Raw genomic sequence first — 144,179 nt, 5'->3', positions numbered from 1 at the left:
ACAGATGTCTGTGTGCATGTCCCATACAGTGCTGCATGTGTGTCCATTCCAGCATGTGTGACATCAACAACGTTTCTGTTGCAATGTGTGATGCGCGGCAACATGTAACAATGTTCACATGGTTGCATACATGTGTCTGGACGTGGCCATGTGAGAGGTGTGACACATGGGTGCTTTTGGCAGCATCATGAACATACATGGTGTACATGTGCATGTGTCTGGGAAGTGAGTGTGTGACTGGCCAACAATCCTGGATGGATGTTACTGGAACATTTGAATGTGTGCTTGAATCTTGCTGGCAATTTTAGCTTAAGTGGACTCTGACGTGATAGTTATGTGGCCTGCTTCATTAATGTCAGATGATGTGTGTGAATGCAATGTGTATGTCACATGATGCATGTGAGGGACATGCACAATATTGAGGTGCTGACAGTGCCTTGTCCATGGATGTGATTGTCTGTTGTGAAGGACACACATGATTGTGTATGTGTGTTAATTGCACAAACCGGTGTGTTGTGGAGGGTGATGATGGTTGTGACCTTTCCAGTGCAACTCATGTGCATTTGTTTTGTGCAAAACAGACATATGTTCAGTTCCCTGATGTTTGTGTTCTATGTCTCCCTATCCACAGCGACGATGGAAGAAGAGGGTGGAGAAGGCAGTGTAGAGCAAGACAGCATGGATGCCTCCACCAGGCACAGACACAAGGCCCAGTCACGCTCCCAGGTACTGTCATCTTCAGGGAGCGAGGAGACTGGTGCCACATCCGAGCCAATGGCTGCGACTGCTGAGGGTAGGTCAAAAAGGGCAAAGGTGGGCCTGGACTCCTCGGCAGTAGGAGGGACAGGTGAGCCTGCAGAGGAGCAAGACACTGTGGAAGACAGTGGGGAGGCATCCAAGTTGGCGGAAGTGGAGGAGGAGAAGGCCGCATCAGCCCAGCTCACGGGGCCCGGCGGGGGCAATGACATGGGTGTGACTGGTCCAGTCAAAACTCAGGGGCAGGAGCCGGTGTCATGAGGTGGACAGGTACCATGCGTGATAATGTGCAGGCTTCCAATCGGGAGCTTGCACATCATCACAATGAGGTTGTCCGTCTCTTGAACTGGTTAGCACATTTCCTTGTCTTGCAATGGGTCAGTGGGCTGGCCACGCATGTGACCCCTCCTCGTCTTCCTCCTCTGTGCGCCAGTCATCCTCCCTGCCGTCTTCTGGCCCAAATAACACCAGGGCTCCCTTTGAACCTATCCCAACTCCGGCAGCCAGTTTGTTGGAGATCACATCCCTCCCAGAGTTGGGAGTCGAAGTTGAATCAGCAGATGTGGTCACCACGCCGATCCAGAAGGCGACAGGAGCTGTGCCAATGGAGGAAGAGCAGGCACCAAGGAGCAGGGCACGTGCACGAAGGTCCCCATGGGTTGACATTACCCCGGACGCTGTCCTTGACGTGCAAGCACCAGGCAATTTGGCTGCAGCAGGATCGGAGTAGGAGGCTACAGGACTCTGGGCTTTCAACAGCAGAGGGGCAGGTATCGGCCATCAGGCAGGAGGCAAACGTGGACCTTACAACAAGGATGTCTTCCTTGTTGAGGCGTTTGCCCAGTTGAACGGGCAGAGCAGCAGCGGGCACAGGAGGCAAGACTCACCATGGCCAGGGCGGAGATTACCCTGTGTCGGGCAGAGAGGCGAGCGGAGGTCCTCGAGGAGAATTGCAGGGAGTTTGAGAGGAGCATGATGGAGTCCCTGCAAGACCTCGAGGGGGAAGCTGAGGCACCCCTAGGGGAAGTGGACACCGTGTTCGATGATGCCCTGGCAGAGACTATGAGGGAGCATGGTGAGGAGATGGACTAGCACGCTGCCGTTGTATAAAGTTCTTTTGTTGAGGTGTTTGCCCAGTTCAACGGGCAGAGCAGCAGCGGGCACAGGAGGCAAGACTCACCATGGCCAGGGCGGAGATTACACTGTGTCGGGCAGAGAGGCGAGCGGAGGTCCTCGAGGAGAATTGCAGGGAGTTTGAGAGGAGCATGATGGAGTCCCTGCAAGACCTCGAGGGGGAAGCTGAGGCACCCCTAGGGGAAGTGGACACCGTGTTCGATGATGCCCTGGCAGAGACTATGAGGGAGCATGGTGAGGAGATGGACTAGCACGCTGCCGTTGTATATAGTTCTTTAGGTATACATTTCATTTGTTTTTCACTTTTATTTGGAGTTTTTGGACTTTGCTCCACATTTTGTATATAGTTTTTTTAAATAATATTTTTAAGTATTTCTTAACATGGTTTGGGACAATGGACCCTGGTTGTTTGTGCATAGTTCTCTTTTTCCCGGATCCTTTTCTGTTCACCATGGAGGAATGGTTTTCTTTTCATTTGGACTTACATGTATGGACATGGACCACATCTTTGAGTTTATATTTTTTCTTCCAATGTTTTTCCGTTTTCAGAATCTTTTATTTGTTGATTTGTTTCATGCAGATTTTATTTATTGATTGGACTGAGTATGGCTTTCATACTGATTTTTAATATATTTTTCACCTTGGAAATTAAAGTGGTGTCTGCTCTCAATGTTTTAGAGCACGTTTCACTCTTCCTTAACTCAGTTCTGTTTTCCTGATGCTGACCGATGTTGTTCATGTGTGTGCACCCATGCATGCATGTGTGATTTTTGAATTCCAATCCCCTGGGGCATGTTCTGGAGTGCATGACCAATGGATGGGTGTTAAGGTGCACTTGGAGTTTGCAGTGTGTGGTGGCATTTCATTTCACATGTGCTGCATCATGAATGTATATTGCTCCACAGTGTTGTGGGCTAGGGGGTGTCCCATGAGGTGGGGCCTGCCCGGTTGCCGTCACAGATGATGGGGGGGAGACATGAGGTGGGGCCTGCCTGCAGGTTGCTGTCACAGGCCTGCGGGCTGTGGTCATGGTTGATGGGGGTTCCATGTGGTGTGGGTTGCCTTCGGGCGGTGGTCACAGGTGTTGTGGGTGAGTCATGAGGCTGGGCCTGCCTGCAGGTTGCTGTCACAGATGTTGGGGGGGAGACATGATGCAGGGCCTGCCTGCGTGTTGATGTCACAGGTGTTGGGGGAGGCATGCCTGCCTGCAGGTTGCCATCACAGGTGTTGGGGGCGACATAAGGCGGGACCTTCCTGCAGGCTGCTGTAACAGGTGTTGGGGGGAGACATGATGCAGGGCCTGCCTGCAGGTTGCCATCACAGGTTTTGGGGGGAGACATGGGGCGGGGCCTGCCAGTGGGCTGTGGTCATGGGTGATGGGGGGCCCATGTGGTGTGGGCTGCCTGCGGGCTGTGGTCATGGGTGAAGGGGGCCCATGTGGTGTGGGCTGCCTGCAGACTGTGGTCATGGTTGATGGGGGTCCCATGTGGTGTGGGCTGCCTGCGGGCTGTGATCACGGTGATGGGTGGGCCATATGGTGTGAGCTGCCTGTGGGCTTTGGTCACGGGTGATGGGGGGCCCATGTGGTGTGGGCTGGCTGCAGGCTGTGGTCACGGGTAATGGGGTTACCTTGTAGTGTGGGCTGCCTGTGGGCTGTGGTCATGGGTGATGGGGGGGCCCATGTGGTGTGGGCTGCCTGCGGGCTGTGCTCACGGGTAATGGGGGTCCCATGTGGTGTGGGCTGCTTGCAGGCTGTGGTCACGGGTGATGGGGGGCCCATGTGGTGTGGGCTGCCTGCGGCTGTGGTCACAGGTGATGGGGGGCCCATGTGGTGTAGGCTGCCTGAGGGCTGTGGTCATGGGTGATGGGGGGGTCCCATGTGGTGTGGGCTGACTGCGGGCTGTGGTCAAGGGTGATGGGGTGCTCATGTGGTGTGGGCTGCCTGCGGGCTGTAATCACGGGTAATGGGGGATCCCATGTGGTGTAGGCTGCCTGCGGGCTGTGGTCACGGGTGATGGGGGCCCATGTGGTGTGGGCTGCTTGCGGGCTGTGGTCATGGGTGATGGGGGGCCCATGTGGTGTGGGCTGCCTGTGGGCTGTGGTCAGAGGTGATGGGGGGCCCATGTGGTGTAGGCTGCCTGAGGGCTGTGGTCATGGGTGATGGGGGGGGGCCCATCTGGTGTGGGCTGCCTGCAGACTGTGATCACGGGTGATGGGGGTCCCATGTGGTGTGGGCTGCCTGCGGGCTGTGGTCAAGGGTGATGGGCTGCTCATGTGGTGTGGGCTGCCTGCGGACTGTGGTCACAGGTGATGGGGGCCCATGTGGTGTGGGTTGCCTGTGGGCTGTGGTCATAGTGATGGGGGGGCCCATGTGGTGTGGGCTACCTGCGGGCTGTGGTCACGGGTGATGGGGGGTCCCTTGTGGTGTGGGCTGCCTTTGGGCTGTGGTTACAGGTGGTGGGGGTGCCTAGGTGGTGTGGACTTCCTGCAGGCTGTGGTCATGGTCCCATGTGGTGCGGGCTGCCAGTGGGCTGTGGCCACAGGTGATGGGGGGCCCATTTGGTGTGGGCTGCCTGCGGGTTGTGGTCATGTGTGATGGGGGCCCATTTAGTGTGGTCTGCCTACGGGCTGTGGTCACGGGTGATGGGGGGCCCATGTGGTGTGAGCTGCCAGCAGGCTGTGGTCACGGGTGATGGGGTGTGGTAGTCCCATGAGGAGGGGGCAGCTTCCAGTGGATTTGTGCACGTTTCGCATACCCCAGTGCGCACCCCAGCATAATCGCATGGAAACTCATCGCGTACCCTGGATGCACCCCAGACAAGTTGCATGGAGATTCATCGTGTACCACAGATGCACCCCAGTGGATTTGCATGGAAACTCATCGCGCACCACAGCGGAATCGCGTGTAAACTCAGTGCGTAGCCCAGACACAACCCAGCGGAATCGCGTGGAAACTCATGCGTACCCCAGTCCGCACCCCAGCGGAATCGTGTGGAAACTCATCACGTACCCCAGACGCACACCAGACAAGTCACGTGGAGACTCATCACGTACCCCGGACGCACCCCAGCAGAATCGCGTGGCAACTCATTGCATACCCCGGTGTGAACCCCAGCAGAATCGCATGGAAACTCATCCCGTACCCTGGACGCACCCCAGCCAAATCACGTGGAAACTCATTGCGTACCCTGGACGCACCCCTGTGGAAGCGCGTGGAAACTCATTGAGTACCCCGTCTGCAATGGATTTTCACACAATGTGGCTGGGGGGGGTGCTGTATGCTGGACCAGGGATGACGCAGGGGCTTGTGCCATGTTAGGCATTTTGCTGGCTCTTTTACTGTGCGTGGGGGTGTTACTGGCACAGCTTGATGTTCCTTGCGCCACGGATAGTGATGCCTCAGTTAATCCATGAATACGCATGCCGCGCAATTGTTTCTTTGCCCCACGGCTGGTGCACACGTAGCACACGCCCCTTCTCGGCACGTGGCGCTTGCGCCTATCCTGCGCTGGATTTTATGAATTGGGCCCAGGGTGTCTTTTTTGTGAAACAAAAGAAAACCTAATTTGAAACATTTCCACAGCATATTTAAGTGCCAGATCCTGTGTGAAACTTCAATATATTAGCAAAACATGCATGCTTGCCTATATCACTCATTCTAATGTAAAAACTGTTAATTTCTTCTTTCATTCTCTCCCTTTTAAAACCACTTCTCTCACTAACAAAGTTGCACAAAAACACTGAAAACGAACACTGCATTATGTTACTAAAGCATGACATGTACATGGAATGAAAAAATAGCAAAACCCAATGCATTTAAAATTATTCATTTCAGCACCATTTCAAGTAAAACAAATAAATGCATGAGTACATTTATAACAGAGCTGTGTGTAATTTTGAATAAATAAATTAAGCAAAATGGAAATGATTTCTCCAACATATTGCAATAGCACTCAAGTTCATTAACTTTCCCCACACATGTATACTTGCTAACTAACATTCTCCTTTCTAATCTGTACATGCTTCTTGGTTCTCAATTTTTCTCTGCAAACTGGGTCTTGCAGGGCACCATTTCTAATACAAATAGTGCAACAACTCCCACACTTTCAAAACTCAAGCCCCATAGGGCATACATATCACGGGACCACTGGCCCCATTACCAACACTGCCTCTGCTCCCATGTCCCAATTCCCATAGAGTGCTATGCAACTCAACAGTAAGCGAGACTAACATTTTCCACCACCTGACCTTCCAGGACAACATGACCTGTAATGCCCTGGTGACACTGGGAAGCTAGCTGCCAATCAATGATTAGGAATGTGGTGGCAACCTGTCTGCAACAATGGCAGTTTTACCATCATACTCGAAATCACGACCAATGTTACTAACTCTTCTTCCAAACAACTCCTCCTACATTGCAAAATAATGTCTTCTTGTAGTAAAATTACTTTGCCATTACCACACATACCCAATAACTTTCTTCTTTACCAACTGCAGTGAAGAACAACATCCTGAAAGACAACAACCTCTGTCCTAGTAGACAACAACCTGAAGAAAACTACTCTTCACATCCTACAAAGTAAGTGCACTAGTGTAGTAGTATTCTTTTTTTTATTCCTATACTACAGTACAGCCGTATACTAGCCTACAGAATTATTTCCAAACCAACAGCATTTACTTCACTCTTACTCATTGCACCTCAGCAGGTACACTCTTTGTATTCTCGCTGAACACCAGTATCATAACACCCACTATTATTGTGAAAACATTGCAATGTCTTTACTTATTCACGCACAGTACATTATCTTATGCACTAAGCCAAGCCCTTCACACATCTGCACACACAGCTACTATTACAACCTTCCCAACCAGAACTAAAATCCCTTTGCACAATCACACAGCCCTCTATTTATGTCTGCCCTCATTGTCATACACTCATTCACAATGCACACAAATACATTCCACAACTTCCAAACGCACACTTTCCTTTTTTCTCCAACAGACACAACGGAATGCCTACTAAAAAGCAACTACCCTAGAAAACATTGGAAAAATAGAGCAGATAAAACTAAACGCATGAAAAATACTCATCCAACTCTAGCAGAATTTAGAGCAAATGTTCAAACAAAACTGCTAATAGAGTCACTCAGCAAAACTGAACCAGCTAGCAGTAAACTAGGGCCCCTCTCCCAAAAAGTAAAAATAAAAAGAAATGTATAAAGAACAATAAAACTACTAATAGCACTAGCATTACATCTACCAATGTTAATGTAGCTACAGTAGAGTACTTCACAATCTTATAAAAACAGCAGAAAAGTCACTCAAAAGCAGTTAAAATTAAAGCAGAAGACTACTCCTGGAAGCTCTCATTGACAGTGCAATGCTCCTCAAAAGAAAATTGTTTATATTAATTTTAACCAGAATGAAACCACTAACAAAATTAATCTGTAAACTACAAAACATGCGCACTGTCAACATAGATACCTTTGCAAACTTCTGTGCTGGTGAATGGATTCACACAAGCAGCACAGAACCATATTCCAATGAAGAGGAATGTAAACAAGAGCAGAAAAACCCAATTGCCATACATAGTAGTGGCCAAGGGCATGAAATGGTAGACAACACCATTATGGCACAAGAAACCATCATTGAAAACATTTCCCCAACAAACTTACAATCAAATCTTCATTCCACCGAACCAATCCTTCCACTCTACAAAGGCCCCTGCACCTCAATGTGTAACATACGGAAACAATCCTTCAAATCTTCATGCCAATTCTTCAAACACTATGTGAAAGTAAAAGAGAAAATTATATGCAATTACCCTGCACTGCAAGGACATTCATTAGCCTGCATTTCCAGACCTGCTTGCAAAAACACCTTCCACCACATCAAAATGTTAGCAACACACCATTCCACTATACAAATCTTCTCCAGAGACTGTAGTATGCAAAACGTCCCGCTTTAGAACTGCAACATTTTAATAAAATTCTCCTACAGCCAAATAACTCCTTCAACAAATAGCCCACATCCAAAGTAAATATTTTGGAAGTGAAGATCACTTAGAAAATCCAGCAACTTTAGAGAAGAGTAGTGTAAACCTTAAAAATTCCAATCTTCTAATAAACACATACAAAAAAGAAATAGCAAAGTTTAAAAGCACATCTGATTAAGTACCAAACTAAGTATGTGTGTTGTCTCAGAACTTTTTATAGTACCAAAACTGTCGATATAACGTACAAAATAGAAGCAATATAGACATAACTTACGAAATAGAAGACAATGAGGAATTCCAATGGTTCCAATTAGCTCTATATCTTATAACAGTAAACAAATACAAAATAACTAACCCCTTAATACTTTGCACATACTGAAATACAAAGCTTGATAATAACCAAATGCCTTCCCCCGTTATCACTAGTAACTTGTAAATAGTCCCACTTCCAAAACCTCTCCAACAGCTTAATTTGTATGAGAGCATTATAATTCAAACAGTACACCCATTTCAAGCTATAATACGCCTTGAACCCAAAACATACAAATTGCCTCCTTCTGAATTACTGAAAGGCATTTGTTGCAAAGTAGTTTATTTGCCATTAGATCCCAAAGAAAATGTAGACACTCTAGGAGTACAACAGCCAATAGATCAGTCCTTGATTTTCTTACTGAATGGTGTACCAACGAAAGACAAGCAAATTTGGCAATAACTAGTGGACTTAAACTAAGTTAGAAAAGCCTTACAATATCTTAAACAGAACAGTGTGTGCTACAAAGATATTAACATTGAACAAAACCTAAGGGAAACCACCGAAATAATTCAAGATTCAGACAAAATGTTAATGCATATTCCACCTCCTGTTTGAAAATGTACTAGCAACTCTATGTTACAGAGTTGCACACACATTGACAACAGGTTCCAATTGTTTAAACATGTCTGCCACCCAACTACTTCAAAAGATAAAAGACAAAGATTAAGTTTTGCAGTCAAGTATCACACATCTCTATGCAAACATGTGTGGTACAAAAGAATACTGGTTCCGACGGCACGCTGATGTACGGTGTATGCTAAGGAACCTTGCCCCACCCACATGGTTTGTCACTTTAAGTTGCTCAGAATATGCATGGGAGGACTTGCACAACTTCCTACACATAGCAAACCAATCAAAGAAGGGATAGACATAAACACACTAGGAGTACTCTGCTTTCTTGACCCTGTAAATGTATCAAGATACTTTCACCACTGCTTTATTTCCATGATGCACTTCATCTGTAATAAAAAGATTCCTCCGCTCGCAGAAGTGAAACACTTCTTTTGTAGAAAAGAATATCAATCCGGAGGAGAACCACACATCCACATGCCTTTATGGATAAAATATGCTCCTAAATGTGGTCCTGATATTGATGCCACTGTTTTGCAGTTTATCCACAAATATATATCCTGTGACATCCCTTCAGAAACCACACATAGCAAGCTACATGCATAATTGTACGCTTCCAAAAACATAAGTGTGTCAAATACTGCTGACGCAGATATAAAAACAAAGGTAAATACTATACTAAATGCTGCTTTGGTTTCCCTAGACCAGTTTCAGCAAAAGGACAAGGAAACAGCTTCATGTCTTCTGTTAGACACAGTATGAAAGGCAAATCACCTAAACCATATAGTGCATTAAAAGAAACAAAGCTTCAAAGTACATCAATGATTAGAATGCAACCTTTGCCCTCTTGATGAATGCAAACGTAGATATACAGTATATCACAAACAATTCCACTGCTGTTGCAAGATATATCACAGCCTACATAACCAAAGCTGAGAAAACAGAGCTAAAAGACCTCTGGGATGACATATCATCTGACAAAACAGTGTCACAAAAATCGTACTCCCTTAGAAAATGTGGATGCTTCAAAGCTGCAGACCGTTTAACAGGCACAGCCTTATATGGCAAGTCTGAACACATAGTCTGGCTAAGCCTTGGTCTTGCTGCATCCAGAAAAAGAGTGCCCAAATTGTACCAAGACACAGAAACAATAGCCAAAAATGATCGCAGCAGCCAGGACATTTTGAAAAACAATGTATTAGATACATACTGCCCAAACAGAAGTACTGGTTTCAAAAACATGTGTCTATACCACATAGCCCACAATTGCTCCTACAAGAACAATGTTAAACCAGATGTAAAAAGTAGAAAATACATGGTCTGAACTTGTGAAGAGAGCCTCGGCAAACTTACAAAACCCAGCATAATTAATCGTATGAAGTTATCATTTAAAATTCCTCAACATAGAGAACTTTACTACATGTCCATACTCCAACTTTTAAAACCATGAGGAAAAGAAGAAGATGTATTGGGCACCTATGACTCATTTGAAGCTACATTCAATGTAAATGAAAGCAGTATAACACATGTCAATTCCAAGCAATAGAAAAACATGTTGGACAATGAACACCAACAAGAGGAAGAAGTTCAAGCACAAATAAATGAAGACACTCATGAGGGCAGTCAACCTTCTGTTACAGGAAGCCAAGAACCACTTGGAGAGCCACTCATAGTAAATGAAGCAGGAATAAGGCAAGAATTGAACTACTGTGAAGGAATGGTAAGATTCACCATAAACACACAGGAAGATCCACAAGAATTTCTAAAGTACTTACTGCAAGTACTAGAAAGCAAAAATAAACCTACATATGTCAATGCACAAAAATAGAGGTAGCCAGACATGTGATGTCATCTTTGATGTCATGGGTGGTAGTCCTTGCAGTGCACAGTGGTGGCGTGAGTTATATTTGTTTAGCTTACCATAACTGGTGAATTTCTGGGTTTTTTCTGTTTTACTAGTAACCATAATAGGGATAGGTTGTTATTAGTGCAAAGTAACTATAATGTTCCCTTAAGAAAGCTTTTGCACTGAATGTGATAGCCTTTTATTAGGGCAGCTGAACCATAACGTCCCTTTAACAACGTTTTTTCACTGAATTTGATATGTTTTTATTAGGGCACCTTAATCATAACGTTCCTTTAACATCGTTTTTTCACTGAATTTGATAGGTTTTTAGTAGAGCAACTTAACCATAACGTCCCTTCAACAACATTTTTTCACTGAATTTCATAGGTTTTAACCAAGATACCCTTAGTTTGTATTGATGTACCATACAGCATACTGAACCCGCTGGCTCCATGTTAATGGGCACAGTGGTTGCAGAGTATGTGGCTGTTCACAGACATCATGTAGCACCCAACCTGCTCAGAAAGGCAGGGGTTCTCTTACATAGTGGTACCATGTAGCAAAGTCAAGGGACATATACAAACAGCACCATGTATGTAAATTTGCAAGGTAAAATAGAGTAGGTCTGCCAACTCAGTGTTTATAAAAGAAACTGAGCAAAGGCATAGGGTATACACCATGATGGGATGCACCAACAAGAAAAGTAAAGTCTGCCTTGAACAATCTTACTGCACTGCTGCTTTACATAGGAACGATGAACAAACTGCCAGACCAAGGACTGCAAAGTGCTGAGAGCAGAACGTCACTTCAACGTGGTAAGTACAGTAAAATCTGTCTTATAATTGCACAGTGCATGCAGTGTACAATAGCAGAAAAGCATGATTTGTTTTATGCAGCAATGGCAAGCAAACCTAGAGTGGCTGCAAGAGAACTTCCCTCATGACGAAATGAGTGACGACAGTAACACCATTGGTAGGCACTACAGTAAAACAAATAATATATGTTACTTCATGTACACCAAACACATTTTATTTTCTTTAACAGAACATACTGGAAAACAAAGGAAAGCACCACAAGAGGCACCTCTTCCACAACAGCATACGGCCACAGAAAGTGAAGGAAACGCTTCAAACACTAAACTGGACAGCTTAGACGCCAAAATGGACGAATTGCTGAACAATGTTGCCGCCTTAAAAGATTTCGTACAAGGACATTGTCATGATCACAGCCAGGGTCCATGGTCTTAATTCAAATGTTCAGGCCAGGCGGGATACATTGCATAGATCAGCGGATCAAAAGTGAGTATTAGCTTGGCACATATGGCATTTAAACCACTCACAGCATTGAAATACCATAGAATCCCATAGATTACCATAGCGTTTCAATACTCATAAAATGGCTGCCTAGAGGGTCATGGATAAACTGCAGCATTGAGCCAGTCATTTGCCATAGAGAGCTACTTAATCTCGGCCCCCGCTGGAAAGTGCCCCTCGAGTTTAACCCGCTGTCAGCGGTGCAACGCTACCGGTGCTTCAGCTCACAGAATCTCACAGCTTAAACTCTGTGGAGCGATGCATGAGGATGTAAAAAAAAAATGGTGCCACAATCCTAACCCTGAACAAATTGCTCACTAGCCATAAGAGTCTGGACCCCTTGCCTTCCTCAAATACCACGGCTAAAGGAAATCAGGGAAGGGACCAAGGGACCTTGTGTCAATTCTTCTTTTATCTTGGGAGTTAAGGATCTATGCCCAACCACAATTGTGCCTAAGGTGAATGGGGCTTTGGCACCAGCTACTCCGCCTCCGGCCACTGTGGCAGAGATATCAGCCCCAATGGATTCCTTCCCTCAAGGAGGCAGCTCTGTATGGCTAAAAGACTACAGCTTAAGAATCTTAGATTGAAAAAGAATTTAGTGTCCACTGAAGCAAGTGTCATCGCTATAGATTCTCAACCATTAAATTCTACCTTGCGCGTTGAGAAAAACGCACTATCAAAAAAACAACATAAAAGAGTGGCCCACAGGAAACGGAGGTCGGCTCAGACAGTGGGGACACTGACAAGTTGGTTGGTTGGGGAAGTACCTGACAATGAGCAGGCACTTCCCACCACCGATGATGTCCAGGATGTTGAATCACCCCTTCCAGTAATTGAGCAGGGTATGACTTCGGCCAATCTACCAGCCCGGCAAGAACCACCTCAGTCACTGGATAAAGCCTGTAAGCCCGATTTGGACAAGCAAAAATTCACCATTGTCGCAGATAATTCTGTGATAAAAAAAAGCCCTCCTTGAATTGATCCTTGTTGTTGGGCTTTCCTCCAAGATCCCGTCATTGAGAATTCTCAATTCGGAGGGATTTTGAGTTTATAGAACCACTTCAGAACCAACCTACAAGGCCGACCAGGGTATAGTACTACCTACCAGAGACGGTGACATTAATACGGACATACTACCAGTCTCTAAAGTATCTCCGCTATACACTGGATACTCCACTGCAGAAGATATTCAGCCCTAATAAATCACAAGGGTGTAAGTGTGGCCATGAGCCTGTAGCATCTGGGAAAAAAACACCTTGGCCACGGTTGATGGTAATATCGAAGATGCCGTAGGATGGCAATGGTTGCAGCAGATGATCTCCCAGAAATGCCCTCCCAAGTGAAATATTACTGCACCAGGGGTGTTTCACATTGGGTTCATTCAGGTGGCTCTCGGGATTATCTAACTACATGTGATATCTTTGTGCTCCAGGAAACTTGGGTCACTTTCGATTTCCTACTTGATGTTATGTCATATTTCAAACCCCAACCTCAAAGGGGGACAGGGGTCGCCCGTCAGAGGGACTAATGTTTGGTATTAAAAACCATCTCAATCCCAATGTAATTGTGCAAGGCCCTCCTGGTGGAAATCTCCTTGCAGTTGAAAATACTATACCAACTGAGCGGGTATCGACCATAAGCCTATTATTGGTTAATGTATACAATCCCACGGGTGAGGAAACGCCAGAGAGACTACTCGAGCTATTGGACTCCACACTATTAAATTGGTGTACAGCGTCGCCTGATAATGCTGTCCTTATCTGTGGGGATTGGAATCCAAAATGTGTTGACCGTGAAAGTGGTGGTACTTATTCAAACATGACTGAACGCAGTATAATGTTACAAATTAAATCCAATCTTAAAGGAAGACAGTGGCTGAGACTGCTTGATGATTGGGATCTCACATTACTTAACGGTTGCTCCACAGGTGACCAGCCCGGTAATTTCACTCAAAAGATGGGCAAGAAGGAGGCCACCCTAGACTACATGGCGCGGAACCATAGAGTTCTAGAACGGGTATCCTCTCTTAAAATTGTGGTGAATGACTTCAGTGACCATTCTATCCTGTTACTGGAACTTGTAAACACGGCCCCCATGAGAAAAGCGATATGTGTGGGGAGGCTGTAGTTAACCATGCCAGTAACAGAATCATCTGGAGTCATAGGAACATTTCCAAGATGAATACCACCTTGTTCCCCAGAAACGAGGAGTATTGTGCTGGCTTAAGAGGTATGGACCTGGCAGCTATAGAGCAGTGGATCCGTAAATGGGCTCATGCCATCAGAGAAGTTAAGACTTCTACATCAGTCTGTGGGAACAATAAGCCTAATGAGCCCTTTGATATTAACATACTTGTTGCCAAACGCACAATGCGTTGGTCCATTCGTTCGCTGATTGCGCAATGCTGAATTAGGGGAGTCCTTCCGCAAATACAAAACTATGACAGATTTCCAGAATTGGGTAAGACATTACCCCCTGTCCCTCAGACGCACCGCTTGGCAGAAATTTGTTTCTGCAATAATCTCTAGAGACAGTGGAGACATTTGGAAGTCATTAGCGCCTGCAAGGGGGGATAAGCGTATGATTACGCTAAACTCCATCTCTGGGGCGATGTGGGTTGAGCATGTTACTGATAAGTTTTTCACTCATGTGATCCCTCTCTTTATGCCCGATTTGCAAGGACCTTGGCCGGTCCCCTTGAGTCACCGGAAACTGGTGGAAGCCATCACCAAACTCAAGGGATCCAGAGCCCTAGGGCCGAATAGCCTTGCTAATGTTGTGCTTAAAGATGATCCCGAAAATTGGGCGCAAATATTACTAATTCTGATTTCCAGAGTTTGCAGAACGAGGACCATTCCCTCCTCATGGCAGCAATTGGTCTTGCTCCCGGAGCACAAGAAGGGCGATCAAGCTAAAATTAACAACTACCAGCTGCTGTCAATGTTGGATAATAAAGGGAAGATTTTTACCTCTCTAGTCCTCAGTAAATTGCAAGCAGGGGTACTGGAAAATAAAATACTTCATCCAACCCAGGAAGTTTTCCGCCTGGGATCAGGCACCACCCATAACATCCGGGTTGTAGACCAACTGATTCACGCCTCCCGTAATCGCAGGGACTTAACCTTGTACGTAGCATTTATTGACTTTAAGTGCGCATTCAAACAAGTCAACAGATACCCTTTGGACCAAGCTACGTGCATTAAATTGCCCTGACTGGATTGTTCATATTCTGTGTCTATTACATAGCAAAAATAATGCCAGAGTAAGCTTGGACCACAAATAGACTGTCACTGATCCCATACCTATTAATAAAGGGGTGAAACAGGGATGTGGCGCTGCACCCATCCTATACAATTTGTATATTGCTGACCTCCTGCCTCGTTTGTTAGGAGTGGCTACTTGTCCCCCTAGGATTGGTGACATGCCTATTGTGGGAATGCTCTACGCAGACGATTTAGTCTTATTCGACCGCACGTTGAAGGGAATGAAGACCCAGCTTAATGAGCTGCATACCTATGCCCTAGAACTGGGATTGACCGTCAACTTAGAAAAGACCAACGTGATGTTGATCACCAGAAATGTGGTCAATCGGCTACAGATGGATACACCATTTGGCACCATCGATTATATCGATTCCTATTCATCCCTATGCTTGGATTTCAGTTCCAGAGGTGATTATGATAAAATAAAAAACAAGAAGATTTGCAGAGCTGAATAACGTTACAAGCGTGCAAGTTTGCTGGGAGGGCACGCAGGCTATTCCCTGGTTGGGATTCTACTTCTGTATAAACAATGTTTTTTTCTGGCAATGTTGTACAGGCTTGACACCTTGGCTATGCAGGTCTTTGCCTGCCTTAATGTCCTGCGGGGTCATTTTTGGCGAGCCATGTTGCATTTGGGACTAGCTTGCTCCATGAAATACCTGTGATTGGAGGTGTGTCTCATCTACCTGGGGGGGTATGGCGAGTCGGGCGCATGGATGTTTTTATCTTAAGTCCCGCACCAAGCACAAATGTGAATTATTGGCGACAGTGGGCGGGAACTTTGACTCTGAAAAGGTGTACGTGGGTTTAAATTACCAAGACTTGAATAAAGAGCTTTTTAAGAAAATGAATGGGACTTATAAATCTAGCCTGGCTATTCCCTATATACATTTTAAAAAAGTGTTTGGGAAAATGTTCGGTGGATGGGACTGGTGTCAGAACTACTCCCATCTGGCTGAACTTAAGGGATACAAAGAAGTATCTCAAGTGATGCACCGTTTTTGTAAAGTCCAACCTTATTTGGTCCTCTGCCCTGACCCTGAGTTAAGGACTTTTATTCTTAAATTACATACACATCATCTTCCAGTATGCACAATAACTGGGCCCCGTCTGGGATAAGTGGAAGAGGACAGAAACAGTCGCTCCTGTGCTCTCAGGGCCCATCCTGAAACTGTGAGTCACATGCTCACCCAGTGTGGCAAACTGGGTGTTATATATATGACCAATCAAGGGACTTTTGTGCATCATTACGATACCATCCCCACTGATTCCTTCTGGGATAGATGTCTGAACATGAACTCCTTTGCCCTACAAATTGCACTCCTGTGAGTATGGAGACGTGTCCAACCTCTACTTATATAGAAGGATAAAGTTGGTTACATGGCAATTAATTAGCACACTCTATTAGTCTCCCGGGCTGTCCTCGATATGAAATGGCTGAAGTCCAAGCCATGATTAGTGTTCTTGCCCATGTGATGGAAAACTAGAAGTTGACTACAAAGACATTTTGTCCCTGCCTTTGTGGCCTTTATAAGCAGTATTATTTGAGTAACTCCACGTCCAATCCTGTACCTCCAAACCACAACTTTTTCATATTGTACTGTACATCAGGATGTTGTATGATTAAAAGTTTGAATGAGTTTTGTGTGCAATGTTTTAATTAGTTAAGGGTGTAATACCCTTTACTCCCATTCTTGATGCTAATTTAGTTTGCTTGTTTATTTTTCTTAGTTTTGTTATTGGTTTTATGAACAGTGTTTGCTTTTGCTTTTAAAATGGTATTTTAAAATGTATGATTGTTTATTTTGCAAGAATTCAGTTTTGATGTACATGAGAAACTACTCTATGAATTGACGATTGTATATATAATATGTGAATTATTTGGTGAATTGCTGTTGATTGGTAAGTGTATGTTTTGTGTAAAGTTCTTAAGTGAACTAATCACAATAACTATTATTATTATTATTAAAATTATATAAATTCTACGAATTGCTCACAGACTATCCACATACCACAGATAAGACTTACCTGACAGAAACTTACTTTGCCGCAGTCTTTCAGTTGAAGAATATTCTTTCGTCCTCAGACCGCAGTCCCCGCTCGCAGCCTTAGCACCTTCCAAGGGTTTTTCTCAGCATTCCAATGACCTGCAGAAAACAAAGGTATTTTGTTAAAACAAACATTACAGAGTTTTAAGTGAAGATCATTTCTACGCGCATACGTACCAGAAGCTCCTCAGAGTTTTCCCTCTCAGTAGTTTACCGCGCTTTGCAGTAGAAGATTGCAGCCTTTTCAGATGAGACAAACTTATGCAGTTCAATGTTTATCTTCCCGATTATGCGTGCAACCATTCCGCAACCAAAGATTCTTCCTGGATAACAAAATCTCATATTTAGATAGGCGTTTCAGCAGTAGCACTCGCGCCAACTCTCCATAAGAAGTAAGGGGTCCATACTCTTCTCCTTACGCATCAAACTTCAGCAAGCTCTTTTTCCTCCAAGAACCTACAAAGAGAAAGAAGAATTAAATAGTTTGAATGAGAGATCTCTCCAACATAGAACACTTTTAAAATCAGAAAGACAACAGTTATCCTCATTTGTTTTTTCTAACAAAAGACTCATTATTTTAAAGACACTTGCCTTCAAAGTCTTCCAGAGTTCTACAGCACTCCAATCTTCAGAACCACAATGTCAACGCGACCCCGTTAGACAGCAGGATGGTGAGCTCCATAAATATAAAACACAGGTGAGGAGGGTGTGTGGTCTCAGATACAAAAGGGAGTTAATTTTTGGGTGAAGTTAGTCAAAAACTCTCATTAGTTATCACCACACTTTACACTTACAGTACCTCTATTCTATCTATCTATATGTATGTATTAACAGGAAAAGAATCTAAAGGCTTCAGTGTAGCAGGTCATCAGGTTGAAGATCATTATGCTCCCGAGGAGTCCAGGTAAGCATTACAGAAATATAATGGAGAAAATAAGATACCACTGCCCCACCTGCACATGTACCCCTTCCCTATTTCTCAGCCCACCATCCCTGCAAATTCTGTGTGATCAGAGATGTTACAATGAGACCTCAATCCACGACCAACTTGTACAAATCCCCAATTCCCCTCTATATGTATCCTTTTCTGTTACCCCTTCCATTTCCTAAAGGTATCCATGAATGTGTAGAAATAAAGGTTCATATGTAAATTGTTACTGAGTGTACATGTGGTTTTTCCTTTGTTTGGAAACTCCCATTATGACTCTGCGGGGCATACTACTGGTGGTGATGACCTCAAGTATGCAAAATGGAGCTGTCCTACATACACTGTACCTGCCGGGCTATCCGCAATCACAATGGAGGTTTCCATAGGATGCCCCTACGCGCCGCATGTCCGCATCTTGTGAACCACCTGTAATTAGCTGTGGGAACGCACATTTGTCCTTTGCACAACTACTCCCAGGCATAACTCTAGTCGTTCGAGGCGGCCACCCACGTCCTGCGGATAGCTGTGCTCCTTAACATGCCACCTGCTGTACCCTACAAACACCCAGCTGTTTTAAAATGTACGGTGCACGCGTGTAGCACTGTGAATTAGTCTGGGAATCCCAACGGTATCCGTAAAACACCAATGCACATGCGCACAAAGTATTCCGCCCAATACGCGTCCTGTGGACAGCCATCCTAATAGGATTTGCAACATTACCATGGGACTGCATCGACGCTGCGTGTGAGCCCTTATTTGCCGGACACAATCCGGGCCCCTAAACATTGAAAAAGTACTGTTTTCTGCAATGTATGAAGTGTAAGTATGAAAATGCACCCTTACAGAGGTCCTACAGTCTATCCTTGTGCATCACATTTTTTTGGGAAAGCTTTAGGGCTGCTTTCTGGTTCCATGTGATATACAGCAGACCTATAAAAGGCCACACCCCAGAGGTCAAGTTCTCTGAATTCTCTGTTTGGCTTTCCGAAGCTGAGCAGCGGTGCACATTGCTTCATGCTCTGAATGCTTTGTGAGCAATTCTGCTCTGCTATATTACCTTTGCAACTAATAACAGCCGTGGCTGCTGCTATTGCCTCCAAGCACCCACACTGTCACCCTCAACATCCACCACCACCTACTTCCAAAGGGCCTGGACAAGGGAACAGGCGTGGTAATGTAGATAGAGATCAAGAGGTGAATGAGGATAAAGTAGAGGAATTCCCCATTGCCTGCAGCCAGCGTGAGTCGTGGGTGTGGAAACTATTTACCACCGTAGGAGATGTGCCCAAATCCCGTGCGAACCAGGTGAGATGCACTGAGTGCAAGACAGTACTCAGTCGCGGAAAACCTGGCTTGTACAGCTACAGCACTACCTCCATGCGGCGGCACCTCAAATCGAACCACAAGGCAGCAGTTTGGAGGGTTGTCCCCTGCCAACAAGGCAGTAGGTTAATTTCCTCTACAGCATCCACCGCATCTGCTCCTGCCACCAGTAGGGACACTCCAGTGGAGCAGTGGATCCCTACACCAGCGTTGCAGGCCACACGCACAGAAGCAGACCTGTACCTTTCAAAGGTGACTGTATTGTGCGTGTACTGTGACGCAGTACTCTGCAGAGGAGAGCAACTTTTAAGTACTTTCTAGGCTTTGGTCTGGGAGGATGAGAAGGAGTGCTCCTACCTAAGAAAGGACCACCCAACATCTCCCTCTCTCCACTTGCCATTTCTTATCCCTGTGGTTGGTGCCCTTTCCCTAACCTCCTGTAAGGATATTTGGCTATCCTGGTGCTAATCATGGGTGGATGGTTGATTGTGCTATCAGTAAAAATGAAAATGTTACTGATTTTACTAGCTACGTCAGGAAGAGAAAGATATCCCAATACACATGCATTTTAAAAGAAAAAGAAAGAACAAGTTGTTTTAGGAATTGGCTTGGATCGTGGCCAGATTCTAAAAACAAAAGGAGGGTATATGTAAGGATATTTGGCGTGTTACAGCACAGAGTACAGCACTACTACACATGTAGCAATTTTTTTTTTGCAGCACCACCACAAGGGTGCGGTGCATTGCTATATGTGTTACCAGATTAACAAGGAAAGACAGGCCATTCAGTCAAAAACGATTTTAACATATAAGATGCAAATCTATTTTTACAGTTAAAAGTACACGTGCACATTCAAAAATGCACACTATTTTCACCTGAAATGCCTATGGTGCGAGAGACACATTTGAAAATAATAACTAACCTTACTGACAACTAACATGACTAATGAAACATAATCCACTAATAAAAATGTGTCTCCACTGCAGAATTAGGCCTATTCTGAAAGTGAACTTTTAAACGCACATCCATTTTTTTTTCTGTTCTCTCTGCTGCCCTGTCCACATAACTACAGGAAGCAAATGGGCTCGAAAGAACAGGAAATCAGTTGGTTACAAAGTATTACTATAAAAATGAGCCATTGTGTAGAGAAGGAGGAGATGGCGTGATTAATTCTGATTGGAGCAGCGTCATAGCAAGTATCATGCTAGAGGGAGTGATCAGGCTTTTGCTGGGGGGTTTTTGAGAAAGGAGAAAGGCAGTCAAGATTGGGGAGAGCTGAAAGAAGGACCTTTCCACTGGCTGAGGCATTCCTATCTGCAAAAGCTGAGAATTCCAGGCAATGACCCCGGTTTGAGAAGGCCAGCGTTCCTTTTTACTGGAGTTAATCTTCAAGGGAGCCACATTCAGAAAGAGAACCGCCAAAGAGAACAACTAAAAAGATAAGGTAATTACAGAAATGTGGGAGCTGAGTGTGTACGATAATATGCAGTCAGTGTAGGATTCCTGTGCATGCCTTAATCAAATGCTAATGTTGCAATTTGAGTTCTGTTCTCCGCCACTCTCTTTGCAGTGTGTCATAGACAATGCTTTTACTGTACCATTTTATTTATTTCTGTAAAGAATGAGATCGTGTTTAATTGCAACTTTTATAATACAGAAAAATATTTGAAAACAGACGGGTGGTGTATTTACTATTTACCATTACAATGCTGATGATGTGGGGAGATTTTAAACAGTGCAATGGTCATTTTAAGACAGATGTGTGCATGTCAGATTCAGTATGAACAGTTGTGAGTGACTGTAGCATAGCTCGTTGGAGGTACATGAGCCAACGGGAAGAGAGACTCTCTGAACATAGCTCCCTACCGTATATAAGGTAGTGGAAATTACCACAAGATTACCATATATAGCTCTCTGTCGTAAATAAGTCAGTGAGATCGCCCATGGTGGCACACTAACACTGAAAAATGTGGTATTCCTAAAATGTAGGTCTGAGGTCTCTCTAGTGATTACACAAAAAATCTAAGCAAAGATAAGGGATTCTGGACATTGGGGCCACAAATAAAACAAGGGAATTATGCTCACCAAAATACCACCAACCGCGCCTACCACCCATGCATACCAAATATGCATGCCTGGGTGCTGAAATAATGCATGTTCACTGTATTATTGTTGTACATGGCCCAATCTGAATACAAGGAGTGATTGTTGCTAAGTTATATTTCGGCGGTAAGAAAATACCGTCAGGCCCCAAATCTCCACAAAATACCCTACACTCCTTTGCCCTCCTTTCCTTCTGTGTCGTGTGTTATAAGAACAACAGAAAAGCAAAAACAGATAGGGAAAAATAAAACAAAAAAGGCTCTTTTCAGTGACACCTTTCACAGTTCAAAAATAGAATACTAAGGAAACGATGCATGTAACTGCACAACATATAAGCTCTGCGGACAGCGCAACAAAAAATGTGAGGTGTGGGTCCCTCACAAACTTTGCACACATTCCCAAAAGGAAGTGGTGGCTCTGAAAAGAAACTTTTTGTGCTGTTTGGGTTTGGAAGGTTTGAAGGCGTGAACAGCCGTGTTTCCTATTGCTCCAAAAAGCACTGGACTGCATTTTGGATATTACGCAGAAACAGCTGATTGCCAGCATCAGTAAGATGGACTCCATCGGAATGAAAAATGTTGGTAATACGAAACATAATATTTTCATTGTGGAAGGAGAACATGCCAAAGTCGTGCAAAAAGGCGCAAACAGCCTTGTTCACATTGCTCCTCGCATTCTCCATTTGTGGCCCAAATGAGGAAGAACGCAGCCACACCTGTCTCTGGGTGATGCCAGATAAAATGACTTGCCACTTTGGAAACATTTCCATGACTTGCCAAAGTGTCTCCTTCATCGCAAAATGCAGTGAGATTCAGAGGCCGATTCATGGAATAATTAGCGCGGCGCAAGTGGGCAAAAACGTGCGAATCGCAGTGGAATAGCGAAAATCGCAGTGAACGTGCGAAAATCGCACGAAAAGCAGCGCACGTCGATTCATGGAAGGCCGTGCGCGAGAAAACCAGCGGATGTGCGAAAAAAAAGTGCGCGGCGCACGTTGGCGCACGTTGGCGCACAGGCCATCTAACAGCGTGCGCCAGGTCACAGCGAAAATCGCACAGGCCACAGCGAAATTCGCACATAGCGCGGCGCACGCAATAAAAGTAGGCGGAACACGGGCGTAACACTCGGAATGGGGAACAACTTGCCAAAACGTGGGCGTCACGGGGGAAGTACAGGGCACAAGTGCGCGGAACGCCCACACGCTCGCCTACAACACGTATTCATGGAATAGAATAGGGGAAAAAAGCGCACGCTCAAACCAGCGCACAGGCACAAACACGACCGCCACAAGAAAGGAGGCGGTAGCGTCTCTGCGGCTGTAAGAAATGTGCGCCAAAAGGTGCGCCAACAAATAGCACCTATATACTGCCATGATGAATGTCCCATACTGTGGCCCTCCAGGAAAAATGACGTGCAAAGGGGTACCCACAAACACGGACACCCGCTGACAAAAAATACGTGTGCATGTATACCGGGGTGCGCGGGAAGTGTCACACGCGATTTGCAGGGTACGTGCATCACAGGGGTTCGCGTGAAGTTATTCACACGATCGGGCCTGGGGGAGCGGGCTACGTGTATTACAGGGGTTCGCGTGAAGTTCCTCACGCGATCGGGCCTGGGGGAGCGGGCTACGTGTATTACAGGGGTTCGCGTGAAGTTCCTCACGCGATCGGGCCTGGGGGAGCGGGCTACGTGTATTTCAGGGGTTCGCGTGAAGTTCCACACGCGATCGGGCCTGGGGGAGCGGGCTACGTGTATTACAGGGGTTCGCGTGAAGTTCCACACGCGATCGGGCCTGGGGGAGCGGGCTACGTGTATTACAGGGGTTCGCGTGAAGTTCCTCACGCGATCGGGCCTGGGGGAGCGGGCTACGTGTATTACAGGGGTTCGCGTGAAGTTCCTCACGCGATCGGGCCTGGGGGAGCGGGCTACGTGTATTTCAGGGGTTCGCGTGAAGTTTCACACGCGAATAGCCTGGGCGCGTGTATTTCAGGGGTGCGCGGGAAGTTTTACACGCGATTTCTGCACGGTACGTGTATTTCAGGGGTTCGCGTGAAGTTTCACACGCGAATAGCCTGGGCGCGTGTATTTCAGGGGTGCGCGGGAAGTTCCACACGCGAATAGGCTGGGCGCGTGTATTTCAGGGGTGCGCGGGAAGTTCCACACGCGAATAGCCTGGGCGCGTGAATTTGAGGGGTGCGCGGGAAGTTCCTCACGCGATCGGGCCTGGGGGAGCGGGCTACGTGTATTACAGGGGTTCGCGGGAAGTTCCACACGCGAATAGCCTGGGCGCGTGTATTTCAGGGGTTCGCGGGAAGTTCCACACGCGAATAGCCTGGGCGCGTGTATTTCAGGGGTTCGCGGGAAGTTCCACACGCGAATAGGCTGGGCGCGTGAATTTCAGGGGTTTGCGGGAAGTTCCACACGCGAATAGCCTGGGCGCGTGTATTTCAGGGGTGCGCGGGAAGTTCCACACGCGAATAGGCTGGGCGCGTGTATTTCAGGGGTGCGCGGGAAGTTCCACACGCGAATAGCCTGGGCGCGTGAATTTGAGGGGTGCGCGGGAAGTTCCTCACGTGATCGGGCCTGGGGGAGCGGGCTACGTGTATTACAGGGGTTGGCGGGAAGTTCCACACGCGAATAGCCTGGGCGCGTGTATTTCAGGGGTTCGCGGGAAGTTCCACACGCGAATAGCCTGGGCGCGTGTATTTCAGGGGTGCGCGGGAAGTTCCACACGCGAATAGGCTGGGCGCGTGAATTTGAGGGGTGCGCGGGAAGTTCCACACGCGAATAGCCTGGGCGCGTGTATTTCAGGGGTGCGCGGGGAGTTCCACACGCGAATAGCCTGGGCCCGTGTATTTCAGGGGTGCGCGGGAAGTTCCACACGCGAATAGCCTGGGCGCGTGTATATCAGGGGTGCGCGGGAAGTTTTACACGCGAATAGCCTGGGCGCGTGTATTTCAGGGGTGCGCGGGAAGTTTTACACGCGAATAGCCTGGGCGCGTGTATTTCAGGGGTGCGCGGGAAGTTTTACACGCGATTTCTGCACGGTACGTGTATTTCAGGGGTGCCGGGGAGTCCCACATGTGATTTGACAGTGTGGGTCCTCCCAAGTGTACCCTGTACACCCTCCACGGCCCCTGCAGGCAGCCCACACCACAGGGGACTACCCTGCATCCCTGGTCATGTCCCGCAGGCAGCCCACCCAACATGGGCATGCCCCCCAGCAAAGGCACATGTCTCCTTGAACTAATGAACACCAACACATGTCCCCTTGCACCCCCACCCCCCAGCACTGTGGGGCACATGCCAGCAGTCCCCCACCCATGTCCAACTCATGTCCCCCACCACCCCCACCCCCCAGCACTGTGGGGCACCTGCCAGTAGGCCCCCACCCATGTCCAACTCATGTCTCCCACCACCCCCACCCCCCAGCCACCAGGGTCACCCTCCACCAGGGCCCCACTCATGTCTCCCACCACCCCCACCCCCCAGCACTGTGGGGCACCTGCCAGCAGGCCCCCACCCATGTCCAACTCATGTCTCCCACCACCCCCACCCCCCAGCACTGTGGGGCACCTGCCAGTAGGCCCCCACCCATGTCCAACTCATGTCTCCCACCACCCCCACCCCCCAGCACTGTGGGGCACCTGCCAGCAGGCCCCCACCCATGTCCAACTCATGTCTCCCACCACCCCCACACCCCAGCACTGTGGGGCACCTGCCAGCAGGCCCCCACCCATGTCCAACTCATGTCTCCCACCACCCCCACCCCCCAGCCACCAGGGTCACCCTCCACCAGGGCCCCACTCATGTCTCCCACCACCCCCACCCCCCAGCAGTGCAGGGTCACCCTCCACCAGGGCCCCACTCATGTCTCCCACCACCCCCACCCCCCAGCACTGTGGGGCATCTGCCAGTAGGCCCCCACCCATGTCCAACTCATGTCTCCCACCACCCCCACCCCCCAGCACTGTGGGGCACCTGCCAGCAGGCCCCCACCCATGTCCAACTCATGTCTCCCACCACCCCCACCCCCCAGCACTGTGGGGCACCTGCCAGCAGGCCCCCACCCATATCCAACTCATGTCTCCCACCACCCCCACCCCCCAGCCACCAGGGTCACCCTCCACCAGGGCCCTACTCATGTCTCCCATCACCCCCACACCCCAGCAGTGCAGGCTCAACCTCCACCAGGCCCCCACTCATGTCCCCCTGCACCCCCACCCCCCTGCCACCATGTGCAGCCCCCACCAGGTCCTCACAATCCCCAATCATGTGCGTAATGGTCAGCCTCCACAGCCAAAAAGACCTACCAAGTAACCCATTCACCCACATGGAAATGGAAATCACATGTTACACCCCCAATGTACATGAAGCAAATGAACCCATGTCCGTCACACACATATTTTCAAATTGAATGTGAAAACACACAACATGACATGCATGAAACCAATGAGATGAAACCACACAGTGAACAATGTAAAAAAAAATGTATTGAAAAAAATACAAATGCCAAAGAAAGAAAACTAACTACAATGTAAATGTGAAAAAATAAGCTGCATGTCCGCATAAAAACACAAATCTAGAAAATCAAATCAAAAAAATTATGTCCAAAGTGAAATGTAAAAACTCTCCATGCAACAAAGAACTATGTACAAAAATAACAAGGGTCCATCATCACAACTGAACTAAGGAAACCTCCTAAAAATCCTACCTAAATATCAACTATATACAAAAAGTGGAGCAGTGTCCGTCGACTCCAAATAATAATAAGAACGAAAGGAAACCTAAAACTAAAGAACTATATACAAAGGCGGCGGGCAAGTCCAGCGGCTCACTCTGTGGTGTTCCGGGCCAGGGCATCATCGAACTCCTGTTCGATGTCCCGGAGGCGGTCCAGTTCCATGGCCCCGAGGGTCCGCAGGGACGACGCCGTGTCCTCCTCCAACCCCCTGCGGATTGCCTCGAGGCACTCGGCCCGCCTCAGGGCCCTCCGCATGGAGTTCTCCGCCCTGACCATTGTGAGCCGCGCCTCTTCCGCCCGCCGCCGCTCCGCACCTATGGCGTGGCCCAACCGCTGCCACACGGAAGACACTCTCTGTCCTGGGTCCTCCTGCCCTCCGGCCGATGCCTGCCCCTCCGATGTCGAAGGCCCCGAGCCTTAATGGCTCCCACCATCTTGCTGCTGCTGCTGCTCTGCCTCTGCCCGTGCACTGCCTCCTGCTGCCTGCACATCCTCCGCCGGCTGGGGTGCACCTGTTGATGTGGCCACCCCTGCTGGACGTCCGACTCCCGACTGTGGCAGGGATGCCTCCTCCACCAGCCTGGCCGCACTGTCAGAGGCAGCTCCACAGGGCACCCAGGTGACTGATGGGTGGGAAGATGGCACAGAGGACGACTGGCGCGTAGGGGGTCCAGTTGAGGAGGGGGTCGGAGCAAGCCCCATCAGACAGCGGAATCCGGCCTGGGTGACCTGTCCCAGCAGGCTGACGTGGTCAACGAGCCATTCGAGATGACGTGCAGTCTCTCCATGAAAAGACTGCAGGTCACCTCGCATGGCCCGTTGACGCAACGCCACACCAGCCAGGACAGGCTCAACCCGGTCCTGGATGGCCACGTCCGCAGGCAGAGGAAGGCCAGTTGACGTCAGCTCATCCCCTGCCTGAAAACGGGTCTGGACGTAGGCATCCCTGCTGGTGCAAGATGATGCAGGGACAGGATCGGGGACAGGATTGCACACAGGCACCTCCGCGGCCGCCTGTGCTGCCTCCTGTCCCTGGTCCTGGACTGCACCACTAGCACCAGTGGGATCCCCACCTCCAGACCCTGTCTCTGGTGCTTGCGCGGCCCCCTCCTCCACCAAACCCCCCACCAACCTGGATGACTCTGTGCCATCTTCCCCTGTTGGGCCCTGTGGGGTCCCAGCTGCCCCTTCTGCTGCCGAGGAGTCCAACTGCAACCTCCGCCTCTTGGACCTCCCCCCGGCAGCTGCGGCCTGGGACGCGGCACCGGACTCCTCACTCCCCGACGAGATGACAACACGGGAGGGGAGCCGGGCCTTGCGTCTCCGGCTGGCGGTCGGATCCCCGCCGCTGTGCTCCACAGCACCTTCTCCGCCCTCTTCATCAGTTGACGCTGCAGACAGGGAGAAACAAAACACAGGCATCAGGGCACTGTACAATGGACACATACACGCATGACAGTTGCACATGAGTGGCATTGGCAAACCTCAGACATGTCATCACAATCCTCAACACACATGTCATTGCAACTGGCACACATGAGCCATACCACAGCCATATCGCAACTGCCACCACCATCCCCATACATACAACAGCATCAGCAGCCAAAGGGGAGCCATACATCACATGCAACACAGGAAGTGCACCACACATGTACACACACCACCACACTTGCATGCATGTCTACACCTCTGCCAAGTGTCGCACTGTTCAGACGGGCATCCATGTCACATCTGCCAATCAGGCTTCCACATACCGCTGTCACATGCATCCATGTAGCATCACTGTTGCACCTTTGACAAATACACACACATGCACATGTACACAGTGCTCATACATGCAGCCGAAAACAACATACATGCCTGACATCACGGACATGTCTACTTACATACACATTCCTCCAAACATGTGTGCACGCACAACTGCATTTGCCATGCAAGCCCACACACACAAGCACCATCCATGTCTCACACATTACAGCCCTCGCATGTGTCAGCCCCACGGCCCTGTACACCCCCACCCATACTCCACCCCATACAAACAGATGTGCAACTGGCACAATGGGGAATGATCACCACACGCCCTGCTCACAACCAGGATGCATGTACACTCACCGCTCGACTCCAGACGGCTCTGCTTCTCTAGGACCTGGACGTGGAGCGCTGGGGATATGCGTTCCAGGACCCCCATCTGTTCTTCCGACAAGTGGCCCCGGCGCCCCTTGGCATCCGCTGCCTTCAAGAGGCGCCGGGCCTTGTTCAGGGTCCTGGACCTGAAGTCCTCCCAGCGCTTCCTGACATGTTGTAAGTCCCGGACTGCCACCCCCTCCGCGTTGATGGCAGTCACGATGTCTGTCCAGATCCGAGTCCGTCCTTCCTTGTCGGCGCGGGAACTTCCAAAGAGGGCATCATACTGCCCCAGGACTTGCTCCACCAGGACACCAACTTCGGTGGCACTGAAGCTGGTGCCCCTCTGCCTCTCTGGCCGGGGGTTGTCAGTGGTCACAGATGGTGTTAGCCCCGACATGACAACCCCAGAGGCAGGAGTGGGTGGGCAACTGGGTCCTGGGGCTGGGCTGTGGAGCGATGGAATTCCAGTCGGGAGTCTTCTGTTCCAGCAGGGGTGGTCACAGCAACAGCACCCCTGGCTGATGTGCAGGCAGCAAATGGCAGTGCACGTGGGCAGCAGGCAGTCAGGCAGCAGCAGATAGCAGGTGGGAGCGTGCTCGGGGCTCTGGGGGGCAGTAATTCGGCCTTCTGGGCAGGAGCGTGGTCTCCCGTGTGCTCACGCGTGGCCAGCTTGGTACGGAGTGAATTGGCACGTGAAAATCCTGCACGTCAGCGTGAAAACCGAGGAAAGGCCCTTAGCGCGTAAGCGTGTCAGCACGCATACGCGATTCCATTGGACCAAAGGCCCTCAGCGCGTAAGCGCGTCTGTGACGTGACCCGCACGGGTGTTTCCCACACAGCACGTGATGACAGAGCACACGTGGAAAGACTGCACGTCAGAGTCTCATTGCGTGTGATTGGTGGAAATGCCCGTACACCGGGATACAGGTGCGCTGACGTACTTGCGTGTGTAAGTGTCCGCGCACACCTCATATACACGTACATAGGCCAATCGCGTGTACACGCACTTTTGTCCAATTACACGCGATGAGACTCTGACGTGCAGTCTTTCCACGTGTGCTCTGTCATCACGTGCTGTGTGGGAAACACCCGTGCGGGTCACGTCACAGACGCGCTTACGCGCTGAGGGCCTTTGGTCCAATGGAATCGCGTATGCGTGCTGACGCGCTTACGCGCTAAGGGCCTTTCCTCGGTTTTCACGCTGACGTGCAGGATTTTCACGTGCCAATTCACTCCGTACCAAGCTGGCCACGCGTGAGCACACGGGAGACCACGCTCCTGCCCAGAAGGCCGAATTACTGCCCCCCAGAGCCCCGAGCACGCTCCCACCTGCTATCTGCTGCTGCCTGACTGCCTGCTGCCCACGTGCACTGCCATTTGCTGCCTGCACATCAGCCAGGGGTGCTGTTGCTGTGACCGCCCCTGCTGGAACAGAAGACTCCCGACTGGAATTCCATCGCTCCACAGCCCAGCCCCAGGACCCAGTTGCCCACCCACTCCTGCCTCTGGGGTTGTCATGTCGGGGCTAACACCATCTGTGACCACTGACAACCCCCGGCCAGAGAGGCAGAGGGGCACCAGCTTCAGTGCCACCGAAGTTGGTGTCCTGGTGGAGCAAGTCCTGGGGCAGTATGATGCCCTCTTTGGAAGTTCCCGCGCCGACAAGGAAGGACGGACTCGGATCTGGACAGACATCGTGACTGCAATCAACGCGGAGGGGGTGGCAGTCCGGGACTTACAACATGTCAGGAAGCGCTGGGAGGACTTCAGGTCCAGGACCCTGAACAAGGCCCGGCGCCTCTTGAAGGCAGCGGATGCCAAGGGGCGCCGGGGCCACTTGTCGGAAGAACAGATGGGGGTCCTGGAACGCATATCCCCAGCGCTCCACGTCCAGGTCCTAGAGAAGCAGAGCCGTCTGGAGTCGAGCGGTGAGTGTACATGCATCCTGGTTGTGAGCAGGGCGTGTGGTGATCATTCCCCATTGTGCCAGTTGCACATCTGTTTGTATGGGGTGGAGTATGGGTGGGGGTGTACAGGGCCGTGGGGCTGACACATGCGAGGGCTGTAATGTGTGAGACATGGATGGTGCTTGTGTGTGTGGGCTTGCATGGCAAATGCAGTTGTGCGTGCACACATGTTTGGAGGAATGTGTATGTAAGTAGACATGTCCGTGATGTCAGGCATGTATGTTGTTTTCGGCTGCATGTATGAGCACTGTGTACATGTGCATGTGTGTGTATTTGTCAAAGGTGCAACAGTGATGCTACATGGATGCATGTGACAGCGGTATGTGGAAGCCTGATTGGCAGATGTGACATGGATGCCTGTCTGAACAGTGCGACACTTGGCAGAGGTGTAGACATGCATGCAAGTGTGGTGGTGTGTGTACATGTGTGGTGCACTTCCTGTGTTGCATGTGATGTATGGCTCCCCTTTGGCTGCTGATGCTGTTGTATGTGTGGGGATGGTGGTGGCAGTTGCGATATGGCTGTGGTATGGCTCATGTGTGCCAGTTGCAATGACATGTGTGTTGGGGATTGTGATGGCATGTCTGAGGTTTGCCAATGCCACTCATGTACAACTGTCATGTGTGTATGTGTCCATTGTACAGTGCCCTGATGCCTGTGTTTTGTTTCTCCCTGTCTGCAGCGTCAACTGATGAAGAGGGCGGAGAAGGTGCTGTGGAGCACAGCGGCGGGGATCCGACCGCCAGCCGGAGACGCAAGGCCCGGCTCCCCTCCCGTGTTGTCATCTCGTCGGGGAGTGAGGAGTCCGGTGCCGCGTCCCAGGCCGCAGCTGCCGGGGGGAGGTCCAAGAGGCGGAGGTTGCAGTTGGACTCCTCGGCAGCAGAAGGGGCAGCTGGGACCCCACAGGGCCCAACAGGGGAAGATGGCACAGAGTCATCCAGGTTGGTGGGGGGTCTGGTGGAGGAGGAGGCCGTGCAAGCACCAGAGACGGGGTCTGGAGGTGGGGATCCCACTGGTGCTAGTGGTGCAGTCCAGGACCAGGAGGCAGCACAGGCGGCCGCGGAGGTGCCTGTGTGCAATCCTGTCCCCGATCCTGTCCCTGCATCATCTTGCACCAGCAGGGATGCCTACGTCCAGACCCGTTTTCAGGCAGGGGATGAGCTGACGTCAACTGGCCTTCCTCTGCCTGCGGACGTGGCTATCCAGGTCCGGGTTGAGCCTGTCCTGGCTGGTGTGGCGTTGCGTCAACGGGCCATGCGAGGTGACCTGCAGTCTTTTCATGGAGAGACTGCACGTCATCTCGAATGGCTCGTTGACCACGTCAGCCTGCTGGGACAGGTCACCCAGACCGGATTCCTCCATCTGATGGGGCTTGTTCCGACCCCCTCCTCAACTGGACCCCCTACGCGCCAGTCGTCCTCTGTGCCATCTTCCCACCCATCAGTCACCTGGGTGCCCTGTGGAGCTGCCTCTGACAGTGCGGCCAGGCTGGTGGAGGAGGCATCTCTGCCACAGTCGGGAGTCGGACGTCCAGCAGGGGTGGCCACATCAACAACTGCACCCCAGCCGGCGGAGGATGTGCAGGCAGCAGGAGGCAGTGCACGGGCAGAGGCAGAGCTGCAGCAGCAGCAAGATGGTGGGAGCCATGAAGGCTCGGGGCCTTCGACATCGGAGGGGCAGGCATCGGCCGGAGGGCAGGAGGACCCAGGACAGAGAGTGTCTTCCGTGTGGCAGCGGTTGGGCCACGCCATAGGTGCGGAGCGGCGGCGGGCGGAAGAGGCGCGGCTCACAATGGTCAGGGCGGAGAACTCCATGCGGAGGGCCCTGAGGCGGGCCGAGTGCCTCGAGGCAATCCGCAGGGGGTTGGAGGGGGACACGGCGTCGTCCCTGCGGACCCTCGGGGCCATGGAACTGGACCGCCTCCGGGACATCGAACAGGAGTTCGATGATGCCCTGGCCCGGAACACCACAGAGTGAGCCGCTGGACTTGCCCGCCGCCTTTGTATATAGTTCTTTAGTTTTAGGTTTCCTTTGTTTTTTCTTATGATTTGGAGTCGACGGACACTGCTCCACTTTTTGTATATAGTTGATATTTAGGTAGGTTTTTTAGGAGGTTTCCTTAGTTCTGTTGTGATGATGGACCCTTGTTATTTTTGTACATAGTTCTTTGTTGCACGGAGAGTTTTGACATTTCACTTTGGACAACATTTTTTGGATTAGATTTTCTAGTTTTGTGTTTTTATGCGGACATGCAGCTTCTTTTTTCACATTTACATTGTAGTTAGTTTTCTTTCTTTAGCATTCGTATTTTTTTATAATACTTTTTTTTTTACATTGTTCACTGTGTGGTTTCATCTCATTGGTTTCATGCATGTCATGTTGTGTGTTTTCCCATTCAATTGGAATATATGTGTGTGACGGACATGGGTTCATTTGCTTCATGAACATTGGGGGTGTAACATGTGATTTCCATTTCCATGTGGGTGAATGGGTTACTTGGTAGGGCTTTTTGGCTGTGGAGGCTGACCAATACGCACATTGTGAGGACCTGGTGGAGGGTGACCCTGGTGGCAGGGGGGTGGGGGTGGTGGGAGACATGAGTGGGGGCCTGGTGGAGGGTGCCCCTGCACTGCTGGGGGGTGTGGGTGGTGGGAGACATATGTGGGGGCCTGGTGGAGGGTGCCCCTGCACTGCTGGGGGGTGGGGGTGGTGGGAGACATGAGTGGGGGCCTGGTGGAGGGTGACCCTGCACTGCTGGGGGGTGGGGGTGGTGGGAGACATGAGTGGGGGCCTGGTGGAGGGTGCCCCTGGTGGCGGGGGGGTGGGGGTGATAGGGGACATGAGTGGGGGCCTGGTGGAGGCTGCCCCTGCACTGCTGGGGGGTGGGGGTGGTGGGAGACATGAGTGGGGGCCTGGTGGAGGGTGACCCTGGGGGGTGGGGGTGGTGGGAGACATGAGTGGGGGCCTGGTGGAGGGTGCCCCTGCACTGCTGGGGGGTGGGGGTGGTGGGAGACATGAGTGGGGGCCTGGTGGAGGGTGACCCTGCACTGCTGGGGGGTGGGGGTGGTGGGAGACATGAGTGGGGGCCTGGTGGAGGGTGCCCCTGGTGGCTGGGGGGTGGGGGTGGTGGGAGACATGAGTGGGGGCCTGGTGGAGGGTGCCCCTGGTGGCTGGGGGGTGGGGGTGGTGGGAGACATGAGTGGGGGCCTGGTGGAGGGTGCCCCTGCACTGCTGGGGGGTGGGGGTGGTGGGAGACATGAGTGGGGGCCTGGTGGAGGGTGCCCCAGCACTGCTGGGGGGTGGGGGTGGTGGGAGACATGAGTGGGGGCCTGGTGGAGGGTGCCCCTGGTGGCGGGGGGGTGGGGGTGATAGGGGACATGAGTGGGGGCCTGGTGGAGGCTGCCCCTGCACTGCTGGGGGGTGGGGGTGGTGGGAGACATGAGTGGGGGCCTGGTGGAGGGTGACCCTGGGGGGTGGGGGTGGTGGGAGACATGAGTGGGGGCCTGGTGGAGGGTGCCCCTGCACTGCTGGGGGGTGGGGGTGGTGGGAGACATGAGTGGGGGCCTGGTGGAGGGTGACCCTGCACTGCTGGGGGGTGGGGGTGGTGGGAGACATGAGTGGGGGCCTGGTGGAGGGTGCCCCTGGTGGCTGGGGGGTGGGGGTGGTGGGAGACATGAGTGGGGGCCTGGTGGAGGGTGCCCCAGCACTGCTGGGGGGTGGGGGTGGTGGGAGACATGAGTGGGGGCCTGGTGGAGGGTGCCCCTGGTGGCTGGGGGGTGGGGGTGGTGGGAGACATGAGTGGGGGCCTGGTGGAGGGTGCCCCTGCACTGCTGGGGGGTGGGGGTGGTGGGAGACATGAGTGGGGGCCTGGTGGAGGGTGCCCCAGCACTGCTGGGGGGTGGGGGTGGTGGGAGACATGAGTGGGGGCCTGGTGGAGGGTGCCCCTGGTGGCGGGGGGGTGGGGGTGATAGGGGACATGAGTGGGGGCCTGGTGGAGGCTGCCCCTGCACTGCTGGGGGGTGGGGGTGGTGGGAGACATGAGTGGGGGCCTGGTGGAGGGTGACCCTGGGGGGTGGGGGTGGTGGGAGACATGAGTGGGGGCCTGGTGGAGGGTGCCCCTGCACTGCTGGGGGGTGGGGGTGGTGGGAGACATGAGTGGGGGCCTGGTGGAGGGTGACCCTGCACTGCTGGGGGGTGGGGGTGGTGGGAGACATGAGTGGGGGCCTGGTGGAGGGTGCCCCTGGTGGCTGGGGGGTGGGGGTGGTGGGAGACATGAGTGGGGGCCTGGTGGAGGGTGCCCCAGCACTGCTGGGGGGTGGGGGTGGTGGGGGACATGAGTGGGGGCCTGGTGGAGGGTGCCCCTGGTGGCTGGGGGGTGGGGGTGGTGGGAGACATGAGTGGGGGCCTGGTGGAGGGTGCCCCTGCACTGCTGGGGGGTGGGGGTGGTGGGAGACATGAGTGGGGGCCTGGTGGAGGGTGCCCCAGCACTGCTGGGGGGTGGGGGTGGTGGGAGACATGAGTGGGGGCCTGGTGGAGGGTGCCCCTGGTGGCTGGGGGGTGGGGGTGGTGGGAGACATGAGTGGGGGCCTGGTGGAGGGTGCCCCTGCACTGCTGGGGGGTGGGGGTGGTGGGAGACATGAGTGGGGGCCTGGTGGAGGGTGCCCCTGGTGGCGGGGGGGTGGGGGTGATAGGGGACATGAGTGGGGGCCTGGTGGAGGCTGCCCCTGCACTGCTGGGGGGTGGGGGTGGTGGGAGACATGAGTGGGGGCCTGGTGGAGGGTGCCCCTGGTGGCTGGGGGGTGGGGGTGGTGGGAGACATGAGTGGGGGCCTGGTGGAGGGTGCCCCTGCACTGCTGGGGGGTGGGGGTGGTGGGAGACATGAGTGGGGGCCTGGTGGAGGGTGCCCCTGGTGGCGGGGGGGTGGGGGTGATAGGGGACATGAGTGGGGGCCTGGTGGAGGGTGCCCCTGCACTGCTGGGGGGTGGGGGTGCAGGGGGACATGAGCAGGTGTGCAGGGTAGTCCCCTGTTTTGTGGGCTGCCTGCAGGGGCTGTGGAGGGTGTACAGGGAACACCTGTGAGGACCCACCCAGCCTAATTGCGTGTGATAATTCCCGCACACCCCTGTAATACACGTACCAAGCCAAATCGCGTGTGATAATTCCCACGCACCCCTGTAATACACGTACCTGGCCAAATCGCATGTGAAACTTCCCGCATACCCCTGTAATACACGTACCCTGGCCAATCGCGTGTTGAACTTCCCGCGTACCCCTGTAATACACGTACCCTGGCCAATCGCGTGTTAAACTTCCCGCGTACCCCTGTCATATACGTACCCTGGCTAATCGCGTGTATAACTTCACGCGTACCCCTGTAATACACGTACCCTGGCCAATCGCGTGTTAAACTTCCCGCGTACCCCTGTAATACACGTACCCTGGCCAATCGCGTGTTAAACTTCCCGCGTACCCCTGTAATACACGTACCCTGGCTAATCGCGTGTTAAACTTCCCGCGTACCCCTGTAATACACTTACCCTGGCTAATCGCGTGTTAAACTTCCCGCGTACCCCTGTAATACACGTACCCTGGCCAATCGCGTGTTAAACTTCCCGCGTACCCCTGTAATACACGTACCCTGGCTAATCGCGTGTATGACTTCACGTGTACCCCTGTAATACACTTACACTGGCTAATCGCGTGTTAAACTTCCCGCGTACCCCTTTGATACACGTACCCTGGCCAATCGCGTGTTAAACTTCCCGCGTACCCCTGTAATACACGTACCCTGGCCAATCGCGTGTTAAACTTCCCGCGTACCCCTGTAATACACGTACCCTGGCCAATCGCGTGTTAAACTTCCCGCGTACCCCTGTAATACACGTACCCTGGCTAATCGCGTGTATAACTTCACGTGTACCCCTGTAATACACTTACCCTGGCTAATCGCGTGTTAAACTTCCCGCGTACCCCTGTAATACACGTACCCTGGCCAATCGCGTGTTAAACTTCCCGCGTACCCCTGTAATACACGTACCCTGGCCAATCGCGTGTTAAACTTCCCGCGTACCCCTGTAATACACGTACCCTGGCCAATCGCGTGTTGAACTTCCCGCGTACCCCTGTAATACACGTACCCTGGCTAATCGTGTGTATGACTTCACGTGTACCCCTGTAATACACTTACCCTGGCTAATCGCGTGTATGACTTCACGTGTACCCCTGATATGCACGTTACCCGCTTTGCGTTCCTTGTTTGGCTGCCCTGTAAACTGGTCCAGGGTTAGCGCAGCCCTTTGCGATGATTTAGCGATTTTGCTGGCTTTTCCTTGCGCGAGGGCGTTCTTGGGGGCGTTACTGGCGCTGCTGCAGGGTCGCTGCGATACTCTGCGCCACGGCTGGTTTGGGAGCATGAAATCCATGAATACGCTGTGCGCGGAAATCGGTTTTATCGCACGTGCCTGGCGCAGTCAATCGCACGCGGACACTCTGCGCCAGCCGCTTGCGACACTTTTCTGCGAAATTCTATAAATTACCCTGTCAGTGTGATGTCCTAAACTGTTCCCTCCACAATGAATAATAATAATGTCTAGATGATTGAGCGTCACCAAAGTGGCACAAAGAGGAGCCACATGCAGCCACTGCATCCCACGTACTCTGTACCATTGGACATCCACATTATGGAACCCAAGGTGTGCAGCCACTCCACAGCATTCTGTGTACACTTTCACCCAATATATTCAGGAGTCGCCCAAAAGCCATACACTCTGCCTCCTGCATGGCACAGCCAGAGCCATAGCCATGTGCACTCCTACTTGAAAACTCACCTTCTGGCACAATCTGTTCTCACAAACCACACCCAGGAAACCTTATTGACCAATCCCCACGCCTGCACAGTCCCATTTCCATGTCAGCCACTCTGAAATAGTTGCATGTGGCACGTGCGCACCACCAAATGCTGCAGTGTCACCTGACATATTGTCCTTTGAACGAAGGTGCAGGAACAAATTTCAAGCTGGGTAGAGGATCCCATCTTTATTGGTAGCTGTGAAAAGTGGGGTCTTTTTGTATTTTATTTGTAAAGGTGCTTCTAAACAAACACCTTTTTTGTATTTGTTGGGTATTCTCGTTTCTCCTCCTTACATTATTACACAAGCATCTCCAAAATAGCTTTTAGATTTGCAAACACAAGAGCATTTTCAATGGCGGACAAAAAATAATCTGCTCCACTGAAAAACCTCACATTAGAAGCACTAAGGTTCTCATGACCACAAAAGAACATCCATGCATCGAACAGAAAAGGAGACATACCGCCGTTCACAAGACACCTTTCCTTCTCTACCACGGAAGAATGTACATCAGGATTGTTCCACACTAGTCTTGGTGGTATGCATGAGAAAATCACTGTTGCAGTAGGAAAAAGGCGCATCACTGCTTTCAGCACCTGCTTCAGTTCACCAAGCAAACTTGCAGCAGTGCGAAAAGCCACATGCAGTGCTCCACAATGCAGAACTACTATGTCAACAGTACTCCAAGTGGCCACATGTCTGCACTCTGCAAGCACAGCTTGCAAACTCGGTAGAGGCACACTGTGCCACAAAGCGTGCACTACTTCCACACCAAAATGTTCATCAACGCTGCTACACCGGGCATATGTGTGCAGGTGACCCACAAACGAATCACAGACGATGAGCACTCGCACTCTCTGCATCTCTGCCATCATCACGGTGCACAGCAATATAACATTTTTTATACCACCCCTTCCTGTTCAGCACAACCTCAACACCTGATTGGATAATCCGCAGTCCCATTTCCATGCCAAGCATAGTAAGAAGGACAGCATGTGGCACGCCCGCTTCCCCAACTACTGCGAGGGTCATGCCTCAGTAAAGCAGGGGCAGTCCTTCTTCCCTTTCTAATACTCTTTTTCCAGCACTCCATCACTGGGTACTGTTAGACAGTCACACACACACATCCACCAATCACATCCAAGACCTCTGCATCTAACAGTATCATCTGTGTTCAACACTCCATACTAACCGTTAAACACTCAGAGTACAAGCGTCCTGTGAATGAAAAGCACTTCCACTGGAACGTACTGTAAAGTTGTCTATGATTTCTGCATCCAGATTCATCCACATCGCTACCAATCACCACAACCTGCAGGTATCAATAATTGTACAGTACATTTGCAACTCAGTTATAAGTGCCTTGCAACAGGGTACCTGCCACTGAACCTCCATAATGTCCTCAAAAAGCATGCTGTCATGTCTCCCATCTCCTACCATCAAATGCCACCTAGGGTGCTATGTGCTTGCAAAGTTGGTATTTACCCATATCAGACATTGTAATATGCAAACGGGTACTCTCTTCTTTCTTTCTGTCAATTTTACAACCTTAACCACATTAACGCACCTATGAAATTCATAACAATCTCACAGAAAAGGATCAGTGAATAGATCCTTCCAAAGTAAGCCAAGTCCATACATTGCATTCATTACAACAGGGTGCCTTCCACTTACCTTGCACAAGTCACAGATTGCAACATTACTTTAAAAAATAAAATGTATGTGTGCATTGACAACAGTACCATTCATATATGTGCATAAATAAATGAAACAACTGAAACAATTGCTCCACCTATGTAGCATGCATATATATGCTGAAACGTAAATGTAATTGTACACATAAAAACATTCACCTTTGCAATCTGTACATGTTTCTGAACTTTTTTCTCACCCTTCTACAGTGAGACGTAATCAATTTTCAAAGTAAATAGTCCTACACACACTTGCTAAAGAACACATCATACAACACACTTATAATAACCCCTTACTCCCTTCCCAAACATGCTGATGTTCCCAAGTCCCCATTCTTATACTAAGCCATCCATTTATACACAAACACTAACTCTTCCTGCCAAGACATCCCCCTACACTTTTAAAGAATGTATTCTCCAAATGCAATCACTGTGCCATTAACAAACATATGTTCTTGCCATCTTCTTATACAGTTGCAGTACCCACCTTTATCATGAAACCACTGGCGTGTGACCGTGACCTTGAAAATACACCCGAGAATAAACCTACTCTCACCAACCAACAAAGTAAGTACTGTACCATTGTAGTGTTTTACGTCTTACTGTCTTACTAAAAGAGTGCAATATTCTTGCATTGTAAGCTACAGAATTGCGTCAACCCACCAGTATGTGCTTCATTATTACTCATGCCACCTCTACAGTTCCTCATTGTATATTGCCACCACCATAATACTAACCCCCAGATAGTAATATTGTGTTCCCAATCGAAACTTAGAGCCCATTACACAGTGACACATGTATATGCCTACCTTCATATTCAACCAATCATGCACATTGCTAACATATACATTTCAAAATCTCCACACCTACACTTTCCTTTTTTCTCCAACAGCTACTACAGAATGCCTACCAAACAGCAACTCTGTAGAAAACAATGCAGAAACAGATCAGCAAACCTAAAAGCATAGAAAGTAGCCATCCACCCCTAGCAGAATGTGTAAAGAAAGTTCCAACAGAAGAACTAATACGCTCACTAACGAAAAGGGAATCACCTACCAGTAAGGAAACTGTAAATTCTCTGTCAAAATGTAGAAATGTAAGGAAATGCACTAAAAAGAGTGTATCTCACACTACTGCTAACAGAGCCTGTACACATGGTAATGCTACATCAAGGAACCATTAAAAAAATAATTTTACAAAAACAATTCCACCACAGAGTTCTTCAGAACCTTATAAATAGATGGGAGAAATCATGCTCAACCCTTAAATCTTACAGCAGAAAAGTAATTCTGGAAGCTCTTGTAGACAGTGCAATGTTCCTGAAACGAAAATAGTTTATATTAATTTTAAACAGAATGAAACCACTAACAAAATTAATTGGTAAACTATAACCACTACTTCGAAACAAATGCAATGTCAGCATAGATACATTTGGCACCATCTGTACAGTGAGTGGAGTCACACCACCAGCACACTGCCATACTTCAATGAAGAATCATACAAAAAAGAGCAAACAAAGCAAATTCCGTACATAGCAGTGGACAAGGGTATGAAAAGGTACACAGTACCATAATGGAAGAAGAAACATCCCCATCAAACTTAGATGTCACTGTCCATTCCACTGAACCAATACGCCTCACCTACAAATGGCCTTGCACATCAATGTGTAACGTTTGGCAATACTCTATCAAATCTTTGAAGCAGTTCCTCAATCACTATGTGAAAGCCAATGACAAAGGAAAAATGAAAATACTACTAACTATGGACTCCTGTCCAGTTCGCAAAAACACAGGGCTATGAGGACATTCCTTAGCCTATATTTCTGGAGCTACTTGCAAAAGCACCTTACACCATATCAAAATTTTAGCGACACGCCATTTAATGTAAGAAATCGTGTTTACAAACTGCACTATGCAAAAACTCCACCTTTAGCACTTCAACATTTAAATGATATTCTCCTACACGGTACAGCCAAAGAACTGCTCGAAGAACTGGAGCACATCCAAAGGACATATTTTGGAACTGAACAGCACTTACAAACTCCAGCACTTTCAGACAACAGTAGTGACAACTTTGTAGATGCCAACTTTCTATGTCACACATAAAAAAAAATACGAAACTTCAAAAGCACATCTGCTGAAGTGCCAAACCAAGTATGTGTGTGTGTCGTCGCAGAACTTTCTATAAAAAGAGCATCAAAACTGTAGACATAATGCACAAAATAGAAGACAATGAGGAATCGCAATGGTTTCAATTAGCTCTGTACCTTATAGTTGAAAACAAATACGAAATTACTAACACCTCCATACTCTGCACAAACTGCACTGCAAAACTTGACAATAACCAAATGCCTTCACAGGTGATCAGTAATAAATTAGAATTATTTCCACTGCCAAACGTACTTCAGCAGCTTAATTTGTATAAGAGCATTATAATTCAAACAGTACACCCATTTCAAGCAATAATACGACTTCTACCAAAAACTGCAAAATTGCCTCCCACCGAAACACTAAGAGGCATTCGTGGGAAAGTAGTTTATTTACCATTAGATCTGAAACAAAATGTAGACACTCTACGAGTGCAAAGGCCAATAGAACAATCTTTGATTATCCTGGTAAACGGTGTACCTACAAAAGATTTAATAAATTGACAGCAACTAGTAGACATAAACAAAGTTAGGGAAGCCTTGCAATACCTTAAAGAAAACAATGAATAGTACAGTGAAATAAACATTGAAAAAAACCTACGAGAAACCATCAAGATAATTCAGGACTCCTCAACAACTGGCCAATTTGAACTTGTAGATCCTACTGCAGCCTTGAATATTTTAGATCACTATATATTTCACCCACTGCACTCCAAAGACACCATAGACGATGCACTTGAAACATATCAAATGTGGCAAGCGAAAAGATCCCCAATTAGTATATCGGAAAAAAGCGTGAGCCTTCCCTCTACTCTTCCCAAATGGAAAAGCTGGAAGATACGATGGAAGATCTACACAAATAACAGCATCAGAATACCGGTCTTTATTAATGTATTCTGAAGACCCTAGATTTAGACAAAATGTGGAATACATATTTCATCTCCTTTTTTAAAGTGAACTAGCAACACTATGTTATAGAGTTGCACACACACATTGAAAAACGGTTCCCATTTTCAAAACATGCCTGCTACACAGCTACTTCAAAAGGTGCATTACAAGGATGAAGTTTTACAGGCAATTATTACAAATCTCTTGGCAAACATGCGTGGTACGAAAGAGTACTGGTTCCGACGATATGCAGATGTACGGTGTATGCTACGCAACCTTGGCCCACCCAAATGGTTTGTCACTTTAAGTTGTGCAGAGTATACATGGGAAGACTTGCACACTTTCCTACGCATAGCAAACAAAAACAAAACAGGTGTGGATATGAAAACTCCAGGAGAACTTTGCTCTCTAGATCCTGTAAATGTATCAAGGTACTTCCATCATCGCTTCATTGCCATGCTGCACAATATTTGCAATAAAGCACTTCCTCCCCTCGGAGAAGTGGAACACTACTTTTGGAGAAAAGAATATGAAGCCAGAGTAGCACCACAAATTCACATGCTTTTGTGGATTAAAAATGCTCCTAAATTTGGTGAGGACAGTGATGCAAATGTTTTGCAGTTCATTCAATTCACAAAGATATCACTTGCAACATTCCTTCAGAAAGTACACATAGTGACCTACATGCACAAATGTTGCAGTTTCAAAGACATAAGTGTGGCAAGTATTGTCAGCGCTAATACAAGAACAAAGGCAAATACTACACCAAATGCTGCTTTGGTTTCACTAGGACAGTTTCAGCAACAGGTCAAGTGAACAGCTTCATGTCTTCTGTTTGACACAGTGTGAAAGGGAAATCTCCTAGGAACACATACTGCATAAAAAGAATTGAAGCATCAAAGTACATCAATGATTACAATGCAATAATTGCCCTCCTATGGAATGCAAATGTAGATGTACAGTACATTGAAGACTATTCCACTGCAGCTGCACAATATGTCACAGACTACTTAACCAAAGCAGAGAAAACAGAGCTGAAAGACCTCTGGGATGACATATCATCTGGCAAAACACTGGCACAGAAATTATACAGCTTTGGCATAAAAGTGCTGTCCCATAGAGAATGTGACAGCTATGAAGCCGCTGACCTTTTAACCGGCACCACCTTATATGGGAAATCTGAAAACATAGTGTGGTTAAGCATTGTTCCGGCTGCATCCAGAAAAAGAATTCTGAAATCGTACGAAGACATGGAGACAATAGCCAAAAACGAGCCCAACAGCCAGAAAATTTTGAAAAACAACTTATTGGACACATCCTATCCAAACAGGAGTATTACTTTAGAAACCATCTGCCTGTACCACATAGCCTAAAACTTCTCATACAAAAATAACATTACACCAGATGAGAGAAAAGGTAGATACAGAGTCGAAAGTTGTGAAGGCAGCCTGGTAAAACTTACCAAACGCAGCCTAATTAATCATATGAAATTATCATTAAAAACTCCTGAACAGAAAGAACTGTACAACATGGCTCTACTGCAACTTTTCAACCTATGGAGAAAAGAAGAGTTATTAGCCACCCAAGCCTCGTATGAAGATGCATTCAATGCAAGTGAAAGTACCATAACAGATATAAACTATTCACGGTACAAAACAATATTGGACAATGAACGCCTACAAGAAGAAGAACTTCAAGCACAACTAAATGTAGACACTCCTGAGAGCAGTGAACCTTCTGTGACAGGAAGCCAAGAACCACTTGATGGGCCACTGATAGCAAATGAGGCAGAATTATCCATGACAGCAGTAAAGACCACCATATGTCAGTATGAGCAATCTGCAGAAGAGTTTGCTGTACTAGATTCCCCACTAAACAATGAGCAGAGTACCATTTTTCTAGAAGTAAGCAAAGAAATTGAACATGGTATACAGCACAAAACTAAAACCTGTACCTGTGAAAACTACAAACCTGTACTGCTATATGTAAGTGGTGAAGCTTGTTCAGGAAAAAACGTTCTTAATAAAAATGATCAGTAAATTCCTCCAACAATTAACAAACAACAACCTTTCAGCTGTTGTAACTGCCCCCACAGGTTTAGCTGCCTACAACATATGTGGTGTCACTTTACACCGATTGCTACTGCTTCCAGTAGAACACCAAAACAAATTAGAGTATTACAAACTTTCAACTGCTATGGAGTTACGCAGAGTTTTGAAACAAATGGAAATGCTCCTAATAGATGATTTGAGCATGGTTTCAAACCTATTGTTAGCTTTGATTCACCTCAGATTGCAAGGGGTCATCAAAACAGACTACGAAGAATTCTTTGGAGGAAAACATGTCATTGTTTTTAGAGATCTCCTTCAATTAACACCAGTGAAAGGTGAACCTATCTTTAAAACCTTAGTACACAAACAGTGCCGTTAAAGTCTTGGAAGCATCAGGAATGTAAATCTCAGGAAACATTTCCAGTACAGGGAACTAACTGAAAACATGTGCCAGTCTTCAGAGCTCAACTATGCCAACATTTTAAAAAACATGTGGATTGGTGTACTATCAAAGGAAGCGCAGTCTACCCTAAATACCAGATGCATCCATGAGCTATTTGGGCATAAAATATGTGCTAATGATGTCATGGAAAAATTATCTCACAAAAATCGCAACTGTATGTCCTTAATGCCAACTCTAGCAAGTTGTGCACAATTCAATGTAACATTGCTGAAAAAATAAATGCAACCACAAGTGGAAATTCACTCCACAGACAAACTAGACGTATACGGTATGACAATACCTATGTGTCAACAAGCCACAGCACGACGAAATACCTTAGAAAACTAAATCACCAACACAGCTGATTTGGAGAACATGTTAACATGTGTTACCTGTAGAGTAATGCTGAAACGTAACCTTGACGTAGAGCAAGGTTTAGTGAATGGAGCACTTGGAACAGTTGTTGGCTTCCAGACATACCCATGTGACAACAGAATTCAGTTTGTCAACGTCCAGTTTGACAAACTTTCAGAAGTTAAAAGGATAGGACGCACAACAGCTCATTCCTTCTTTTCAAAGGCATGTATGTACGTAGAGAACAGTTTGCTCTGTCACCAGCTTATGCAGTGACTTTTCATAAAAGCAAGGTCTAACCTTCGATCAATTATTAATTGAGATTGGCAGCACAGTCTTTAAAGAAGGCATTAGTTATGTAGCACTGGCAGATATGTACACTTGAAGGACTATATCTAGTCAATTTTGATGGAAGTGCATCAGCGCTGACATTCCTTGCATCATAGAGTACAATAGACTGCATGCAGTGTAAACACCCCATCTCAAAATACCCTGTTCCTCATAAACAGAAAGGTTTTAAAAGAAAACTCATTCAATCTGAAGTGCTGCATGATTTCCCAACAGTACCACCACAGAAATTGAAATCAGCTCATACTGCATCAACTACCAAAAACACAGAAAAATGGACTGAAAAGGACAACACATACCCAACTCCACACACAAAGAAAAGTACCACTTCAAAGAAATTGTGTGCACATCCATCAAAGTACTCAAACGCAGACCTACCTGGTCCCTTCAAATTTACCAATACAACTGGTGCAAATTGCTATGCAAATGTAGCAATGAATGTTCTATTCCAAATGGCAGCAATTGTTGAAAACATTTATTGAAATGGCTCGGACCGGTTGTGTTTACAAATACTAATCCTTCACAGAAATGAAAAAAATAATCCTGACAACACTTACAGTGTCTCATGAATAAGGCAAGAATTGGATTACTGTGCTGGAATGGTGAAATTCATGTTAAACATATAGAGAGTAACAAAAAAGAATCACCAGCTACCCCTGTTCAACTACACATTGACGGTAGTTATGGAGAGCAGCAGGCTAGGTTTAACAAATACTAGCTGAAGGTGGTCACATAGAGGCTGAAGAGATTAGGAAAACAGTTTTATTAAGTCAAAAGTTTAAACACACATCTAAAATCTGTAGCTTTCCTCGAAGGCAATTTACATCCCGAACCAGAAACACCAACACGTCTATGTGTCGACAACAATAGCATACTATTATTTGAAAATAGTATATGAACTTGCACAAATATCTATGCTACTAACCCCCTCACTTAAATGTGGAGTGTAAATATTGGAATTTCCTTGTCGCCCTTCCGGGCATATATGTGTCTTTTAAGGTCCAATTTTGTGTATGTTAACCTACAGATTTTAGATGTGTGTCTAAACTTTTGACTTAATTAAGCTTTTTCCCTAATCTCTCCTGCCTCTATGTGACCACATTCAGCTAGTATTTGTTAAACCTAGCCTGCTGCTCTCCATACCTACCGTTAATGCGTAGTTGAACAGGGGTAGCTGGTGACTCTTTTTTGTTACTCTCTATATGTAGTTTGCCTTCTTGAGTCAAGCCCCCCTAAAACAAAAAGAGGGACCTTTTATTGCCCTTATCTCCTCTATTCACATTAAACAGACAAGATGATCCACAGGAATTTCGGATGTACTTACTACAAATCCTGGAAAGCAAAAACATCCCCATAAATTACACATTTTTCAGATTTCCTACATGTGGAAACATGCATACACTCTCTGCAACCACTGGTGAAAAATGAAAACCATAGCATATTGTGTTGTTAAGGATTTTAAAGGGGCGTCACACTCCAGACAGGACTCTTCATACTGGCCAGGGATGCAGCGCACAATGAAAACGCTTTAAATTCATGAATTTGGATTCACCTTTGAGAAGGCAGCCAACCCGTCTCACACCCCACTTAAAGAACACCCCGTGTCGCAATGGACCATGAACCAGGCCGGTGTGTAATGATAGAATATTTATTTATTTTTAATTATGAATAAAATCAAAACACATTAAATATAGGGCAGCAATCACCAGTGCGGTGATAATTACACAGGAAAATGATAGAACACACTCAATTTAAGCTTCTAGTATAGGATATATGATGCACAATTGAAGATTACTTGAGAGTAGTGCTTTTAAATGACACCACAGTTAGGAATTCCCACTGTAAAAATCGGATTGAACATCCGACCTACCACCCCTGAATGGGAGGAAAAAATCGGATTGAGCTCCCTTGAAAAATGAGTAAAATAGCACTCGGAATTTCTAAACAGTTGTTTTACACGTGCGGTTGAATGAATAAGGCAAGAATGTGTATGGCTGTATCAAAGAAGCAGGAAAACTCCCAAGCTACAAGGCAAGGTACTAAACAACGGACATACAGTGTGAAAAATCTACTATGGAAGGAAACACACTGCAGCAAGTATCACACGTAGCGAAATTGCTATTGCTACGTTTCACGGATTTAAAATAGCAAAACGGCTTGGAAAATGAGCTCAACAGATAAAATTGGAATGCGGTTTTAACAGTAAGGGACAAAGGCACATCACAGGTATGATATGAAAGTGAAAGGGTATCTCTGGATTGATGGCAATATGGGATTCTTAAAGGGAAAGGAAAAATCGGCTTTTAAAAGTGAAACACTTTCACAGGCAACTCGGTTTTGTTAGAAAAAGGATTGATTCTACCTCAACTATTTTTTTAATGGCTATATTGTTAAAGAAAGACACGGTACGCGAGGAGGTTACTTGCAAGGTCAACCTATCCACGCCGCGTTCAGCTTTATATAGAAATTAATTGAATTATTCAAAATACTACTAAGGACTTAAACAACGGACTGAAATTATTTGGAAAGAATGGCGCTAACACATGGAGATTACTAGAGATTTTCCTAAGGACAGGATACACAGAGTATTCTGACAATTTAAGAATTCACTCGGGTATTTATAGGATTTCTATGGGATTGGACATAATACCAGGTAACAAAGCCAGGGATGCATTTCTTAGTTACTGGGGAAGGGAAATACTTACAACAAGCACTTGAATGGAATAGTTTGGACAGTCAGCCAGGTCTTGGGACACAGGACAAAGATCTGGTAACTTGCTCAACAGCGGGGCTCTTCTCTAGGGACACAGCGGGGCAACCGGAGTCTGGTCTTAGTAGACAGCGGGGCACATCAGCTGGGCAAAGCAGGTAGCTGGGCAAAGCAGGTAGCTGGGCAAAGCAGGATAATCCCAAAAGGGTTCAGCAGCCTTCTCCCCCTTTTTCCCTGTATTATTGGGATTTTTGAAGGGTTTAATCCTGGATTAGAGGTTCAGCCGGTTAAGATGTTCTGGCTGGATCTGCTATCAGCTACCGCTGGCCTGGCACCAGAATCGGGAATCTTGCAGGGTGAATGTGGAATGTCAGGATCTCTGGATGTGGAGTTGGATTTTTGAATCTTGGATTTTTGAATGTCCTGACTTCCCTTAAGCTTTCTCCTTATAACGGCCGGATGACATCAGAGGATTTTTACGATGTGGGCAGAACTAAACTAGACCTACCTCTAAGAATCGGATAGGTCAGCCTGCGGATGTCGCTGCCTCCCTGTCAGCAGATTGGACTGAAGTAAGTTACTCAATTTTAGTGTGTGTGTTTTTTACAATGTGCTTTGTTCTAACAAAGTTACTTTTGCCAAAATCAGTTATGGAGCAAAACACTTACATTTACAAATGTCATCAGGAAAATTAGATAGGCAGATTCCATATTTCACAAGGGACATTTCTGTCCAAGTGCCAAGTCATCTTTTGCCATTTCCTTGGAAAGCATCTCACCTAAAATTCTACAATTGTCTACATATATACATATTGTCACTGGGCATATTTTCATTAAGTGGCCAAACTGTACCACATACGATTTCCCCAGAAATGTCAATTTAATTGCATTTGCGTCCACTGCATTTCAGAAGAACCTACAATGTCTTATTTTAATGGTGCAAAAATGACTTTTAATCAGTCATAATTTCACATTACTGTTTCTTTAGGTTACTGAAATAAATACTTTGATATCAAAAAGTCCTTTAAATCAAATGGATGGCATCTGTCACTGGAGGGCAGTCCTTAAGATTTCATCCTACCCCCACTGTGTCAGTTCTGGGCAGCAGGGCTACTATAGCAACCTTTAATTCTGGCAGATGCAGCTGAATAGATGTGTCACCAGGAATTCACGCTTGCTTGTGACAAAGCCAGTTCCCCAGATCCATTGTTCCTTGCTGGAGAAATGCCAGGAAGTCTGACGAGGTCACCACATCCCACACATTGCCCCCTTTTATGTACCCATGGGGCTGGTCCACTTGGGGAAGGTCATTCTGTTCCATGGGAGGCAGGGCCCTTTGACGCCAGTGTCTGCCAGACCAGTTCTGCTGGTCTCAAAGTAATTTTATTCATTTATTTATGTATTTATTTCCCTTTCTTTAAACAGAAACCAAGTCTTTTTTGGAGTAAATATCATGTATATTTTAGAGCAAATCCACATCTTCCATCACATTTCTGTGCAAGCACAGGGCATCATTTTAACATTTCCCTTTCAAAAAGCATTTTCCTGCTTGGCTAAAGCACCATTTTACATGCGGGTTAATTTTTCTTGAATGTCACTTTACAAATGCAGTTTTTCCTCGCATCTTTATTCTGAACATTTCCATAGCCCTAGTCAATTTCTAATACACAGGAATCTTTTCAACACAAGGGTTCTTTGAAACTGACATAAGCAAAGAGAGAGGGAGAGCTTCTTGTGCAGAGGTTGTCTGTGTTATTTTGTTGCAAAAGGAAAACGCTTGCCGTACGGCCTGGAGTGAATTTTTATGCTATTTCCCAGATTTTACTTGACATGTAAAGCCTTTCAAGGAGGACTGCCCTACTTTGCTGGTGTACAACCTGAATATGGATGAACATAGATGTGTCTTACTGTAACCAAACTGTGTAATGTTGACAAAAATGGAAATGGCATCAGTGCGTTTCATTTTAAACAAATAATGTTTTCTTTTTCAGTGGGAAGTTTTGAGCTGGCATCATAGCAGCACTTCCTTTGAATTCTTTTCTTTTGTCCACATGAAGAAAACACTTGCAGTCATTCTCAGGGTGTTCCAGGTTCCATCTCGCCCCATATGTGCTTGGTAGAGAGAGCGCAGCCATTATTTTTGTAACAGCAAAACGCATTTTTGATGCAAGGAATATTTGCTTCAGCCGACACAGCGCAGTGAATATTTTTGTAACTGCTGAAAATGCAGTTTGGTGATGCACTGGACGTTCTGCTGGGCTGGTACATGTACCCCAAAGATTACCCCCTCTTCTTCCCCGAGACTTCTTGTTGAGGGAGAGTAGGCCAAAGTGGGGTTCATCGAGTGGAGTTCTTCTTTCATCTGGGAGCAGCACGCCAATATCTTCCTTCGGTCTTTGCTTGGAGAGTGTGGAGCGACACGCCCAGATCTTCCCTCTGTCTTTCGTTTTAGAGTGTGGAGCGACACCCCCTTTCCTTCCTTCCCTTTACAGGTCCACGGGGAGGTCCTTCTCGGTCTAAGAGGGAATGGAATTAGTACTCTAGTAGAAGATAGAAAAAGACACATTTTAGAATCTTTCACTGACAGTCTTCCCGGAAGGTTGACATTATTGGAATAAAACATACATTTACATTTCTCAGGGTACTTGAAAAATATCAGCAAACAAACTACTCAAAAATGCAAAGACATGATTGAACTTTTACACCATAGTTTTGTGATCAATAACAATAAAGAAAAGTACTCCCTGTTACATAGATATACCTATGGACCTACCTATTCCTTTCTGCTTTTTCTTCTTCTTTCTTCTTATTCTCCAGGTGTCTCCTCTATTTGACTCTCCTTTGGCTCTTCAATCAGCTGTAAAGTGTGTCTGGGGTGACAACTTTTTAACTGGTTAAGGTGGAACCATTTCTCTTCTGACAGCTCTCCTTTGGGGATGCAGTTCTTGTAGGGCCAGACCTGGGATGGTGATCTCCTCTCCATTTCTGAACTTCAACTGCCTACAGTAGCAATGGGGTTGACTGGAAGGCTTTCTTTAGGATTGCCAGTGCCCTGGGGGTTACCCTCCAGTTGGGACCAGGCTTGGCATTTGCAGGGATCCAAATTATTTTCGAGTCGTTTGAGGATATGACTGCCCATGTAAAAGGCAGAGGGAACACCTTGCACGACCCAACAATTATGCTCTATGCTTTTACCAGGGATAGACATTTTTAGCATACAACTGCTAAGAAGGAGATGTTTGGAACAGGGAATTTCCAGACCCCATACCCACTGATAAACTGACTCAACAACGGGAAGGGTCTGGTCTTTTGGGAGTTTCCTTAATAATGGTTCGCTGATTAAACTTTATTTGCTATTCAAGCCAACTCTGGTGAGAACAGACTCCCTCCCCTCATTTAACTGAATGTGGAGGAACAGCTGTTCACCCTTCTTCTGAATCTTGGCTGGGTTTTGATCTGGTCTTTCATCACTCGTGACTATAGAATTTGTCCACCAGTGCTAAAAATGCACATTGCCCTTGCACTCGGACGGGGGTGTAGAATCTACCTGCTTTCTCCTCCAATGGGCAAAGGTAATGCGCATTCTGAGCAAGCTGGGCGGTTAACTTCTTTATTTTGGACTCCGACACTGTGGGATTTTGGACAGTATTCTGTGTTGGAGTTTGGGAATATTAAAGCAAAATTTGGCATTCTGATATTTGGGGAGTTTTGGGCTACCCTTTCTCTCTTGATTCTGTGCTGCCCCGCCCCCTCCTTGGAGACAGTCTCCATCATTGGTTTGGGCTGTTTGGGAATTCTGATTCTGGGCTGCCCTCCCCTTCTTGGAGGCAGTCACCAGAATTGGTTTGTGAGGGGGATCCCTCCCTTTCTGATTCTGGGCTGCCCCCTCGCCCCTTCTTGGAGGCAATGACCAGAATTGGTTTGTGAAGTTTGGCAATCCCCTTTTTGCTCTGATCCTGGGCGGCCCCGCACCCTTCTTTGAGGTGGTCACCAGAATTGGTGTGGGGGGGTATCGCTCCTTTTATGATACTGGGCTGCCCCCCTTCTTGGAAGAAGTCACCAGTTGATTTGTGAGGTTTGGGAATCACCTTTCTCCTCTGATCCTTGGCTGCCCACCCCACCCCCTTCTTGGAGGCAGTCCCCAGAATTGGTTTGTGAGGGGAATCCCTCATTTAATATGTTATTTTCTGGAAGACCATTCTGGGGTTCAGGGATGGGTGATTCTGAATCAGTCTCCACACCTACCTATTTTAAGTTCTGATCTCTTGGGACACATTTTTCTTTGTGAGGAATTCCCCCGTCCCTGAAAGAGAAGATTTTCTTCCCAGAATCCTCCAAGGATTCTTCCCCTTCAAACTGGCGGACACTGATTTCCTCCACAAAATGGGTATTTTTGATTTCTTTGTTTCTCCTATCCGAAGACATAGAGACAATAGCCAAAAATGATCCCAACAGCCAGGACATGTTGAAAAACAACTTATTGGACACATACTACCAAAACAGGAGTAATACTTTAGAAACCATCTGCCTCTACCAGATAGCCTAAAACTTCTCATACAAAAATAACATTACACCATATGAGAGAAAAGGTAGATACACAGTGGAAAGTTGTGAAGGCAGCCTGGTAAAACTTACCAAACGCAGCCTGATTAATCATATGAAATTATCATTAAAAACTCCTGAACACGAAGAACTGTACTACATGGCTCTACTGCAACTTTTCAAACCATGGAGAAAAGAAGAGTTATTAGCCACCCAAGCCTCCTATGAAGATGCATTCAATGCAAGTGAAAGTACCATAACAGATATAAACTATTCACGGTACAAAACAATATTGGACAATGAATGCCTACAAGAAGAAGAACTTCAAGCACAACTAAATGTAGACACTCCTGAGAGCAGTGAACCTTCTGTGACAGAAGCCAAGAACCACTTGCACAGCCACTCATAGAAAATGAGGCAGAATTAGCCATGACAGAAGTAAAGACCACCATGTGTCAGTTTGAGCAATCTGCAGAAGAGTTTGCTGTGCTAAAATCCCCACTAAACAACGAGCAGCGTACCATTTTTCTAGAAGTAAGTAAAGAAATTGAACATGTTATACAGCACAAAACTAAAACTTGTACCTGTGAAAACTACAAACCTGTACTGCTATATGTAAGTGGTGAAGCTGGTGCAGAAACAACATTCTTAATAAAAATTATCAGTAAATTCCTCCAACAATTAACAAACAACAACCTGTTTGTAACCGCCCCCACAGGTTTAGCTGCCAACAACATAGGTCGTGTCACTTTACACCGATTGCTACTGCTTCCAGTAGAACACCAAAACAAATTAGAGTATTACAAACTCTCAGCATATGCTGCTATGCAGCTACGCAGCATTTTGAAACAAATAAAAATGCTCCTAATAAATGAAGTGTGCATGGTTTCCAACCTAATGTTAGCTTTGATTCACCTCAGATTGCAAGAGGTCCTCAAAATAGAACTCTTTGGAGGAAAACATGTCATTGTTTTCGGAGATCTCCTTCAATTAACACCAGTAAAAGGTTAACCTATCTTTAAAACCTTAGTAGACAAACTGTGCCGTAAAAGTCTTGGAAGCATTGGTAATGTAAATCTCTGGCACATTTCCAATACAGAGTACTAATTGAAAACATGCGTCAGTCTGCAGACCTCACCTACTCCAACATTTAAAAAAACATGTGGATTGGTGTACTATCAAAGGAAGCACAGTCCACCATGAATACCAGATGCATCCATGAGCTCTTTGGGCATAAAACATGTGCTACTGATGTTATGAAACAATTAGCTCACAAAAATGGCTACTGTATGTCCTTAATGCCAACTGGAGCAAGTTGTGCACAATTCAATGCAACAATGCAGAAAAATTAAATGCAACCATTAGTGGAAATTCACTCCACAGACAAACTGGCGGTACACCGTATGACAATACCTATATGTCAACAAGCCACAGCACGACTAAATAACGTAGAAAACTCTATCTCCAACACAGCTGGTTTGGAGACCATTTTTACATTATGTGTTAACTGTAGACACAACCTTGACATAGAGCAAGGTTTAGTGAATGGCGCACTTGGAACAGTTGTTGGCAGTCCAGACATAGCATTCAGTTTGTCAACGTCCAGTTTGACAAACTTTCAGAAGTAAAAGGATAGGATGCACAACAGCTCAATTCCTTCTTTTCAAAGACACATATGTACGCAGAGAACAGTTTTCTCTGTCGCTAGCTTATGCAGTGACTATTCATAAATTGCAAGGTCTAACCTTAGATCAATCATTAATTGATATTGGCAGCAAAGTCTTTAAAGAAGGCATGAGTTACGCAGCAGTGGCATGCCTACGTACACTTGAAGGACTATATCTAGTCAATTTTGATGGAAGTGCAGTCAGCGCTGTCATTCCATGCATCATAGAGTACAATAGACTACTTGCAGTCTACACACCCCATCTCAAAATGTACTCTGTTCCTCAAAAGCGGAAAGGTTTTAAAAGAAAACTCATTCAATCAGAAGTTCTACATGATTTCCCAACAGTACCACAAAAGGAATTATAATCAGTTCAAACTGCATCCACTACCTAAAACACAGAACAATGGACTTGAAAAGGACAATACATACCCAACTCCACACACAAAGAAAAGTACCTCTGCAAAGAAAGCACATGCACATCCATCAAGTACTCAAACATAGAACAACCTGGTCCCTTCAAATTTACCAATACAACTGGTGTAAATTGCTATGCAAATGTTGCAATGAATGTTCTATTCTAAATGCCAGCAATTGTTGAAAACATTTATTTAAATGGCTCGGACCAGTAGTGTTTACAAATGCTAATCCTTCACAGAAATGCAACAAATAATCCTGACAACACTTACAGTGTCTCAGGAAAAAGTCAGGCATTGGACTACTGTGCTGGAATGGTGAAATTCAAGTTAAACAGACAAGAAGATCCACAGGAATTTCTAATGTACTTACTACAAATCCTGGAAAGCAAATACATACCCATAAATTAAATTTTTCAGATTTCCTACATGTGGAAACATGCATGCACTCTCTGCAACTATGTAATTCAGGAACAAGTCCCTAACGAGCGCTTTGTCTATGTATCAATACCTAAATGTGAATCCATTCCATTTCAACAACTGGTGAAAAATGCAAACTAAAGCTTATTGTGTTGTTAATGATTTTAAAGAGGCGTCAAACTCCAGACCAGGACTCTTTATACTGGCCAGGGATGCAGCGCACAATCAAAATGCTTTAAATGTATTAATTTGGATTCAGCTTTGAGAAGTCAGCCAACACATCCCACACGCCCCTTAACGTACACCCCATGTCGCAATGGACCATGAACCAGGCCGGTGTGTAATGATAGAATATTTATTTATTTTTAATTATGAATAAAATCAAAACACATTCAATATAGGGCAGCAATCACCAGTGTGGTGATAATTACACAGGGAAATGATATAATACAATCAGTTTAACCTTATAGAATAGGATATACGATGCACAATTGGACTAAAGCAAGATTACTTCAGAGTAGTGCTTTTAAATGCCACCACAGTTAAGCATTCCCCCTGCAACACTCCCTCAAACATCTGTTAGCCAGATATTGTATCGGTGGAGAGGAGTAACAAGAGGCAGGTATACTATGCAAAAATCGGATTGAAAATCCGACCTACCACCCCTGAATGGGAGGCAAAAATTGGATTGAGCTCCCTTGAAAATTGAGCAAAATAGCACTTGGAATTACTAAACAGTTGTTTTACATGTGCGGTTGAATGAATAAGGCAGGAATGTGTATGGCTGTATCAAAGAAGCAGGAAAACTTGCAAGCTACAAGGCAAGGTACTAGACAACGGGCATACAGTGTGAAAAATCGACTATTTAAGGAATCACAGTGCAGCAAGAATCACACGTGGCAGAATTGCAATTGCTACATTTCACTGGTTTAAAATGGCAAAACGGCTTGAAAAATTAGCTAAACCGACAAAATCGGAATGCAGTTTTAATACTAAGGGACAAAGGCACATCACAGGTATAATATGAAAGTGAAAGGGTAACTCTGGATGGATGACAGTATGGGATTCTTAAAGGGAAAGGAAAAATCAGCTTTTAAAAGGGAAACACTTTCACAGGCAACTCGGTTTTGTTAGAAAAATGATTGATTTTACTGCAACTATATTTTTAATGGCTGATAGTTAAAGAAAGACACAGTACGCAAGGAGGTTACTTGCAAGTTCAACCTATCGACGCCGCGTTCAGCTCTATATGGGAATTAATTAAATAATTCAAAATAGTACTAAGGACTTGTACAACGGACTGAAATGATTTGGAAAGAATGGTGCTAACACATGGAGATTACTTCGGATTTTCCTAAGGACATGATACAGAAAGGATTCTGACAATTTAAGAATGTACTAGGGTATTTATAGGATTTCTATGGGATTGGACATAATACCAGGTAACAAGGCAAGGGATGCAGTTTTTGGTTACTGGGGGAGGGAAAAACTTACAACAAACACTTGAATGGAATAGTTTTGACAGCCAGCTGGGTCTCGGGACAGGGGGCAAAGATCTGGTCACTTGGGCAACAGACTGGCTCTCCTCTAGGGACACAGCAGGGCAACCAAAGTCTGGTCTCAGTAGACAGTGGGGCGCTTCAGCTGGGAAAAGCAGGTAGCTGGGCAAACAGGTAGCTGGGCAAAGTAGGATAAGCCCAAAAGGGTTCAGCAGCCTTCTCCCCCTTTCCCCTAAATTATTGGGATTTTTGTAGGGTTTACTTCTGGATTAGAGGTTCGACTGGGTAAGAGGTTCTGGCTGGATCTGCTATCAGCTGCCCCTGGCCTGGCACTGGAATCTGGAATCTTCCAGGGTGAATGTGGAATGTCTGGATCTCTGGATGTTGAATTGGAATTTTGAATCTTGGATTTTTGAACGTCCTGACTCCCCCTAAGCTTCCTCCTTATAAAGGCCAGATGAAATCAGGGGAATTTTATGATGTGGGTAGAACAAACCTAGACCTACCTCTAAGAATCGGATAGGTCAGCCTGTGGATGTCGCCACCTCCCTGTCAGCAGAATGGACTGAAGGAAGTGACTCAATTTTAGTGTGTATTTTTTACAATGTGCCTTGTTCTACCAACGTTACCTTTGCCAAAATCAATTATGGAGCAAAACACTTATATTTACAAATGTCATCATCAGGAAAATTAGATAGGCAGATTCTGTATTTCACAAGGGACATTTCTGTCCAAACACCAGGTTTGTGCAATATTGTTTAGTCATTCTGGCAATCTTTTGCCATTTCCATGGAAAACATCTCACCTAAAATTCTACAATTGTCTACATATATACATATTCTCACTGGGCATATTTTCATTAAGTGGCGAAACTGTACCACGTACGCTTTCCCCAGAAATGACAATTTCCTGGCATTTGCGTCCACCACATGTCAGAAGAACCTACAATGTCTTTTTTTAATGTCGCAAAAATGACATTTAACCAGTCATCATTTCACATTACTGAATTTTTAGGTTACTGAAATAAGTACTTTGATATCAGAAAGTCCTTTAAATCAAATGGATGGCCTCTGTCACTGAAGGGTGGTCCATAAGATTTCCCCAGTCATCCTACCCCCACTGTGTCAGCTCTGGGCAGCGGGGCTACCATAGCAACCTTTCATTTGCCGAACCTCCATCCCTTGGCACTTCCCTCCTGGGTTCACATGAGCACTTGCCTATTCACAGTGCCTTTTTTATTTATGCTCTTCTCTCACTGCACAGTTCATATGTGCATTTGTTAAGTGGCAGTTGGTGTGTGGAAGTTTAATATGTTGATAGGGTTATATGTATAGTTTTTGGCAGTGATTGGTGGATGGATGTGTGACTGTTTCAAAGTAGGCATTGAGGGAGTGTTACAAATATAAAAGTAAAAAGGTTAGAAGAGCTGTCCTCTGCTGATGGAGTGCACGTGCCATCCAGGTGTTTTAATGATGAATGGCCTGAAAAGGGGACTGTGGATACCACAGATAGTTTAAAAGGTGCATGGATTATTGTTCTTATTGTATGCTAGAGAAAAGTATTTTGTACAGAAAATTGTTTCTGTTTGTCATTTTTGTCCATTATTTCCATGAGCATAATACAAAATGTTAATGTCAATGTTGGAAATTCTTATTGAGTCTAACTACTTTACTGGGAAATGTAAAGTAGATGGAGTCTACAAGATGTAGTTTTATTTTTTAACTGTGAAAAGGTGGTTCCTAAAGGAACCTTTTTTTGTTTTTTTAATTTTGTATGTATCTTTTTTGTATTTATTTTGAAGGAAAGGCCAGGAAGTAAGGTGAGGGAGGGAATTGAGGGAAGGGCAGATAGGTAGGGGCAGGTGAATAGGGCAAGATGTTGGGCATGCAAGAAATGTAAGGTAGGGGGCAATGTTTCTCATGCTCCTTGATTACTGTCTCAAAAGTACTTCAGAATGGCTCCCCTCTGCAGAGTGCTGTGTTGCAGTATACACAGAGTACTGTTGTTTTGGAAAGAAGGATCAACAGCTTCTTTAATGGCTTTCACGTTAGCTGATTGGATCTCTGCCCCACAGGAGGGGCCTGTGTGGTGGCAGTAGCGGTCTACTACTTCCTGAAAAAGCAACACCCTTTCTGAGAGCATCCCAGTGGTTGGATTTGGTGTGGGTTCGCAGGGAGGTGGTCCCGTAGGAGTACTGCCCAGGATGTCCGCGACTGTTGTACTTAGAACATTTAACATTTGTAACCTTAGACTTCGGTACATACCAATGGTGGTAAGAAAACTGCCACACCCATGTCTCTCTCTGGGTGCTAGTGGTAGGCCTATCCTCTATCTCATCTTCCTGGTCCTGTTGATTTTTTTTGCATATTTGCTTTTTCCATTGTGGAGGCCCTCCAGATGGTGGTGGTGGTGGCTCCTGGGGATGAGTGATCCCCTTGATTAATGCCATTTTTTAAGTTAAATGGTAGTTGTGCCAATATTGTTCCAAGCATGTTCTTTTCCTGGATTGCAGATGTAAAATCAGTAAGGATAGGTCTAGGAGCTGTGCAAGGGTACATTTTCTACTTGAAATTTCCTAAATCAGCTGAAAATGAAGTTTTTAACTGTTTGCGAAGCATGGACTAGTTCGCGAAGCATGGACTAGTTCGCGAAGTCCGGACCCGTTCACGGAAATGTCATCATGCCACGTGCGTGCATGGTCATATGATACTATCCGTAATATTTGCGGCAATGTCAGATGTCCGTGAATGTCGACGAACAGGAAACGGTGCTAAATAATTGCAGAAAGTTAATAGAAGTGTTAAAAATGTGGCTCAGAGGTGGGGAATTGCACAGTTTTTACTTGAAACTTTCAGAAATGCTAATATATTGGGGGTAATATTAGGAAGTTGTAGCACATTAGAGTGCACTGGTAAAAACCTACGAAATTCACAGACAAAACTTTGTTAACGGGACGTTATGGTTAAGTTGCATGTTGTAAAGTGACTTCCATGCTTCTTGGGATTACTTATATGTTTATTACAAGTACTTAAGTCACAGTTACATGAAGTTATATACATAATTGGACAGGACATAACACTGGCTCCAATCACCCAGGCTGGGGAGCGCTAACTGGCTGGGTGTGGAATCCTTGGGTAAACATTCCGACATTCACAAGGCAACACTCCACATGACATCACCAGCTTTCACATACAGAGACAAGCTCATCACAACACATCTCCTTCCTTTACTGATAAACATTACAAACACACTCAGGCACGATATAACACATCTCCTTCCTTTACTGATTCACACTGCACCCACACAGATACACCAAATAGACCCAACATATCTCCCTTCTTCTCAAACGTCAACACACACGGACAAACACACCACAGCACATTCCCCTCCTTTCCACATCCATCACCAGCATGGGGAATATCAATTCTGAGGGACACTCTCCCTACTTCCCTACTTCTGTAGGCCACTAACCCTACACACCCACCTACACCTTCAAGCATCTGGGGTGATATCTCCAATCGCACTGGTGGATACGCTACCTCAAAATACTCTAGAAGATTCGCTACACGCTACCTCAAAATACTCTTGCGGAGGCGCTACCTCCAATCACACTGGCGGTGGCGCTACCTCCAATTACTCAGGCGGAGGCGCTACCTTCAAGTATTCTGGAAAAGGCGCTACCTCCAAATACTCTGGCAGGGCGCTACCAAATGACACAAGCAGAAGCGCTACCTACACATACTCTGGCGGGGCCCTACCCCCAATTACACAGGCGTAGGTGCTACCTCCAACTACACTGGGACCCTGGCGGGGTGCTACCCAATTCCACTGGTGGAGGTCTTACCTCCAAATACTCTGGAGGGGCACTACCTCCAATTACACTGGCAGAGGCGCTACCTCCAAATACTCAGGCGGAGGCGCTACTTCCAATTACACTGGCGGAGGTGCTACCTACAAATACACTGGCAGAGGCGCTACCTCTAATCACACTGGTGGAGGCGCTACCTCCAAATACACTGGAGGAGGCGTCACCTCCAACTACACTGGTGGAGGCATTACCTCCAAATACTCTGGCGGAGGCGCTACCTCCAATCACAGTGGCGGAGGCATTAGCTCCAACTACTCTGGCGGAGGTGCTACTTCCTATTACTCTGGCAGAGGCGCTACCCCCAATTACTCTGGCGGAGGTGCTACCACCAAAAATACTTTCATACTCCTCATGTGGGAGGTGCTACCTCCACTGTACTCGCGGAAGTGCTACCTCCACTATAGTCACGTAGGTGCTACCTCCTCACTTCATTGTAGCACATCCACAGGCTACACACACTGTGGGTGCTGCCCCATTTCACATCTTCTCTGACTCACTCTCGCTCTAACCTCACTTCACCCATTACACTATTTCATAACATCCCAAACCTCACATCTCTCAAAAACCTGGCTTTTAATGGAGAATGGTACTCAGCATTAATCTCCTAATCTACACACATAAAGCCACTCTGGAACAATGAGGGAACATGAATGCATCCCATTATGGAGTGATGAAAACTTACATAAATCCTCACTGTTATGCTTGGAAATGCTACCTCCCAACTCGCATACATTCTCACTGCTATGCTTGAAAGGGAAGTAGAGTATGCTTGGAGGCGCTACCTCCCAGCAACACCTGTGGTATTCCGCAACACCTGTGGTATTCCTAACCACACACACCTCTAACATACCCAAATGGTCACGCAGGCTCTCCCCCTTTACCCTGCACAACTGGATGTACTACCGTCCAGACCGCTGTGGCACACTCACCACATTTTTCTAGTTTAATGGCGGCGCTACCACCCATACAGCTGTGGTTTCACTCAACCACACTCATACTTACATATACACTGGAGTCACTACCTCCAAACCCGTGTGGCACTTTCACCCACATACAATACATATTCTGGGTGCTACCCAACACTCGACCTCTTTGACTCTTAGCAAAATACATGTTTTACACATGTGCACCCATTTCATAGATGAGTCACATAAAACAACATTTTCCATTACCATTTTACAGAAATTACCATCCTAATAATCCATGTTGCACAATATATATACTTCTTTTCTCACCATTAAAGCAATAGCAAACTATATAATTACATTTCCTAAAATCCATGGCCAGTTTATGTGACACCCTGCATCTTTGTGGCACTCACCCACAATCACTCTGATACACTATGTTCTTGCACTTCTGTGGCACTCACCCACAAACACTTGTGTCTACACTGCCTAACAACTCAACTTCATAGTGACATTTGCGTACACAGCCCTTATGGCGTAACCAAGAAATATGCGCATTTATTCCTACATGTTCATGTTGGCTGCAGCCTACCTTGCAATCCCTCAAAGGTTACTCTAACCTCTTTCACACCCTGCTACTGACTTGCACACATCTACGCATATTGTACATGTTCAGAATGTCCAAATGAGTCCTTTTGAACCTGAAAATCCTCAAATGCGTTAAATCTAATACATCTTAGCTTTTAACCTCACTTCCTGCACGCATATATCCACACACAAACTTCTCGTGCACCTCCCATGCTTGTCAATCCTTAATCTGTTACAAAACTCGGTTGGTACCACAAACTTAATGCATATGCATATTGTGCATGTTCAGAATGTCCAAATGGGTCCTTTTGAACCTAAAATTCCTCAAATGTGTTAAATCCAATACATTTTAGATTTGAACCTCAATTCCTGCACGCATATATCCACACACAAAATTCTCCTGCACCTCCCATGCTTGTCAATCCTTAATCTGTTACAAAACTAGGTTGTTAACACAAACTTAATGCAAAAACATTTAAAGGATACACGTTGCTGCTCCTCAATGTCCAACGTTATCTTCTGAAAGACCAGATTTGTGACCATCATAATCACTTAAACATAAAATGATACACTGCAGTGTAAGATGATTCAATTCAACACTACAGCTAAGTCAATGCCTAGTCTGGGATACTGAATGGAAACCCTTATTGATATATCTTTATGTCCAGTTCATGCGTTCTGGATGACTACCCCTATATAACACCCCTCTCTTGGAATCCCCCTGACCCCACTGAGTCAAGAAGTAGTTCTGTTTTGCAAGTTAAAAGGTTTATTTGAGAATTTAAACAATATATATATATATATATATATATATATATATATATATATATATATATATATATATATATATATATATCACATTTTATAATAAATTAATAATTGAATATCACACTTAATCTGAGCAGTAATTAATAATGGATAGTCTGGCACTAGCACACTTGTGAATAGGAACAGAAGAATAAGGTGGTAGAGAATACTTTATATAAGTTCAGATGGATGCAATGTTGAATGAAATGCAATACCGACAATACTCAATATGATTTCAACAAAACAATGTAATCACTTTTCTCTGGCAATCCACTCCCCCCTTTATGCAATGCAAGGAAACGGAAGGAAAGCACACAGTTCTCAGAAATGCAATCAAATGTAATTCAGTTCACCCCAGCAAGCTTAGACTACAGAAGTTTGAAACACAGGCCCCAAAATGCTTTTATATGTGCTGGCAATGAAGTGAAAAATATGCTAAAATGCTTTTAATTCCCTCTAGAGGTTCAGGGTGAGTGGTATCAAGTTAATATTAGTCCAGGCTCACTCTAGCAATGATTCAGGGATGGTTCTTAAGAGGCAAACGAATTTTTAGCAAGGAAAGCAAGGAAGCTGCTGTTTTCACACGTGGAGAAATTTGCAAATCGCGGTAAAATTCCTGAGTGCGTTTTTCGCGATTGCGGCAAAAGTGTAGAGAATAGGAATGCGGTTCTAGGTTCGTTGAAAAGCCAAGATTCCCAGCTTTCAGAGGAAAGTTACTGCAAGTCTCTAAGACAAACGGTCACGGAGATATGAGCGATATGGTAAAGGTCGTTTTTCAGATTTGAAATTTTAAAGTTCAAAGTGACAAGTGACAGCTAGCAACTAGAAATGACAGGTGACAGCTTTGCAAATGACAGGTGACAGTTAGGAGACAGTTCTGGTTAGATTAAAATAGATTGAATTATATTATTTTAACTAAGAGATTGGTTCTGCACAGTTCTGCTACGTACTCACAATATATTTAGAAATAGAATGGGCCTCGCCACGGATCTGGTCAGGTGTTCTTCACTCGCCACGGACGGTCTCTGCGCACAGCGTCGGGGTCAGCTCTACTCTGCTGGTCTGGTCTGGGTCTCTGGTTCTGATCAGGTCTGTGGGTCCGGATACAGCGGTCTCCGGTTCAGCTGGTCTCTCTCTGGATACAACACTGCTCTCTGGCAAATGGCAAGAGTTCTTGCAAAGAATTGAAACAGCTCGCCTGGCTGTGATAATGGCAATGATTTGAGACCTGCTAAAGAGGGATTTAGCTTGTAGTGGACCTCTCTGCTACAAATTCTGACGTAAAGTCTTGGTCTCTGAAGGTGGATAGATTGAAGTCTTTATGTTGGCTCTCTGGAGGTTGATGGAGGTAAAGTATGGATTTTCCCGGCAGAGCGTCCTGCAGCAAATGGAATTGAAGGTCCCTATCTGTCCTGACTGTCTGCTTTTATATGTTTTGAAAATGGGTGGAAAGGCTAGCTTCCTAGGCCCTACCCCTCTCCACTTGTCATTGGCCACTTCATCCTCTTCCCCTTGATTGGGGGAATGAAATGAAGTGTCATCATGATGAGGTCTGTTTATGGTACAGAGAACCCACCCCTGTCAAATTACACACAATCTATATTTTGACCCAAAAGACATATTTGCACAGGTACACATTTGTTTAAAATTACATGCACCCATCACATATCACAGGAGGTATACCCTGTCCAAATCTGCTCTTCCTGCGAGCTTGCATTCAGAAATGGCAACATTTGCACTTTTTAATTGGTTTCGTAATATCGGACATTACCCCAAATTTATACACATGTGCGCAAGGAGTATGGACATTACTTGATGAAGTGTCAGATTTTTAACATGCATACATTTTAAGTAATACCCTCTTAACTGCTAGTTTGCCCCCAGATCATGCCACCGGTTCTAAAAACCTCTTAAAATGTGGGCAGAAAAATCACAAGAATTATGGTATCATTTAAATAATTATGACAAGTCCGTACTATGAGTTATTCATCTTTTTCTAAAACCATATTCTGGCTCCAAAGGGGTGTGGTTTCCCCCCCAGCACAAGGTTGAATTTCTGGTTTTTCCAGTTCTGCCAAGCCAGCTTGCTCTCACAGGCAGTGCTCCTCCCCTTTCCTTCCAGGAGGAAGCCACTTTTACGGCCCCCATAATAAAACATTTGCCTGGGCCCTGGAAGGCCCATTGTTCAAGAGGAAGCCATTTATGGCCACCTCAATAAACCCTCTGCCTGGGTCCTATGTTTAGTCTCTAGCAGTCCCTTGGTAATTCAATCAGAGAAGTGTCATATCCCTTTTGGTGGGAACAGCAAAAGGCAGCTAGGCCTGGGAACTGCTGTGGATCCAGTTTCACTCCAATTGGGGGGAAGTTGTCAAGCAGAATCCAGTTCCTTAAGCCAGGCCCCAGCTAATGTCACTTTTAGTTACCCAGTTTTCTGCATTCAAATAAAACTAACCATTTTTACATATGCAGCTAGAATGCTGATTCTAAGTTTAAAACTATGACATTTAAACAATTGAAACCTATGTGACACTCAAAAGTAGGTCACTCATTTCTTTTAAACATTTAGATTTTTAGTGTCTTTCAGTCCAAATTTACTTAAACTGCTGAAATCCACAGCTCAGCCAGTCTTGTTATAAACCTTCAAGTCACTTCAGAATATAACTTTACATTGTATCCACCTCTCAGTAAGTCTTTCTTTGGCCTGCTTTGGGTTCATCTATTCAGTTTTACACAAATGTCTGGTGTTGTTTTAAACCGCCGGCTTTCTGATAGTGTGAGTACTGGTAATGCACCCATTTTTGGGATTTAAGAAAATGAATTCCCCACAATTCTAGGTTGCTTTTGGCAATCAGCATTGCCATTCCAAATGGTTTCAGGCTACTGTGTGGGTAGTCCAATGGTGGTTTTAGGCAGTGCCCTTCTGTGCCCATAACATCAGCAAAATGGGTGGCAGCCTATTATTCATGCACTTCCCTGGGCATTTTCTGGGAATCTCTGGCCATCATGATTTTTTCCATGTCAGTACTGCACAGTTTTGAGGTAGGGCTCGGATGCATGGATAAAAACATCCCACAAGCCCCCCTCTTGCGATGGCCATTCTGTTTCACTGATGGAACTTGCAAGACCTGGGATGTTTCCTCATCTTCTTCCAATAGATGGCACAGTTCAGCATCTTTTCCTCCATCCGGTACTGATCGATCGGTTCTCCTCGCCGGTCCTGATGGGAATATTGGGCGGTACACCAGGCCCCTTGCCTCTCTGCTCCCGGTCTCCGGATCGTCCTCCTTGGCCCGTCTCCAGGTTTTCTTTCTCCTAGGACGACAAAGGAAGAGCGGCAATACCTATTCATGGACATTTCTCCCCCACCATTGATATAGTGGGGTGGCATATAAATTTATAGTCAAAACATATGGACATGCACATTTCTTTTTGCATTCAAAAACAAAAACACCCACATTGAGAAACTCAGAATTTGATAGGCGATATGTAGGATATTTTAAGTTAGAACTGAATGAATCTGAGACAGTACCCTCTAGGATTCCAGAGGATTCCTCCAGTTGTTGCAGAGTGTGCCTGGGATGGCAACACTTCAACTGGTTAATGTGGACCCACTTGTCTTCCCCTCTGCCAAACCGCCTTTGGGGATGCGGATCTTGTAGGCCACAGGGGAGATTTTGTCTATAATCTCAAAGGGTCCCTTCCATGTAGGCAAACATTTTCACTGTTTGGCCTGGTTCCTTTGGAAATTGTATAGATAGACCCGGTCCCCCACCTGATATTCCTTCCTGGAAGTCTTCAGGTCATAGTGGGTCTTCATGCTATCAGCTGATCTTTCTAGATTCCGCTGAGCATAAGCAAAAGCATGTTGAAGGTGTTTCCTTAAATTCTCCACATACTCATGAGTTGTGGAGGCATTTATTAGTGTCTGCTCTTGGGTCCTGTAGAGCAAATGCTGCGGAAGCACCATCTTGCGCCCAGTCATCAACTCAAATGGTGACATTTTGGTTGCAGATGAAGGGGTAGATCTGATGGCCATTAGGACCAGAGGTAATCGGATATCCCAACTTGGCCCAGAATCTGCCACAAACTTCTTTAATATGCTCACAATGGTTCGGTTATATCTCTCTACTGCCCCAGAAGAAGCTGGCCGGTAAGCAATATGCAACTTCCTTTTGACCCCCAGTATCTCTCACATCTTTGTCATTACTTCACTGGTGAAGTGGCTACCTCTGTCTGACTAAATCCTTTGAGGTAGACCAAAACGGGAAAAGATGTGGTTAATCATCAAGGCAGCTTCCGTTTCTGCCTTGCAGTTTGGGGCTGGGAGACATTCCACCCACTTGGTAAACAAACATGTCACAGTCAACATGTACTTATTCACCCTAGCAGAGCGAATCACGGGGCCTACGAAGTCGATTTGTAAATCTGACCATGGCAGTGTCATCCCCCTCTTTTGGAGAGGCGCACGGTGCGTGAGGGATGATGGCTGAAATTGTGCACACACAAGACACCCCTCAAGTATTGGTCGAGGTCCTGCCTCATGTGTGGCCAGTATGCAACCTCTCTTAAGATTTCCAGTGTTGTGTGAAACCCCCTATGACCGGCGGTGGCCGCATCATGGGCGTGACTTAACATCAGGCTTCGGAATGAGGTAGGAACCACCCACTGATCGTGGCCAGCTTTGGATTTCCTTACCAATAAACCGTCTTGGATTCGGAACATTTTTGGACATTTCATCAACACTCTTAGGTCCTCTTTCCCAATGTAATCGGTATCCGTCAGGGGAAAGTTCTCAGGGTCCTCAAGGTGCTGGTAAAATTTACCAATTATTGGATCCCTCTTCTAAGCGGTAATCAAATCCGCATCAGGGGTCTCCTTACTCCATTGTGCAATTGAAAGGTCGTTGTGAGCATTTGTCTGGGACCTAGTGATAGCAGTGACCTGGATTTCCCCCAACAGGGACTCAATCTCAATTAGATCCCCTTGGATGGCCCCGGTTTTGGCCAGCTGATCAGCTAAGTCATTTCCAGTTTTGTCTGGTCCCTCTACTTTGGAATGACCCTTGATCTTTTTCCAATAGATGGTCATCTCATTCGAGGTGACCAGATCATCAATGTTTTGGATCAACTTCCCATGTTTCAAGGGTTTGTTGTTAGCACATAACATGCCTCTGGTTTTCCAATTAACCAGGTGCTCCACGAACCCGTTCCGTACATAATCCGAATCTGTGATTATGACCAGTTTGTGGAGTTGATGCTGGACAGCAGTGAGGATGGCCTGATGCACAGCCATCAATTCTGCCACCTGACTACTTCGGGGACCAATTTTGTATCCAGCGGAGGGTTCTGGGGACACATTCACCCATGCATTCCCTACGCCGGCCACCAGTTCTTTCTCCCCGTCGTTGTCAACATGGTAAGAGCATCCATCCACATAGACAGTGGGCATTCCCTCACACTTGTCGTCTTCAAAGACTTTGTGTGGGGAATTAAGGTATGCCTCAGTGTTGTCCTTGATTTTTAGACTTTCGTCCTCGAGACAGTTTTCACTGGCACAATCATGCAAGTCAGCCAGACCTTGCGCGAGGGGACTCCTCTTCTTTTGGCCATATCTGACCTCCACAGGAAAGCCTTGCATTGACAGAATCCAGGAAGTAATTCGGGAATTACTCACATTTCCGGCCCGGATTCTGTCACTTTGGAGATATTGCAGAGGCTGGTGTGGAGTCTCCACTATGATGTGTTCCCCCTGGATAAACGGGCGGTAATTCTTCAATGCCCACACCGTTGCCAGGAGTGCCTTCTCACAATCGTTGAATTTTTCCTCCACAGAGGATAAAGTTTTGCTCGCATAGGAGATTACTTTATTGACCTTGTCATGCTTTTGGTATAATACTGCCGTCAAGCACGTATTAGAGAAACCCGTCTCCAGGAAGAACTCCTTGTTTCTGACAGGGTGAGCTAGGCAAGGCGCTTGTGAGAGGCTTCTTTTGAGCTGCCGTATTGCCTCAGATTGTTCTGGACCTCATTCCCACTTGACCCCCCCCTTCAGGAGATGAATCAGGGGTCTGGTGATCTCTGCGTAGCCCTCAATGAACTTTCTGCTGTAATTAGTCAGCCCAAGGAGGCTCCTTAGTTCCCACAGAGTTGTGAGGTCTTTCAGTTTCTGAAGTGCTTCCACTTTCTTTTCTTGGGGACAGAGACCCTGAGGAGTAATCCCATGCCCCAAGAAATTAACACGGGTTCGACACCACTGTGCTTTCTGAAAGGAAAGTTTTGCTCCGGCGGCCCTCAACTGGGTCAGAACATAACGGATCTCCGCTATTTGTTCCTCCACGGATGAACTTTTGATGAGGACATCATCTACATAAGCCAGGTTACCCCTCGCACCCAGGTCGGGCATGGCCTTATGTAGGAAAATATTGAACTCATTACCGGAGTTAAGGTATCCGAAGGGAGTCCGGGTCCATGTGTACTGCTGGCCCCCAAAGGTAAAAGCCAGCTTGTATTGGTCCTCCCTACTGACAGGCACAGTCCAGTATCCATTGGTCAGGTCTATTGCAGTGAATACCTGTGACCCCTGGATCTGGGCCAGCCCTTGGTCAATGTAGGGCAGAGGCCATCGGGAAGTATGGACCCGTTTGTTGAGCTCCCTGAGGTCGGCGCAGAGTCTCCACTGGCCGTTTGGCTTCAATATTCCCAGCACCGGATTATTGAAGGTGCTGTGGACGGGACGGATTATTCCCCGGGACTCAAGGTTCTTAATTATTTCAGTAAGGGACCCCATGGATGCGAGAGGCAAGCGATATTGCTTCACAAACACTGGAGTCATGCCAGGGTCCGTGGGGATTGTTGTTGTGTGGATGTCAGTGCGACCACAGTCATATGAGTCTACCGCAAAGAGATCTTGGAAATCCAAGAAAACTTGTTTCAACTTTTGCTTTTGTTCCAGAGTCACACAGGCATCAGCTAGGTTGACTCTCTCTTCCACAATCTGCCTGAAGCCTGGAAAGACTTCTGGTTTGGCTATCTCCGCGGCCTCCTCCAGCTGGGTGGAGAAGTCCCTGGTCAGAGTGCTGATTTGGACCGGAGGCTTCAGGTGGGAAAGGCAGCCCTCATGGACCTGGAAAATCACCTCATCCCTCCTGAAGTCACAAGTCACATCTTCCTTACCATAGGGGCAGGAAGTGTACACCAGGAAGTTCCCCCCATGCCGGGTAAAAATCCTGTCTGGTGTTGTATTGTCCTCACTGTCACTGTCAACGCAGTCCTTGGGGATTGGCCCTAACAGTTCATTACCTAAATCAATGGAAAAATGTCGGTCATCAACCGCCATTCCAATAATGGTGCCTGCAACTAGAGTAATACTCTTTAAGTCGCTGTTATCCACCTCTATTAGAATGGTGTCATGTTCTATGTTGACTAATGGAGTTGGGTTTACCCCCAACCCTTGCTGTTGGAGAGAAGCGTTTAGATGTATGTAAGCATCAGGGTTTTTCAAATGTTGTCCTCTTTTAACTTTCACTTCCAGGGAGAATTGTCGGGTCCTTTCTGGGATGGTGACTTCCTCTTTAATCTGAATTTCAACTGCATAAGGTAGCAATTGAGCTGACCTAAATGCTTTTTCTGGATCATCAAAGCCCATGGGATTATCCGCTAATCGGGACCAAGCTTTGAAGTTTATTAGGTCACAACTAATGGCAAAGCGATTGAGAATGTCACTGCCTAAGTAAAAAGCGGCAGTGACGTCTCGCACGACCCAACAATTGTGGACTATGCTCTTGTTGCCAATGGAGATTTTGAGCATACACCTGCTTGGCAGGAGATGTTTGGAGTTGGGTGCTTCCAGGTCCATTTCCCATTTGTCTATCAGTTTGAATGTGGGAATGGCTGGATCTTTTGGGAGTTGGCGGAACATGGCTTCGCTGATGAAGCTCTTACCGTTGTTCACACACACTCGAGCGAGAACAGAGTCCTTCCCATCATTTAACTGAACAGGGATGAACAACTGCTCTCCAATTTGCTGAATATCAGCCAGGCTCTGAGCTGATTTCACATCTTTCTGGACTATAGGAGTGGGAGTTTCTGATTGTGGATTAGTAAAGAATTTCAAAGTGTTTCCTTCCAGCGTGGAGTACCACTTTAAACTGGAAGGAAGGTTGATTTTCAGAAATAGAGAGGACCCCCCATCACCAGTCTGTTGTCCTACTGCTATTACTGTCACGTCTGGAATTTGGTTGTTCTGGAAGTGAAATTCTACTTGGTCAGATTTTTGTTCAACCATGTGGCAGGTGCCGTTTAAACTAACATGGTTGACACTCTGTTTTAATTTTATGGGTCGGCTAGTCTGGGTCCAGAGGACCTTGTTTACGCAATCTATTAGGGGTGGCAACCTTCTCAGGAGGTCATTCCCTAGTAAACAATGTGTGCCCTCTGGAGTCACAACTATGACCGGATGTTTCAACTTGTGTCGCCCAATTTTAATGTCCAAGTCTGCCGTCCCCTCGACGGGAATTTCCTTCCCGTCAAAGTTCTGGAGTTGTCCAGGAAGTGAGGTGAGAGGAATTTGGTAATTTCCTCCCCTTCCTGCATTCAGTTCAGCAAAGGCCCTTCTGGACAGAAGGGTAGCTTGAGATCCCGTGTCCACCAGCGCTGAAATCGTACCCTGCCCCTGTACTTGTACCGGGGCATAATATCTTCCCTCCTTCTCCTCAAGGGGGCACAGATAATGCACATTTTTGGACAACTGGTGGGCTAACTTTCTGGTTTTGGACATTGCAAGAGAAGAAATGTGGGCAAACTTCTGTGGAGAGCCTTGGGAATCTGAAAGAAAAAGTTGGCAACTGGAGATCAGAGCCATTGTGGGTTCCCCTGGCTCCGGTTCCGGGCCGCCCCCCCCTTTTTGGAGGCAGTCACCAGGATGGGTTTGAACCAGGGGATTTTCTTGCTGTTGGTTCTGGGATGAGATGGTGGGCGGCGGTAGCTCAGTCTCCACATCTCCCCAGTCTGGATTTGCATCCCTAGGGACCCATTTTTCTTTGGGAGGAGTTCCCCCCTCTCTGAAGGAGAAGATCCTTTTCCCAGGATCCTCTGAGGATCCCTCTCCCTCAAATTGGAAGATCTGTACCTCCTCCTCAAACTGAGTCTGTTTGGGTCTTTTGTTTCTCCTACCCCCCTCTGCTCCTTAGGGGGCAGACTTTCAGGGGCAGGAGATTTTGTTTCCGGTTCCTGGGTTTCCAGGGGCTGTTTACAAGTGAGGAAGGAAGCTTCCTCCAAGGCTTTACACCCCCCTTCCCCTTGTGCCTCCTCCCTGGGAACTGGTGAGTTATCGGGGTGCTGCCCCCGTCATTGTTCTGGAGCACCAGGTCCAGAGTTGGGTGCGTTCTGCGCCGGCATGCCGATCTGAGGGTTCTGCTGAGCCCTCAGTATGTGACCCAAATCCCGCGCCATGTTTTGAACCTGGCGCTCTAACTGGGAAACCCGCTCAGGCTGATACGGGGCTCTGTTTTCTCCCCTGGGCTGATCCCGGGAAGGGTAGCTATCCCTTCTTTGGTAGTACCCCTGGTTGGGAAGATTTGGATACCCCTCCGCCCTTGGCCTCCCCTCTCCCGGATTCGGTTGTCTGGGCTCAGGGAATTGTGGAAAGAAGGGTGGAGGATTTTGGGGCTGGAAGTTGGGTGGATACCTGGGGAAGAAGTTCTGCCCAGGGTTTGGTGAGTTTCTGCCCTCCTGTGAGAAGTTGGGAGGGAAGTTCTCTGGGTTAGGTGCTTGGCTGGATCCCCCCCTTGGGCTGGAGGAGTCCACACATAACCCAGGATGGGTCTGTTTCCCTTGTAACGGGGGCTTACATAATCAGGAGAGCAAGGGACCTCATTTGTGGGGCTGCCTCCCTGGCTCCCTGTCTGTGACTGGCCCGAGGACCTTCTGGGCCTAGCATTATTAGGTGCAGGTAGGTTTTTAGGCCCCCCCATCTCCAACTCTAAAACGGGGGTGACCTTTACCTCTGCCACCTTGGCAGCAGCAGGGGTGTTGTTGACTTTGGGTTTTTTGGGCGCATTATTTTTATTTTCTATTGGCTTCTGCACCTCATAGATCCGGGTTGCCTGTTCAATGACAAAGTCTAAAGATCTTTTCTCGTGAAAATCCCCCACGAGCTGGGTCATTATGTATTTGGGCAAGGCATGGAAAAACGTATTAATAAATTCTCTGCTATCCGTGCGCACCCTTCTTGTGGTCTGTGCAAAAGCATGCTTTAACTCCTGCACAAATTCTTGTGGGGCCTGATCCTCCCCATATTGTAAATTGTAGGCTGCCTTGCGAGCCTCTTGAGGATTTCTATGAGTAGAAAAATGTTTCAAGATGGCCGCCTTATAGGTGGACCATCTTAAATGATTTTGGTCCTCCAGCCCCGCAAAGAAACTGGAGTATTCCGGGGAGAAGGTCCACTTTACATATTGAATACAGCTTTGGCTGTCCTTCAAATGGAAAGTCTCCATCATTTGCTCAAACAACTCTAAGTGCTCCCAAACAGAATACTTGGCGTTCTTATGATAAGGCGTGATGACGCTCCTGATTGCCTTAATCTGCTTTAAGGGGTCCTTAAGCAAGGCCCTTTTTGTCTTATTGGCCCTTTTGGTCCGGGTAACCCTGGTCCATTCATCTTCTGACTCAGAGGCACTGCTCCCAGAGGTTCCTGTCTGTTCTTCCAGGTTTTCCCGGATTCTGCGAGCCTGGGAATGGCTGGCAGAATGTGGGGACCTGGTCTCCTGTGTCCTGTACCGCTCAGAGGAGTCTTCAGATCCCTCCTTGCTGCCAGGATTTGATGGGTACCCCCCCCCACTGACCTAACTGGGCAGAGGTTTTCAGGATGCCCTTAATGGGCCTACTCACCTGGGGTTCCCCATCAAATTGCACTGTGCTTGGGTGCCCATACCCGGATGCCCGCCCCTCCATTCCTGGGTGGTACTGGCCTATGAGCCCCATGCTTCTGGCTGGATAGTAATCTGCCATCCCTGTGGCCATGTGCTCATGTGCGCCAGGGGACATGGGGGTGCCAGAGTCCAGGGACTGAGAGAAATAAAGGCCTCTGGTACTAGGGCTCCTGGGGTTATGCTCAGGAGTTTCTCTTTCCCAGCGAACCTCATCGCTATCCGCCCCTGCTCCCTGTTGCAATGCAAGAGCCTGTGCCTTCAGTTCCTCAGTTAAGGCCTTACTAGACTCTACCAGTCTCTCCTGCATCGCTACCTGTTGTTGGAGTCTATCATTGTGCTGGCAGAGAGCCTCATTCTCTCTCTGTGCCTCCTGATTGGTCCTGGAGCACTGGGCCAGTCTTTGCTGCAGGAGGGTTACCTCCTGAGCTGTGTCCCTATTGGCCTGCTCCTTTCTTGCCAGAGCATCCTCAACCCTCCTGGTGTGTTCTAACAAGTTCTGGCGTTCTTTTTGGAGGTCACCCAGCCCCTGGAGGCCCAAGTGATTTTCTTCTGTTTTTCTTTTTAAATGGCAGACTTCCTGGCCTAAGGCGTCTCTTTCCTGGCTAAGAGCCTGCATTTGTGCCGCCAGGTTGTCCCTCTGCCTTTGAAAGGCACCAGCTTTCTGGTGTTCTTCATCAAACTCTGCCTGGGTATCCAGGTCTTTCAAAATCAGCTTGTTGCTCTCTGCCTTCACTCTATCTAGATGACTTTGCAGGGTGGCTACCTGCTCTGTGCATGCCCTGTTAAAGTCTAATTGTTGCTCCAGCTTTTTCTGGCTCTGCAGTAAGGAGTCCAAACTGTCTTGGTGCTCCTTCTGCAGGGCCAGAAGTCTAGTATCCTGGTCAGCCTTTTCCTGTTGCAGTATATCCATGTCCTCTTTTATTTTAATGATATACTGCCTACTATCATTTTCTGACTCCTGGCTCCTCTGCAGCCTCTGCTCAGAAGAGTCCAGATCAGATTGGGCCTTCTGTAATGCCAGCAGTTGCCTACTCGCCAGATCTTGGCCTTCAGCACATTTGTCCTGCATGGCTCCCATATGTAAATATAAATATGCCGCTACCCTGGCAATCTTGTTGTGCTCATCCTTGGCCTTAGAGGACATATATAGTTCACTCAGGGCCACATGTAAGGGACCCTGGTCTCTCCATGTATCTGACCCTGTTTCCATGATCTGGGGTGCGATTGCTTGCAACCAGACCGTCTGGTCCTGATGGGTCCACTCACCTCTCACAAATAGCTTATGTAAGAAGTGCTCTCTAGCTATTTTCATATCTACCAAGGTCGTCATTCTGGAATTTGAGTTCCTTCCTGACTTACAGAAGTTTGTATTTTATTTTTGCAAAACAGACCTTTTCCTTAGAGCGTTCCTTTGAGGAGTGCTTTACAGCGTAACACAGCGTGGTGATCCGACCGGATATGAGGATTCAATTCAACACTACAGCTAAGTCAATGCCTAGTCTGGGATACTGAATGGAAACCCTTATTGATATATCTTTATGTCCAGTTTATGCGTTCTGGATGACTACCCCTATATAACACCCCTCTCTTGGAATCCCCCTGACCCCACTGAGCCAAGAAGTAGTTCTGTTTTGCAAGTTAAAAGGTTTATTTGAGAATTTAAACAATATATATATATATCACACTTTATGATAAATTACTAATTGAATATCACACTTAATCTGAGCAGTGATCAATAATGGATAGTCTGGCACTAGCACAGTTGTGAATAGGAACAGAAGAATAAGGTGGTAGAGAATACTTTATTTAAGTTCAGATGGATGCAATGTTGAATGAAATGCAATACCAACAATACTCAATATGATTTCAACAAAACAATGTAATCACTTTTCTCTGGCAATCCACTCCCCCCTTTATGCAATGCAAGGAAATGGAAGGAAAGCACACAGTTCTCAGAAATGCAATCAAATGTAATTCAGTTCACCCCAGCAAGCTTAGACTACAGAAGTTTGAAACACAGGCCCAAAATGCTTTTATATGTGCTGGCAATGAAGTGAAAAATATGATAAAATGCTTTTAATTCCCTCTAGAGGTTCAGGGTGAGTTGTATCAAGTTAATATTAGTCCAGGCTCACTCTAGCAATGATTCAGGGATGGTTCTTAAGAGGCAAACGAATTTTTAGCAAGGAAAGCAAGGAAGCTGCTGTTTCCACACGTGGAGACATTTGCAAATCGCGGTAAAATTCGCGAGTGTGTTTTTCGCGATTGCAGCAAAAGTGTAGAGAATAGGAATGCAGTTCTAGGTTCGTTGAAAAGCCAAGATTCCCAGCTTTCAGAGGAAAGTTACTGCAAGTCTCTAAGACAAACGGTCACGGAGATATGAGCGATATGGTAAAGGTCATTTTTCAGATTTGAAATTTTAAAGTTCAAAGTGACAAGTGACAGCTAGCAACTAGAAATGACAGGTGACATCTTTGCAAATGACAGGTGACAGTTAGTTCTGGTTAGATTAAAATAGATTGAATTATATTATTTTAACTAAGAGATTGGTTCTGCACAGTTCTGCTAGGTACTCACAATATATTTAGAAATAGAATGGGCCTCGCCACGGATCTGGTCAGGTTTTCTTCACTCGCCACGGACGGTCTCTGCGCACAGCGTCGGGGTCAGCTCTACTCTGCTGGTCTGGTCTGGGTCTCTGGTTCTGATCAGGTCTGTGGGTCCGGATACAGCGGTCTCCGGTTCAGCTGGTCTCTCTCTGGATACAACGCTGCTCTCTGGCAAATGGCAAGAGTTCTTGCAAAGAATTCAAACAGCTCGCCTGGCTGTGATAATGGCAATGATTTGAGACCTGCTAAAGAGGGATTTAGCTTGTAGTGGACCTCTCTGCTACAAATTCTGAAGTAAAGTCTTGGTCTCTGAAGGTGGATAGATTGAAGTCTCTATGTTGGCTCTCTGGAGGTTGATGTAGGTAAAGTATGGATTTTCCCGGCAGAGCGTCCCGCAGCAAATGGAATTGAAGGTCCCTATGTGTCCTGACTGTCTGCTTTTATACGTTTTGAAAATGGGTGGAAAGGCTAGCTTCCTAGGCCCTACCCCTCTCCACTTGTCATTGGCCACTTCATCCTCTTCCCCTTGATTGGGGGAATGAAATGAAGTGTCATCATGATGAGGTCTGTTTATTGTACAGACAACCCACCCCTGTCAAACTACACACAATCTATATTTTGACCCAAAAGACATATTTGCACAGGTACACATTTGTTTAAAATTACATGCACCCATCACATATCACAGGAGGTATACCCTGTCCAAATCTGCTCTTCCTGGGAGCTTGCATTCAGAAATGGCAACATTTGCACTTTTTAACTGGTTTCGTAATATCGGACATTACCCCAAATTTATACACATGTGCGCAAGGAGTATGGACATTACTTGATGAAGTGTCAGATTTTTAACATGCATACATTTTAAGTAATACCCTCTTAACTGCTAGTTTGCTCCAGATCATGCCACCGGTTCTAAAAACCTCTTAAAATGTGGGCAGAAAAATCACAAGAATTATGGTATCATTTAAATAATTATGACAAGTCCGTACTATGAGTTATTCATCTTTTTCTAAAACCATATTCTGGCTCCAAAGGGGTGTGGTTTCCCCCCAGCACAAGGTTGAATTTCTGGTTTTTCCAGTTCTGCCAAGCCAGCTTGCTCTCACAGGCAGTGCTCCTCCCCTTTCCTTCCAGGAGGAAGCCACTTTTACGGCCCCCATAATAAAACATTTGCCTGGGCCCTGGAAGGCCCTTTGTTCAAGAGGAAGCCATTTATGGCCACCTCAATAAACCCTCTGCCTGGGTCCTATGTTTAGTCTCTAGCAGTCCCTTGGTAATTCAATCAGAGAAGTGTCATATCCCTTTTGGTGGGAACAGCAAAAGGCAGCTAGGCCTGGGAACTGCTGTGGATCCAGTTTCACTCCAATTGGGGGGAAGTTGTCAAGCAGAATCCAGTTCCTTAAGCCAGGCCCCAGCTAATGTCACTTTTAGTTACCCAGTTTTCTGCATTCAAATAAAACTAACCATTTTTAGATATGCAGCTAGAATGCTAATTCTAAGTTTAAAACTATGACATTTAAACAATTGAAACCTATGTGACACTCAAAAGTAGGTCACTCATTTCTTTTAAACATTTAGATTTTTAGTGTCTTTCAGTCCAAATTTACTTAAACTGCTGAAATCCACAGCTCAGCCAGTCTTGTTATAAACCTTCAAGTCACTTCAGAATATAACTTTACATTGTATCCACCTCTCAGTAAGTCTTTCTCTGGCCTGCTTTGGGTTCATCTATTCAGTTTTACACAAATGTCTGGTGTAGTTTTAAACCGCCGGCTTTCTGATAGTGGTGAGTACTGGTAATGCACCCATTTTTGGGATTTAAGAAAATGAATTCCCCACAATTCTAGGTTGCTTTTGGCAAACAGCATTGCCATTCCCAATGGTTTCAGGCTACTGTGTGGGTAGTCCAATGGTGGTTTTAGGCAGTGCCCTTCTGTGCCCATAACATCGGCAAAATGGGTGGCAGCCTATTCTTCATGCACTTCCCTGGGCATTTTCTGGGAATCTCTGGCCATCATGATGTTTTCCATGTCAGTACTGCACAGTTTTGAGGTAGGGCTCGGATGCATGGATAAAAACATCCCACAGCAGCCATTACTTAAAATGCGGTCCTTGTGCCTCCTCTGCAGTCGCAGCACCTTGATGCACCATAACCCAAATTTGCCGCATTCCCTTCACCAGGAACAACACTCATGACGACAATAATGACATCCTTGGCAAATCCTATATTGGAATTCGGATTTCCTACTGCGCTCTTATTCCTGTCTGATTTTCCAACTCACCAACGTGCTCAGCAGCGCTCTACATCTCTCAGCCGGATAATACCCATATAATCGTAGGCACACTGTGACGATGATTCGTAAGGGGGCCTCTCCTCTCACCCCACAATGCACTTAGGCTTATTCACTCATTTTACAGCCCAATGCCTTCAGCTCTCCTCTTCCTGTGCACGGCAATGCACGTCGCAGGATTTTTTCCTCATAACATTGTTTATTTTATTCTTCATCCTGCCTCGGTTAACGGCTTCGGCTACCAGCTGAAATCTGGCATGGTGAGTGCATTCTAATACAAACATAATGCTTTAATCTGGCGTTCTATGGCATCGCCGACTCCCTTAGACCAGCTGTGATGTCACAAGTCACACCTCTGCCTCGGGGCAATGCTGATCTTCATAAGCCAAACGTCACTCATACCACGTACCTCGACCCAGTGCATGACACCCTTCAACTTCAATATTTTAAAATGGTTCACTGCTTCCAAAACACGATCCGCTTTTGATCCTTGAAAACAAAGTGTCACACAGGCAGTTTTCCCTGCATCCGTTTCCCTGAGCATACGCTACCAGGCTAGCGCTGCCTGGGTCTAACCTTTAGTTCACATTGTGCTTGGGACAAGCAGAGCCAGTACTCGCTGCTCACTCCAGACTGTCACTTCAAAATCTTCCCTAACATCATAGTGGCTCGTTGGGGAACCCCTCAGCTCACTGTCCGCAGTCTTACTTACACTCCTACACGGGAGGATGCTTACTGGGCTTCATACTTTCCCCAAATCTTACTTTTGGTTTCATATGAGGGTAAACAGCATCACATCCCTGCGCTGCTTGACTGGGGAATGATACTTTGACTGGTGAATGGAAACATCACTGCAGAGCTTTCTTCTTCACCCCTCAGTACTTCGCACTTGCAATGCAACCTCTGACAGGCGACATCTTCACCCAGCACGCCATACCCCAGGAACACCTTCCTATCACAAAGAGTTGCTGCTGGTCATGACATCAGCTGTCTTCTCTTGCCCACAGCTCCCTAGCTCCTCCCTCTCTCATGGGAGTCATCTTCACTACGAGCTTTGTTTAATCGACAGGTTTCTTAAAGTAATGGGGTGAGATTCCTTCTTCAGTTTAAGGGCCCAGGTGTCATTTTAAGCTTCCTTTTATCGTCACTTAAGAGACAACACTTCTGGTTTTACTTTAACAGGCTTGACTTCTTCACACATATTTCTTCATCTTAAAGGCCTAGCTCCCTTCTTGAGCTTCCCTTCAAGGCCCTGCTCCTCTCTTCAGCCCCAGGACCCAGCTCTCCCTCCACCTTATGGGCAGCTTAACCTTCCGTATAGGGCTTCCTTCCTCCCTTTTGGTGCCCTGGGTGATGGGTCTTACTTGTGTTTTGGGGCAGTGTTGTCCTTTTCCAACTTCTTCCTGCACCCCCAGCAGCAGGCTTCTTCCACTTTATTCAGTTTCTTGCTTCCATGTTCTTCTTTTTAAGACCAACTCGTCGCCAATGTTGTAAAGTGACTTCCAGGCTTCTTGGGATTACTTACATGTTTATTACAAGTACTTAAGTCACAGTTATATGAAGTTACATACATAAGTGGACAGGACATAACACTGGCGCCAATCACCCAGGCTGGGGAGCCCTAACTGCCTGGGTGTGGAATCCTTGGGTAAACTTTCCGACATTCACAAGGCAACACTCCACATGACATCACCAGCTTTCACTTAGAGACAAGCGCATCACAACATTGCACTAATAAAAACCCATGAAATTCAGTGAAAAAACTTTGTTAAAGGGACATAATGGTTACAAGTAAAACTGAAAGCCCCCAGAAATTCCCCAGTTATGGTAAGATAAGCAACCATAACTCGCGCCACCACCATGCACTGCTAAGACTAACATCCAGGACATGAAAGATGACATCACAAATGTCATTGATGATATCACTGATTGTTAGTCTTAGTGCATTTCTTGTCAAAGCTAGTTATTTCAAAGCATGGCATGGTCTTTCTCTCAAAAACTAAATTCAAAGCTTCCATTTTAAATATAAATGAGTTAGCAACTTCTGATGACCAGGGCACAGACACCAGTGTAGATGTCGTTCAGGGGTACTCTGATAATGGGACTATGGCAAGGTAAAATAACCATCATCTATATGTAATAAAATGTGAAGCTGCCAGACTTTCAGCAAATCCATCTAAATGTAATCTTGTCCATAATACTTTGAAATATCCCAGATTCTTTGTAGGGAATGTTCCAATACAACCCCATTAGAAGATGGTGCCGTCCATACCTTAGTCAATAAGACAAAGAGGAGCTAAAACCTTTTTAGGCCTATTTGGCTATTATCGCCAGATCACTATTATCGCCAGATCACTGATAAAAAAACAAAAAATGTGTTACCTCCAACATAAAAAATAAAAATAACCAACCCTCAGGTAAAGTTGCAGTGAAGAAAATTGGAGGGCATTTGATAGTCTGCAAGAATGCCTGTTTGTGTAATCCACTGTTGCTAAACATGCTGACTTCTCAAAACCATTCCTCCTTCATACCGATCCTTCTAAGATAGGATTGGGGTGCTATGCTGTCACTAGTCTAGGATAGCAAATAGACCCCCATTTTATATACACAGCAAAATCGATTTCCTATAGGACATAATTATGCTAAGAACGAGTTCAAGGCACCTGCCATAAAACATGCGCTATTGAAAACTTCAATTACTTACTGTCTAGACTGAAGACAACTGACACTGATAAAGGATGTGTCATTGGTGTGGTTGGCACAATATACATATTCACATTTAGGTATAATGCACTGGTTCCTGACATTATAGCCATACACCTTTAATATAACACACTATGGAGGAAAACGCAAGTTTGGGAGCACTACTTGAGCCAATTCTTGGCAGACCATGCAAAGGAGAGGAGCAAACTTCCCATATTACTAGTTGTTGGGGACACGTTTGTAGGAACTGGCTTGGTCTGATACTTACCCAATGTGCGTCACAGGGGGTGGAAAAGTGGGTTTCCACAGACTCAACAACCCCAAAGAGGCACAATATCCCACCATCATGCTTGATCAATGACCCTCAGACAGGAACATCTGGTACTGAGCTAGATAGGACTAGACAATCACATGTATAAAGGGTTTGTCCCTTAGACCTCAGGGATTTCATTGGTTGAGGTCTCTCTATGGAAAATGCTGCTTGTTTGTGATGTCATCTTTGATGTCCTGAGTGTAAGCAGTACACGGTGGTGGCGCACATTATGCTTGCTTACCCTAACCAGCACATTTCTGGGGGTTTTACTTGTAAACATAACAACCCTTTAACAATGTTTTTTTTTTAACTGAATTTGATAGGTTTTTATTAGTGCAACTTAACCATAACGTCCCTTTAACAAATGTTGTTCACTGAATATATATGACGCCATGTCCACCTCTTCGTTCTACCACAGTTAGTCATTTTTCAGAGTATGCCATTGCTTCATAATGAGCACTTAATATGCGCAACCTCTAGCCGGATGCAGAGAATCCTCCACTGTCTCAAGTACGCTTGAGAAACGTCATTAGCAATTTTATATTTAACCCACTGCTAATGTTATGTTATGTTACCCACTGTAAATCTACAATTATATATTTTTTCAAACCCACACCGATGATATCTGTTGTGCAAAACTCAAAGCCAGCGATAGCGTTTTCCCTTCAACTATTTCCTATTATAATTTCTTTAAAGACAGATTGCACCTAGGGCCTTTCCAATCGTGCCTGCAGGGTTGGACGAAGATGAGCCCTCGCTAGCGGCACTTTAATTCCGCCCAGAGCCATAGATCTTAACACGTTGCTTGTTTCTACAGCCGCACATGAAAGGCAATCGCACGGCGTCAGATCAATACACTCCACCGAGCTGAAAGTGTTGTTTTCCCATTCAACCGCGAAGTTGTGTACGGGGAGGGCTGTGATCTTTCTTTACCTGCTGTTTTTCAAGCTAGTTAAGAAAATTCCTTATGGACTCAGCATTAACTAGACAAACTGCGTCAGAGATCACAGCCTGAGGCAATGCTGCTTTTGGATAGTCATTATGTTAAAAGGGCTGTCCTCGGTTACATAAGATGCGTGCCATAATCCCCTCCTGCCATTCCACATTGTGTCCACACAAAATAAGAAGCATTGCATACAATTGGCCGGCACATGCCCTAACAGATCACATGTCTGCTTATTCCATTTCTCATTAGTTCACTGCTTGTCTCGTGTTTCGCGAATCCTTTGTCCGCGCGAGATCAGACGGATAAAACAGGGGCGACCAAGACTGCTGGGAAAGTGGTCGGGCTTTTTCAAATGCTGCGGAGACACTGCAAATGAGATAGGCCTTCTTTCTTCTATTGTGAGGTAAAATGGCTTCCCTTTTTAACACGCAGAAGTTTTCAGGACATCATGGGTGTCGGGGAACAAGTTATCGCATAATAAAGCAGAGGGACTTTTTTTTGAAGTTGTAGGTCACTCCGAAAAGAATCGAACCACAAAAGACGGAGCAGTAATAAAGCCAGAATATGAAACCCCACAGATCATTCGGCGAAAGAGATCTGATGCGCTGCTTTCAACAGATTGTTTTTAATCTGTGCCTGGTGCTGAATGGGTACCCACACATGAAATGCGCCGTGTCTTTGTGAAATCCTCTGTTTGGAAGCAGGCCCTTAACAGGGCAGGGTAGGATGCTGGCACAGTGTGACACCCAACGAGTATAAATCATTAAATATAATTGGGGTTTTCAGCACATCTTTTACATTTATTCCACCGGGGAAAATGGTGTCTACGAAAGCTATTTCGATCATTTTAATTCGACGATAAAGGGGATTTTTTGACGTTTTGTCGTTTCCCAATTGAATGAGCAGGCATCAGAAAGGATACTGTATTTTTTTGTAATTGGGGATATCTGATACAGGAGACAGTGAGACGTGAGATGCTCCTTTATCGTTGAGCCAATGGAAGGGCAGCACAAGAGCTGAATCTGCTTTAGTGCAGTAATGGAAAAGTATGGAAATGTGCCCCTTTTTCACCATTGGCCCATTATGTTGACAAAGGTGCCACCACATGACACATTATTCTTTTGGGTTCTCTGTTCCAATATAAAAACTTCTGCTGCTTCCAAACTCCTCAACAATCCACCTGTTTTCGGTGTTCCACATTTCGAGAATCTTTCGAAATTGTGTTTCTGGAGATACCTGGCAAGTGTTAAAATATGAATATGAAATTATGGACTACATTTGTTTATTTGTACTGAATGTCGCCAGTATGTTCATGTATTGAAGACCACCATCTCTCACAAAATATTGATTCTCAGACCTTATATACGTGACTTGGGGCCAAATACATCAGGCAAAATGGTCCCACAATTAGCACTGCTCATTCAAAAACTTCCCGGTCAATGAGCTAGAAACAAAACCTGCAGACATACGCACTACTGGGAATGCCTCTGTCCTCCTAGAAATTATTCAAAAACTCAGCTATGAATCTGGTGCAGACTCATGACCACCTAAAAACCACCCTGGCTTAGACCAAACAATTCACCCCTAGGCACACCCCTGAGCTCTCCTCGACCAAACATTCAATCAGTTCCCTAGGAAAATGGTGGCTCAAAACCGTAACCCTGGCAACCTCACCAACTTCAAATACATCTGTGCCAATTGTACGATTCTGATTATGACGTGAAATATGCTTACTACACCACCACCATCGGAGAAGCCTCTGACAGTAACAAAGCCCTCTTTGGAGAGGTAAAGCATTGTACCAAACCCTCACCAGAATGAGAGGTGCAAGCAACTCAGGAAAAATGCAACAGAATCAACGACTATTTTACTGAAAAAATAGACACAAAATAGACAACATTTGACAGATCATCGAATCAACCTCCCACACCATTAGCCCATGCACTAAAAACAATCGCCTTTCCTAAACCTTCTTCCTACTCAGATGAAATCATCTCGGCCTCCATCATTACATTATAAATGGGTCCGGCACTCAATGCACTACTCTGCATCATTAATGTCTCCCTTACTGAAGGCTCAGTCACAGACACTCTAAAAACTGGTCTCATATGACCACTTTTGAAAAAACAGCCCAAGATCCACACGACCTGGCCAACAACCGGCCCATTACAAATATCATTTTTATTGGCAAAATCTTGAAAAAAGTAGTCACTACACAACTATTCACCAGAATCAATCAACTACACCTCCTAAACGACGATCAGTCGGGGTTTCATCCCAAGTGTAGCATTGAGGTGGCCACCATCTAGGTAGATGATACCCTCCAAATCATGAAGAGTGACTTGTGCCTCCTTATCCTTCTATAACTCTTGGCTGCATGTGACAAAGTCGAGCGCTGTATTCTCCTCTCCCTCCTCGCCAACAGGATGGGATTCACTGGCACTATCCTGAACTGGTTTACCTATTACCTCTCGGCAGACTCCTGTCCATCAAGATGAACACTTTGTATTCTAACCAACTCCCAGTCAGTCTCCTGCGGTATCCGGCAAGAAGCCATCATCTCACCAGTCTTTTTTTACCTTTACATGCAGCCTCTCGATACACTCCTCAAACATCCCAAAATAGTAATCTACCAATACACAGATTATACTCAGCTGTACATAAGAATACAGAGCCCACGAGACATCAGTCGTCTCTGCAATTACCTAGTCAACATCCATTGCTGGATGTTGGCTGCCTACCTAAAACTTAACCCAGCCAAGCCCAAATTCATCCTCATAGGTCCCCGTGCTAAACAACAACTTGTCCAACCATGGCGCTTATGCTCCTAGAAGTATTTCATCTGCAACTTTCAGATTCAGCAAAACCCTCAGACTTCACCATTGATAGAAACCTGTCCTTACAGAAATACATAGCCAAGAAGGCCCACAGTGCCTGGCTCCAATCTCCACCCTTTGCAAAATCAAACCCTGCATCCACCACAGGACGTTCAGACCATAGTGCAGGTCATTGTGGTATCGCACATTGATAGGGGAAATGCCCTACTGACAGGCATCACCTGGCTCTCCTAAAAACAGTCCACAACACTGTAGCACGTCTTATAATGGATGCATGGAAATTTGACCAAATCTCCCCCATCCTACACAAACTACATTGGTTTCATCAACTGGCCAGGATACTGTTCAAATCTGCCTGTATTGTCTACAAAGCAGTTGCAGGTAGCACACCAGCCTACCTGGCAGCTGAGCTCCACATATCTGATGGCATATGAGCTTGTGCAGCAAATCGACTAACCGGCTCAAATCACAACTAGTCTGCAAAGAGAACCTGCCAACAATACTTCTCTTGTCTTGCAGCCACCCTCTGAAACTCGATCCCGGTAATGACTCAGAATGACCCCTCAAATCTCAAAAAATGTGGCTTTTTCAACAGCACCCAACCATGGACTAATCACAATTGTCACACAGAATGCAACTCACTGCTGCACTGCTGTTACAAGATGCCAGCCCTAACACTGGCTAAAAAAACTTTATACAGTGCTCAGCTCCTCTCGAGCTAGGTCTACACTTTAAGCAATAAAATAGATAAAAAAGAAATAAAATGGAGATTTTCTGACCAGTTGCTTCCTACTTAGATTGTGTCAAGAAGAAGAGAAATGCTAATGAGTTAATGTTGCATTCAGCACTTGTCTTCTCCAGCAATTCTCAACTGGGGACAATCCCCACTGACACGTGCACAGGAGACCATTATTCACACAAGATGATGTGTTGATGAGTGTATGTCATTCCCTGTATTCTTCGCAGGTGTCTAAACAAGAATTCCTCGATCAGTGTTGTTTGAAACTCGTTTCACTATGCTTTTCTGGTCTTTGCCAAGCATTCCGTCCCATACCATATGCTGGTCTCACCTATGCTTGATGCTGGAATGCTGCTCTCTGGGTCTAGTAGCAGAGATTTCAATTCTTGCACTAATGGTCAATACTGTCTGATAGCTCCAGGCCATAAGGTTGCACTGGCTTTTTGACAAGTCTAGTCTGTTTAACTATCTGGGGATGGCTAATGACAAGCTCTAATCTACTCACATATGCTTACACTAGTTCTTGCTCCTTGTTTGGTGTGTTCCCATTGAGCACCCAACGCCTTGCTCACTGGTAGCTGGGAAGCAATGCACTTATTGGTTATTTTTACTCTATTCAGGGAACAGGTGTTCAGAACAGTTGGAAGAGTAGGTCAAAGTAACACTTAAAGCAATATCAGCTGTGGTTGCCCTAGCCACAGATGTACCTCTGACCTGTCTGCTTTCACAGTTATCTGGTGTAGGTTAATTTTCTGGTGAGCTTCTCTCCATGTGCTTTTCTTCTGAAATCTGGTCACCTTCCATGGCTGACACCATTCAGCTTCACATATCTCATCCACATCTAGTGCTCCTATTCAGCCTCTGGCTGTTACTTTATCCTTAACTACTCTGATGACCTGCCTCCAAAAATGAATGCACATTAATGCAAGATCCAGGGTTAAATGTATGCCATGATTGATAAGAGGAACCTTTCTAAATATCCAAACTTGACTGCTATATCATTTAGGCCCCATCATCCGAAGGTATTAGAACATGTATCAAGCTGGTGACACCCTATTCAAGGAAGTGTAAAATCTCACCCCAAACAAGATATGCACACACAATTTTTATTTAGTTTTTTGAGTTTCTAATTGTGGTCTTGGAAACCCCTCTTTTAAATAATTTAGCTTGTAACAATTCCACCCTCAGACTCGGAGACAAGGAAGCCGTTTTTTAAGTGAAAATGGCATCAAAATAATGTGATAGGTGATTCTCCACTTGTGCAACAGTGGGACTGCACCTTTATCTAAACACAGTCTAATATTCTACTTTGCTCTAAAGGTATACACACATAAAGTTGCAGTGATTTAGTTATAGGCGAAACCAGTAAAACATTATGTTCAGAGAATTATGCTTACTTTAAACTCACATGTCTGCTAAAATCAAAAGTAAATCAGTCCTCTTAACACAGTTTAAACCAAAGAATGTACTGCAGTTATAACTCAAACAAACAAGCATTGGCAAAGCCAATATTTTTAGTATTTACTGCTGTTCTTTGAATTTTGCATTTATAGGCAAAACACGTGCAAGAAGAACACAATGTTTCAAAGGAGGATGTGATAAGGGTTGAGGGTGTGCAAGAGAATGAGAAGGAAAGATAATAGAGCAAGGGAGGAAATGATTGAGAGAGGGTGTCAACGGTATTGAGCAAGAGGACATATGAGTGAGATAGGTTGAGAATGAGAGGATAAGAAATAAAGTGAGAGGAAGGATCAGAAGGGGTAGAGAGTGGGGGGTGGGGTGGGTGCTTGCAATGTAGAGAGAGCTGGGTGGAGAGTAAAATAGTCCAAACAAAATCCAACCAGCACACATAATGGGGGTGGGAGGAGGTAAAGAGAGTGGGCATAGGGTCAGCGGATGGTTGTAGAAAGGCAGCCTCAGGAGGACAAAAAAAGAGACCTGCTTTCAAAAGTAGCACAGAAAAAAATCAAAATTGTCTACAGAAAAATAGCCTAAAATTGCCTAGTACGAAATCACTGTGCAGCTTGGAAATGGAAAGCCCGGTATGGTGGGAGAGTCTTGGAAAAATAGATTTAAGTGATTTGGCAGTTTCATGCCATGTCATTGCCAGTTGCTATGCCAACCAGATATTCTCAGTTTAGAACCTCGATCCCCACTCTCTCTCTTCTGTAACAATAGTTTTGGCAATTTTGTGACGGAGGTTATGCCTCGCAAGGCTTTGAAATTTGTAAAAGTAAGGGTACTCCATCATATAATGGACAATAGGGAGTCATTTGAGATCCTGAGGCTAATATGAAGAATACGATCACTATGGGCCAAGGTCTCTAGAAGTATTTGTGGTGAGCAAAGAACCTTTATCAGCGCATTGTTATTACCAGGGAACGTTTTAATTGCATTCATTTGAGAGCAGTGGTGGTGGTCTGGTGTAATAGCAATGAGAATCAATCATGCATTTTCTGTGATGTGCCTAATTGTCACACCGCTTCCTACTCAGCTGAAGACACGCCCCACCGCTTCTACCACTATCAGCGCTTCCCGGCACACACGCTCAGATTCCTGCACAGCATTTCCCACTCACGTTCCACACGGCAGGGCACGGCGTGGCATGTTTGGCGGTACAGGCATTTATCGCCCTTCACTGCGGTGGCAAACCAAGTGGAGACTTTTGCAATCCAGGAACTCGTATCTTCCGCGGAGATCAGTGCTGCCTGGCGCGTCACGGACTATGTGACCCTGGTTTCCTAGCAACGCGGCAACGCTTTCGGTTCGCTTCCACGTGACGTTGTCACGTGTGTCCTTTCCAGGGATAAAAAGAGTTCGGAAACCGAAGGCGTTGCTTCACAGCTGTTTCAATCAGGATCACGTGACACACTCTCTTCGTTCTACAGACCTGTTTTCATTGTCGACCTACGCCTGCTCCACGGATTGTCTCTGCTTAGCCCTTCTCTGACTCTGGAACTTTGGAACTTTGGATTGCCCATCATTGACCTACACCTGCTCCACGGATCATCTTTGCTTAGCCCTTCTCTGACTCTGGAACTTTGGAACATTGGATTGCTTGTTGCCGACCTACGCTTAGTACACGGATTGTTTTTGCTTCACCCTTCACTGACGCTGGAACATTTGATCATCAAGTTTCTGACCTCGGATTTCCACGTGTCTCCAGTTGGACCTCGGTCCTACAATAGGTGGTTGCCTGCTATACCATACAGCCTTGTCCCGCCACAGTCTGGAGGTTCACACCTCTTCCAAGTCCTCACAGGTATTTTAGTATCTGCTATTTACATACAAGTAATTGTGTCTTGCTTTCATACTTACATAACCATTGTACCTTGCCTTACAGCGCTCAAGGGATTCTTCCGGCTGTCCCGCGTCCTGGTTTGGGGATTTCCACCTGTGGCCTTAATAATCACGCTGACAGTATTTTAGGTGTTGTCAGGGTGTTTCTTGGGGACAGAGGGGTAGTTCATACTCTACACGACCAACGAACTTCGTAACAGACTGTGAAGCCATTTTTGGTCGTCCGGAGTATGAATCCCTCCGCCGGGGATCCAGTGACCGCCTTATTGCAGGCAGTGGTGGCCCTTAGGACCGACATGGTTACCGCCACGACGGCCATACATCACCGCCTGGACGCCTTACAGAGCACGCGTTTCCCATTACCCGCAGATGCCGATTTCGGGGACCCAGTTCCCCCAGTCCAGCCAACACCTGTCACGGCCCCTGAACCCACTCCTGTATGGTTTGCTACACCCGTCCCTCTTGCTGCACCAGAACGCTACCAGGGGGATCCCCGGAAATATCGTACATTTGTTAATCAATGCAAATTACATTTTCTGTGCCGGCCCTTAGCGTTTCCTGATTCTGTTACAAAAGCCGCGTTTCTTCTGTCCCATTTGTCGGGGGTTGCGGCCACTTGGGCGAATCCAATGATGGAAAGCGATCATCCCGCTCTGTATGATTTCGATCTTCTTGTATCAGAAATGGCCAAAGTCTTTGATACGCGCTATAAGGCCCAATCAAGGGATCTCGAACTCCTGGATCTTACACAAGGTAAACAACCATTGATAGAATACATTACTAAGTATAACCAACTCGCTGCTGAAACATCCTGGCCAGAGGAGAAGAAAGCAATCGTATTCTATCGCGGCCTATGCAACACCATGAAGGATGCCCTTTCAGTGGTTCCTGCCCTTCCCTCGGTATTTTCGGATCTGGTGGATCTCGCTTTACAGGTTGACGCAAGGAGATCCGAGAGAAGGGCCGAAACTACGTTCTCTAGTCAATCTGGGCCTTCCGTTCTTACCACCCCTGCTGAACCCATGCAAGTAGGCGGTATCCGTAGTCCGATAACATCATCCGAACGAGAACGGCGAAGAAACAATAACGCCTGTTTTTTTTGCGGGTTAAACGGACACTTTGTAAGGGAATGCCCCCGACGCCCCAAGAACAAAACTTCGGGTTTTCAGAAGGCTCGCCCATGATACAGGGGGTACCGGCGAACCTGTCTATGACCCCCTCTGAACCCATCTTCGGGCCTATCAGACCAGTGGTACTTCATGCTCTACTAAAACCCACTAGGGAGATCGCTCACACAGTTCATATTGTAGTTGATTCTGGGGCCACTGGTTGTTTCATCGATATTCCCTTGGCCCATCGTCTCAATCTGCCCCTGGTCAGGAAAAAGCATCCAGAGCCGGTAAACGCCGTGGACGGCACTTCCCTGTCCTCCGGCCCAATCAGGTTCCAGACTGCGCCAATGGAAGTAGTGATACAAGACATCCATAGAGAAACCATGTCGTTTGACCTCATCGATACACCACAGTTCGGCATCATATTGGGAATTCCCTGGTTAAGGCAACACAACCCATTGATCAACTGGGGAAACGGACAAGTCACGTTTGAATCCGAGGTGTGTCAACGGTTTTGTCTCATCGAAGCTGATCCGCTGTCCACTCCTGCCACGATCCTTGGTGCCATGGCTGCCACTCATATCGACGACATCGTTCCTAATCCTTCGTCGTCGCACACGGTGGGGGCCGTTACAGCTAACATACCCGCTGCCTATCATGATTTCCATATGGTTTTTGACAAAGTTACCGCTGAGGGTTTACCCCCGCATAGACCATATGATTGTCCGATTGATCTGGTTCCGGAGGCTCCCATTCCCAGAGGTAGGGTTTATTCATTATCACAGTCAGAGGAGCAAGCTCTTAAAGAATACACACAACAGGCTTTGCAGTTGGGTCACATACGGCCCTCTTGTTCTCCAGCTGCCAGTCCAATCTTCTTTGTGCCAAAGAAGGAGGGCGATCTACGTCCATGTGTGGATTACAGACGGTTGAATTCCATCACCATAAAAAACAGGTACCCACTTCCGCTCATTTCCACGCTGTTGGACAGGTTGACTAAGGCTTCTATCTTCACTAAGTTGGACCTAAGAGGGGCGTACAACCTGATTCGTATCCGGCTTGGGGACGAGTGGAAGACAGCGTTCTGCTCCCGACAGGGTTTATTCGAATATACAGTAATGCCCTTTGGGCTTTGTAATGCTCCTGCGACGTTCCAACGATTCATCAACGACGTATTCTCTGACATCCTGGATACGTTCGTGGTGTTATATCTGGATGATATTTTGATCTACTCATCCTCCCTGGAGGAACGTGTCGGGCATGTCAGAGAAGTACTCTCTCGCCTCAAGGCAAACGCCTTGTTTGCTAAACCGGAAAAGTGTCTCTTCCACTCAAGGGAAGTGGAGTTTCTGGGTTTTCACATCTCCCCTGGAGGCTTGTCCATGAATGTGTCTAAAGTTCGTGCTGTCACTGAATGGCCAGCTCCCGTCACCGTCAAACAACTCCAGTCCTTTCTCGGCTTTGCTAATTTTTACCGGCGATTCATCGCCGGTTTCTCTTCTATCGTTTCTCCTCTGACCACTTTGACCAGTCCTCTTGTCCCATTCTCTTGGACCCCTACACATCAGAAGGCCTTCGAAGCACTCAAGGCCAGGTTCGTCTCTGCCCCGGTATTGCAACACCCCGATCCCGACCTTCCTTATGTTCTGGAAGCAGACGCCTCCTCGTTTGCCCTAGGAGCAGTACTGTCCCAGCATTGCCCAACCACGGGTTGTTTGCATCCAGTGGCCTATCACTCACGCAAGTTCTCGGCAGCCGAATCACACTATACTGTAACCGAGAAAGAGTTATTGGCCATCAAGGACGCTCTGCAAACGTGGAGACATCATCTAATGGGGGCAAAACACCAGACGGTGGTATATACAGACCACAAAAATTTACAAGACTTAGCCTCCCTAAAATGTGCAAACAGCAGGCAGGTGCGTTGGCATTTGTTTTTTGCCGCCTTTGATTTTGTAGTCAAACACAGACCAGGTCGCATCCATGGTAAGGCTGATGCGTTATCCCGTTCTCCTGGCGGGGAGTCGTTACCTCTGTTCCCTGACACACTACTGGGAAAAGGCCATGTTATCTGTATGTGTACGCCGTCTCCCACCATGCTTACCGACATCAAACAATGGGTTTCCCAAAATCCCCATGCACTCACCGAATGGGACGTTGTCCTTCACGAAGGGTTACCTTTCATCAAGGGCAAATTGTTCCTCCCTACATGCGACGTACGCAACCATGCACTCGCTTGGTCACATGATGCGGCAATAAACGGCCATCCAGGGCAACAACGCACATTAGACTTGTTACAACGCTGGTGCTGGTGGCCCTCCATGAGAAAAGACATTGAACATTACGTCAACACGTGCTCCATCTGTGCCCAATGCAAAACACGCAGGGGACGGCCTTTAGGGCTTCTCTTACCGTTGCCGGTACCTCCCAGGCCTTGGGACACCATATCTATGGATCTCATCACTGATCTGCCCCGCAGACAAGGCTACGATACAATATGGGTTATCATCGATTCGTACACAAAAATGGCCCGCTTTATTCCCTGCACAGGTATACCGTCTGCCCCAACCCTGGCTCGCTTGTTCTTTAGAGCTGTCTTCTGTCTCTTTGGCTTGCCACAGATCATCATCTCTGATCGTGGATCACAGTTCACGTCCTGTTTCTGGCGCTCTCTCACTAAACTCCTGGGTATAGATGCCCGCTTCTCTTCGGCCTATCACCCTGAAAGCGACGGGCAGACCGAGAGGGTGAATCAGGCTCTAGAGCAGTACTTGCGGTGCCTGTCCCTTCAGTTCCAAGACTCCTGGTCCAAATTATTGTATATCGCCGAATTCGCGTACAACAACTCCCGCCATTCCGCCACTGGTTTCTCCCCCTTTTATGCTCTGTATGGGCAGCATCCTCGCACCCTGCCGCTACCTGACTTCCCCTCTGCCACTCCTGCTGCTAATGCCTGTGTGCGCGATCTTGCAGCTGTGCATACTCAGACATTGGTTCATCTCCGTGAAGCTCAAGCGGTGATGAAGGCCAAGGCTGACCGTAAGCGGGCGAAGGCTCCGGAATATCAGGTGGGCGATCGGGTATGGCTATCGACCAGACATTTGCGGATCCCTGGTTGCCGCAAACTGTTGCCCCGTTTTGTGGGCCCTTACCGGATTACCAGAATCTTGAATCCCGTGGCTCTCAAGCTCTCTGTTCCCCTTTCCTGGCGGATCCACCCGGTGTTCCATACCTCTCTCCTCAAACCGTACCTTGCTCCCACTCGTGTCCTTGTCCTGCCTGCCCCGGTCTCTGTCTCCTCCCAGGATGTATTTGAGGTTAGTGCTATCCTTGGTTCCCGTTACCATCGGGGTCACCTTCAATATCTGGTGGACTGGCTGGGCTATGGTCCCGAGGATCGCTCCTGGGTTCCCTCTCGGGATGTCCGGGCCCCGCTTTTGGTGTCGCGGTTTCATAGGGACTATCCTGCTAGCCCACGTGGTCGTGGGCCCTTGAGGGGGGATTCTGTCACACCGCTTCCTACTCAGCCGAAGACACGCCCCACCGCTTCTACCACTATCAGCGCTTCCCGGCACACACGCTCAGATTCCTGCACAGCATTTCCCACTCACGTTCCACACGGCAGGGCACGGCGTGGCATGTTTGGCGGTACAGGCATTTATCGCCCTTCACTGCGGTGGCAAACCAAGTGGAGACTTTTGCAATCCAGGAACTCGTATCTTCCGCGGAGATCAGTGCTGCCCGGCGCGTCACGGACTATGTGACCCTGGTTTCCTAGCAACGCGGCAACGCTTTCGGTTCGCTTCCACGTGACGTTGTCACGTGTGTCCTTTCCAGGGATAAAAAGAGTTCGGAAACCGAAGGCGTTGCTTCACAGCTGTTTCAATCAGGATCACGTGACGCACTCTCTTCGTTCTACAGACCTGTTTTCATTGTCGACCTACGCCTGCTCCACGGATTGTCTCTGCTTAGCCCTTCTCTGACTCTGGAACTTTGGAACTTTGGATTGCCCATCATTGACCTACGCCTGCTCCACGGATCATCTTTGCTTAGCCCTTCTCTGACTCTGGAACTTTGGAACATTGGATTGCTTGTTGCCGACCTACGCTTAGTACACGGATTGTTTTTGCTTCACCCTTCACTGACGCTGGAACATTTGATCATCAAGTTTCTGACCTCGGATTTCCACGTGTCTCCAGTTGGACCTCGGTCCTACAATAGGTGGTTGCCTGCTATACCATACAGCCTTGTCCCGCCACAGTCTGGAGGTTCACACCTCTTCCAAGTCCTCACAGGTATTTTAGTATCTGCTATTTACATACAAGTAATTGTGTCTTGCTTTCATACTTACATAACCATTGTACCTTGCCTTACAGCGCTCAAGGGATTCTTCCGGCTGTCCCGCGTCCTGGTTTGGGGACTTCCACCTGTGGCCTTAATAATCACGCTGACAGTATTTTAGGTGTTGTCAGGGTGTTTCTTGGGGACAGAGGGGTAGTTCATACTCTACACGACCAACGAACTTCGTAACACTAATGAAGACCTGGCCCATGTTTTATTGTTTTGCCCAGTTTTCTTGCCTTTTTAGAGAGCATCCGTTCAACCACTTTTGCAGGGTCAGGAATTCCTTCAGTAGGATCCTGCTCAGTGTTATTTGTTATGGGCAGACACAGTGGGCCTCATTACGACCCTGGCGCTAAACCATGGTGCTATTAGCACCATGGTCCATGCCGGGGTCCGCCATGGTGAATGGCGGAATTACCGCCCCATTCCAAGGTTGGTGGGGCGGCAATTCCCCATTCACCATGGGTCCTTCCCCATTCCCATTTTTGCCCCATAGGGCTCAATGGGAATGGGGAAGGCGCTAAGTACGGTGCCGCAAATTGCGGCACCGTACTTAGCACCAAGGTCCCTTTGCGGCACCCTACTTTAACACCTGCTAAAAGCAGGCGTTAAGGTCGGGTCCCGCAAGGGGAACTCGTAATCAGGCGTTACGGGTTTAACGGCGCCGACACCTTTTACGGCGCCGTTAAACCCTTAACGCCAGGGTCGTAATGAGGCCCAGTATGTGTTGTGAGAAACCTGAAGGTGTCTCCCTGACTAGTCCCCAGGGATTTGTCATCCAGGTGACCAGGATACGGCTATCTCCTGGATGGGGGGCCCTCGGAGAGTGAAAGTGGGACACCGACAGGTGAGACACGGTATCCTCCTTCTTCCAACACCTTTTCCCCCTCCTATCACGTAGGATACTCACGTAGGATACTCAGAAACTCTGAAACTCAGAAACTCAACCCCCCTTTCAGACACAAAAACTTTTGCACAACACAAAAGACAATGGATTATTACCAGAGCCATTTACCTGACATTTCCCAATACAAGGGTCAGGCAAAGTAAGGCAATTGACCCGGATCACACAAAGCTGATGGCCCTTTCCCTTTCGCACAGGGATAAAAGGTAGAGCATGAGAGCATACTATGAGCAAGGCAGACCGTACGACGAGACAGCTATCCCAGTATGGATATTCAAGAGGAGGAGAAAGTCTGTGAGAACCATAGGGGCGACAAGGAGTGAAACAACATTGCATGTCCCGAACCAGACCATCACGAAAGTCCTCAGAAACACTGGCCTAAATGCTAGTCTAGCAAAGTGCAGATTGTGCCAGTCAGCCGTAAAATACCTTGGCGTCTTCATTGGGAATGGGAATGTACAGCCCCAACATTAGAAGCTAAAAGCCGTCTTAGATACACCAACTCCCAAGACCAAAAGAGATCTTAGAGCTTGTCTCTGGTTAATAGGATATTACCTTAGGTTCATCACCATTTTTTCAGACAAAACAGTCTGGCTGACAGATAAACCTAAGAATGCCGCCGTGAAAGGAATTGTGAGACCGTGAACAATAGCCAGCATGTGTTGTAGCAGATGTCAACGGTACACAAAGCCCTCCTACACTGATAATCAGGACAGGGAGAGAGACACTTGCTGCCCTGATACAGTCCTTGACTCCGGAGACAAGAAAAGCCAAGCAGTTCAGCACAACCAGTGAGTCGAAGGGAGAACCAATATGAAACCAAACTGGGTTGAACGAAAGTTGCAACTGGCAAATTGAGGGAAAATCAAATAACTGTTAACACATAAGGGGAAAACCAGCTGCAAAGGAGTCCAGCACCATGTGAGTGCTCATTTGAGAGACTCTGGTTAATTCCCCCATTGTTGAAAATACCGATAACAGAAGGCCTTGGGAAAGCCGCAAGAGAAGGTCAAAGTGATCATACAGTGGTCTAGCAAAATCCCATATACAGTCGAAAGTCTTTGGGGAAGTGAATCCCACATAGCAAGAAGGTAGAAGAACACTGAGATGCTGGCCAACGTGCACCTGGCGGAGGGATGCCTGCAGAATGGGGCAAAGCATGATGCCCCAATGATCATTGTGTTGACTAGAGTGAACCTGACAGAGGAATGTCCAGAGTGGATTGTTTAAAAGGACATTACGATTTGTGAATGCCGCAGGTGAAAGGAACCCCCTCCTAACATGTTCCCAGCTACTAAAACTCTTGGAAAACTTTGTGAACTTTTGTCACAGAACCCCATACAATTCAGGGTTGGACTTCCTAAAATAGGATAGCAATTCCTGTGGACAGTTGGTGCTAACCTAATCACTTTCCCACCTTTTCAGGTATTGGGAGGTTGTTTATTCTTTACCAACTACAGTGTCTGTATATATGTTGTATAGTGTTTAGTATTGTGTGATATTATTCCTTGCCATTAGTCATTTTTCATAGTGTGTTTTCTGGTCCTAAAATAAATACAGTATTTTTAAATCTAACTGTCTAAGTGAAATCCTTGGTGTTTCATTGTGTGGACTCATTGTGTACCCCTGACCGCACAAACCTCTCCTGAGATTTAACCTTGGCCATTATCCATGCTAGCTTGATTGGTTTGGCTAACCTCAGAGAAGTTGTTCCCTGTTCACTGTAACAAGGATGGCCTCCTAAACATCTGTCCACCAGGCCATCATTTAGAAATCCATTCTAACAAATTGGTGTACAGCAGTGAGGATAAGGTCTAGGATACCCCAGATGTTGTCCACTGGTGTAGTGCCTGGATGACCTGCAGGCTACACCATTCTGGCTGCAGTACCATTATGCAAATGCCAACATCTTGCAGAAAAGAGTTTGCAAATTTGAAGAAAGCTCTCATGTTAGAATTTGGGAAGACTCCTGGCCAAGAGATTCAGGGAGTACAAGAAAAATGATACTAATACTTGGGTATCATATGTTATTGATTCCTTGATGAACCTGATTGGCTGGATTGAGGGCTACTAGGTAATCACATGTGAGGGCATGATTAACCTGGTCATGACTGAACAGATGTTTGCTTCCTGCTCCCCTGAGCTTAAGCAACACTTGGATGACTCTAAGGAGATAGAGCTAAAGAAGTTGGCCATTGCTGCTGATCTGTGGGTGTCACATAGAGTGTCCCATAAGGATAAACCTGCTTCTGGTAAGCAGGAGACGTGCAAGAAGCTGAAGGAGAAAGATGTTTTGATAAATCATCCTCCCAGAAGGGCGACAAAAAATTCAAGAATGGTAATCCACATTCTGCTGAAAACGGTAGTGGGACTAACAATCCCAAGCACAACAGTGGTTATTTATTTATTGTCCATTTGTAAGATGCTTATACTCTAAGCACCATTATGTGCACAGACCAAGTGAATCTTGTGTAGTTTGTGGAACAAGTGAACATGTGCAGGGGGACACCAAATGTAAGCTGACCCTAACAGGTGCAGAAATGTGAAGAGGTAAGAGAGACACATGTCCATTACAGGTCCAAGGGATGCCATTACCCAAAGTGGGACAACATCACCATCTTCACAGGTGAACTAGCAATCAGGAACATTAGAGTCATTGCTGTTGAAGCTCTGTTCTTAGAACACTCAAGGGTTTTCTCATCATTTTGCTGAAGGAAGCTTGGAACTACACATCTACGACATTATCTGCTTCCAAGAGACTTGAGTGCGGAAATGACCATTATGCGATGGATATTTAACATACTTAAATCTGGCTCTCTTGGGTAAAACTGGCAGACCGTCTTCAGGTTTGGTGACCTTAGTGAAGTCTGCACGTAACCTGCTACTCTAAGAAGTTCTGAACCTTAATCTGTTTATCCAGATTATCATCATCTCAAAAGCAGACCGGAATAAAGATAGCCCAAATGAACTTGCAATGTGTAACTTATATTGGAACTCCACCGCTATCAATCACAATGTGTTCATTTGGCAATTGATGATCTTCAACTTCGATATAAGAATTTGGACTTTATTCTTTGTTTCGACTTGAATATTCATTTGTTTAAGACCTCATGGGTTGATCCCCACTGAAATGCTCCCTAAGAAGGCTCAAGGAAAGAATTGCAGGCAAGATCTATTGTTCTTTTTAACAGGCAACTTACTGAAGACATACCACCTATTCCTACCTGCCAAAAAGGAAATTTACTAGCCTATTTAGATTATATCTTTACCTCACTGGTATTGATTTCGGAGTTGGACACTTTGAAGATTATACCCACTCGAAAGAGTGACCATCGGATGCTCGCTTTGACCTGCAAGAGAACTCAAGAAGGTCTCACTCTGAACAAACTCCCAATCTTAAATGTGTCTAATGGGAAAAACAGGCTCCAAATAAATCTGGAGGAAGTTTCAGTAATGATGGCAAACTACGTAAACAGCTCTAAGGTTGCTGCCGAGAGATAGGATTATGACTGGATGCTGATTCCGTATAGAGTTGCTGATTCTAAAGGACCAAAGATTTCCTATACCAATGATCATGCCTATAACCAAGAGTTGGTCGAGAAGAGAAATATCTATCGAGCAGAATTAAGAAAACTGAAATTTTGTCCCATGCAAATTAAAAGACTCAAGCTAAAATATAAGAACTGGCTACCTATGTAAAAATCTCAATGATTACTATGGGGCGCACAGTGTATGCTCAAAACATTGGCCAAACAAAACACACAAAACGTATGATCCTTACTAAATGGTCAATATAAACAAGCTGCACTCTTAATTTCTGCTGTTTCAGGATCAGAATGGGTGTCTCATTTTTCGTCTCATTTGATGCAAAGAGAACTACGTGGGTGGATCTGCCTGATGATCTCAGACAAAAAATGGAAAATCAATTGGGACAGAGATGAAATGTTTAGCCTAATTAAGCAACAGAAAATTTCACAAGCTCCTGGCCCAGATGGATTAACAAATACTATTCTAAAATGTAACCCGACTGCTTGAGCCTATCTCTGCCAATCCATGTTTGAGGTGATCATGGAAACTTATCAGATCCTGCAGACCTGGAAAAATGCTGTTTTAATTCCAATATTCAAACAAGGGTCCAAGGCAACCCCGACAAACTACCAAACTATTGCACTATTGGATCCGCTGAAGAATCTCTTTCAATCTTTTCTTCTTCGGTGATTAACCACTTGGTTGATACAGAATAACAGGAGAGATCCCAGACAAACTGGGTTTGTCAAAGGAGTGGGAACCAATGTACATCTCATGATACTGAATTTACTAAAGCTTGAAGCGCTTAGAACAAAAACTAATAGCTTTGTGGTGTTTATTGAACTAAAGCAGGTGTTTGACAGCGTAGATCGTTTAAAACTACGGAACAAATTACGGGCCTGGAACTGTCCACCTGATCTAGCAGCCGCAATAGGGGCACTCTAGTAGAACACCTCAGTCCAGGTGAGGCTCTCGGCCATTGGAGCAATCACAAAGAATATGGATGCATAGAATGGCCTGAAACAGGGCTGCCCCTTGGCAGCAGGCGTGTTCAATGTATATATATCAGATTTAGCTGCCTTCCAAAAAGAAGTAAGAGCACATCCTCCTATCTTGAATGGTGCTGTGGTTACGTGGATGGTCTATTCTGATGACTTTGTCCTGCTTCCAAAGAAGATTAAACGCTTTGGCTGTTTATTTCCAGAAAAATTGACTAGTAACACATACCGCAAGGAACCAAATAATGTCCTTTTTCAGCCAACAAGGATCAACTAAATGTTTTTGAAGTTTTTGGGACCAAAGAAGCTGGAGCAAGTCAGCACTATAAAATATCTAGGAGTTTCGATAAATTTGCTCGATAAATTTGAGCATTAATGAACATGACTGGGAGGCTGCACTAAGATCAAATGCTCGAATTTTGGCCTAACAAGCCCGTATCCTGCACAAGAAATATGGGAAGCGGTCTCTGCTCCCAGTTCACGGTTTCTATTGGCAGAAAGTCATTCTGCTTTTGACATTTGGCGCGGTGGCAGCACTTAATCTAACATGCCTTGTCTGGGACCTTTTGGAAGGCCTATTTTGTAGAAAGGTCCTGTTTCCTCCAAAATCCTTTCAAGTACTGTGGATAAGATATGAATTAGCTACCCAGTCAATGCATTCTATGGTACTGTGGAAATCGATAGATCTCTATCCTAAAACGACCTTAGAAGATGTTGTTCCACCTCTTTCCAAAATGTGATACTTAACGGCTGGAAATCTAAGTGTATCCAATTGGTGGAAGTTTTTGGGTGCTCAGTAGAAACCCTGATGGTCAACCCAATGCTAATTAGAAACATAATTCAATGGAATGATTGGATTGAAACACAAGCCCCTAAAGCGAGGTACAAACTTTCGATCAATTGTCCAGCTGAAAGTCGAGCCTTGAACCAACTGCCTACTTACCTACAGCAATTTCCATGTCCAAAGTTTTGAGACCTTTTACTACGAATAAGGTTAAACTTGCTACTTACCAAGAGGTTTTAGCACAGCAAAAAGCAAAAGAAAATTGAGAGGGCTTTCAAAATCTGCCTCTTCTGTGATGATCTCAACTCTCAAGAATCTCTACGCCATCTCCTAATTGACTGTGTGTCTGTCTCACATAAGAAACAAATGCTGAGACATGTTGCCACCAGATGCTCTGCCCCTTAACACAGATGAAATATGAACTTGCTTGGTAATTGGGGAACAAAAGTCTCTGATTTTTAGAGTATTACAATTTTGGATGGAAATCACCACATCCGAATAATGTTTGCATCTGTGAAACGGAAATTTGTAATATTGTAATATTGTAAGATCTATGTGATATAATGAAAGGTGTGTAATAAACCAAGTCATTAATGCAAAAATAAATATATAAATACATGCATAAATAATGGTAAGACCTTGGGGTGCACTCTGTGATGAGGAAGACATTCTCATGGGGCATCCTTCTCTTCAGATTCCTTACCCTGTGGGATATGATCTTACGTAGTGTTAGTTTCCTTGGGATTATGGGAACATAGACTTGCTGTTGCCTATGCCCCCATACCTGACAATACCAAGCATTATTTCAAGGATAGTGTGCTGCTAGATCATGTAGACACCTCTGCCATTAGGGGCACTGGGGTCAGCAGAACTGTGGTGGAATCAATATTGGTAAACTCAGAGCTCCTCTGATACCAAGCAACATGTCTGATGGAATCCCTCTCAAGTGACCAGTTATGACTGTAGCTCTAGCTGTGATTGGTGGAGTAGTAAGTATACCTTTTAGTGTGCAGAGGAAAGTCCATGGTAAAGTTATTTTAGGGAATGAGATCAGATATTTAGGTCTTGTTGGTGACACTGCAGAACGACCACGTGCAAGGTCTCATACCAAGATTAAGTCCCAGCCTAAGCCAAAGGGGAAACCCAAGGCTAAGGGAGTCAAAAAACAGAAAAGAGGGAAAGAGAACATTCCCGCTAACTCACCTACCAGTGAGGTGGAAGCATTTGGCCAAGCACCTGAACTTGATGAGGAAGAGAGGCTTCATTAAGTTCTCAACCCACATGACCATCCTGCAAAGTTTGCTTGCAGAAGGGTGTTCATATAGGGAAGAGTTTAGTAAGGGCCAACTTGAGTGCCCATCTTTGGAAGTGGCTTGCTTGAGGGTGAACCTCCTGGGAAACACAACATTTATTAGGAAGGTGGCTCATGTACAGTGAGCCCACAGAGTGCTCTGAAGGAGAACATTGGAGGTTGGTGGTTCCCCTTCAGGTGAGACCCTTATACCTGAAATTGACACATGAAGTCCCCCTTGCAGGTCATAATGGGATCAAGAAGACTGAGGAGAAGTTATCCATGCACTTTTATTGGTCTAAGGTGGGAGCCCAGACAGAAAGCCATTGCTGGAGTTGTGCCACTTGCCAAATGTCTGCTAAAAGTGATGCACAAATTCTCCATTAGTACCCCTCCATGTAGTGGGTACTCCCTTTGAAAGGGTAGGGATTGACATAACTGGTGCCCTTGACCCTCCAACATCCTCAGGCAGCATGTTTATCTTGGTAGTAGTTGATCATGCTACCAGGTATCCTGAGGCAATCCCACTGAGCAATACTTGACATCTTTACTAGGGTTGGCTTCCATAAAGTAATTGGGCCTCTTTACAACCCAGGCGTTAAGGGGTTAACGGCGCCGTAAAAGGTGTCAGCGCCGTTAAACCCTTAACACCTGATTACGAGGTCCCTTTGCGGGTTGCACTTTAATGCCTACTTTTAGCAGGTGTTAAAAAACCAAAGCGCAAAGGGACCTAGGAGCTGATTACGGCACCGTAATTTACGGTGCCATAATTAGCGCCTTCCTCATTCCCATTGAGCCCTATGGGCCAAAAATGGGAATGGGGAAGGGGCCATGGTGAATGGGGAATTACTCCCCGCCAACCTTGGAATGGGGCGGTAATTCCGCCATTCACCATGGCGGACCCCGACATGGACCATGGTGCTAATAGCACCATGGTTTAGCGCCGGGGTCGTAATGAGGCCCATTGTGTCTGACAGAGGCAGCAACCGTATGCCCAAGTACATGCAAGCCATGTAGAAGGAGTGTGGAGTTTCCTATATCATTTCATCAGCTTAATATCCACAAGAAATGGCTTACTTTAGAGATTCAAGAGAACTCTCAAAAGCATGATTGGAGCTCTTGAGGAGCCCCAGAGAAGAAAGTGGGATCTCCCTATGCCATGTCTACTCTTTGCCTACAGAGCAGTGCCTCAAGAAGGAGGGTGGGGGGGGGCTTTAGTTCTTTCAGGCCACCCTGTCAGGAGACCCCGTTCTATAGCTAAGGATGGATGGGGGCTCTCCACTCCTCCTGTCACTACAAATGTGGTGGACTATGTGCTTGGCTTAAGAAAGAGGATTACTTTCTGAACATTCAGGCTAATGATAATCAGAAGGCTGGTCAGGCTTTGGCAAAACATTGGTATGACAGAAAACTTTTGTTATTAATTTTACACCTTTCCAAAAAGTCCTGATTATGAATCCTATAAGGACTAGAACTTTGCAGGGCAAATGGTCAGGCCATTACAAAGTAGTGGAAAAACTTGGTGAGATGAACTACTTAGTGGACCCTGGGAGACCTGGTCAGGCTCCTAAGTGTTTCATGTGAATAGACTGAAGGCAGTCATCCCTAGGGTTGAACTGGCTCCTCTGCCCCTGGGTTCAGATAGGGAAGAAGAGGATTCTGAACTTGTTCATGGCCTGTTCCATGGCAGTTCTTCAGAAGAAGAAGAAGATGAACATTGAACACTTTTTTTCAGAATTGCTCTAGAGTAGCGCAGAAGGCTATCCCCTCATTGAAGAACAATAAGGTTATTGTCATCAGGAGTGCTGACAAGAGAGGCGCTATAGTACTTCTAGACCGGTCGGATTACATCACTAAATGTGACAGACAGTTAGGTGAGACTACCTTTTACAAATTACTAGAAAGTGATCCAACTACATGATTGCAGTCTCTAATATCGAACAAGGTAGAGAATGCAAGAGCTTGTAATTCGATAACTAGAAAAGAAGATGAATACTTGGTCAAGACGGATCCAAGCATCCCAAAATTATATATTTTGCCTAAAGTGAATAAGACATTGATCAATCCCCCTGGCAGACCAATTGTGTCCAGCACAAACTCTTTGATAGAACCTTTGGCCAAGTTTGACGATCATTTCCTCAAGGCTTATGTAAAAGACATGAGATCGTACACGCAGCCAATCTGACATATTGGTGGGTTTAGACATAGGGCCTCATTCTACATGTGCCGGTCCAGTAACAACAGTGCCGGTAAGTCTACCGTCACCGTTGTTACCAGACCGGCACACTACAGGTCTGCTTGCTGGAGTTGCTGTGCCCAGCAGGTTGGACCCTGCCGGGCACAGCAACCATGGTAACTAGACCTGCATGGAAGCATCGGCTACGTTATTAATGGTGCCGGTGCTTCCGTGTTCCCCATTCCCATTGAGTCCTATGGGAGTCAATGGGAATGGGGAATTCCATGTTTCCAGTGCCTGACTTCGCGGACTGGTGGGGTTAGAATCCCCTGCTGTTACCAGCAAGACAGGCGCAGGAAAAATGTGCAAGTATTCCAGCAGCCTGCCGGTTTTTCCCAGCACGGCTACCACCGGACTGAGAATGAGGCCCATAGTCTCTTTGTACACAAATATTCTGAAACAAATGAATTTAGAAATGGTGGAAGAGTTATTACTCAGCAAAAGAAGTGACAGAATGACTCCAAACTCTTTCATCATTTGGTGTATCACCATGGCCTTGACTGAAAACTATTTCATGTTCAATAACAGGCTTTACCAACAGATCAATGGCACCGCCATGGGGTCGGCGGTTGCACCGACATTAGCAAATCTTTATGTTAATTGTCTAGAGCAAAGTGATATTCTTAGTCAGGAAAATCCCTTTGCACCTCACTTAATCTTTTGGAAGAGATACATTGATGATGTGCTGTTAATTTGGCACAGAGATGAGAATAGTCTGCGGACCTTTTTCGACTGGCTAAATGATTTGAATCCCTTTCTGAAATTTACCAACACTTTTAGCAAAGACAAAATAGATTTTTTGGATATCACCATCTTTGCTGAGACTGAACTGAATGTCCTGAAACAATTCCACAAACCAACAGATTCAAATTCATTGTTAGCCTATAACAGCTTCCATCCTAAAGCATTACGCGATAATTTGCTTTTAAGACTTAAACGTAACAGCACTAATAAGGATGTTTTTGAGAAAGAGTCAGAAACTTTGTGTAATAATTTGATTGCAAGAAGCTATCCTAGTAAGATTGTGAAGAAATCATTTAAACGTGCTTCCAATAACCACCGGGGAGATCTATTAGAGACAGTGAACACATATGACAACAGAGTGCATTCTAAAACCCACTACAATTGAAGCCAAAATGCAATGAAGTTTGGTTATTTTGACAATGAGGAGCAGGAGTTCAATCATGTAAAATGGCCTTTGAGAAGGGGTGGACTCCATTACTGAGGACGGCTGGATGATGTTATTTTGGCATGTATGTAAAGAATGTATTTTGGTTTAAATAATAATAAGTGTTGTGTTATCTCTATGAACTCTCTCAAGCTCAGGTATGCTTCAGAATTGTTTTTCCCCACACGGAGCAATATGGCATAATGATGACCACCAAATGACAACGCTGGTACATTGTAAGAGCAGCAAACCATTCAGGAGCTTGCAACCACACTCATCGTGGTAAAACAAACTGATGAAACATTAGCAAACGTAAAACTGAAGTACTGGATCATTGCGACAATGCTCCGGTATGTTTGCCATGCCCAGGAGCAGTAAAGCAGGTAATGTAGAAACCTTACTGCCGTTCAGATTTTTTTTAAAACAAAAATGGGTTAGTGAAATTACAGTGCAGCTTCTAGCACCACTTCTTTTCTCCACTGCACTCCGTTACCACCAGACCCATAATTGAATAAAATAGTTTTTTATAACATACAATTAACTAATAATTTAGGAAAATATGGTTGACTATAATTGTATTTAATAAAGCTGTTTATGGATGTTGTTAAGGATTTCAATCAGGCGATACACTCTGCTCTCGGCCTAGTGTACAGCGCAATGGAAAAAATTATTTGATATATAGATTCAATTATTTGAAAGATGTACCACTCGTATCACACCCCTTACTTAAAATACCCCGGGTCACGCTGGACCAGGAATCAGGCTGGTTTGTAAAAGGTATTATTTATTTATTTATTTATTTATTTATTTATTTATTTATTTATTTAAGCTCAAAATCACAATATAGATATTAATAGGTAAACAACAATCACCAATGGGGTGACAGAACACTGAATAATATATTTAATACAATAGGACTAAGTAAGGAGCAAAACAAATGCAGCACAGAAAATAATACTTTTGTGTTGGTTTTGGATCAGATAGCACTATGGTTAGAGGTTCCCCCTGCAACACCCCTCAACCCCCAAAAGGCAAGGCAACGAGATGGAAGGAGAGAGCAGGTATTCAGGAATAATCCAGATCAAACAGTGTCCCACTTCCCCCTTCTCCCCTTAAACAGAAAGAGAAAAACAAAGTGGGCTTTTTAACTGTCAGTTTGACTTTTGAAGTGGCTGAGCAAGAACTCTAAATGTGAGGAAAAGTGCTTAAATTATTATAAATTCCTATGGGAGCCGCTTTGAACAGTTGATCACAATCACCAGCAATGATTTGGTCCAAAGTAAAAAATTGAAATCTTAAAGTCCAGGTCGGTAACAAATGGAAGCTATTTCACAAGTGTAAACATTTCTCAAAATGGGAATTTGTGGCAAACCTTTCCGTGCGGGATATTCACGATAATGGGAGAATCACACTGTTTTGAATTGTTGTGGGTACTATAGATAGCTATGGATGTTAGGTACAAGTAGGAGTTGAAATTTCCTTTCTATCACAAAAACCGAGGGAGTTATCAAGGTTTTAGTAAAGGTCGTTTTTGCGCGATAGGCACGAGAATGGAAAGGGGCTTCAGTTTTAAAATCATAAAAATATTGACTATGGACTAGAGAATCCAAGCTAAGCCATCAGGACGGCACAGGTAAGAGTCAGGAGTGATTCTCGACTCAGTCCTGGTTCCTCGCTGTCCACCTTGGAGTGCTAGACTGGTCACTCAAATGAAATTAATAGATCAAAGTTGTCAAACTGACTAGGAAAAAGATGCTTTTACAGATAGACAGAATAAGAATTCACTACGGATTTAAACAATATTACTGATTATAGAAGTAAGGATAGCTCAGAGGTTAGGAGGTGATAAGATAATTCACAGGAATCAACAGTTTCTAGCTACCTGTTAATACTCACAAAACACATGGATTTGAGATGTTGGACTGGCAGGATTCTGGACCATTGAATCGGATCTATCAGGGACGGACAGCTGGGCACATCGGACTGGACAAGGTCAGCAAGGCTCTCTGGTCACAGCATGGCACCGAACTGGCTGGAATCTGCCCTTCTTGGTTCTGAGGATATTTCAATTCAGCAGGCAAGCATTAACAGCACGCCCGGCTGTATTATGATGCTTCCCCTAGTTATTTGGGGTTCTGTTCTAGAGTTCAAGGCCCAGCTGAGAATGGTTCAACTATGTATGGGCCTTTGCTTTGCCATGTTTCTGGAGTCTGGAACAAGGAAGATGTAGATTTCAGCAGCAGGGCGCTCCGCCAGCATCAGGAAAGTGAGTGTATCTGTCTGCCCCTATGTGCTGTCAGCTGTCTCTATGCTCTAAAATGACATCACAAAGGAGGTGCGTGGGCCGGCTTAGCTAAGCTTGCCCTTTTGAGCTAGTATAGGGTCAACACTTCATCTCTGCCTTGCATTTGGGGTGATTGGGTCAAGGCCGGCTGATGTCACCTTTTATGATTTGCTTTACAGTCCTCAGAGACCTCCCTTTAGCCACTGGTCTCAAAATCAGATTTTATGCTAAACACACATTTCTACATTAGTCACCATTATATAAATCACACACAAAGATGGCATATTTTGTGTAGCATCTTTTCATCAAAATCTCACAGCTGTAGGATCTTGTTTTAATTTTCTACAGATTTTTGTCGTTTTCGCTATGCACACAGTTTCCAAATTTTATGCCACTTTCCACAAATATGCATGTTTAACATAGGGTTAGGCATGTACATTTTTTTCACAATTCTAACAGTAATACATTTTCCATAAAATCACATATCTTGCCATTCCTGTCCAGAACATGTCACACAGTTCTGCCACCTCTTCACACATGCAGCCAGAAATTAAATTAACAACTCCGTCATTTTTATATTTTTCACCAATTTGAATAGCAAGTTATAAGTCTTTTAAAATGTGTTCTTTGTTTATGTTTAGCAACAGATGCTCGCTTGGCTCCACTTATTTTTGTCTCCCTGCAGTCCAAGGCATCCCCCTACTAGCTTGTTCCTTCCAAGAGAGTTTACAACTGCCTTCACACCTCCAGTTTCCTGGGCTGCAACTTTGTCATTGTTCCTTTGTCTTCTGTAGACAAGATTCTGCTCTAACCTGCAATTAACACCTCCCTGTGAGTTTCTGCTGAGAGGAAGGCCCCCCTTCTGGGAGAAAAACCTGCTTTTCCAGTTTTTTGCAGCTTCAGCCAAGCTGATTAACTTTTAAACCTAGCAAAAGTTGCATTTGTTGCATCACATACAAATACATTTCTTTCTTGGCCTTAAAATCTGTGGAATCAAAAACACAACTAAAATCTGTATTCCTTTTTGGCAACAATCTTTTTTCTGTTTGCTAATCCAGCAGGCTTTTGAATTCTAGCTCACTTTTAAAGTTTCATCAGTCTCTTCTGACAGCTGTCATTCAGGTGGCCCAGGGTACTGCACCTAGATTTTGGCATAGAGGCTGTCAGTTTTCAGACTTTGTATGTTTCACAATGCATCATTTGATACATGAATTTTAGCACCAGGCAAGATTTTAAATGTTGAAAAGTGTTGTGTTATAGGCATTTTGGAGTTTTTAGCAACAAAGCAACTGACATTTGTTGGCACATTTTGGTTTTTCCATTTGCAAAGTGCTGCTTCTCTGTCTTCCCTCTGTTTGGTGGTCATGGGACCCACTGGCACATTTCTGCAGGGTGCACTCTATTCCACCACACATGCACCATGGGTGGCAGGTTGTGCATCCTTCTTTTTGTGTGCTGAAGCACACCGTTTTGGTAGGTTTTTGTAGGTTTTTGGCATGCACAAGGGTTTTGCTGCCGTTGCTGCTTTTTCTTTCCCCATAACTGGCAGGGTGATGCTGCATAGCACAGCGGAGTGGGTCGATTCATCCCATAGAGCCCCCCCTCCCGACTTGTTTTTGACCGCCCGTCAAGGGGAAGTCGGGAAATTGGGATGTTCTTTTCTTTTGTCCATGTGGAGAAATTCTGCTGCTTCTCCCGTCAGTGTTGGAGACAACCCGCTCTCCTCGTCAGTTCTGGAAAGGAGTATTGCTGGTTCTGGATGGGAGTATGGAGCGGCACTCCGGGCTCCTTAGGTCTTTCCTCTCGGTCTCTGAGTGGTCCTCCTTGGTAATCCCTTTGGATGATTCCTAGTCCAGATGCTAGAAGATAGAACATAGCATGGTTATGGATATTTTCCCACTCCTGTGTCCACACGTCATTTGGGGATGTCAGCAGCGGGAAAGACACATGCATGGATTATGATCGACAATATTCCCCATCTATGTTTATTATTGGTCTTAAGACTCTTCTTACACATACATGGTCAACCTTACGTGATTCTCTAGGTTTCTGGATTTTCCCTTTCTGGGTTTCCGGTTGGCTCCTCTATTTGCCGCAAAGTATTCCTTGGATGGCAACTCTTCAGCTGGTTTATGTGGACCCACTTGTCTTCCCCTTCTGCCAAACTGCCCTTGGGGATGCGGATTCTGTAGGCAACTGGTGAGATTCTGTCCAGAATTTCAAAAGGACCCCGCCAACTTGGGAGGAATTTGAGCTCTTTGGCTTGGTTCCTTTGGACATTGTACAAGTAGACCCGGTCTCCTACTTGGTAGTCCTTATTAGTTGTCTTAAGATCATAATGGGTCTTCATACTGTCTGCAGATCTCTCTAGATTCCGCTGAGTATAGGCAAAAGCATGTTGAAGGTGTTTTCTCAGATTCTCAACATACTCATGAGTTGTGGAGGCATTTATCAAGGTCTGCTCCTGGGTTCTGTAAAGCAGAGGCGCGGGTAGCACCATCCTTCATCCAGTCATCAGCTCAAATGGAGACATTTTTGTTGCAGAAGAAGGGGTAGATCTGACGGCCATCAGGACAAGGGGTAATTGAATGTCCCAAGTTGGCCCAGAATCTGCCACACTTTAATAAGCTCACAATAGTTTTGTTGTACCTCTTAACTCCACCACTAGAGGATGGCCGGTAGGCAATGTGTAGTTTCCTTTTGATCCCAAGTATCTCCCACATCTTTGTCATCACTTCGCTAGTGAAGTGGCTACGTCGGTCTGACTCAATCCTTTGGGGTAGTCCAAAATGCGAGAAGATGTGATTGATCATCAGGGAAGCTGCTGTTTCTGCTTTGCAATTTGGGGCCAGGAGACATTCCACCCATTTAGTGAACAAGCATGTTACGTCAATATGTACTTGTTCCCCCTATAGGAGCGAATCACGGGCCCGATAAAATCTACTTGCAAATCTGACCAAGGCAGTGTCATCCCCCTCTTTTGGAGGAGAGCATGGTGTGTGAGTGATGTTGGCTGAAATTGTGCACACACAATACACCCTTTAAGGTATTGGTTGATGTCCTGCCCCATGTGTGGCCAGTATGCAATCTCTCGCAGAATTTCTAATGTCGTATGAAACCCCGATGACCGGCTGTGGCCGCATTATGGGCGTGACTTAGCATCAGGCTTTGGAATGAGGTAGGGACCATCCACTGGTCATGGCCAGATATGGATTTCCTCACCAGCAAACTGTCTTGGATTCAGAACATTTTTGGGCATTTCATCAACACTCTGAGGTCCTCTTTCCCAATGTAATCAGTATCCGTCAGGGGAAAGTTCTCAGGGTCCTCAATGTGTTGATAAAACTTACCAATTATTGGATCCTCTTTTTGAGGCGTAATCAAATCAGCATCTGGGGTCTCCTTACTCCATTGGGCAGTTGAGAGTTCATTGTGAGCATTTGTCTGGGACCTAGTGATAGCAGTGATCTGGATTTCCCCCAACAGGGACTCGATCTCAAGTAGATCAACCTTCAACTCCGCCACCTTAGCAGCAGCAGGGGTGTTGGTTGGTTTTGGGCTTTTGTTAGTACTTTTACTTTCTAGTGGCTTCTGCACTTAATAGATGTGAGTTGCTTGTTCAATGATCCAGTCTAGTGATCTTTTCTCATGAAAGTCCCTTACTACGTGGGTCATAATGCATTTAGGGAGGGCATGAAAGAAGGTATTAATAAATTCCCTACTGTCAGTGCGCACCCTTCTGGTGGTCTCCGCAAAGGCATGTTTCAGTTCTTGGACAAATTCTTGTGGGGCCTGGTCTTCCCCACATTGCAGGTTGTAGGCTGCCTTGCCGGCCTCTTGAGGGTTTCTATGAATGGAAAAATGCTTTAGGATGGCCGCCCTAAAGGTGAACCATCTTGAATGGTTCTGATCCTCCAGCCCCGCAAAGAAGCTGGAGTATTCAGGTGAAAATGTCCACTTGACATACTGGATACAGCTTTGGCTGTCATTCAGGTGAAAAGTCTCCATCATTTGCTCAAACAATTCAATGTGCTCCAAAACTGAATATTTGCCATTTTTGTGGTAGGGCGTGATGACTCTCCTAATAGCTTTGATTTGATTCAGGGGATCTTTCAGTACAGCCTTCTTAACTTTGTTGGCCTTTTTAGTTCTGGTCACCCTGGTCCACTCATCCTCTGACTCAGAGGCACTGCTACCTGAGGTGGCTGTCTGTTCCTCTAGGCTCTCCCTGATTCTGCGAGGTTGGGAATGGCTAGCAGAATGTGGGGGCCTAGTCTCTTTAGACCTGTGGTGCTCAGAAGAGTCTTCTGACTCTCCCTTTCTCCCAGGATTGGCTGAGTACCCCCCTCACTGTCCTAGCTGGGAAGAGGTTTTTAAGATGCTCTTAGTGGGCCTATTTTCATGGAATTCCCCACCAAATTTGACTGACTGATCTCTATGTAGGTGATATTTCTGGGGATCCAGTTCTCTGATTCTCCCCTCACTGGAGTCTCCCTGATCAGAGAGGCTGGCCCTAATATTTGGGAACCTGGACATAGATGCCTGCCCATCCATTTCTGGGGGGCGTTGATCCATCAGTCCCATATTTTCCATTATGTTGAAGTCTACCATCCCTGTGGCCCTTGGTTCATATGAGCAAGTGGACATGGGGTGGCAGAGTCCATGGAATTGAAGGGAATAAAGTCCCTGATGCCAGGGTTCCTGAGGTTATGCTCAGGGGTTTCTCTCTCCCTCTTACCTCATCTCTTTCAACCCCTACTCCCTGATGACATGCAATAATCTGACCCTTTTGTTCCTCTATTAAGGCCTTACTGGTCTCTATGAGTTGTTCTTGCATGGCTATCTGTCTATGTAGCCTGTCATTCTTTTCACAGAGAGCCTCATTGTCTCTCTGTGCTTCCTGTCTGAATTGGGAGTATTGGGCCAATTTTTTGCTGCAGGAGACTCACCGCCTGAGTTTGGTCCTTACTGGTCTGATTATTCTTTGCCAGTGCATCCTTCACCTGCCTGGTGTGCTCTAACAGCTTTTCATAATACATTTTGATTTTACCAAGTTCCTGAAGGGCCAGGTGATTTTCTTCCAACTTTATTTTTAAATGACTGACTCCCTGGCCTAAGGCGTCCCTTTCCTGAATTAGAGTGCCCCTCTGTTCAGCCAGGTCGTCCCTTTGTTTTCTAAGTACCCCAGCTTTCTGGCGCTCCTCATCAAACTCTGTTTGGGATTCAAGGTCTTTAATAATTAATTTATTATTCTCCTCTTTCAAGGATTCTAGGTGGTTCTGTAATGTGACTACCTGCTCTGCGCAGGCTGTATTAAAATGTAACTATTGTGCCAGCTTTTGTTGACTCTGTTGTAGGGATTCCAACTTTTCCTGACACTCTTTTTGCAGTGTCAGTACCTGGGCATCTTGCTTTGCATTCTTTTGCAGTAACAGTGTCAGTTCTTCTTGCAGTTTGGTGGCATACTGCCTAGCCTCTGTTTCAGATTCCTTTCTCCCTAGAGCTTTTGCTCTGCAGAGTCCAGATTAGTCTGGATTTTCTGCATTGCTTCCGCTTGCCTCTTTGTGAAGTCTACATGGTCTGCGTTCTTTTCCTGTATGACTCCTATGTGGAGGTACAGGTAGGCTGCTATTTTGGCAATTTTGCATTGCTCCTCTTTTATTTTAGGGGTCATGTACAGCTCACTGATTGCTTGATGTAATGGCCCCTTGTCCTGCCACATATTAAGGTTGGTTTCAGTGACTTCTTGTTTTATTCCCTGCAGCCATACCTGTTCGTACTGTTCTACCCATTCACCCCTGACGAACAATGTGTGCAGTAGGTGTTCCCTTGCAATATTGATTTCCACTGAGGTCGCCGAGTATTTATTTTAGGGGTGATTATACAGTGTAGCACAGTACTTACACCACACAAAGTATTATTACTCTGCAGGCTAGACTGCTGATTTAGACTGTCACGGGTGGCAATCACTCAAACCCCGGACTCGAGCCCCCAGATTTGTTAAGGATTTCAATCAGGCGATACACTCTGCTCTCGGCCTAGTGTACAGCGCAATGGAAAAACGTATTTGATATATAGATTCAATTATTTGAAAGATGTACCACTCGTATCACACCCCTTACTTAAAATACCCCGGGTCACACTGGACCAGGAATCAGGCTGGTTTGTAAAAGGTATTATTTATTTATTTATTTAAGATCAAAATCACAATATAGATATTAATAGGTAACCAGCAATCACCAATGGGGTGACAGAACACTGAACAATATATTTAATACACTAGGACTAAGTAAGGAGCAAAACAAATGCAGCACAGAAAATAATACTTTTGTGTTGGTTTCAGATCAGATAGCACTATGGTTAGAGGTTCCCCCTGCAACACCCCTGAACCCCCAATAGGCAATGCAAAGAGATGGAAGGAGAGAGCAGGTATACACCCTGACACAGGAATAATCCCGATCAAACAGTGTCCCACTTCCCCTTTCCCCCCTTACACAGAAAGGGAAAAACGAAATGGGCTTTTCAACTGTCAGTTTGACTTTTAAAGTGGCTGAGCAAGAACTCTAAATGTGAGTAAAAGTGCTTAAATTATTATAAATCCCTACGGGAGGCGCTCTGAACAGTTGCACACAATCACCAGCAATGATTTAGTCCAAAAAAAGAAACAAATGGAAGCTATTTCACACATGTAAACATTTCTCAAAATGGGAATTCGTGGCAAACTTTTCCATGCGCGATATTCACGATAACGGGAGAATCACACTGTTTTGAATTGTTTTGGATTCTATAGATAGCTATGGATGTTAGGTACAAGTAGGAGTTGAAATTTCGTTTCTATCACAAAAACTGAGGGAGTTATCAAGGTCTAAATAAAAGGTTGTTTTTGCGAGATAGGCGCGAGAATGGAAAGAGGCTTAAGTTTTAAAATCAGAAAAATACTGACTATGGACTAGAGCAGCCAAGCTAAGTCACCAGGACGGCACAGGTAAGATAAAAAAGGGGGGGGCAACAAGCAACTGTATGTAGTTTTCAACAGAGCTGTGAGGATTCCTTCTACCAGAGGGTCTTGTAGACAAATCAGTGACCAGGGAACTACAAGGTCAGTGTAGAAGACAGAAGGATAAATGGGAAGAACTCACTATCCCTGCCTGGTCCCTAATGGGGAACTTTCCCTGGAGAGCGCTGGTGCATCGCTTATCTAAAAGGGACAGAAAAAGAGAACCATACAACATTCAAAGAATTGTTAAGCTCCTGTATGTCCCAGAATACTGATATCCTACTGGATTGGTATTGGTGAAATGACTGTTTTTTAAAAAAAAGTTAACACCCAAGTAAAAAGAGGAGGTCAACTTTCTACTTTGGGTACAAGCTATTTTAATATCCCGTAGCAAGGCTGAACAATTCTAGGGTAGCTCTATATTAAGAACTAGGAACTAAAAGCTCAAAAGTCCAGTGGGTTGCCGTAAAAGGGCTATAGCAGGCACCCCTTATCTGGTTGAGCTTTTTTTGACGAAGACAAAAATCCCACAACACCTGTCTAAAAGATACTAAGAGCCTCATTACGAGGTAGAAGGTAAGGGATTACCGGCACCGGAGAGGGTGCCGGTGCCGGTAATCCCTTACCTCCATATTCCGTGGTCCCTTAGCGGGTCCCTTCCTTATCACCTGGTCTGACCAGGTGTTAAGGATGGGACCCACTAAGGGACTTCAGAGCTAATAACGGTACCGCAAATTGCGGTACCATTATTAGCTACTTCCCCATTCCCATTGAGCCCTATAGGGGCTCAATGGGAATGGGGAATGGTTCTCAGAATGGGGACATACTGGGTCCTCCAAGGTTGGGTGCTAATGGCACGATGGCTACCTCATATCACGTAATGAGGCCCTACGTGTTAGACAGAGTGTGGGAAAGTTAAAACACATATACAAAGATTGTTCATGGTATGGGTAGGAATGTTTTTAGGCTCCACCATGTCACAATCACTGTCTACTGGTTTCAGTGGTGTAAACTTGAGTGAAACCACTTTCTTCAGTACAGTCTTCTTTAAAAGGATATTGGTGAATTTGAACAATCAATCACCAGTCTCTGCCACATGGTGTATACTTTACCCTGTTTCTCCTCGCCATTGCAGGGAAGTTCAAGAGAAGAACCTATGGACAAACAAAAGATAATCCATAGTCACTCCTCGATCACTGCCACAAGCTCAGATGCCAAGAGGCTACAGTATAAGTAGGGTATCTCTTAATAGTTCAGTGAGGTTAAAACACATCCATTTGTCACACATTCAATAGAGACAGTTGATTAAACACTAGAGACCAAGGTCTCTGTGTGAGACTTCCAATTCAATATTTGTATTTCTTTTTATATTCTCTCATCTGTATGAAAGGAGCTATCAAGGTTAGATAGATGCAACAAGTGTACTGACCTTCCAACTGCCATGTATCCGATTGTTTAGAGTATCAAGGTGGCAGAGTCTGCTGAGAGTGGACAGATGTCTGCGTTTGTTCAGTGAGACAATCACAAACGGGTAAGTGTAAGGAACAGGGAAAAGAAACAAGAAAAGAGGGTCACTAAAAGTAGGGCCCTGATTGATGTAACTCCCCTTCCCTCTTATAATGTTAGTTTCATCCCAGCTGGGCATGCCCAACTCAATATATATCAAATAACTATATTCATTTGTAGATATTAGTAATTTGCGACATGAGACACCAAAAGTATAGTGTTGGTGCCGGAGAGATGCAATCTGGGCTAAACCTCCCAGCTAGAGAAGTGCCACTGCCCATAGGCATGTTATTCTACTTCTTAATACGGGAGTGCACTATCTTGATGTAATCTGAAAGTATCTCGTGCGGTTTCAAAAACCGAATGACTGAGGTGCCATCAACAGTCTATTACGTTATTTAAGTAGACTGTATTGCATGTATAGAAGGGGAATCGAGAAAGGGCGTCCATAGACACACCAGCGTTTGTTTGTATCCTTTTATGGCCGTGAGTTATAGCAAAACCGTGTGTTCTGAATAAACGCACAGCACAGCAACAGAAACTAAAACAAAACAGAGACGAGAGAGTGGAGAAGCGGTGGTTGCGAAGCCTCACATTAGATCATGCAATGAAGTAAACATATCTTTTTTATGTAGTACGCACTTACTTGCTTCTGTCGCTCGTCCGAGGCGTAGTTCACTACAGTGTATCTGGAGCTGTGTGTGTTAGTTCCTGAGTTCCGGATCTGCCAAAACAGCAGGGAATCACGTGTTCGGGGTCACGTGTTCGTGTGTGGGTACTCGTACACTCATAGACCCGGATGGGCTGTCTCTAAAGAGTACAGCCTAATCCTTCTGCCATCCATCAGGCAGGTCAGGCAAAGTGGAGAATCCACTTGTATCTGACTTTTAACAAAAGGCAATAAGTAAAGTTGTTCTTCTTTCTAACAAATCGAAAGTCAAAACAATAGTTGTTATATTCTGCATATTGGGGTTGACAAAAATCCCATATAGTTACGTGTGCTGATATGATGAAAAATGTGAGGCATGGTTCTAAATCAGTCTTGGCAAAGTAAATCAGTGATTTTATGCAATGACAGACAGTGCTTGCCACGGGATGTATTCATTGAGTCCCCTCAAGTCTGTTTTCAGATGGAAAATCCAGTTCGGTTCACGTTTTAAAAGCATGCTGGCAACGTCTCCTCCTCCTCTTCTGGGACATTTAACCTTTTCTACATTGTTCCATCTGATATCCTGTGATGTGTGTTTTTCTTGTAGGAAGTGTGCCACCAGGGGTGCATTTTCACGTTTTGTTCTTATACATGACATATGTTCTTGTACATGTTTTTTCATGGGTCTACTGGTCATCCCTACATATATGAGGTTACAGGGGCATTTTATCATGTATATAACATTTGCTGTGTTACAATTAGTGAGTGTGTTTTGTTTCCATGCTGTACGGGGGCCCAAATCCAGAGTTTTTGTGCACGTGGTAAGGGTATACATGTTACATTGACCACAAGGCGAATGTCCCACTGTGGGTGTGGTGTCACTAGATTCCTGATAGGAATGCACCAGAGTGTCTCTGATGTTTTTCCTTTTTCTGATAGCGAACCTCGGCGGTGGAAGATCGACAGCCCCCACATTTAGGATTGGCCAGATCTTCAGGATTTCCCTTTTAATCATATTGATTTTTGTGGAGTATTCAAAAACCGCAGTAATGGTTTTCTGCCCTTCTGGTCGTGTTTTCTGTTGTAGCTTGATGTCCCGAGGGATATTCCTTGCACATTTTATCGCTTGCCTAATGTCTAGGAGTTTCGTCACCATATGTTCATAGTCGGTGGTATTCATCACCACAATCGAGCCTCCCTTATCTGCTGGTTTTATTACGATATCCTTGTTGGTACTTAGTTCCCGAAGTGCCGGACGTTCTACTTTGGAAATATTTTGAAAATTCATTTCTTCTTTTTCTTCGATGCTTTCATGTTTTTTCATGATTGCTTTTTTTTCGAAAAGTGATAGATTCAGCGGATATATTCGGTGGATAGAAACTTGATTTTGGTCGTAGTCCATTAGTATCCTTCTTTGTGTTTGGATCTTGTTCGGTATCTTGTTCACCAAAGTGTTGTTTTAGACAGATTTTTTTCATGAGTTTAGCTAGACCGATCCTAGTTTGGAAAGCATCATGTCATGCCGTAGGCACGAAACTGAACCGTTTCTGTAAAACCTTTGTTTCACTTATGGTGAGTAAGTGTGTTGAAAGGTTAATCACCAATAAGTCTACTGTTGGGGTAAGCCTCTCCCCCTGCTCCTTGTCACTCTGTCAAAATCTTGATTGTGTCCTCTGTTTCGGCCCCTCCCTCGGCCACTTCGGCCTAAAAAAGGCTTCCTTGTGTTCCCTTGGCCTCTTTGAATGTATTCATCCTGAAATTGGACCGTCTATCTCCTAACCGTTTGCAATTTCGGGAGTTGCTGCGTTCATGCCCTTCTGAGGTGCTGGGTCTGACATCTTCTTCTGAGCTCGCACTCGAAAAACTCCAAGCTGTTGGTGTATTGAACTTTTGGTCCTTTCTTGGTTGGCGCCATTTTCGTGTTTGGTTAAATGACTGTTGTTGTTGGTTTTGGGGGGTGTCATCGTAGTAACTGTCCAGGACGTAAGGGTAAGTGCATTCATGAGGGAACGATGCAATGTCTTTTTTTAATTTTTGTATTTTCTTTGTAAGGTTAATTTCCTTAAATTCCTTAAGAGCAGCATCCAGGTCTTCTAGTTTTTTCTTGAATGTGTCCAGAATGGCTGTAGATTTTTGGTGCTCAATTTTCAGTTCTATTTCTGCCATTGGTTTCAGAGACACTGTTTTGGCTGTGTTAATTATCAAAATTAACCAGTCCTTGGTACATTTATTGGCTATACAGCTCCAGTCTTTACGGAACTGGATTTGGTCAAGAAATATCCTAGGTTCTATACAGATAATCAAGCCATCTGGTGCTGCCTGTGCTCGCAAGTATTCAGTCATGTGGAGGCCATGCAATTCTGTTCTTATGTGTTTTTTTCTTTACTTACTTTACACAAATACAAATGTTTCACAAACATGTGTATTAATATAGCCCAACGCATTTCAAGAACAATCTCTCTTCTCGAAACGTATCGGGCTGTATTAATAAAAAATGTTTTGTTGTATAAAATTACTACTGTTCTTCAGTTGAGAGTTAAACTTTAATTGATATTAGAGATATAACTTTGTGATTTTGGATTTTGAACAAATTGATAAATGGTATGAAGTATATCAACAAAAGAAATTCATTGAATGTTGGCTGATTTCCTTTGGCCTAAAGTGCAGGTTACCTTGGCTTCATGATTATATAATGAGCACATAAAATACACATAGACAGCATACACAGCCACACGACAAAGGGCATCATTTTATTTTTGCTGGTATCCCGCCGGTAGCACCGGCGGGATACCGGCAAACTAATACCGTTTCCACAATTTGGTATGCCGGAATTCCCATCAGATTCCAAGTAGCGGAAACGCTGGTAAATCCCCATTCCATGGAGTCTCATTTGACTCCATTGGAGGATTTGGCTGTATTTCCGGCACTGATATTACCGGGCTGGTAATACCAGCAGTTTTTTACCAATAGGGTATTGGATATACCTACAGCTCAGAGCTGGAGGTAAATCCACCACCCTACTGGCAAACTTGGAGTGTGCCGGTGCGGTAACGTGCCTGTATGTGCTAATACCAGGACGTTATTGCCACACCAAACACTCACAATGAGGCCCAAAGGGCAAATCCCCTCTCCTGAGTAGTTAGACTTCATGGATTGTCATGTCAGCTTTCTGTGTGTTGTAAGCAAAATCATGGACAGCCTAGCTAAAGTATGTTCACTCTCAGAAAATCTCCTACTGCTATCCTCACACATAGCTCCTTAGTTATACAAAAGCATAAGCTCATCATACTACTTTGCTATTGTTTAGTTTCAGAAAGTGTTGGGAAATAGAACTCATATACAAAAAGGAAAAACATACAAATTCAAATGTTTCCGCTTGTAAAGAAAAATAATAAATTAGCAAAACTATTCAATTATGTTGTATTTTCTTGCATAGATTTTACTGAACATTTTTTAAGAATAGCTGCTTCAACACCAAGTGTGTGGGGTTACTTGCTTTGTTTGGCAAAGAGGTAACTGGAGATGGTGAGTCAGATAATCTTCTGGACATTAAGTGAAGCCCCTAATCATCAGTAACCATTAACAGTATGTGCCAAAGACTCAATTCTGTTTTTAAGTTGGAACACAAGGGGCTACTCCCACCTTCATTCCCCCATTGCCAATTTCGACAAAGTCCATCACCTGATAGCGTTACAAGAAACGTGGCTCATCACGAGTCCGGTATGGGATGGTTATGAAATTTCCCTTCTTCCTGCAATCCCGAGCAGTGGTCGCCTCTCCTCTGGTCTTTTAGTGGGTGTGCATAGAGCTAGTGGCTTTTCCATTACACCCTGGGCCTCGGTAGGAGCCCAGATCCAGTTAGTTCTCTTCTCTGGACAGTCTCAAGAACTGGCATTGGTAAATGTCTATCGCAACACTACCACCATGGCCGATGATGTTTTTTATGATGGTCTGATTAAGATCCTAGACCTCATAATTTCCAGACACACCATCAACCATACCATAGTTGCTGGAGATCTCAATTCGGATTGTCGAGATATACCTTATATCTCTTGCACAGAAATGGACAAGTATCATGTCTGACCGTAATTTATACAGGCTAAATGGTTCCGTTACAGGTGATGTCCATTCAAATTACACTTGGCACCGTGGGTCCAGTACGAGCACTCTGGATTATATCTATATGAGTCCATTTCTGTTTCAAAACGTTCAACATCTTCATATCATGGATCACCTCAATAGTGATCACTGTGTGTTATTTGCACAGATCACATGCAATTTCGAGTATGTCCCAAATAGTCGAGTCTGTGGCAACAGTAAACAATGCAAGAAATCGTCTCAGACGGAATGTGGCAGGATTCAGTCTCTTGCACACATCTTAGAAGCAAATGAGTGGCATCATAATGGTGCACAATATCCAGACCTTTTAAAACCCTTCATGCAAAACCTGACCATTTTGCGATACAATCATGTTTGCCATTCACACATTTTTGACCCCGAAATCAAGAGCAAGAAAGCTGATATAGAAAATCACGAAACAAATACTCTCCCTGAATGATCCTTCATGCTGGCAACTCCTAAAAACTGCTAAATGCTGCTATAAAAACTGGCATAGGAGTAGGAAATCGTCACAGTTCTAGCGTGACAGTATTTCAATGCAAGCTTGCATATCTAACAAACATTTGCCATTTATGTGGCAGTTATTAAATAACCAAAAGTTCAATCCACAGGGCGACGCACAAATTAATGGCGTCTCGGAAGCTGATTGGATTATGCATTTTTCCACCTTATATGCTGACCCGGCTTATGATGATCCAAGGTACATCCCCTCAACTGATTCTCCTTGGCAATTACAGCTGTCTGAAACATCCATCCGTTCCATTATCATGCAAATCAGCTCATCAAGAGCGCAAGGTCCCGATGGGCTCTCCAACCATATGTTTAAAGCATATCCAGACGAATGGGCACACATCCTCTACCTCATCTTCGAGGTCATTTTACGCACTTGTACGATTCCAAGCTCCTGGAAAACCTCTATTATAATCATGATCTTCAAGAAGGGTAATCGTTGCCAACTACCGGCCGATTGCCCTGGGCCGATTGCCCTGCTTGATGCTCCGGGAAAAGTCTTTGTCAAAATGATTCTTGCAGAATTCAATGACTGTACTTTGCACGCACACTTGCGTGACCCTCATCAAAAGGGTTTCGTCGCAGGTATGGGTACATCAATCAATTTATTTGCATTAAACTCAATCAAGTTGCAATGTCATCTGCAGAAACAACAAGTATTTTTCGCGTTCATTGATCTCAACGCAGCGTTTGATTCAGTGAGCCGCGTACTTTTATTAGCAAAATTACAGAGAGGTCACTGTCCCGCAACTCTACTGGATGTGATATATGCCTTATATTCTGAAACATAGATTAAAGTTCGCCTGACCCTAGATGGCTTGTTGACATAACAGATTCATACAAAACGAGGCCTCAAACAAGGTTGTCTCTTAGCTTCAGCCATCTTTAATTACTTTATTCACGACGTGAGACATGACCTGTTAACTGTGACTTCAGACTCCCAGAAATTGAACGGTCATCTATTTCAAACGTTCTTATATGCCGATGATTTGGTACTCATTTCTAAAACACAAGTGGGTTTACAACGACTGCTGAACGCCTTTTTTACCTACACCCAAACCAAAGAATTGAAAATAAATCTCTCCAAAACTCAAATCGTAGTTTATTCTCCGAAAAGGCGATGTCCGCTCTCCTACGTATGGACCCTTAACCAAACCCCTATAAATAGGGTGCCTTATTACAATTATCTCGGCATGCATTGTTTTTGAGAGTCTAATACAACCAACAGACCATTTAATGCATCTTGAAACTAGGTTAACATCATTCATATCACAAGCCAGTATTCTAATGCGCAAATATGGCAAATTTTCTATATTGCCAGCATGGCATTTTTGGACTGCGAAAACCATTCCAGCTTCATTATATGGGCTGGAAACCTTTCAAGAAATTCCTTCTTTACAATTGGCAAAATGGGAGGCAAGATATTGGTGCCAAGTACTACATCTGCCGAATTGCATTCCAGTTGCGTGGATAAGGTACGAACTTGGCTTAGTCTCAATGCAGGCAATCTTGAACTGGCACCAATGCTCCTTCTTTAGAAAATGTTTGTTGTCAACAACATTCCAAGTTATGTTAAAATATGTTTCATTATATAGTTTTTCATCAAAACAGCTGTTTATCAAATCCTGGTTGAGGAGTGTCTATCACGTGCTAATCCTGGTGGAGGTCTCATTAGATTTATTATTGCAAAACCCAGACAAAGCCAAATTGAAAATACATCATACAGATTGGATTCTCACCCGAACCACATGTCTCACATATCAAGATGCTGATGAACTTCGATTTCCATATAAAAAAATGCGCACATTACCAGCTTACCTAATTCGGTGTCCATCACACCAATATCGGAATATCATTTTAAGACTACGATTTAACTTATGCGTCACCAGAGAGTTACAAGTTAAAAGGAGACTGCTGAGTAACTCGATGAATTTTTGCTGCTATTGCAATTTGATGGACACTTGTGAAACCTTGGTGCACCTTATCACGGAATGTAAAGTCCTCCGACCCTTGCGAGAAATTCATTTTGCGAGACATTGTAATTATCTATGTCTCACGTCTCAAGACTTGACCTGGTCTCTAATATTAGGTTCTGATAACGTACCATTACAGATTGCTACTGTACATTTTTTATCAAGTTTAAATTTAGAGACTAATTGATATTATTTATTTTTCCTGAACTTCATTTAAAGCCGAAGTCTAAGATTCACAATTTTTTGTCTTTTTTCTATGTTTATTCCTTTATTGTTTGTTATAAATGTTATTTAATGTCGAAATCTAAGATTAATAATTTTGTGTTGTTCCCACGTTCATTTTTTCTACTGCTTGTTTTAAATTGATAACGTTTTATATATATATATATATGTTTTATATTCGTATTTGAAAGGTTGATTCATTTCAACTAAAACAAATTAAAAAAAAATATATAAAACTAAAAAAAACATGCGGTACTTCAAATTGTTCCAGCCTTTGGACTGTCTCGTGCAGCTACTATTCTCTCCCTGCCGGGCTTGGTGGGGAACCGAAAGAATAGAGCCTCTGGCTAGAGCTTCCTGACTGGGTTTTGGCCGGACCTGCCATGATGATCGAAGTTTTGTATTGGTAAGTATTTAGACAAGGAAGAGGAACATGGAAGAAATTCTTAGATTACTTGTGTGTAATCTCCATTACTCCTTGTCCTGCTCTTGCTCATCACAGTACTTGCCACCTGCCCCACCCACCTAACATGCACAGAATGAGCCATAAGGTATGGCCATAGACTATGGCATGCTGTTTCCTGCAGGTTCTAAGGATGTATGGGTGAGGATTGTCTCTGGTTCAGACATGGCAAAGTGCCTTTGCTGTAGAGTTGCCTTATACTTCAATCGAAGTAAAGCCCATTTACCAAGGAGGTATTTAGGAAATCAGAGAAAGCAATTCTGCAGGTCTTCAAATGTTATCAATAGGGTTCAACTTCAAAAAAAGTGTGAGGGGCTCATTAACAGACACACAGGGGATGGACGTATCCTAAAATGAAATAGGCAAATTTAGTTCAAGTTGCCTTTCCTAATAGAAGAAAATGTACAATACAAATTAACATTGTCTTTCAAAAAATGAACTATGAATACCTGCAAAAGAACCAGCTGAAAGAGAATTTCCTATGACGTTGCCAGAAAAGTATAAAAGGTGTGCATCTTTTAAATGCCACCATCTATATTGAAATATACCATGTAAAACAAAATACCAATAAAAGAAAGGTCTTTGAAGACATTTCCATGTGATCTTGCGGGTAAGTGTGTGCCCCGTCCACATGAGGTCCTGGGTTCAAATCCTGCTGGCTGAACACTTGACCAAACAAGCTTTTTTTGCATGCCGGCCTCCAAAACACCTATGGGGGATGGTATCCGCTCTGTGAAAAGTGGGCGGACACTGTCTACCCACAGAGACACTCAACCTGTACCCTGAAAATCATCATAGGACCAGGAAGAACAACACCTTCAGTCCTGCAACTGCTCTTACCATATCCATGGACCTGGTGAATCACCACAACCAATTTATCCTCTCCTTCTTCCCCACCCATCTCACCTCCACGTTTCGCTATCAACAATACTCTTTTTTAAAAAGAGGACTTGAAAAGTAAAGTACTCCAGGAATGTAGGAATCCTTATAGAAATATGCTAAACAGAAAGAGTACAACTGCTGTGTTATTTTCCCCCATCTTGAAGACTACAAATCCTAAAATGCAATCGACAAAAGGATAACAGAAATGGCTTGTAGGCTTTCTTTCAAGATTTAGACTCGTAAGAAAAGATCACGTGAAAAGGTAACTTGGGTGTTTTGCACTGTTTGACAAAGACATTCGTCATATGATGAGCGTGAAGTATGATATTCTGCAAACCAATAAACGTTCTTGACAGACCAATACGCGTACACAAGAAAACTAGTGAGATAGTCTGCAACTTGTTTTGTTAACATGTTTTCATTGTCCTCAAAAAAGACGATTTGGGCATAAAGCTATTTTTTTGTATGCGCTTTCAGAATAAAGTACCCGTTTTGGACGGCTTGTCCAAAGCAATGGTTCTTAAATGGACTAATTACTAAAGAGCTTGCACTTTGAAGGCTCTGCTAAAACAAAGAGTGTGATAAGCCCTAACTGTGAGGCCACATGGGGCTTAATGGGCTGCTGGGGAGGTAGGAGGATACTCGTCTCTAGAAGGGTCACATGGAGTTGGCTGCTGACATGACAGTCTTGTTAAGACGGGCAAATAAAGCCTGTTGCCTAAAAGCAGTGCAGCCCCCGTTAAATGCAATTTGGGTAGTATAGCTCAGTGGCAACACACTCATCTTGGAATCAAGACAACGCAGAGCAACACAGGTTTGAATTCTGGGTCCGCGCTTAGAAACCTCTTTGGTATTAAGCGCATTATAAATGACCAATTATACATATCCATATCTTCATATACTCGATGCAGATGGTAGCTGCGGGGCCCCCAAGAGTGTGGTGACCAAGCGACGGCACAGACTGTCCGTGCCTCGGGCCGTATCTGTTAACCCCTTTTACTGTTTCAAACTCTGCTCAGTAACAAGGGGTCAGAACCTAAAAAGAAAGGCAGACAGTGATAGCTATAGCCCCGGGTCTTTTGGTTGTAGTGCCAGAAGCTCAGGGGCTACAACCAAGAGGCTAGCTAGCGCTGACTTCCGGCAGTCCCCACATTAGCGTAGCCCCAGAACTTTTGCAGACCTAACAACAACCCTGCTCACAGGGAGTGAGTCGGCATACATGCTTAAATGTAGCACGGCTAAGGGCTGAACAATCCTCGCCTGACGTTAGTTCCCCTCCAACCAGCAGGTAAGCACGGCTGCAGATGCAGCATTAGCACTAAAAAGGAACTTAAAGAACACTGTAATGCAGGTAGATGAGAGTTTCTCATCCACTTTTTCTCTTTTTTCTTTTGTCTTCTTTTTACCCCTTTTCCCCATCTTTTGCTATTGAGATGACCTTAGTGTCGCCACAAGCACTACCAGCCGGCAGTACCAGCCGGGTACATTACTGACTTAACCAGGTACACAATGCATGCTCCGCATCATGATAATCAGCTAGATATTTGTCACGAGCTGGTACATCAGCTGTATTTTTGGTGCCCTGCAATTTGTATATGACACCTAACAACAGTTTTGTTGGAGCAGCATATACCTTCATCTGGTGTCCCTAACACAGACCATGTATGTTTCTGTAAAGATTTGCCCTGACGATGGACCATATAGGTCCGAAAGGCATCGGCAACAGCCACTTCTCCTCTGCCACTAAAGAAGAAAATACATGAAAGATGTTCCAGACATCAGAAGATATTTGTCTTTATGTTCTGGGGGATTACTGTAATTGATTTTTGAACACTTGTAGTTTTAACTGCACAGGACGCGTCTCCAGATCCATTGTAGTCACACCGGAATTCTTTTGACGAGGTAAGTTATGCCTTGTTTTGACGTGTAATTTTTCTTTCCTTGTTGTACCCTCTTCTGTCTTGTTGTGCCTTTTATAACGTGTCGCTATGTAGTGTTCCTTGTAATGAGGCCCTGTGCGCAGTGTGGCTTTGTTGTGTCTTGTTAGACTATATCATGACATTAAGGGCACTTTCACACTCTGTCAAGTCACGCTATGACCTGGCACACCTTCAAGAAATGTGATTTTCTAGTGAATCCCTTGGATAGGCTGATAATACAGTGCAGCCATACACTAGCAAATGAAGTAGCAAACCACACAGTGGCCATATCCTTGCACACCATAAGAGAAAAGAAAGCCGGTCTAATAGGCACGAGCTGTGGAACACCCTACCCTTGGATTTAAGACTGCAGTCCAGCCACCTAAAGTTCAGTGCAGTCATAATAACGGTAACTGGCAAATGCATTAATTCCCGGAGCTCTTAAATCTCGATTTCGATTTGCACGTTAGAGTGTTCTTAACCAGGTCTGTTATTTAGCATCTCTGTATCACACGTGAAATGCCTTGATTGTCAAAATTGCCTTACCTTTGATATCCTCCAATGTCTGCGCACGCCCTCAGCTTTCATACATACTCTCTGAAGTGCCCAGTGTATGTGCAGCACCTTATAATCATTAAATAAATAAATAAATAAATACAACACAGCATGCTGACAGGTACAGGTAATAAGCATGAGGAAACAGCAATGGTATCTGGCTTGTACACCATCAGCCGGCACAACAGCTTAAAAAAACACACACACACACACACACACACACACACACACACACACACACACACACACACACACACACACACACACACACACACACACACACACACACACACACACACACACACACACACACACACACACACACACACACACACACACACACACACACACACACACACACACACACACACACACACACACACACACACACACACACACACACACACACACACACACACACACACACACACACACACACACACACACACACACACACACACACACACACACACACACACACACACACACACACACACACACACACACACACACACACACACCCCCCCCCCCCTGCCTCTTACAGCCACTGTGGATGGTCCTATAAACAACTCTGTTTCATCTGCTCCCACTAACCAACTCATCAGCACCATCGTTTGTACTTGCATGATGTGAAGTATCAAGAGGCCATGCTGTAAGATTGCATAACATAACGTAACATTTGCCATCGTTCAGCTTAAAGGCCTGTTTTCCCACAGTATTACTAACACAATGTTAGGAAATATGAATTCTTCAATTACCATCTTAAAGTTGTAAGAATAACAGATGTCACCTACAGAAATGTCCAAAACCTTATCAACGGATCGTGTAGTGGCAGCATCGAAATTGGAGTACATCACATAAATAAACTATACAACTACATTGCATTGCTTCAAGGGTGAAACACATGGGAACAGCTTACGCCAAAAAGTGTTCATACTGATGTGTTAGTCAGCTTTACTGTGTACATCTACCAATTAAACTTCTGATTAGACAATTATGCCAGCAGGGGATATAATTAGCCCTGGTGAGGGGAAATGGGTATGGAAATAGCAATTGAATGTCCCTAGAATAAAAAGGCAACTCATTCTAAATTCAAGTGTACACACATTAATAGCCACACTTTGATGATTGGGTCCTACTGTACATAAGGACTATGATTATGAAGTAAAAAAACTATACTGGTTAAAAATGAACATTTTTTTTTTTTTTTTGCAGGACATCTAAGAAGATATTCCAATCCAAGGTTGCAATTTCAGAATTAAAGTTCTGATCCAACCCCAGTGGGCTCGGTATCAGATTTCCATATCCCTACCTTGGGAAAGCGGCGAAGCTCAGTGACATGTATTTGTTTTTCCCAATTCCAGGAAAACACTTCAGAGCAGTGTTTCCTGCAGCCCCATACGTCATATGTCTACGAAGTCACCCCTTAACCGAGTTGTTAGAATGTAAAAAATAAATAAATAATAAATAAATAAAGTGACAGGAATCGTGGTCTAACACCATCTTGCAGTTTGCCATGTTGTGTGAAAAAGTTAAGGCTTTTTTGATTTTGTACAAATCTGGCGACCTGTGCAATGTGATGTTTCTCTGTCTTCTCAACTCAGCTAATATCACATGTATAGGAGCCAGAGAAGGGAGAGGTTACTTAACACTGGCAACTGGAGTACAACAAGGTCGGGTGAGTTGTTTAGATCTGCTATTGCCACAATTTTATTATAAAGAGTGTACACTTAGCTGTCACTGTCAACGTCCCCTTCTATCTCACTGTTACTCAGATTGGGGAAAACTTTAGGCTGTTTTTCTACCTCACTTTGTTTTCGTTTTCTCCTCTTATCTAATTCCCTGAACTTTCAGTCTTGGGTCTGCACACTAAACCTGCGTGATCGTTGGGAGGTGTAACTTGCTTAGATCATTAACATGAACCACTCTGGCTCAACAGTGCCTAAACAAATCCTGTTCGGGCATATTAGTGATATGGTCCATGCAGGGACATGATATTCTGTACAATAGAAAAGATTCATAAGTCAGACCTCTGAAGTCCTGTTGAGCCCTGCGGACAGTGATTGAGTGCCCTCATCTCACTGCCTTTTGGCAACAGCTCTCTTCTATCATTAATATTCCTGAACCATCTTGCCCCGTTAGAATCTTTTTAGTGAGTAGTATGCCTTATAAGCCAATCGATCCTTGTGTGCAACCAATCTCTACACAGACACCCCTGCACCAAATGCAAGTGACCTTCAGAGTCTGACACTTAGATGTGCTAGCTCTATTTAACCCTGATTCACATTGCCCCAGCTTCCAATGGCAACATCACTAAACAAACCCTGCATTGGACATGTGGCACTCTTCTCCAGTGTGCTTGGACCCACTGGATACTGTAATTGTTCCGACATAGAGTCTATACCTGGCATTACAGGAAACCATGCTCTTGCTATCCAGTAACTGCATAGATCAGCATCTGCAGTCCTTCCCTGCATCCAGGCTCTCTTCGTATTTCCTTGACTCTTGTCCACGGACATGGTCATTCTTAGAGCATTAGTCTATTAGTATTTGTCAGTTTCCTTAAGCTCTTTGAACTAACTATTCACTTATTGCAGTTTCTCTTAATGTGGGAAGAACAGGGTACACATTGTATTCAAGTTGTGGATAGACTTGGGCCAAGTCCTCTATGGACACATGGAAATATACTGTAGGGAATCAAGCTCACACCCTCCGAGGGGTCCTTATGTAGTACACAATTTGGTTGGAGAAGGTTTCGGTATTGTCAACAGGAGTTATCTTTAGGTTAGTCCCTATCAGCCCTAAAACCATTCATATCACCCTGAATGTGCGGGAAGAAAAATAACAATCAGACAGGGTCTTATTACTTTCACATAGACCTATGTGTGTGGGGAAATAGAAAACAGATAGTGTTTTCTAGCTATCTATTTGGACAAGTATATCAGTTGCAAATTCTGCTGCTTGGGATCGTCTAATCTAGGGGTGTCCTGTCCTCTCTAACTCTGTAGGATCTGTTGGTACTTGCTGTTCATCAGAAGCTTGAACATTGGCCTTGTCGATCGCTGCTCCTTCGTTGCCAGGTGTGGCCGCCGCTTTGTACGGCTTGATATCCTTGATGTAGTTCTAGGCGGTCTTCCCCTCGAGCCTTACTGCTTTGTTAGTCACCGCCTCCACAACATGAGGTCCAGTGAATCTAGGAGAGTTCCTTCACCTAACAAAGTTGTTGAGGAGTACTAAGTCTCGCACCCTTACTCTGAATGTTCAAATTTGCTATCAGAGTCTGTATTGCTGCAGTTGGATTCTCTGTTGTCTTCAGGCATGCCCCGAATCCTATGTATCGGGCTAGAGATAAAAGAAGCAGTAGAAACCAGGGAAGATATGTATTCAAACATGTCCTGCCCTAACACATCTGCACTACTCTTACAATCCTCCACTGCCCTAGTGGGAGGAGCCAAGGTGAGATGCATGGCCATCCTGTTACCACCTCTTGGGACATTAAGTGGTGGTCGGACCCTGGCTTGTTGCGCAATTCAAAGAGTGCCAGTGGCAAACAGTGAAGGTAATTTCTCATGATGCTCTGCTGAGTTTTGGCAATGCACTCCTTCAGGAGTCCATTCAGGTGTATACACACCCCATTTGCTTGCACGTGGTACGCACATGCAAATTTGTGCTTGATGCCTAGCAGGTTTGTGATATGCTGAAACAGTTCATTGGCAAAGTAAGGCCCATTGTCAGAACGCAAGGACCTCAAACATTCCCCATCTTGAGAAAACTTCCCGGACTAGGAATTTTGTGCCCTGAGTGCGTCGGCATGGGAACATGGCTCAGACTCTATCCATCTGGAGAATGGGCAGACCACTGCTATTATGTAGCTGTATCTCTGACAGATTTGGACCATATCCATGCAGTCCACGTGGAGATGCAGAAATGGGCCTCTGGGACTTGGTATGGCTCCTCTCACAACTCTCAAGGTATGCCCAGCTGTGAACTCCTGACATGTCAAGTAGTTACTTATGAAATCAGCTACATGTTCATTTAAATTTAGTCAAAACCATGTTTCTCCAATGCACGTAGCAATTACGTCCTTCCCCATGTGTGTTGGATTTTGCAACTGTGTGAATGCTGTTTTCAATAGTGTCAATAGCACTACCACCTTCCCTGTACTATTCTGTCGCAATAAGCCATCTGTTGGAGACATGGAAAATCCTGTTTTTACCTATAACTCCATTTCTTCCTGTGGTGCAGTTTCCTGTAGCTCCATAATCTGTGTCTCTGGCAGTGCATTTACCCTTATCCCATGACCATGTTCCATTCACCTCTTTGGGCTTTTGCTCTCTCCTCCAATTCCCACAGTTTCCCAAAATATGCTGCACACTTTGCATCATAGTCTGCAGCTTCGTTCCCTTTTAAGATAGGATCCTCTCTTCTGTCTGGTGTGGGCTTGGGATTTTACTTGGGTCACCTCCCTTGGGTATGCAATTATTTCAAGCAATTTGACTAACAGGAGTGCATGCTGCAATGGGGTTTCATCTGCTCTCCTGAGTCCTCTCCTGTTCCATTGTGCATAGTCCTGAATGTACCGTCGAAGTGACGTAAGCACTGTCAGAATAAATTGTTACTCGCTTGTCTATGCTGTTTTCTAGTGCTAGTATGAGAACCACTAGTTCCTATGCTTGTGCTGAACAATGGGATGGTAATCGTGCACTCACAACTACTTCACTAGTCCCTTACTCCTTTAGTCTCACTACTGCAGTTCCAGTCCTTCTAATCCCATCAGTCTGGTCAATTGTGGATGAACCATCGATGTACAGCACATCTCCCCCTCAAGTGTGTCCTTCTCCACCTTGCGTGTGTCACTGAACATCTCTATGTTCTTTGTTCAATCATGTGCAATAGTTCTGGGTTAACTGTCCTGCATCTTACTATCTTCAGTCTTGGCTTTGATAGTATAACCTCAGATCCTGATTCTCTCTGTGTGTTCAGCATACCTTTTGGCTTGTGCAGGATTGCAAAAAAGGTGTGTTCCACCCACAAGGTGGTGGTGCACCCCATTGTCACTATTGACAACTTTTCCACTGCGAAGGCTACTGCAGCTAATGATTGTTCGCATGAGTAATGTCCTCTCATTGCTGGCTCAAGCTGTCCACTTTAATAATGATTTGGCCTATGGCCCATGATTGTCTTCTGAGTCAGTACCACTTTCATTACTACACCCTCAGTGTGTGAAATTAGGACAAACTACTTTTGTAGCCTGTGGTCTGTAATACTGGAGCTTTACTTATTGCTTGTTTCAATTTCCTGAAGGCCTCATCCATGTCTAAGGTCAATGTCAGTGTCTTTGCTCCCTTCTGTGCTTCCTTCAGTGCAGTCAATAGCGGCCTTATGTATGTACTGTAATCAAAGACCCATGCTCTGCAGTAATTGCACAACACCAAGAACCGTTGCATTTCCCTCACTGTTTTGGGCGGGGGCGTGTTCTGTATTGTCTCTGCTCTCTTTGGGGCAATGTGCCTATTGTTCTTAGATATCATCTGTCCAATGTACAACACGTCTTTCTGGCAAAATTGGAACTTGGCCTTGTCTACCTTTTATCCCTTGTCTGCCAAAACTGTCAGCATGTGTACTGAATCTCTCCTGCACTGGTCTTCTGTCTCACTACAAATCAAAATGTTGTCTACGTACTGCAAGATAGTGCTCTCTCTCTGCAGGTTGCTTAGGTCCATTTGGATCACCCTGTTAAAGATGGATGGTGACTCACAGTACCCTTGTGGCAAATGAGTATGTTTCCATTTCTGGTTGCGGAGCATAAAGCTGGTCAGGTCTTGTGAGTCTGGGTGCAATGGTACTGAGAAGAATGCATTCTTTAGGTCAATGACTGTGAAGCAGGTGGCTTCCGCTGGATTGCCACAAAGAATTGTCACTGGATTTCCTGCTACTGGATACTCTGCTTCTACAATGTCATTCAGAGGTCTTAAATCATGGATGAAATGCCATGACCCCCCGTTGGCCATGCACACGGGGTACACTGCTGTGTTACATGGGGATTCTGATGGTACCAGTATGCCTCTCTCAATGAGGCCACTGATAGTTCCATATATGCCCTCATCTGCTTCTTTGGTTAGGGGATACTGTTTAACTCTGGGCAAGATTGCTCCTGGTTTCAGTTTGATATTCACTCCTCCTATGATTCTTATGCACCCCACGTCATAAGGGCTTTGGGTCCAGAGGTTATCAGGTACCTTGGCCAAGTTCTCCTCCCAGAATGAGGGTGGTGCCTCCAGCGCCATCGCCATTCTCTGCGGAACCGTTCTATAGTGAACTCGTAGCCAAACGGTTATGCTCATCTGGAACACCATCTCTATCGCCAGTCTCTCTTCTCTAAATAGTTCTTTATCTGTCACTGTTGTTAGCTTGCAACCCTCTGCTACTGTGATAATTGTTCTCCAGGCCTTCCCTGTACCATCTGTGGCATGCACTGCAATTCAATCCTCTCTTGCCAGCACTGCCTCAATCTCGATGGACAATATTGTTTCCTCTGGCTCACGTAAGGGTGTCTCTGGCCTGAATAGATACTCGTTTGGTACCCGCCATTCTTTTCCTGTGATGCCTGGCATCCATGAAATGGCAATATCTGTCCCATACTGAAACATCTCGGGATCCGCTGGCACCCCCCTCTGTGCTCTGCGACCACAATATGCCTGCACAATCTGCTTTACATTCAAAATGTGTATGCCTGGTGTTGAGCATGTTATGCCCTCACCTGTGAATGAAATAGTCATGTTTAGTTTGCTCATATTGTCTCATCCCAATATGTTAATAGGTGTCTTTCGAGAGTAAAGAAAGGGTAGTGATAAGTTGTGATCTCCTATAGATAAGGCAATGTTGTCAGTGAAAGGAACCCCTTCTCGAGCCCCAGAGAATCTTTGAGTGTTCATGGCATCGCCTGACAATTTAAACGTTCCTTCCCTGATGCATGACCTAGTTGCCCCAGTGTCAACGAGAAAGGAAAACGCTTTGTCACCTATTGCCACCCCTACGCATCGTTCCTCCTCAGGGTTGGGTGTGATCTACAGGATGGAACACAACAAGTTTGTCTGTGGGCTATCCGATCGAGGATACATTGATAATCTGTTCCCTGTAAAGGGGTTGTTCCGCACCATGGTGACCCCTCCCACCTGTTTTACCGGTATCATTGCTATTTTGTCCATGTGCTGTTGTGTGCCATTGTCCTGTAGTTGTGCTAGCTGTTGGGTGTTTCCCCAAATCTGTGGCGCTTGTAAGTACTGTGGTAGTGCTGCTGCTGTTTGTGGTGCCTGTGTCTGCACCTGTGGTTGTGCTGGTGTCTGTGCATGTGCTGGCACTATTTGCTTATAGGAGCCTTGCATTTGTCCTTGCTGCATAATAGTCCTCTTGCCCCCCTGGGTGATTCTGTTATCCCTGATCTCCCTAATTCTGTTGTGCTCCCCTTAATCAACACACTCTACAGATGTGCCCTAGTTGCCCACAAGTCCAACACTGAGGTGGGTCTCTCCCCTGTCCTGTGAAGCCCCCTGACATATCCCCTGGACCTGGCTGCACCTGTTGTCTGTAGCCTTGAAACCACCCTTGGTTGTGATGTATCTGTGGCCCGGTGCCACGCCCCCTTTGAAATCCTCCCCTTCCTCAGTGTTCCTGCTGTAGGCTTCCCGCCCCATGTACCCTCCCCCCATGGGTGGTGCAAATGGTGGTGGTTTCTGACATTGCTGCTGAGGTGCGGGTGTTTTTGGATTAGAGCTGGTTATAACCACCCCTTCCATTGCATACTTTGATGACTTCTTTTGTACCAGTTTGGCCTCATCTGCCTTTCTTTCCTACGTTTTTTGTTTAACCTTTTCCTGCCATAGCCTCCAGTTGCGTATTATCGTGAGCTGGATTTCTGGCCAACCCTTTGCTTCCATCTCCACTAATTTCTTCAGATTCTTCTGCACAGGTTCTTGTAATCCCTGCACTAAGGTGTCATAAAAGATAGCTATTGTTTTGTCCAAAGGCTCTCGTGTTTCAAGGTGCCAAAGATCTTAAATATCCAGTATGTACTTCATAGGGTCTTCGTCATCCATCATTTTGCGTGATGTAATAGCCCCAATGTCTGTTGTGTCTGGGTACTGTGTTCGTAGTGACTGCCAAACTGCTGCTCTGCAATTTGGGAATGGAAGCCCATCATGTGCCGTGATCTGCATTGTCACTCCTGGGAACCCCACCCTCTTCCATATGTGATCAGCTGCGTCACCTAGTATTGAGAATAGAAATCCTTTTATGTCCCCCACTGCTAATCGGTGAACCGCTGTCAGTTTCCCCATCTCGTAAATCAATGCCCCAGCTCTTGCACTCAATGATGGCAACCTGCACTTCACATTTTCCTTGTCTGTGTGCTTCCAGGGCACATACTGAGGTCTCTCCCACACCTTTCTAGTAAAGGCATTTGTGAGTATGCTACACTTTCTTCCTGTGTCCTTCGTTGCTGCCTAACCTGTATAGGCCCTCTCTCATCCTCCATGTCTGTGAACATGTCTACTGGCTCCAGGCTAGGTATTTGTTTGATTCCATAATAAGTCTTAGACAATTGCCCCCTTGAACACGCTCTCACTCTCTCCCTTTCCCTACGCCCTCGCAGATCTCTAACTCTATTGATATACATGTTGTGTGTTGTACACCTGTCGTTTACTTGCTTTGACCGCTCATATGCCTCAGCACCTCCTTCCCTCTGTCTGCTTGATCTACTTTCCCAGGATGTCCATTTGTCTGTCACCAGGAGTTGGGCCTCACCAAGCTTCCCTCTCTCGTCACTACTTTGCCTTTCATCATGGTCGGACACTGTGTCCAAACTGGTGCAAAAGTCATCTGCAAAACGTAACTTCTTTGATGTCGAGTCAACACTATGCCTTGTGATGAAATCAATGTCCACCAAGTTATATCTGCTTCCTCCTATCCATCCTCCTAGGCTCACCCCTCTTCCCTTTACCATGCTCCTGACTCAAGTTCATGTGCTGTCTGGCTCATGTTTTCGGCTCACCTCTCCTGTACTCCTGTCCAATTGCATCCCTGCCTGTACTGCTCATCGTGCTCTCTTGTCCTCTTCCCTGCACACTCTCTCTTTCGCCAGCCTGTTCAATTGCAATGTCCTATGGTCCCTCTCTGCTAGCTTGTGTTTCTCTTGCTCTGCTATCTCCCATTGTCTCTCTGCCTTTTCCATCTCCCTCTCCTGTTTCTCCCTTATTTCTCTTTCCTCTCTCTTCCTCTCCTTTAAATCTCTTCCTATTCTTTCTTCATGTTCCCTCTCTAAGTGCTCCTTTTCCTCTTCCCTGCTCCATCCCCTGTCTTTTCGCTCCAGCTTTTCTTCCCTTTACCATTCCCTCTTTTCTCTTTCCAACCTCACTTCCCTGTCCTTCTCCCGTATTTCCTCCTCTTCCACTAATTCTGCCCAGTCTGTAGTCCTGCTGTTCCTCTCCAAATGCTGAATGGCCTCTGTCGACCCTTCTGTTTCCCCATCCATCTTCCCCTTAAGCTTCAGAAGCACCTGTGCTGCTATACACTCGCTCGTATTCATGAACTCCTTCTTTGTGCGCTGCCCTGCCTCGCTGCTCGCCCCTTCATTGCTCAGTGGCTGTCCTATACCCTTATGTTTGTCCTCCTTAGTATATGGTGGTGGCTTGCATGTGGGATTCGAATACCCCTCTGCTGCCCCAATTCTCGAATTGGGTACATTCCTTGCTCATCATCTGTGTCCTCGGATATCATGCTTGGTGGGGAATGGGGAGATGCGGCGGGGTAAGACCCCTCTTCCTTTACCTCTTGCTGGCTTAGCATCCATTGATGCATTGCCGCTTCCCCCTCTCCCTCCTGAAACATGCACCACAACTCGAATATAGCCATATGTTTTGCCAATTTCTTCTCCTTATGAGCGCCCTGTATGTGTGTCAGTAGCAATTTCTGCACGTCCTTAGAGAAACTCCCACATGGTTGTTAGGGCTTTGTTAATTTACCTTCAGTACCTTTGGACCATTCTATACTATACTTAGAAAGCTTGACTTTGTAAGGGGTTAACGTTTTTCACAAATGCTGAAGGGGTATCTCCCCCACTAATACCCTGAAATATTGTATCACCACTTACCTGACCTCAATTCGAGGGTTTTGATAATCCACTGTTCAGGGGGAAAGGGTAGAACACAGTAAGAACTTTTGTCAATTGCTATGAGACTCTCACTGCCTCATTGGACACACAACCACAATCCTGCGCGTGCACCTTCTGCGCACCGTCATTGGTTTAACTCGTCTGCCAATCTCAAGTTGTCAATATTAGATCCTCACCATCAAAACACTCCATCCTATGCACGGACCTAAGGGTGACATCTCCAACTAAATCACAAGATAGATAGATGGACAGTTGTGCACACACACAAAACAAAAATGAACCGTTACTCCAATCCACACAAAACCCACAGCTGTCTTACTGCCTCTCCAGGGCAGAGTCTACCTCTATTCTCTTGTGATCCAACAGCACCTGTTGGGTCACCTAATGTGTGAAACGTCTCTCTCCAGGAGACTTAACCAGTCCATTCACCTTCCGCAATCTAGGATAGCTCCAGCTAACCCTCATAGGAATACCATCAACTATGACCCGAGCTACAATGCCCAACTCACAGGAAAACTTTATTTACAACTTCTGTCATCCCAATCCTCTCAGCTACTTAGTCCATATTACTCGTCATAACCCTTCGCCTCAAAGACCGAATATCCCCTAAACCTCTAGTCCTACTCTCGACAACAAGACTAGACAATGCTATGACACTACTAGATTATACTTCACCAATAACTGACAATACTCCTCTGTACTCCACAATACTTGACATCCTCCGTCACACCCACAATTGCTGTTAGCTTGGACGAATACTACGTTCTAGGTTCGCTGATACTGCTTGGCTGCCGACTCCCTGTCAAGACGCTCGCCTCCCCATCCTGGACTGCCTGGACAACTCGCCGACCCCAGGTGGGATGATTTCCAAATGGCTCCCAAAAGCCTTTAACAATAGGTGCTTGTTCCCCCATTGTTCTCGGAATACATGTGAGGGTCCCACACCCTCTCAGGTATGGCGGCGAAGGAGTCAGTTTAGCGCACGGCTGTTGTCAAGAACCATTCTCTCGGCTGCCACCTTTTTGGGTGGAACTCCCATGTAGGGTTGAGGACTACCAGGAGCTTGCAGACTCCAAACGCATGAAAGGCCCCAGTCCTTTTCCTTTCCCAAAAGGAACGCAAGCCCAGACTGACAGAAAGTTAAAATGTGTTTTATTACAGCCAAAACCAACAGGGATTAGTAAAGGTATAACACAAATCCAAGACCAACTCAGCTCCTCCTGGCTCGCAGGCCAGTTGTGTACCCTCATGACATCAGAGTGACACCTCAACCCGGGCCTCTCCCCACAAAACCTAATGTATTTATGGATTGGGTGCTGCATGGTAGTTCACCTATAGCAGGTCATATATTGAGTTAGCTAATTGGTTTTCCCATGTCAGATGTCTGGCCTGGCCCATGCCTGATTATCTAATACTTTACAATGTTGCAGTGTGAGAGTCTTACCATTGGTTCTTGCCCGTTGCTCCCCACCTCTAGGGTCCTAAGCTATGATAGGCTAGAGCTGACGGTCCCCAGGCCTGGGATAGGAAAGGTTCTCAACCTGTGGTGTACCTTCTCAAGGTAATAAGAGAAACTTTGTGTCTGCATTGTAACATGTGTGAAACACCAAACTATGAGAGTGCTTGTTCTCATCATGCAACACTCGTCTCTCGATGTAACTTCTATGTTGCAAGTCTTCCTCTGGGTGTGTGAGACTGGTCCTCGTTCCAAACTGCTAGTTTCGGTTCATCATTGACTCGGCCAGTTCATGTGTCCAGAGACTGTGTTCCTGAGCTCTGCAGCTCCGAATTAATGCAATTTTAAAGGAATATTCCAGGTTACTATAGCTTGAGTTAGTGTAGTTCAGGGAATGGAATGTCACTTGTATTTCATTGACCTTGGCAGCCGACTCTGTCCCACACATTTATTCTTCTGTGCAGCCTGAATTTGCTCGGCCCAGCTCCTGCTGAGGGTCCGTGGTCTGCTGTGATTTTCAAAGCTGTGTCAGAACTATTCTATATTCTCTCTATGTTAATTATACTAGGGTGTTGGGTTCCATAGGTACCCCTGCAATTCCATGGGGTTAGTTGCATGTAAGCATCTGCAAGCACTCACTCAGGATCTCTTGCTTCTTGTGGTTTCTGCATTGCTGTGTTTAAGCGCATGACGGAATTGTAAAGAAATGACAGTATGTGCGTATATCTGTCCCCTAACTATAGACTTGCGTATCTGTGTTCTTTGTGTAATAGAGGGTATGTGAGTGTGCCCCGCTGTGTGGATTGCATGTGTGCTTTGTGTCTAATGCTGCTAAGTCATGGGTCCTCATTATAAGTCAGGTGGTAAGGGTTTAACGGCGCCGGTAAAGGTGCCGGCGCCGTCAACCCTGTACCGCCTGATTACGAGGTCCCATCGTGGGACCCGCTCTGCACGTCTGGTTTTACCAGACGTGCAGAGTGGGTGCCGCAAGGGGACGAGGGAGCAAACAACGGGCCGCTCGTAATCAGCCCGTTGTTTGCTCCCTCTCCCATTCCCATTCAGCCCTATGAGGGCTGAAATGGGAATGGGGAAGGTCCGGGCCTGGGTTCCTGAAGGGAGGAATTACCGGACCCTCCGAACTTGGAATGGCCCGGTAATTCCCCATTCTGGGAACACGGACCCGGACCCAATTTTGCGGCATGACTACCGCCAAAGTCGTAATGACGACCATGGGGTCTCTGTTGACGTCAGTAGTATAGCTTCTTGCCGTTTTAGTCGACACAGTCAATTGAATTATCCTTAGTTGCACCTTGAGACTCCTCGTCTACTCTGGGAAACATTTGCACTTGTCCTGGCTATAGGGTTGGTGAAGAGGATATCTCTCCTTATATTTGTCTGGCGTAGGAGCACTAGGAATCAGTCCAAAGCGGTATGGGTGATCGCAGTGTTTGTGGTTGTTCTTCCGAGTCATACGCCTTGTGGTCAGGGGAACAGAGCCAAGATTCGACCATCCCTCTTCACCCTGGATAATAGGTGATAATCTAGAACATAACACCAATACCACATTACTTCACTGTATGACCAAAAATATCCCATATCAATACTGGACAAAATGTAAGGCCACTTTTTTACCACATCAGGATACATCTTTATTACTGGCCTTACCCACTCAGTTCCCTTGTATCCTACTACTTCCCCTAAAATGTACCATTAATATACTATACATGAGCAATGCTAGTCTATCTCCAATGGGCTCATTACTAATTTGTTGGTGCAGTAAAATACATTTGGATAATTCTGTTACTGCCACGTTTTTGGTGGTAATGGACTTATCTCTGTTATTACTGTGCCACCAAAGTACAAGTTTGCCATTACAGTGGATTATTTTCCCCTTGCATTATGCGGTATGTAAAGTCCCCACTTTTAGGCCAAATATTTCCCGAATGACTGCGGCGGAAATAACGCTTGCTGTAATTCTGACATAATTTTCTTGCAGTCTTATGGACTCCAAATTGGTGATTAACACTGCCATAGCACCACTTGTAATCCTGTGGTAATCTCATGGGACTAAGTGGTGGTAACAGTAAATGAGTTTGGCTGTAATTCAGCAGATTTACTGCTGCATTACCAGTACATTCGTAATGAGGATGGAAGCTAGAAAGGCTGCTATTTAACCCCTTCAGGTTTACAATAGATATTAGATGACATGTTTCGAGTCAGGTTGAATTCCTTTTCTTTTTGTCTCCATTCTTATACATGTAGTGCTGCTTCTTCCATTATAGAACTACAACTGCTAGTCTCAACATTCAAATAAAGTTTTTAAAAAAACAGCAGTGGAAAAATATCTACACACTATAATGGACCAACTTGGCAAGTATGTGTATTTTAGAAACACTTGGCAGAAACAGAGCACAAATAACCCTCCGCCCACTGCCCTTAGACAGGGCAAGTATAAAGTGTGATTTACCTCACAATCTGCACGATTGAACCAAGAGGTGAGCGTGTACAATAGATGGATCAATTAGCATCTTTAAAAAACGGATGTGAGAACAGCTGAGATTTTAGCCATGTCACTTATCTTTCCATCTTTATTAATCAGTGTGTAAATCATAGTTCAGAGACACATACACAAATTAAAGGAATAATAGAATATTAGTGTTCACAATCATGCAATTATTACGTTTTTACATTTTGAGATGCAAACTGGAAGCTCTGAATGTGCCCTTTGACTTGCATTCCGATGAGCAGTATTTTAGGAGAAAGAAAGGAAAGAAGAATAGCATAGCTATGGTATCAGGTAATATTATCCCCACCAAAAATATCGCCGTATACATGGTCGTCGGGAACGGCCATAGGCGATATTTTTAGTGTGGATAATATTAGGGTTTTTTGGGAGCAGGGGCTGCAGGGCTGCCCCAGCTCCTTTTAAAATAATATGGGGTTGCGGGGGTGTCCCCCGCAGGTTCCATTAATTAATATTACCACAAAAATATGGCGACATTTTTGTATCGCGATATTTTTGCGGGGATATTCACACACGGAACCATAGCTGTGAAAAGCAGAAGTTGCACTCCCACATCTTACACTATATAGCACTACATCCACACCTGCGATAGGAGGCAGTACAACATTTGCTTAATGCTCACTTATGTGAATATGCTCTACATCCAGTGTGGTAAAAGATAGCAACTTGTGTGTGAGGACAATCCTGAAAGTAATCAGACAATTCTAGATTTCAGTAATGGAATACACAATGCCAACAAGTTCAAAAGAAATGGTGCCCATCTCTGGGCTGATGATTCTATGAATTGTGCAGCAGAAGAAAAGAGTACAAAGCCATGTAGAACATGTTAAGTAGATCATGAGTTGCAATGCACAACAAATTACTCTACTGAAATCTTCAAGACAAGGTTCTTTAATTGGGGTAGAACAGTAGGAGAAGAGGTACACAAGGTGCAAAACAGCCTGGAATGTTAAAGGTTCACAGACCACCATATTAACTTAGCATAAAGATGCAACAACATAATAAGGGCTTACTGATACTATTTATACCAGGCAGGCAAAAAACATTAAAATGAAAAAGTGCAATCTCCTTGAAATGTGGCAGAGTTGGTATAAGGCAGTTAAAGGAGGAACAGTGAATGGTGAGGACCAGCCATTGACAACTCTCCTTGCCTATTAGCCTATGAGCCTTTGCATTTGCCTTTCTACCTGTTACACCTTTGAGTACCCCCATTTTTCCTGATTACTGTATTGTCTCTCCACAATGTGCTACTCAGCTATATTGCATTCACCCCTGCTGCTCCACCTACTCACCTCTCCTTAAGCTTTCATCAATCACGCTAAAACATCCTCCTTTCCGATCCGTATCATAAAACTCACAACTCAAAACTCCTACTACCCCATCTCTCTTCCACCTGCTTAAAACAAACAAAGATGATGGGCTAACCGCACCTCCCTAACACCTTTCCACCTCACCTCTCTTCCTCTGAGGCTCAAATTCTCTACTCTTCCTTTCCTCATCAACTGAACATTGCACTCTGGAATGCTTAGTCTGTATGCAACAAAGCATCCTTTATCACTGGCTACTTTCACTCCATCTCTCCTCCCCTAGCCCTTCTTGCTATCACTGAAACCTGGATTTCTTCACCTGACAATGACACTCTGGCGGCCCTACACAACTCCGAACTATCCTTCATTCACTCCCCTCGACGGACTTGCAGAGGTGGAGGCATTGGACACCTACTCTCTTCCCACCTCAATGCCTCTCAAATCTCCAATGCTAAATCCTTTCCTACCTCTTTTAAACTCACCATCTCTACTATTGCTTTGCCTCATTCATTTTGCGTTATCTCCATCTATAGCCCTCCTCATCCAACCGGACCATTCTTTGATGATCTTGGGCAACTCCTTGATTCACTTTCCACTACACGTCACTTAATTCTCTTGTCTTTAACTTTCCCTCTGTAACCACTTCTCAGAAATCTTAACTTCAGTCTTTTCTTAGTGACCACGCTCTCCATACTATCCTTAACCTACTTCTCCACGTAGGGAGTACTATTTGGATCTCGTATTCATCTCCACCTCTCTCTCAGTCACTAATGCTACTGTCACACCATCCATATCTGATCACTCAATTGTTTCCATCACCATCTCCTTTTCACCTTCAGACCTTTCCACACCACTTGCTTCTATTAGTAAAAGGACATTTAAACCTTCTGTCATTCCCTGTTTTCTCTCTGACCTGCAGTTCTCACTCACCTCCTTCACACCTGAGGCCACTTCCACCAACATTGCGTTCACCTGCTGCCAAGCCGTA

The sequence above is a fragment of the Ambystoma mexicanum genome, chromosome 7q (genome assembly GCF_040938575.1).
Source record: "Ambystoma mexicanum isolate Mex_15411 chromosome 7q, UKY_AmexF1_1, whole genome shotgun sequence".
NCBI lineage: Eukaryota > Metazoa > Chordata > Amphibia > Caudata > Ambystomatidae > Ambystoma > Ambystoma mexicanum.
The sequence above is the reverse complement of the archived record's forward strand: the minus strand, read 5'-3'. Positions refer to the sequence as shown.